Source organism: Triplophysa rosa, linkage group LG7 (assembly GCF_024868665.1).
Source record: "Triplophysa rosa linkage group LG7, Trosa_1v2, whole genome shotgun sequence".
Classification (NCBI taxonomy): Eukaryota; Metazoa; Chordata; class Actinopteri; order Cypriniformes; family Nemacheilidae; genus Triplophysa; species Triplophysa rosa.
Window position 1 is genome coordinate 24,867,337 of NC_079896.1, and position 124,720 is coordinate 24,992,056.

The 124,720-nt window shown below is 38.5% G+C and overlaps 7 protein-coding genes across 22 annotated transcripts; 2 read left to right on the forward strand and 5 right to left on the reverse strand.

Annotated features, from left to right (window-relative positions):
* Nucleotides 1–5,902: 5,902 nt before the first annotated feature.
* rtn4a (reticulon 4a) lies at nt 5,903–17,450 on the reverse strand. 3 transcript variants are annotated; one of them, XM_057337123.1, is made up of 7 exons: nt 16,902–17,450; nt 12,518–12,725; nt 11,981–12,119; nt 8,087–8,156; nt 7,675–7,721; nt 7,443–7,501; nt 5,903–6,881 (listed from the first exon to the last, which is right to left on the reverse strand). In XM_057337123.1, the coding sequence occupies exons 1-7, from the start codon at nt 17,278–17,280 to the stop codon at nt 6,839–6,841; spliced, it is 945 nt and encodes a 314-aa protein (XP_057193106.1). In that variant the 5' UTR covers nt 17,281–17,450; the 3' UTR covers nt 5,903–6,838. The 3 variants fall into 3 exon arrangements, with proteins under 3 accessions (XP_057193106.1, XP_057193108.1, XP_057193107.1); XM_057337125.1 differs by lacking the exon at nt 16,902–17,450 and adding an exon at nt 15,431–15,594; XM_057337124.1 differs by lacking the exon at nt 16,902–17,450 and adding an exon at nt 14,061–14,182.
* Nucleotides 17,451–23,469: 6,019 nt separating this feature from the next.
* rps27a (ribosomal protein S27a) lies at nt 23,470–25,277 on the forward strand. The gene is made up of 6 exons (XM_057337126.1): nt 23,470–23,534; nt 23,638–23,702; nt 24,475–24,529; nt 24,607–24,692; nt 24,806–24,937; nt 25,034–25,277. The coding sequence occupies exons 2-6, from the start codon at nt 23,655–23,657 to the stop codon at nt 25,181–25,183; spliced, it is 471 nt and encodes a 156-aa protein (XP_057193109.1). The 5' UTR covers nt 23,470–23,534; nt 23,638–23,654; the 3' UTR covers nt 25,184–25,277.
* A 118-nt stretch (nt 25,278–25,395) lies between these two features.
* Nucleotides 25,396–31,384, reverse strand: mtif2 (mitochondrial translational initiation factor 2). Of its 2 annotated transcripts, none has more exons than XM_057337121.1 (14): nt 31,210–31,384; nt 30,678–30,828; nt 30,451–30,580; nt 30,117–30,288; nt 29,684–29,844; nt 29,422–29,598; nt 29,126–29,265; nt 28,783–28,907; nt 28,108–28,312; nt 27,711–27,963; nt 27,464–27,604; nt 26,698–26,862; nt 26,335–26,475; nt 25,396–26,203 (listed from the first exon to the last, which is right to left on the reverse strand). In XM_057337121.1, exons 2-14 carry the CDS (start codon nt 30,816–30,818, stop codon nt 26,031–26,033), a joined length of 2,124 nt encoding a protein of 707 aa, XP_057193104.1. In that variant the 5' UTR covers nt 30,819–30,828; nt 31,210–31,384; the 3' UTR covers nt 25,396–26,030. The 2 variants fall into 2 exon arrangements, with proteins under 2 accessions (XP_057193104.1, XP_057193105.1); XM_057337122.1 differs by having other exon boundaries at nt 31,248–31,381.
* Nucleotides 31,385–31,878: 494 nt separating this feature from the next.
* On the reverse strand, nt 31,879–55,588 carry ccdc88aa (coiled-coil domain containing 88Aa). 4 transcript variants are annotated; one of them, XM_057338934.1, is made up of 27 exons: nt 55,238–55,588; nt 54,407–54,507; nt 53,150–53,255; nt 50,756–50,825; nt 50,390–50,448; nt 48,791–48,874; nt 48,531–48,671; nt 48,266–48,432; nt 45,919–46,000; nt 45,391–45,549; nt 45,159–45,305; nt 44,921–45,071; nt 42,887–43,635; nt 42,684–42,808; nt 42,463–42,604; nt 40,874–41,023; nt 40,614–40,775; nt 39,112–39,389; nt 38,470–38,613; nt 38,207–38,393; nt 37,412–37,557; nt 36,574–36,666; nt 36,248–36,471; nt 35,498–35,590; nt 35,064–35,213; nt 33,668–33,730; nt 31,879–33,492 (listed from the first exon to the last, which is right to left on the reverse strand). In XM_057338934.1, the coding sequence occupies exons 1-27, from the start codon at nt 55,295–55,297 to the stop codon at nt 32,807–32,809; spliced, it is 4,719 nt and encodes a 1,572-aa protein (XP_057194917.1). In that variant the 5' UTR covers nt 55,298–55,588; the 3' UTR covers nt 31,879–32,806. The 4 variants fall into 4 exon arrangements, with proteins under 4 accessions (XP_057194917.1, XP_057194918.1, XP_057194920.1 ...); XM_057338935.1 differs by lacking the exon at nt 35,498–35,590; XM_057338937.1 differs by lacking the exon at nt 35,064–35,213.
* Nucleotides 55,589–56,703: 1,115 nt separating this feature from the next.
* Nucleotides 56,704–76,730, reverse strand: pld5 (phospholipase D family, member 5). Of its 5 annotated transcripts, none has more exons than XM_057338095.1 (10): nt 76,456–76,730; nt 63,530–63,666; nt 63,189–63,372; nt 62,995–63,103; nt 62,609–62,736; nt 60,737–60,934; nt 59,361–59,512; nt 58,737–58,902; nt 58,541–58,619; nt 56,704–57,994 (listed from the first exon to the last, which is right to left on the reverse strand). In XM_057338095.1, the coding sequence occupies exons 1-10, from the start codon at nt 76,621–76,623 to the stop codon at nt 57,783–57,785; spliced, it is 1,533 nt and encodes a 510-aa protein (XP_057194078.1). In that variant the 5' UTR covers nt 76,624–76,730; the 3' UTR covers nt 56,704–57,782. The 5 variants fall into 5 exon arrangements, with proteins under 5 accessions (XP_057194078.1, XP_057194077.1, XP_057194079.1 ...); XM_057338094.1 differs by having other exon boundaries at nt 56,704–58,036; XM_057338096.1 differs by lacking the exon at nt 76,456–76,730 and adding an exon at nt 67,624–68,184 and having other exon boundaries at nt 56,704–58,036.
* Nucleotides 76,639–94,997, reverse strand: cep170ab (centrosomal protein 170Ab). Of its 6 annotated transcripts, XR_008963242.1 has the most exons (20): nt 94,892–94,997; nt 93,268–93,417; nt 92,228–92,317; nt 92,037–92,118; nt 91,779–91,834; nt 91,539–91,686; nt 91,328–91,468; nt 90,527–91,000; nt 89,992–90,377; nt 89,744–89,872; nt 88,092–89,610; nt 87,711–87,954; nt 86,712–86,817; nt 86,101–86,238; nt 84,384–84,472; nt 84,085–84,178; nt 82,697–82,748; nt 82,264–82,525; nt 82,011–82,075; nt 77,974–81,546 (listed from the first exon to the last, which is right to left on the reverse strand). XR_008963242.1 is itself a non-coding variant. In XM_057338092.1 (19 exons), exons 2-18 carry the CDS (start codon nt 93,370–93,372, stop codon nt 82,311–82,313), a joined length of 4,068 nt encoding a protein of 1,355 aa, XP_057194075.1. In that variant the 5' UTR covers nt 93,373–93,417; nt 94,892–94,997; the 3' UTR covers nt 76,639–76,739; nt 82,264–82,310. The 6 variants fall into 6 exon arrangements, 4 of the variants coding, with proteins under 4 accessions (XP_057194075.1, XP_057194074.1, XP_057194076.1 ...); XM_057338092.1 differs by lacking the exons at nt 77,974–81,546; nt 82,011–82,075 and adding an exon at nt 76,639–76,739; XR_008963241.1 differs by having other exon boundaries at nt 82,011–82,525.
* A 1,171-nt stretch (nt 94,998–96,168) lies between these two features.
* bcl11ab (BCL11 transcription factor A b) lies at nt 96,169–120,774 on the forward strand. Its single transcript, XM_057339029.1, has 3 exons — nt 96,169–96,511; nt 98,438–98,761; nt 116,510–120,774. Exons 1-3 carry the CDS (start codon nt 96,457–96,459, stop codon nt 118,435–118,437), a joined length of 2,307 nt encoding a protein of 768 aa, XP_057195012.1. The 5' UTR covers nt 96,169–96,456; the 3' UTR covers nt 118,438–120,774.
* Nucleotides 120,775–124,720: the final 3,946 nt, after the last annotated feature.

Below are 124,720 nucleotides of genomic sequence, written 5' to 3' on the forward strand. Positions count from 1 at the left end.
TGTTTCTCATGCTTAACATGGTCAACTTGTCAAAAAACGAGTTGGGCGTATTACGTAGTGTTTCTGTGCTCGATACACTCCCCCAGTGATTGTACAGGTTTCAGAAAGTTTTTTTCGAACATATAAAACTGTTTCGTAATAATTTTTCTTAGTCCCTTATTGGACAATTCTCCCGGAAACGCACGCGGGCACGCCCACGGGGCAGCAAGGAAAGCAGGAGAAAGAGCATGCGCAGACGTCACTTTCACTTGTGTGCAGGAGAGAGAGAGAGAGAGAGAGCATACGTTCGCGAAGTTCAGGTGTTTGTTTGTTCACTGCATTTGGGTGATGAATGTTATATAAATGGTGGATATAACGCTGGATTTGGAGATCGTTTGAAACTGATATATGGAGCCGTCCCAGCGCTAAGATGCCGGACATGAACCGCATGCGGTGAGTGAAACTGATGTCTGTGTTTTGTTGGCACGTGCTTTAGTTCAGCCTACCCCTCCAACCGCACGTGCCGTATGCTTTCGGAAAAAAATCGTACAGCTGTATATATCTTTTATAAATGTTATCAAACTAAATACTCTTCGGAGATATGAAGTATGCAATACTACTCTATAGGTACTCAAGATTAATGTGAGATTGGCAGAAACCGCGTGTGTTAGGGCCTCTTTAATATTGACTGAGTAAGGCCATGTCAAAGCTTTTAGCCTGGTTTTCACAGACTGGGTCACACATTTTAATATTATTTATTAAACTTAAAGGCAATCTTGATTTCATGTTGACTTTAACAACTATCTCTGTCTCTTTCTGTGAAAAACTTGTCTGTTCAAATCTCTTTTGACTTCAGGGTCGACATTATTGCCTTTTAGCCCATTCGCTCTCTCTGTTTTCAGCAATCTCTACAACAGATCTCGACATAAATTGCCATCTGCCATCTTAATAACCTCTTTAGCAAAATCAAACATCCTCTAGTTAATTGGAGGCTATTTACAAGCATTATGAAATGCTATTCAAGAATACATTTAACCCCGTGTGACGGAGAGAGAGAGATCGAGAGATAGAGAGAGAGAGAGAGAGAGAGAGAGAGAGAGAGAGAGAGAGAGAACGCAAATGAATTTCCTGCTTGTTATTGCATTGCGGCATGGTATTAGTAACTTTACCCCAGAGGTGGTCTCCTAATGAACTCCTGCCAAGTGACACCTCCCCTGGATTACACAGCCCACCTTTGATCCACATTTTCATTTCCCATGGAAGGAGAGGCTAACAAAAAACTGACTAAACGGAGGGGGGAAACAACATGTCTATTTTTTATAAATGAGAAAATGACTACAGCACTATGGGGATTGGCTATTTAGATGCAAATAAACATAAGACAGGTTGGAAAATTTGCAGTTGCAAGAAACAGCACAATGTGTTTATCTGTGGTAACGTTTTAGCATGTTTACAGCATTTTCTTCCATACTATCATATGTATGTTTATACATGTTCATTCTGTTGTGTACGGTTTGTTTTAAAGCGCTTTTGATTGGCAAATGTCTTTACCTTTGGTGCGGAGTCGTTCACGGCAGGTGTTGAGCTAAAGACGATGCTTCTGGCAAATGATTTGAAACATTCACCGCCGTTTTTTTAGGTGGACTGTAAGTAAACAACGTATAGATTTTTTTCAATATTTATCTATTTACCTGTATTGTAACGCATACTGTTTATGTTTCACTGTGTAAAAACGCTTTAAACGATTCTGTTTGTAATCTGTATGAACGATACACGACTGAATAACGAACCGATTCGCTTCACGCATCCGTTCATTCGATTGATTCATTGAACCGACTCAAAAGAGTGACTCAGTCGAATCGGTTGTCGCTTTGTTTGGATTCTGCAGAAAATATGTTACACAAGGCACTGTTGCCTAAATATTATTCACATTCCCCAAATCTGTATACGCTCAGCTTTCTCGTCAGGTGAAGATTTATCAGTAACATTAAGTTTCCTTGGCTGAGGCTCGTGCCACACGACAAAGTGTTGACTCCCTGATAGCCTACATGTTCATTTCGCTGAGGAGAAAGTAAGTAGTTTACTTATTTCGTTTTTTATTAATAAAACATTTATTTTATTTTACTTAAAATAAAAACAATACAAATAAAATAATTATTTCAGAATAAACTGCATATTTCTGCATTTGTACCACACATTCATATTTAATGAGAACCACAAAGGCCGTTTCTGATTGGTTACCCGCTGAGAAACGCCTCATCATCATGACTTTCTAGTACTGCGTATACACCGGAGCAGCGTTTTATCACCCACGGTTAAAAAGCGTACTAATTCTTAGTTTAAATAAAAGTTCAATGCTACACAAAAACCTTATATTCCCTTAACGGTACAAATGTTACACTTATATTTCAACTATGCACTGCAAGTATTAAAGAACACTAAGTATGCCAAGTGTATCCCTACTAACACACACTATAGGGAGTACAGGAGAAACCGGCCTCTCAAGTGTGGCATTACCATTTCCTGCGAGGGGAAATTCAATACAACACACACCGTGTGTATGTGTGAGTCTATTACTTTAGCATCATTTTCAATTATCTGTCAGCATTGTCGCAGGGAAATTAAAAGAACCCAATTTCCGCTCCAAACACGCAGCCTAATCTACTGTGCTCTCTCTCTCTCTCTCCCGCACCCATCTGAAGCCAACGTATCCAGACAGCAGTAATGCGATGCTATAGTGCTCTATTTTCTCTCCTAGGACATGAAGGAACTTGATTTTGCAAGTGTGAGTCAAGGCCAAAACAAAGTGGTAAAATCCAGGGTCCCAATTTCTGAAGGCTGTGACACAAATTCCTTTAATTTATGGCTTCACGTTACAAGGTTTGGACACACTTGAACAGATGGATTCTTATTACAAGAATTATCACTTAGTGGTGTGACACTAGCTTGAAGTCCTCTGCGGCTGTGAAAACAACTTAAGAACTCAATGTGAGTGTGTGCGGTGGGGTTTTAAGGGGGTGTGCGGTGGGATGGTTGCTGTCTGTATTCGTTGTGTCATATTTGTATGATGCTAACCACCTCTGACAGGGGCGCGTACGAGGGGTCTGTGAGGTCAAAGCACTACGGGACAATCATTCGCCATCATTTTGACAATTCCCCATCAAAATCACATTTGACAGCACATCACTTGTGTCCCGCTTTCATCTTTCTTCTTAACGTTATTTTTTCTTATGAATATTTTTCTACCCCAGGTCATATAGAAAACATCCCAGAATACAAGATTACGTCCCGTTTTTATGGAAAGCGCCACGTGAACGTTCAGCCCCCCTGGTATTTTTCATTTGATGTAACGTTTTAATTCATCCCTGAGTAAATAGCAATCGTAATGCGAAGGGAATGAAAAGCAGGTATGAGGCGTGTGCCAGGGATAGGAAAGCGACCCTCCATGCAGCAAATTATCTTCCCAGCACGGACGCATCTGTGCTCAGCTGAGACGAGGGGAAAACAAGGCTCACCTCGCTCCTAAAAAACCCAATCAATAGAAAGTTCATTTCAGAAAAGGCGCTCTGGTAAGCTGTTTGGCTGCACACGCACCTGTCTCTAATGATCTTTCCAGCACATCAGGATGACCTAATATTCATTCAAATGAATCTCAGAGCAACATGGGCGAGACTTCATTACTCACACAAACACACGCGCACACACGTTTGTAACAGTGAAGATCAGCAAAAGCCGATTTGGACATTCTTTGAGCTTTCTTAGAAAAAGTAGAAAATTCTTTAAAAAGGCCGATAAAATACTTTCTAATAGTCGAGGCAGTTGTCAGAGGGCAGGGCTGTGGATAGGAAGGGACCTCAGCAGCTATTTCACTCCAATAGTGACTTCATTTATGTCCAGGGGCCTTATGTATTAAACCTTGCATGGATTTCTTCCTAAAAGTGTGCATACTCAATGAAGAGTTTCCGTAATCAGTTCCTCGTTTAGTCTACAAGGTGGTCTTCGTATCCCTCCTGGCTAGACGTTTGACTTTATTACATTGGACATCACCTGCTTCCTCCATCCACTCATTGTGGATTAAAGGGATAGTTCACCAAAAAATGAAAATCTGTCATCATTTATGCCTACTCGCCCTCTTGTCATTTCAAACCTATAGGACTTTTTTTCTTTCTCAGAACACAAAGATCATTTTCAAGTACGTTGGTAACCGAACATTCCTTTCTATTGCATGCACACAAAACCAACGCAAGTGAATGGGCGCCGGTAAACAACATTCTTCAAAATATCTTCTTTTGTGTTCTGCAGAAGTCAATGACAGAACTGTCACTTATAAAGAAAAAAATCTTTAAACAAATTGGAGAAATGAGACACTTGGGGGCTTTACAAAGAACGTTAATAAAATCTGCGACTACTTCCTAACATATAAGGAAACCAATTTTCTTAATTTACGGATGATATTTTTTTCCAATACTTTATTTACAAATAATTTAATGCATCTTGTATTTTGGGTGTTAATTTAATGCAGTTGATCCAGAATGCAGCTTTAAGTTACATTGGCTCCCTATAGTCCCTAGCTCGCATCAAATTCTGAGCTTTGCTCTTGGCCTACAAGACCACACCGCTGGTTCGGCACCCCCATACCTTCACTCAGACTTGTAATACAGACTTGTTCTTGCAAGCGAACGATGTCTTGTAGTGCCATCCCAAAAAGGGAAAAAAATCACTCTCACGAACCTTCTCTGGATCTGTTCCACATTTGTGGAATGATCTGCCCACTGCTACAAGATCAGCAGATTCTGTAGCCGTCTTAAAGAATGGGCTGAAAACACATCTCTTCCATCAACACCTGACCGATTAGTTCTGACACCTCTTTTCTACGCTTTCTATCCATAAAAAAAACTTAGCTTTGTATACTGTGTATGAGATTAGTTTTACTGCGCTTATGCTTTTTGTTGTCCTTATGTTGTTCCAATTGCTTCCATTGTTTACCTCATTTGTAAGTCGCTTTGGATAAAAGCGTCTGCTAAATGACTGAATGAAAATGTAATGCATCTTGTATTTTAGGTGTTTCTTTGCTCCCTTTAATGTCTATGATCCCCTTTATCCACGCCATGTAATGCAAAACTGTAAAAGGTAACACTTTACAGTAAGGTGCTATTTGTTAGCAGTAGTACATGCATTAGATAACATTAGCTAACAATGAACAATTTAGTTTTTCAGCATTTATTAATCCTTGTTAACATCAACGCAATTATACAAGTTAGTCCATGGTGCATCGACTAATGTTATTAGTTCATTTTAAAAATGTTTTAGTAAATGCGGATATTAACATGAACTAAGATTAATAAATGATGTAGAGGAATTGATCATTGTTAGTTCATGTTAGCTAATGCATTAGCTAATTGTCAACAAATAGCGCCTTATTGTATACAATGTAAACTGCATTTTGCATTTTAATATTGTTACGCATAGAAATGTATAAAGTGTGGAGGGTGTCTGTATTGTGCACATTGGTATTTCTATGAAAAAAAAGGTAATGTGTGCATGGAAAATTTCAAACTTTTAACATTACACACATCGATCAGCATGCAACAAACTCATGGACGTTAAACTAGCTCCCGCAAATATGAAAAGCTGTGTTTCATACTCAATACAATGAGTACTTAACTTGTATTCACAGAAATGTACCATTTAAAAAAAAAGTAAACTCTTATTTAAAACACTGCTTTTCATTGCCCTTTTTGTATTTTGTAGACCACGTTCGATCATTTTAATGAATTGCATAGTTACCTTAAGAATTTAAAAGTAATAAAAAACTACATGGATCTCATATCTGTATAGTATACTACCACTGGATGGCGTCAAAGGCTTTCACACACAGTATAAATTAACAGTTTAACCAGAAAAACATACACAAAATCAAGCACCTTATCTACAAGCTTTATTATTTTATTGCCTTATTTATTTCACAATGCATTCCACAGACAGTCTTCAGCATATTTTCATCAAAACTGAATTATTATTATCATTTACAATGACCTGCATGAAAAACAGTGCTTGAAAGTTGGTGAGTTTTAAGAGCGTTTGCAGTTTCGGGTGTTCGATCGACAATGGAGACGGCGAATTCTGCAAACGTGTTGTCGACACGATAGGAAGGTGATGAGGCGATAGGCCAACTGTGCACACGTCGTTCTTTTTTTTCCTAGTAAACTGCTAAAAACGTCAAAGAATATACAGGTGCAATACAACGTGACGTCCCTTTGAAGTGCGAAATAAAAATGCTTTTCAACTCTGCTGCAAAACTCTAGAAGCCTCTTCACCTGTAACACGATTTCATTTAGTCAATTTCAACAGTTACACCACAACACCACTGTGTTCTATCACGCCAAGTACAAACAAAAAAAGAAAAACAAAGCTAAAAACAAAGACTTGTTGTGAAGGAACTTGGGAACCCAAAGAATTCACTCCCTTTATCGTACAGAAATGATTCAAAACGGCCTTCAAACGGGTGAGCGATTCACTGACCGAACAAGTAAACGAAAAAAAAAAAAACTCAAATTCCAGCCTTCACAGACATCAGTTCCTCAGACAACATTCTGTAATGACATTACGTAGCTGTTTAAACATAGCTCTACTTTGAAAAACAGTGACGATTCTGCTTGTAAGAGCAACTGATAAGAGGCTTAAAAGGTTTCGGGTTCTCGGTTATGCTAAGATTTCAAACACTGGGGTAAAGAAACAAAGTTTACATTGCATCGTCTAAGGCCTTGTTCTCCAAACAAACACGATTCTGTCCGGCATCTCTCTCGTTTCACCATTAATCCGATCTCACGCATGGAAAACACACACAGTCCAACTTTCTTCACTCGGCCTTTGGTTTCGATCCGGGTATCTTGGCCTGGATCCTGTGGATTACAGTTAAACAGAGTAGAAAATCTTTTAGAGAACAGTCCATTTTCAAGTTTTTGCCATTTCTTTATGTTGTTGCATTATCAAAATTTGTCTTTTTATCTTTTAAATAGTTTGAAGTTTATTTCACAGCCCAAGAAACAACATAAAATGCCCTCTATATATCTTCTGCAAATAGAAAGAAACCGTTCATAAAACACAACTGTACACGCCCTTAAGAAGTACATGTTGTCTTTAATATTTTGTTCCATTTTCCTAAAAAAACAATTTTTATAATGCATGCATATGCTGTCAACCTTCAGAATGACACCATCACATGAATGGCTTCAAACATTGACTATAAGCCACGATAACGCCTTTCCATTTCATCGCAAAACAAAAAAAACACTTCACACAAACAAAACTCCATCCGCTCTACATTTGTTGTAAACAGTCTTTTTCTGCGTGCATAACGCATAAGTATTGCATTCACCTTATTCACCGCGAAACATTGACATTATGGACAATTTATTGAGAAAGGCACCAGTTGCACATTTCAGAATGCAAATTTGACTTACTTCGCCACAATATCTTTGATTTGCTTGTTCACCAGTCCGTAGTAATGGTCAATTTGTGCCTGTATTAGGAGTGATAAAGAAAGATTATGGCATTCAGGTAAACATTATAGATTTATTATGGTGTTTATTGTCACCGAGGTGCCCTATAAATACTTTATCAAGCGTGACAGCTGCAGGTGCCAGACGTTGTCGTTGCCTGTGCATGCCAAACAGAAACACACTGTAGACGTACCTGATGTTTCTCATAGATGATCGGCCAGCTGAACACACCAATGAGTCCTACAGAAAAAAATTGTAACTGTAATATTTAAATTCTTGCATTTAGATCAGGGGTTTTCAAACTGGGTTCTGGGACCCCCGGGGGTCTTCAGAATGTTCTAAGGGGTCCCCATAACATTTCAGAGAGAAAAAGACAGCAAAAGTTGTACAATTTCACTAAGGATTATTACGGTTTCAATTTCACAAACAATGCGTCGTCTTTGTTAGATAAATAGCAAGTGTGATATTATAGATTAAATGCTTCTTTATACCCAAAAAAGGGGTCCCTTACAAAAGCTGCATCAAATTTGGGGGTCCTTGGCATGAAAAGTTTGAAAACTCCTGATTTAGATAATTGAAGAGGCCTGCAAAAATGTGCATCATACCCCAAATAATGATGGTCAGACCATTGAACAAGGCACCCACATAGGTCAGGATCCACATGAGAACTGCAAACTGTAAAGAAAAACCAAGTCACGTAAACATACAACTTAACACATGTAAAAGACATAAATGCATGACTTTGTGTCAGCAAGGAGGAACAAACACCAAGAAAGGTGTCAGAAATTATATAACAAACATACATTTTTCACATTCTTTATAGAAAAAACATCTTTCACCAGCATCTCTCTGCTTCTTGCACCAACCTCAAACTTTGACTATGCACAACTTTAAGTATGAATATTATTAAATTATTGCAAAACATTTTGAAATAACATGCACATAAAAAATCTAAATATATTTTGCAGTCTTATGAGAAATTCATCAGTTTGCTAGATGGCCATCTGCCAAAACATTAAAAACAATTATGTCAGGGCTCCAAACTGCCACCAAATCGCATTTTCCAACCAGTTTTCAAGAGAGCGTGAGCATTTTTATAAGTATTCGTGCATATACAACCTGAAAATTTGGAATTTCTTGTGGAAAGACGAGTAGATTGTGAGCCCGCCAGTGTAAGCTGTGTGTGTTTAGTCAACTGCGCGGGTCACGCGGCGGCACTGATGTTTCCCACTGCCATCACGGAAGCGCACAGTGCAGGTCGTCATTGACAAGTTTACACACACACACAACGTGAGCGCATTACTACGATTCACTGTTTGCCTTCACTTTCTATGTCCGTCTCGCACACACATGGGTCGCAGCTTCCAAATCATACTCAACCACAGAAAAGCGCGAATGGACGAGCGACACATGCGCAGAATGTCATTCTGTGGTCTCGGCTGTCAACATTTTTCTTGAGAATGTGTGTTGTACTCGTACGCGGATGGGATGTGCGGATGACCCTCCTGATGACGAAAATTGCGTCATGCAGGGGAATCACGATGCCGGCCCAACATCGGCAATGGACGATTATCGGCCCAACCCAAAAAGAAAACACCACATAACCTCCCAATTTCATGCCATGTTCACACCTTGCTGCTGGTTTTACCCGTTTACACAGTGCAGAAATTGTACACAGTAGCTTTAAGATTTCGATGAACCGCACCAAACACAACTGCAATGAACCCTTTTTAAGCGAGTTTCCTCAAACAACACAAACAAGTATTCCCACACACCAAGCCTACCCATTTAACTAATGTTCTTATGCCAATGATCTGAAAGCACCACAGACTTCATTCAGTGTTTACACATTAAAGTTTTCTTTACACATGACACCAGAACAGCCCAAAAATGTCTCGTTAAATTCCAAAGATGACAGAAAACGTTAACTTTACGGCAAAAAACAACAAGTGGCCCTCTGGAGAAACTAAAAAAAATATGACCCCTTTGAGGTTCATGCAATCGTTTTACTTAAGTCATTTTCAATGCAAAACAATAATTAGCCAATTTTCATAAATTTACATTGCAAACGTCAAACGCATTCCATGTCTACCCAAAATAGAAAGGCAGCCACAACACCGAGTGGTCTCACAAATGGCACGACCTGTTCAAAAGCCACCGGCACGTAAACTGTCGCTCGTAATTGGACACATTACTCAATATAGCCGCCTGACGGCACAGAGAGTGAATGCTGGGATGGAATCTATCCGTCCAGCTGTGGAAAACCTCCAGAGCTCTGAAAGGGCAGTGGGCTCCGGCTGTAACTTGATCTAAACCCCATAACCTAACCTAACCTAACCCACCCCTCGCGGGACAGTAAATCTCCTTACACGGATGGTTCCGTTCGCTGGGACCCTGTCGCGCCAAGAAAAGCCACAAGGTGATGATTTACCATTAATGTTAGTGGTGCTTTTCCATTACGACATCAACTTTGATTAAAAGAGGGCGACTTACAAAGCGTTGCATTTTGACAATGATCAAAGGAACAGTTTGCAACAAAATAAAATTATTTCATTAGTTACTTACCTTCATGTCATTCTAAATCTGTATGACTTTCTTTCACAACACAAAAGATCTTTTAAAGAATGTTGGTAACCAAACAACTTTGGCCTCCATTGACTTCCATTTTATGGACACAAAAACCACATTCTTCAAAACATCTTGTGCGTTACACAGAAAAAGTCATATACAGGTTTTAAATGACAAGAGGGTATTAATGACACATAATTTACATTTTCAACGCAACTTAGTGTACCAGCCTGCCAAAACCAAACACAGATCTTTGTGAATGGGCCTCTCATCCGAACCGAAACGCATTCTGCATGGCAACACACTGGCCGAGTGAAAAGTGCCGTCCAACTATTCATACACATCCATTTATCTCTACAGCGAGCTTAGTCACGCGACAAGAATCTAAAACTGTGCATCACATGACTAAAGTCCGGCATTCCGTAAAGATACAGACAGCTGACAATGTGACCCCGTCACTCCGGTAAAACCACCATTTAAACAGTTTGTGGATCTGAAGAGAGAGGCCGTCTTTGGCACCATTTCTATCCTGCAGACTCCGGCCGAATCCCTTTAGCATGATCAACAAAGACTGCCTTGTGGAGTTCGGTCGCAGCTGAACGTGACCAAACCCCCAAACTGGACTGCACGTCCTTCCTACCAAAAATAAACAGGAGTGTCTCCGGAGAACAAAATTCTCATAGTACACAATGGAAGAGGACAAAATTAACAGTACAATATCAGTATGTACACAATGTTTATTTTTACACATTTTACTCAAATATGTCAACCAAAACTGTGCAGCACCCATTTATAAAGCTGACGTCAATTCTGTCATTATTTGCTCGCCCTCAAGTTATTCCAAACCTGTATAAATGTCTTTGTTCAGCTGGACACAAAGGAAGATATTTGGAAGAATGTCAGTAACTGAACAGTTCTCATCCCCCTTTTACTGCCATAGTATTTATTTTCTCTACTATACTAGTAAATGGGGGATGAGATCTGTTTGGTTACTGACATTCTTCCAAATATCTTCCTTTGTGTCCAGCTGAACAAAGACATTTATACATTTTTGGAACAACATAAGGGTGAGTAAATGACAGAATTTTCATTTTTGGGTGAACTGTCCCTTCAACATGTCAAGTATTATTATTGCGGATCTCAAATGGACAAAAATAAACCTGTGATGTCAGACTAACACATGCAAATTCGTTTTTATACACATCTGAAGTTTCTGGACAAAGAATAGAATTAGTACTTTTGGATGGATTTTGGCATGAATTACCCTTTGGCTTAACTTCTTCCCCTTTCGCTTACTGTAGTACAAAATGCCCCTCAGAAACACACTGGAATGCATTCCCACAAACAGCACAAAATCCCACTAAGAAATGATTGGACATTAATATTTCGTGAATTAGGATTCCATGATTTTAAGACCGGGCTTAACAAAGGGTTAATGCTTTTAAATAGCATCTCCCCTAAACTCAAATATGGCAAATAACACATAATATCATTGGTTCTTGTGCGTCTTGCGACAAGTTGTCATATTAACTCAAGAAACAATCACATTCGGCTATCAATGTGTGTCCATATTTGAATTTGCCTCGCAAGTGTGAATGCTTTAGATTCAGTTTCAATAAAGAAGCAAAAACCCTATTGATCGCATTTATTCATTCACTGGAGACATTTGGATTATTTACTGATGTATGGGTTTTTTTAAACCAATATAAGATAAAGTGATGACATTTTAACTAAAGCAAGAATATCATATACATTTGGGATGTCATGTGCATTCATAAATTATTCCTTTAACATCTACAAGCATTGGAAAACAATTGCAATTTTCCAATCTTCACCCCGAGAGCAGCTCTTGAGCCCTGAATCAAATAAAACCACGAACCGAAGCAGCACAGTCAGGATTTCATTTCCTCTTCTCTCCTATAAACACAAACCTTGAGCGAGTCCACCAGATCCTCCACCAGGAAGAGCCGTCTCAGCTCCTTGACGCCAGTGTTGATGTGCTTCAGACCCATGTCACTATACTTATGAATCATCTCCGTAGGGATCGCGATATCCTTATCCAGGTACATCCTGCACGAAGAGAAAGGTTTACTGGGCTGTGTTCTAACAAACTACTGAACTTCCTACCTAGACAGCATATTCTGGCATATGTACGCTTGCAACCCAAAAGGCTGTTCCAAAACACAGCAACCATAGGAACAGCCCTACAATGTTTTACAACTTTGCTCTAAAATACAATTGGTGCAGCAGAATTTTACAGCTAAAGTTGTATTGTATAGCAGTGGCTTAAAATGTTGGCAGGGAGTATAAACTTACAGGCTTCAAACATAAGCACCTCATGTAAGTCTAGAAGCTAAGCTCTAAAGATCTGCCCAACATGATGTGGAACACTTACTGATCAAAGCAGAGGATTATCCCAACCCTTGAGCCGACACAAAGTGAACAAAACGAAGCATGTGTGTTCTCACTTGAAGGGGTGTCCATCCTCAGATTTCTGAACGGCTTGTAAAATGCCCTTGTATATTCTGAAGGAGATGGTGACGGACAGCAGGGCCAGGGCCACGTAGGACACCACGCTGATAACACTGCACGCGCTGAGAGACAACAGGAGGAGCAAACTGGCACCGAACACCACCCCCGTCCTCTGCACGTCTCGCCAATACAGCAGGTCCACCACTGTCAAAGCGAAAAGTTGAAAGATCAGCGATGAAACATTTACATGAGCGGTAACCGATCAGACACTGATTTTGCATTTTATTGCACTTTGTAAATGAGAATGAATTAGTATTTGAGAACACCGAAGGGCCTAATTTGCAATGTTATTTAATGCTGGCAAACACAAAATACCCAATTTAGCAAATATTGAAATAACTCAACAGAAAAAAGAAATGCCGAATTTACCCAGCCTTTATTCAACAGCATGCAAGAAATACCCAGATGCTGATTTTGCATTGAATGAACAGTTTTCATGAGACCACCCTAAAAAGCTGTCATTAGTCATACAGATCGGGAATGACATCACTATCCTTTACTCTCGTGATTGTTCCTTTGTCATAGTTCAATGAATCACAGTGAAAACACGGCGGGTGTAGTATTTAAGGAATGTATGCATACTGCACCCACACATTGCGTACAGAATATACTTATCATTTAAAGTTGTTTTTACTTTATTCTATTCAGTACACTGTATGTGGTTTTAAACGCAGGGTGACCGTTTCAACACAAGTTCTCCACATATCCCCATCTTTCACTCGCAAGCCATTGGTTGAGAGAATGTTGTCATGTCGGGCCCAAAAATGTGCACCATCCAGATCAGCAAATACATTTAAAAAATCCTGATCTGGGTGGTGTCGTTTCAGATTACATGAGGGATAAAAGATTTTAATATTCAAACGACATCTGACCACAAGCATTAAAATGCCCTTGAAGGAATGAGGAAAATATATAAGTGCATGCATTGGGAGAACGTGTTTAATAGTGACAGTACAGCAAACTTAGTCTGTTAATACTTGAGGGAGGATAAAAATAGGACAGCAACCTTGGTCATGGACCCTGTGAAGAGATTCAATAATTAAACTCCGATATATGATCAAGCTCAAGCCAAACAATCATACTTATTACTTCCTATTCACCCACTGCAATGCTTAAGTTTAAGCAATAAATGAATAACAAGAACTTGGATCTGCTTCTACTCTTGCCAACAGACAGTTGCATAAGCTTATCAAACTAACCAGCTCACACATACTAGGCATGCGTCACATTTTTTCAAGGTTAATGCGTGAAAGTTAGGTCATAAATATTCATACTGTAGTAGTGCTGTTAACTGCAACAGTGCACGAGTCAAAACGAGGTCGCGCGGCCTTATTATCAAGACCACTGTGATAAGATGACATTTCTCTATATAACTTAAAATACTGGGCTAAAGACAGTTTGCTTATATACCTGTACGTAATTTTACTGTGAGCCGTGAAGGAAGGACGCGATTAAAGAAGGCTTGAATGACTGACTAACCTTGTTTGGAATCCATGTCGCTCATCTCATCTGAGATCAGACACTGAGCCAAGAGCACACGCGAAGCACGAAGGGCCAATGACATATTCTGCTTCCTGTCGAGCCCCGCGATTTCAGAATAAGAGTCTCTCCATAACCCTCAGTAACGAACGGCACAAGCTGAACGTAAGGCCTAGTCTAGAATCGCTACACTACAAATATCTCCCGATGTAACGCAATGAAACGATACACCTCCCGATGTAACACAATGAAACGATACAACCTGAACACATGACTCAAAGAGAAGGTCCATAACTACAGAAAACGCCTCGATTCCAAAACAAAAGTCTCTTTGTAACCGATACCGTAATGATATGAGCACATGGTTTGCCTTAGCACCTACACCACTATAAGAGCACATAACTATAGGAACACTATAATTTTGAAATAAACGTCTGCACAATACGATCCCACGCACAGTATTAAAACATAAAAATCAAGTCAGTAGATTTTTTTTTAATTACAAGTCAACACTTCACAGCATATCTCTGATACAAAACATGTTCAAAGGATATTATTTCCGGTAACTATTGAATTTACAGTAAAAATGACAGGTTTTAGACAAATTATATTAATACAATTAAAATGTAAGTACAAATTTTTTTATTAAAATTCACTGAATTATAAGAAACGGGCACTAGGTTGAATAAAAATGATCTTCATATCAAAACCTGTATCATAGAATGTGTCACCTTATTACACAAGCTCTAATGTAGGGACGTCCATCCAGGAAATGCATTTGTAAGCCAATGTTAGGGTTCACAAAAGTTCAGGACAGGCAATATCAGTTTCTGAGATGTCCCATCTTGATTTCAGTGGCACAATCTGTGCACATACAACAAACATGGCCCTCAAGATCTTCCTGAATATCAGAAAACACATGCAAGACGAATAAAGTCCCTTACAAGTTCAAAACACTAAAAGACTACGAAAATAGTTGCTCAAACGTTTGTTGAAATGAACTATGATTAAATATGAGATGGTAAGTTACTGCATATTTTTTACCAAAATATGTTGAAATTCTTTGGAACATGCAGCCGGTACAGCATTTTTGCGCCGCAGGCAGGCAGTTTGCCAAGAACGGTCTCTGGCAGGGAATAAAATGCTTGCCGTTGCAATATGCTTCGTAATCAAGACACCACGTACTATTTACCGAGCTAAACTAGAACCTTCTCTCCCCCCAAACACGCATCCAAGCATGACCACAAAAAGAAGCAAAGCTCACTTACAGGTTTACATAACACAAATGTTTAAAGGTAACTGGCAAGGCAAGTGACCAAACAGCTTTTTAGTCCATTTTCAGGCAAATTTAGGGTAAAGCAAGAATATACCCTGTTCTTTCCAATGTTTAATCTCCATCCCCGAGGTTGTTGAGTTATCTGAATTGGCGTACATCACTTATACATTCCAGTCGAGGGTCTGCAGCAGAGGTGGTCGGGGGTGAGGAAGGAGGTACGAGTCTCTGGCTGGGACCGGACAGGACTGAAGGGGAGAGACTACAGATCTCCTAGCAGAGTTCTGTCTGATCACGTTCTGCAGACGCCAGCATTGCTGAGGTCAGCTGACCACATTCAAAGGTGTTGAACGCTGTGTACCGATGAGGTAGTAATATGAGGTTTTAGCACAACATTAACTGCAATACAAGTACGAAGCAGGAGTTCATGAATACATTTGAGGATCATAATATAAAGAAAGGCAGAATTGGCTAAATAAATGGAAAAGCTATGAATAGGACTTCAGCAAATGTACTTTAGGAAGTTAAGAAATATATTTTGTGTGTTTTGCTCCATATTAACCTCCCTTAACAGGTTAAGGTGTTCTGACATAGTGTGAGTTCAGGGTCCAACATTGATCAGGGCTTTGGGTAACATGCCACAAAAAGTTACATTTTTGATATTTGTAATATAGGGCCCAGCCTTTTATTTCTGGCAACAACTTACTGCACATTTCTTTTCTAATAAAAAGCATTAAATATTACTTAAAGTAATATTGTTAAAGTAACTGTCTACATCATTTCATTAAATTCTCAATGTGCAATGGCTGGTTTATAAAGGTAACTATTCTATGGGTCATTGTGCTCTCCTGAAAACCTCAGTGAGCTTAGTCACTTTACTAAACTTAACTGCTGCCCTTTGTACTAGTGTTTTATTTGCTATGTAAAGATAATCATTAAACGTCTGCAGCTCATTTGCAAGAAGCATTCTGACTTGACCTTATGAAGGAGAAAAATCAACATGATGTAATTCTTGGTTAACAGATAGCAGCATTGTGTCATTCATTGGCTCATTTAACTTTATCACGCGTTGGGTTGCAACTACACAGACATTCCACGAGGTGGCGGTAAATATACAGATGACAACAGAATGACGTAACACGTTGGAAAATGTATTTAGTTTCAGGTTATAAATGCAGTTCTCCAATTCAATAACCTTTAAAATTACCAGACCATTATTAAGTAGTTTTTTTTTCTAAAAGTTGAACTTTCATCTTAATTAATACCTACTCGACTTCAGGTAACGTAACGTTATCGCATCAAAACTAAAACTGGACATGCACTTGATGCCAGCAGGTCATTATTGATCAAATTGAAACAAACAAAATAAACATTCAAATAGCTCTAACAACCTAAAGAGACAAAGGCACTCGTTGTTAATAGATGTAAACGTGAATTATTTAAGCGGATCTGACGTCATGTTAATTATTCATGACTTGTGTATTTTAGAACTTTTACAAGCCGTTTATTGTTAAGAAGTTAAAACACTTTGAATTGTTTCGTTGCAAATCACACCATTTTATACTCACGTAAAGATTTCGTTTTGGCTGGTGTGACTGCTGTTTTCTCCTCTTTTTCCTCTACTTTCGTCGGTTTTGTTGCGCTTCCGATCGGTGCTGGTTTGACAGCTTCAGGCTCTGGAAGATCAAAGGTTGATGATGGTTCTGGTTCTTGCTTTAAGTCCAGTCGTGGTTCTTCGGCGCGTGGCAGTGTGGATTTGTGCCTCTCGATCGCATCTTTCGCACCCCCGGCCAGATCCAAAATATCATCCTCTGGTACATGAGCCACAGCCTCTCTGCTGAGAAAATCCGCTGCTTCATCCATTTGTGAGTTCACGTGCTCTGCTCCATCTTCATCCTGAAACCCGTATGACGGTGTCGTGGAGCTGATTTCCATCTGATCATCCATGGCTTACAAATAACTTTATATCGCTATATAAAACTAACTCAAAACGTGTAAAAAAGTTAATTTGAGGGTTTGAATCAAGAAAATATCTTTTCGGAGCTCTGCATCAGCGCGTCAAGTTCAAAAAGGCCTGAAAGGCAGCAGGGCAGGGGTGCGAATGTTTGACTAGGCGCTCCGTTGAGGGAAGTGTATGTAAATTTGGGCAACTTTTTATTGGCTGAGCCGTTCGAAAGGGCGGTATAGCCACGCCCAAAGACGTCTTGACGTACCATGCTAAGGGAAAGCGTAAAAAGCTTTGCGAATATTTTATTGGTCGATGGACAAAGAAAGGGCGGGATGACCACGCCTACACTCCACAGTCCCGAGGGAAAAGTGTAGGGTGGCGTTAGTAAAATGTTTTAAATTAGTATGTGGGTTTTTTGGAGATGGGGTATGATGTAGGTTAGTGTATCTCAACCTTTTTGACTTCAAGGCCAACCATTATAATTTGAGGCATAAGTAGAAAAATGTATACTTAGTATACAAAAATCAAGAAATGCATTGATTTGTAGGTGTTTCAGCCTTTTGTAGTGTGTGTTTTGTTAACAATCTCAAAGGGATCATTCCCCTAAATAGGAAAATTCTTTTATCATTTACTGACCCTTGTGTCATTCCAAACCTGCATGACTTTCTTATGAGAAACACAAAAGGAGATATTTTGAAAAACGCGGGTCACCAAAAAACATTAAACCCCATTGATTGCTGGCTTCAATCATACTATTTGTTTGTTAGAAGGGATAGTTCACCCAAAAAATGAAAATTCTGTCTGCATTTTCTTTCTTCTGCAGAACACAAAAGAAGATATTTTGAAGAATGTTGGTAACTGAACCACAGCGGTACCCATTGACTTGCACTGGTTTTGTGTCCATACAATAGAAGTCAATGTGTACCAAGAAGGTGAGTAAACGATGACAGTATTTTCATTTTTGGGTGAACTATCCCTTTAAGAATTAAAAACCAATGGCAATACAATCTGCATATTATAGAATACACGTTACTATGTTCAGTTCAGTAAAATGTAAAATACTACAATATAATAAAACTAGTGGGTAGGCCTATTTACCTGTCTAAAGTTGTGGAACATGTGAGTGAATTTTCTACACAGTCAAGTCAATAATTATACTCTGTGCAGTTTATAAAGGTTTTATACATTTACAAGCTATAACAATTGTGCATTCATTTGAAGTAATGATAAAACATATTTTTAATTACAAAAAACAACAGATTTAAATGGAGCAGTTCATTAAAAATGGATAATGCATTAGGTTGAAAAAGAACCCATTGTCAGAGACAATGAACAATACATAGTGACTGACATGCATGTTGAGTTTTTCTCTAAATTCTTTTTTACCCGTACGTACTTAGACAGTCCTGCTACTGTATGCCTTAGGTAATGTGTAATGAAGCACATGACTATATCTAATATGTAAATATCTGTTTCTTAACCTTGACAACGGCCTTATGAAAAACAGTAATAGCGATAATTGTTTTAAGAACAGTTTATTTGAAGGAAATATTCATATGAAAATGTCTACAAAAAAATTGAAGCTATCATCAGTTGATATGAGCAACTTGAAAACTCTCGTCTATCTTCTTCTGGCAAGCTGAATATCATCGTCCACACGTCTTTGTTGTGAATGAGACAAAGGCAGATGTGAGGGATAGTTTGTCTTCCCCAGATACTGCGGTCTCCATTGTCACACAGACGCCATTAGGAAAGCAAAGTCCCAAACTGGTTCTGTGCAGTCTTTGTGCTGCTCTGGAGTCACGCCAGCGTGCGCAGACTGATAACCTGATCTTTTCTGATCGATTATAGATGTGTTCTGGTGTGCTAAAAATAAAATGAGGCTATAACCTTTCCAGCATTTAAAAAAGTCGTTCTGAACTTAAAAACGGCTTTGTTTTTCTCACTCATTTCATTGATCTTGTCATAAGGATGGCGATTATCTTAAAATCCATTATGTTGATGAGTCAATGTAGTGCAATAGTGTTGTAACAGTCATACTTCTGAGAACACAGACGTATACCGTCTTAGTCATGCTTGGTAAAGAAAAAAGGGGGAGTCTCCTAGACCTTTCTCTTACATTTATAAACATCAACATAATCACAGATTATTCATCATTTGTCATAATTGTTAAAGGGACAGTTCACCCAAAAATGAAAATTCTGTCATCGTTTACTCACATTCGAGTTGTTCCAAATCTGTATCAATTTCTTTGTTCTGATGAACACAGAGAAAGATATTTGGAAGAATGCTTCTAACCAGACAGATTGAGTTTCATAGTAAAAAAACAATGGTGGTCAAAGGTTCCCCAGAACTGTTTGCTGTCGAACATTCTTCAAAATGTCTTCTTTTGTGTTCAACAGAACAAAAAAAATGATAAAGTAATTTTTCCTACTATGGGAGTCAATGGGGGGCAAGATCTGTTTGGTTACAAGCATTCTTCCAAATATCTTTCTCTGTGTTCATCAGAACAAAGATATTTATACAGATTTGGAACAACTCGAAGGTGAGTAAATGATGACAGAATTTTCATTTTTGGGTGAACTATCCCTTTAATGTCTCATTTCATTGTTTGACAATAAGGTACAAGAGGCTGTGTTAAATTCTGAATATAGTGAGCAAATTCAGAATAACATTTTTTTGAGCGCACTATTGGATCTATGATCAGCCTGATTGCATAACATAGATCAGTTAAAAATATAATCAATATTGTCAAATAACAATCAGTTTCAAGTCTTGTCGGTTGGCTAGGAACTGCTGAGTCAACTGACTAGCCCTAAAAGGACTTTGACTGAATTTATCAGATGGCCTTTGTGGCTTCTGCAGTTTCTGTCAAAGCTATCGTTACATTGTGTACATTACAGAAGATAGAATTAAACAGACGTGTATATAAGAACAGTCACAAGAGGTTGTTCGTTGTAGTGATGTTGTGTTTAATAGGTGTCAGGCACAACTTTGAGTAGCTTGTTGTTTATTTAAAAGGGTGGCAACAACAATGTAATTAATACATCAGTGTTCATGTAATTCTTTCTTTAAAAATGGCAGTTAGAATCAATATTATTCTTTGCCAAGTCAAATAGTTCATTATCCAAACTGTTTTAACAAGTACAGTAAATATCTCATGGTTTCTCAATGAGTCTTCTCCTTGAGCAGAAATGAGAGGGTCTTTAACAGTGAATGTTTAACTTTAAAGTCCCAGTGAAATAAAAAATGACTATTCTTATTTTTTCATGAAACATTGCAGCGTTTATAGTAAATAGCTTATCAATGTGGTTCCTTTTCTTTTTAAAATTCATCTACCCTCATAATCTTCAGTTCAAATCTGACACTTCCTCCCTGAAATGACTATCCATCTCAAATGACGTAAATCAGACGGCTTGGGCGGAGCATCCGTTAACTCCTCCCCTTCAACTGTCAGTTTGCTGCCAGTTTCATTTCAAAATCAATGCAACAGCTATTTTTACACATCCAATCAATTCGCAGTGATAAAATGCAAGCCAATTTCTCCTTTGAAATTCCTTTTCCCTCGGAAATGTGTCAGAATACGAAAGTAAAAACAATCGAAACTTCCGGTTCACTGGGACTTTAAACTTCCCGTGTCTGTCAGTCACACAAGGGGGTGTGGCTTCACTTGGCAATGAAATGGCATTAAAACACACCCCACATTAAAAGTACTATAGTATATATTTTATACTGAAGTAAAGTAAAATTCCTAGATACCATTCTTTTTAAATATATAGTTTTAAAGTCACCATGAAACGGAAGTTGCGATTGACTTATTTTCCGTATCGTGACGTATATCCGAATGAAACGGCTTCTGGAATTAGAAAAAAATGTAGGGCGGGGCTTTATTTTGCCCTTCCCTTTTTGATTGGTTTGTTTGTTCAGTGACTGACACGGGGCCTGGAGGGGAGGGCTAAAAATGCCTGGTCATGCATTGGACAGTCAGACAGAGTCAGTAGTCCTACCCCTTTTTTTGTTGCTTACGTCATGTGGTGAAGAGTTGTTGTAGAGAGGGGAAGGGGAGCATAATGTTTTTGATTAAAGATTACAAGATTACACATATTAAAAAAAAATGGTGTGCACAGATAAATAATTTATAATAATCACTGCAACACTGTGTAAAACACTTAGAATTTTCCTCTTTGATTTCATGGTGACTAAGTATACTAGAGAGTTTACCTATTACTATCACAATGTCTGTTTTATGAACAACTAATTCATAACATTTCATATGAAACTTAATGGAATTTCTAATTGGTTTGTTGACTACAATTAGAACATTAGAATAATAATTTTTTTAGAGATGTTGCCAAGACAACAATGTTCATGCTTTATTTGAATGTGTGTAAGCAATGTAAATAAAGGAACCTTTTACCCTAAAATAAACATGAATGATACAAATGGGTTATTTACTTTCATGTTGTTTTAAAATATGCAGGTTTAATGCAATAGGCCTGCAGGATGTTACGTGAAATAGTGTGGCACGTCTTTTCCATCTACTTTAAGATTTTTCAGTTCTCCTTTTCTGTTTTACAGTAAAAACAGGATAGGCCTACTTGGTTAGAATGACATGAAAAGGAGAAATGAACTATTCCTTTTAAGGACTTACATTCTCAAATGAGAGTGAAGTTTTGTTATGTGATGATCTGGCGAAGAGAACCATCTCACCCCATAAATGTGCATCAATTCTGTTTAATTGTTTGATTTTTTTAAATTCTTGAATTTAAATTTTTTTTGAATGTAATTTTTTTTATGTATTTTTAAATTCTAAAACTTTTAAGAGAGTTTTATATATTATAATCCTTTTGTAAGGATCTGTTATTCTGTGTTTTGTTTTGTTTTGTTTTGTTTTATTTGGTATGTACAGCACTTTGGTCAACCTGTGGTTGTTTTGAAATGTGCTATAGAAATAAAATAAACAAACAAACAAACAAACAATTTTAATGTGCATATTCCATCCACCCCAACTAAAAAGTATGCAACCCATCTGGTTCATTTTACCATTATCTTACATTTTCTGTTTGCTGAGGGTAATAACTCAACCAGACATCTGATCACAAGAATGTTGTCATACTGCCAGACCTCTGCTCACTTACATTTGATCTCTCTCTCTCTAATAAGTGACTCCAGCTTAACACACTGACCCCACCCTTGCATAGCAACTGTGGTCTGTGTGTCTACTTGCTACTTCCCATGAGCATTTATCACAGGCCGAGACAGGCCTGTTTTTGGAACACAACGTGCCTTGACACATAACATTTAGGCTTCTGCTTCCTTTTGTAAGGAGCGAGTCTACGTCATCACGTAACATGAACAGTAGTAACAGTAATGGGTCTTAATAGTGCATGAAAAGTAATAGTGCATGTTAATGAAATAATCAACATGTGCATTTTTTAAACATTGTTCTGTGTGTGCATGCATGTGGCTGGTGTCTGTAGAGGAACATAGAGTTCAATGTGTTTCTTCTTTCATAATGTATTTCTCCAGATCCACATTTGCCCATTGCTTTAATGGTGTCAGGAGATGTCATAAGCGCAATGTTATGCTAAGTGTTCAGTGTGTTTCTCCAGAGTTACAAAACCAAGATAACACAATATTCACACAAGAACTAACAGAGCCTGGTAAATTGGCCAAAGACCACAAGGGCTGGAATAATGTAATACAACAAAGGGGAAGAAAAAACGGTCACATGCTTGTCAGACCTGAAATAAAGAGGACTTTGTTTGACCTCTTGGCATTTGAAGGATTTTAGGGGAAATCTTTCTTTCTCAATATGTGTACCAGACAAATGTTATAGCGCCCCCTGGTGGTGTACACAACATCCCTCATAGGAATTCTACTTGTGAAATGTGAACAAAATTTCATTTATGAAAATAAATAAAACAAAATAGGCAATAAAATAATTCTAATATTTAACAACCATACGAGACATTTTTAAGAATAATACAAATTATGATAAATAAACATTATCTTCCTTATCTGCGAATGCGTGTTTATCAGGACAGCACATAACAAATTACTTTTTCGACACCGTAAAATTAACAAAAGCATTTCAAATACCAGATGAGACATCAAATTAACCTTCTTTAAAAATCCGAGATACATTTGCGCATTTTATTTCAGGCAGTACGCCGGGCAACTTCTGGGCGCTGAAGAGCACGTTGCGCCTAGAGAAGGACCCTTTTCGGTTTCCGCCATCTAAGCGCTGGTGGTGAGTTACTGATACGAACGAATAATAACGAAATAAATCGATTGTTTGCACAAATACTCGTCTTACATTCTTCCAGAAACGTTCACCTTTGTTTTATGCACAGGTGGATTGGACATCAATATGCAGATCTTCGTGAAAACCCTTACGGGTAAAACCATCACCCTTGAGGTGAGACTGAAAGGCTCGCGGCATTGCTCGATCTTACACAGAGATTGAGTTTATGTTAATATTTACTTATGTTGGAACTCATATTTTACAATATAAGCGATTTTAAGTGTTTATGAATACAATAAATGAAGTAGTATGCGTTATTATGTGAACTATTGTGCTTAAACGAAACGCTGAATAATTCGGCTGGCAAGTCATGTGGTTAGCCAACAATTATGCAGTGCGAGAGCTGGGTACAATTGAACATTTCTTTAATAACATCTACAAGTCGAGATGTTTTAATTAACGTTTAATGCACGTGCCAATACAAAGGTTGATATTCATAGTAATTATGTTATATTACATCGTGGTAGCAATTTGTATTGACATTGAAGATAAGGCGTTGTTACAATCTCTCTTTTTGAAGTGGCATATACGTTTTCTCCTTTATGAACATCAAAAAAATGACAACTATAATGTACATAATGTAGTTTTTATGAAAATCACCAGATGCATTAATACTCAATGAAACAGTTAAACGAGGTGAATTAACAAGTCTTCAACTAGATACTTTGAAAGTTTATCACATTTCATAGATTAATATGTTTTGTTTACAAAATTGACATAGATCTATAATTCCTGTGAACTTTTAAACCAACACCATAAACCAGATATGCAGCCTGTAAAATGTCCAAACTATTTCCTTTGTTGTTCCCTACATCATTAAAAAGTACGTAGATATGGACTATAAGACATGGTGTTCATCTAAACTAGATTTCATCTGATATTGTAGGTTGAGCCCTCTGATACTATTGAAAATGTCAAGGCCAAGATCCAGGACAAAGAAGGTAAGTTGGTAGGTTTTTGTTAAGGATATTATAGATCTGTGTAGAAAACCGTTAACTGTTTAATGTCCTCATTGCAGGCATCCCTCCTGACCAACAGAGGTTGATCTTTGCTGGAAAACAGCTGGAAGATGGACGCACCCTGTCTGATTACAACATTCAGAAGGTCAGTCAATGGAAGACCTTGTTTTACAAGCCCTTCATATAATGGACGTTTATCAGGTTTGTCCAATGTAGTGCGTTTTTTTTGGTCTCATTCCATTCCGTTTGTTCACCCAGGAATCCACTTTACATCTCGTGCTGAGACTGCGCGGTGGTGCTAAGAAGAGGAAGAAGAAGTCCTACACCACTCCCAAGAAGAACAAGCACAAGAGAAAGAAGGTCAAGCTCGCTGTGCTTAAATACTACAAGGTAAGTCAATCATAAATGGGATTTGTGTATGTCTGTTACTGTTGGACTCTCAGTATCAGTATGACATTTACACGGATTTGTCATTCTTAACTTAAGGTGGATGAGAACGGTAAGATCCACCGTCTGCGGCGCGAGTGTCCGGCAGATGAGTGCGGTGCCGGAGTGTTCATGGCCAGCCATTTCGATCGTCATTACTGCGGGAAGTGCTGCCTGACTTACTGCTTCAACAAACCGGAGGACAAGTGAAGTACAGCCCTGACAGAATGTTCTGTTTAACACAGCAGATTGTTGCTTTTGGAGTTTGTACTTTGTAAATAAACGTGCTCGGTCACATTCAAAAGTGTCTTGTTTTTTTGTTGACGTTTCTTGACTCCTGGGGTCTGTTACAGTAAAGGTTATCAGATACATCTCACAAATTGGCAAAGACTTATTAAATTATAAAAAAGCCAAGCAACTGGAAACTAGATTACAACATTCATAACAATAGAAGAGACGTAAAAAGAAAAGTTCAAAACAATGAAGTTCATACATCCAGAGAGCAGGGTACAGAACTGAGAAAGTTTTCTTCCAAAATCTAAATCTTACTGTATTCCAGTGCAGTTGTTGTGACTGAGTGAAATGTTATGTTTGGAGATTTAGGCCCGGTTTCACAGACGAGGCTTAGTTTAAACCAGGACTATGCTTTTGTAAAATTAGCATATTTAAGTCGCTTTTAATAAAATGTCTTGGATAAAAACATTACTGGTGTGCATCTTGAAACAAAACGATGGCAATGACATGTTAAGATATGTTTGGGCAATTTATTTTCAGTTTGACAGCTCAAACTTTCATTTTAGTCTGGGACTAGTCTTGTCTGTGAAACCGGGCAAATAAAGCTGGATTTTTAATAAACCCCCAAGAAGTCATGATCATGTTAATTCCAAGATCACCTTTTGTAATTCCACAATGAGCAATTTTCTCATTTATTTTAAATTACATATATACATTTATATAGACCGTTAGGTCAAGTCAAAATTAAAGACATATTACTGTTCATTTATTATTAGTTGGTAGCAGCGATTGTGGGTTATTGTACACTGGTGCTTCAAGTCCCTTAAAATCCTGGATCCCAAAATATATTTTGTTTCGTCTCGGATTCGCTGTAACAAACAATTTCATCGCCGGGTCTGAATTCAAAGTCCTCATCATCAATCGAGAGACCACATTCCATGCCCGTCTTCACTATCGGTACATCATCCTTCAGGTGTTTCATTGTGGTGACGCAACCTGAGGAAACGGGAAAGTGGGTCAGAACTGGTACGTGAAAAACCAGTCAAATATTCAGAAACCCATTGTGTTACACCAAACACTAAACAAAACATTAATCAGTATTCTTCGATGTCCTACGGCTGGCTTACCTTCCCAGAGAACATCTCTTCCTCGAATGAGCCTGAACTTCATCTTTTTGTCCAGCTGTCCCTTCTGAACTCTACAACCAGCCACTGGAACTTTCTTCTTTCCCACAGTCACATCAAACATGGCCAGAACAGAAGCCTCCCCTAAAGAACGAGGATAAGATGCAATATTCAAGACTTTAATCTTTCAGTCAACCGTGACTCCTGATGGGTGCAGTTCAGCCACAAATATATTTACAAAAGAGGCTTGGTCATCCTGAACAAACATTACCTACACAAATTTAATTTGTGTGTGGCACCTTTGACTCCAAATCTAAATGTATACAATTTTATCTGGATTATCTGATATTGTTGCAATAAACTCACCGATGATATTTTCCTCTGTGACTGGGGTAAGTTTGCCGCTCAGGTCTTCTTTCAGTTCATCGATGAGCTTGTAGATGACTCTGTGTAATCGCAGGGGAATGCCCTTCTTAGCAGCCATCAGCTGAATCGCTTTATTTGCAGCTACGTTGAACCCGTATATAGTACCTGGAGATCAAATAATACTGGATCTCAGTTAAAAGAATCCAGGTTTGTCGAGACAAATGTGTCCTTGTTTGAAAATGTATTAAAAGTATAGCTGTCAAACGATTAATTGCGATTAATTGCATCCAGAACAAAAGTTTGTGTTTACATAATATTTATCTATGTACTGTGCATATTAATTTTGTATTTATAAATACAAACACATACACATGAATACATATTTAGGAAATATTTAAATATATTTATTTATATTTACCAATAATTGAAATTATAAATAAATGTTTATAATTTTTTAGATTTTTCTTAAATATATGCATGTATGTGTATGTGTTAATAAATACAAAATTATTATGCACATTACACAGATATATATTATGTAAACGCAAACTTTTATTCTGGATGCGATTAATCGCGATTAATCATTTGACAGCCCTAATTAAAAGTCTTAGTCACAGTGTCACAGGCCTTATAGACAAACACATAAATGTCACCTAGAGAATTTTGTATTTAATTTTGTATTTATTTCATAAGTGAACTTTCATTGTATGGACCATTAATTAAACCGAAATAAAGCCACAATCGTGCTGCCATCTATCTTTCCTACCCGAGAACGTCTCTGCCAGGTTTATGTCACTCTCTGAGATGTCGCCCACACCGAAATGCACCACGTCCAGCTGACATTGGTCATCGGCATCGTAACTTTCCAGAATGTTCAAAATGGCCTCCACTGAGCCGTCGACATCCCCTGCAAAATCGCACAAGCACACGATGTCAATGTCTTCATCCATCATGACTTAAAGACAGATGAAGATGAAGACAGCACCGATGAGATGAAGGATCCGGCGTTTCACCTTTGATGATGACGGGCAGCACGAGTTCCTCCGTCTCAGTCTTCTCGCTGACCCTGTGGGCGAGTTTGTGTTTATTGGCCCGGTACATGGCAGCTCTTCTCTGTTTCCAGGTGAGATGGGCCGTGCTCTCTCTCTCCTTGTTATAGATGTCCTGGTGCTGCTTCTGCTTGGCTTCGATGGCCTGCTGGTCTTCTTTCAGCTTGTCCTGTTCCTCCACGTAGGCGCGCCATTCCACCACCTCACGAGCCCTTTGCTGGAAACACAATTTTTCTATATCAGATTCTCCAGGTCGATAGAGGATGGAAATGGTTATGTAAAGCTTGATTCAACTGAATTTGGTTTAAGAAACCTCATGCGCCGTTATATTTGGAGTTCAGGGAACTTGTTTAGTAGATACCTCAGATTCAACCTCCAGGATCTCCTCGCCAGCAGAGGGAAGATCTTTCCATCCCACGATCTCCACAGGGATGCTGGGTCCGGCCTCAGTCAAAGACTGATTATATTCATCAAACATGAAGCGTACTTTAGCCCAACACCTCCCGGCCACCAGCGTACAGCCCTTCCTCAGAGTGCCACGCTGGATGATCGCCGTGGTAACGGGCCTGTCAAGGAGCAATCGGTGATGGGAAAGAGTAACAATACACTCGATTTGATACAGTACACAATACAACAGAATCATGATATGTTAAACAAATTGAGAAGCATTAACATGAAAGTAAAATACCAGATTTATTCAATTCAATAATATTTCTGTTGTACATGCAACAGAATTGATAACATTCAAAGTTTAACTCAACATTCTGTATGTCAATGAATGAAAATCAAATCTGTGTATGAATATGAATACTGTATGATGATGAGATTCAAAATATTTTTTTCCCAGAAGTGTCCTGGCCAAGATGGGCAGCAACAGAAACTCACAATGTCAACGCATTATCTATACAAATGTATGATTTTCACACATTTTGTACAGAGCCACAGATCCTCAGCTATCCTGGTGAAATCTAAGAACATCTTAACATTTTTCAGGCATTCCTGAAATGAAGAAGTCTCTTATGATAAGGATACTTACCCTTTGCCTTTGTCGGTTCGGCTCTCAATGACCGTCCCCTCCACCAGACCTGTGGGGTCCCCCTTCAGCTCCAGGACCTCCGCCAGAGTCACCGTGGCTTCAGTCAGCTCCAATAAATGATCTCCCTGCAGAGAAATTCACTAAAATGATAAAGTCCCGTGTGCTCTTAAACGACACATTTATGACAGTAAAAATGATTTATTCATGCCCAAAACCAGCTCGGACCTCCTGATTCACTCAAGGAGAAAATACTTGTTTTGTCTTATTAAAAATACCACTTCTTGTCCTTATACCCGTTACATTTTTGTATTTGCATTGTCCAAACACATCTGGGTCGCTGTACCTTTAACGCAGATACATGGATGGCCTGGATTTCCCCACCGAACTCCTCACAGACCACATCATGCGCCATCAGCTCCTCCTTCGCACGATGGGGGTCGGCCTGAGGTTTATCACATTTATTCACCGCCACGATGATCGGCACTGCAGGTAAAATCCCATTCACAGAGAATCAATACCACTGACACACAACTGTGACTCCAGCTGGATTACATCAGTCAGTAAACGATAAGTAAACATATAACCTGATGACGTCATATATTACTGTAATTTCATTATCATTTTTAAATCGAGCGATACCTTTGGCTTTTTTGGCATGCTGAATGGATTCGATCGTCTGTTTCATCACTCCGTCGTCAGCGGCAACGACTAGGATGACTATATCCGTAACCATGGCTCCGCGTGCCCGCATGGCAGAAAACGCAGCGTGACCGGGCGTGTCCAGAAAGGTGATCTTCTCGCCTGAGGGAAGCTGAACTGAAGATAGATACAGACTTATGAATTGCCACAAAAGTAGTTTTGAATGTAGTTTCATTTGTAGATTTGTTGAGAGTCCCGTTACCCCGAAAAGCCCCGATGTGTTGCGTGATGCCCCCCGCCTCCTGAGCAGCGATCTGGCTCTTCCTCAGACTGTCCAGCAGGGTGGTCTTACCTTGGTCAACGTGACCCATGATGGTTACCACCGGAGGTCGGTCGACCAAGTGAGCAGGATCAGGGGGGTGTCTGAAAACTGCAATTCAAACAAAGTTTATAAGCCAGAGGAATGGACGAAACTAAGAATGCATTATAGTACATATAATGAAATGATGGTCTAAGACCACAAGCGAAAATGCCTACATTTTGCATTCTTTTCTAAACTAATTCCGAGTTGTCTGGAGAATGTCACACGTTTTCTTACATTTCAAATTGTGCAGATATCTATTTCTTATTTTACCTTTACATTCTCCTAAAATACAAAAATGTTTCTTTATGAATTTCATTATAATCCTCCTTACCGTCTCTGGATGTCTTTGTTTTCTCTGACTTTGGTTTCCACTAGTTTGGCCCATTTGTATTTCATTCCAGATCTCTTCACTGCCTCTTTAATCCATTTCTCCTCCAGGACTGTCTCAGGCTCCAGCTCATCTAAATCTACTTCAGTGTTGAGCAGAGCCTCGTATACATGATCTAAAGAGGGAGATTTCACAAATCAAATACATGGAAAAAAATTGGCAGGCACTAGTTTAGTATAATCATATATTAGTTGATGTTTTTGAAAATTAGCGCATGCAATCAAATGTATTATTTTAGACTTGGGCATCCCTGGGTTATCTGGATGAGACCACTCACCGATGTCTTTATTCATGGCTTTAGCCAGTTCATAGACTGTCATCCTCTGTTTGATCTCCACCTCCTGTTTCTGTTGTTTTTCTAGTTTCACTGGCTTTAAGATCTTCTGACCTTTGAAATGGCCTTTATTCTACAGCAGGAAAAACACAAACATTCAACTTGATACACGAAGACAAGGTAATATGGGCTGTAATATGATCAGGAATCGGATGTGAAGTACATCTCACCTGTTTGGCGGCCAGGTGCCGGACTTGAGGACAGGTGTATGGTGGTCCAGGGGACCAGATGGGCAATGAGGCAAGATTTGGGCCTCCATGATGCCAACATGATGACGCGGTCCTGCCGATCAAGGCTGCAATCCGCTTCATTGCAACTTTACTGATAAAACACTTGAGTTTATTAGTTCACTCGAAGACACGAAGGTGCATAACAGTACACACATTCAATTGGATTTAATAACAACAGACACTACATACAGTATTTACAAAATCTCTTTAGATTAAAACATTTTAGATTGTAAATAGAATCATAGTAGTGTAGATGACAACTGAAATTGCTTAGAAACTTCTGTCATCATAATGAAATGGTTTTAAGAAGAACCAAATTAATAGCAAATGCTGAAAAACAGACAAAAACGAGACTTTTCAACTACAGTTAAACAGACCCTCACATCTATAAACAATACATTGCATTGCAGTAACTCAGACACACTAACGTTACAACATGATCATTTCCATGCATGTTATATTTCCTACTTACTAAAAACAATTATAAAATGCGTTCAAGAAGACATTCACTTTGTTTTTTTTCAACGCGGCATCATGGAAGGCAAAATAACGACGAGGAAGAAATCAACAGAAGGGAATTAAATCCTAAATCAGATGTCATTTCTGCTGTAAGGGCGCCGCCATGACAGCATGTCCCATAATGCATTACGTATAAACGCGCAGGCTGCAGTTTAGAACACAAACACACGGGGGCGACATAATCATGCATTCAAATTAAACAGAAACCGAAAAATTAAAGCACTAAATAACAGATCTTCGAATTTAAATCTTCAAGGTGTAGTTTTAATTTAATGGCTATTTTAAATCACATTATTATGTCCTTAGCGTAATTATTAATTTGTGAATTATTTTATAGACAATTTATAGTACGAACGCACTGTCACGTGGTACCTGTTACGTTTTACAGCGATGTTTAGGATTAAGCAATCGTACTCTTAACGCATAACAGTGATGAATTAAAAAAAATATTTTATAGGTTGCTTGGTGTACAGCAGTCCTGTAATGAAAATGTCTAAACATGAAACTTTCAGAGTATAAACTTATTTAAAAACACCCTGAGATGGCTTTCCACCCCTGAGGAAAAACGATGAGTTAATCCATAGCAGATGTTTATTATTATCTTAAAACATTTGCTGTGCAAGAACATAAAGATCAATTGTATTTAATCAAAATCATACAATATTTGTTTATATTCTTAAATACACATACTTAAAATGTAGAAAATAAAAACAACACAAAACAGAAAAAACTAACAGCTAAAGCAGCATGAAAGCAGAGGATGTTTGCTGGTTTTAACAAATACAAGGTGCATTTTGCTTTTATTCTGCATTAGGAAATATGGTGTTAATATACAGTGCACATGACAAATATAAATGACATGAACAGGGGCTGAGACACAAGAAAAATACTTTTTTTCTTTCATGCAAGTAATTCGGAAAAGAAAAAAACCACAAAATTAAGGTTACACTTGAAATTTATACAAGCATAACAGACAAAGAAAAAATACACCTTCACCCAAATACATTGAACAGGAATACAAAGACAGATGAGGGAAAAAGAATGGTACAAATGATAAATCTTTCATTGAAAGTTCCCATGGTTCTGTGTGCCAGCCAAACCAAGACACACTATGAACAACTTGTTCTCAGAAGACAGTGCTTAATGTCCCCATGAAATCAAAATGACCCTATTTGTTAGCTCAATTTGGAAAAAGCCAATATCAGTTCAACTCTAGATATATTTGTTTGATTGCAAAGCAGTTTCACAGAAAATGGGACTTTAAAGGAATAGTTCAAATGAACATTTGTCATTATTTGCTCAACCTCCAGTTGTTACAAACCTGTATACATTTCTTTGTTGTGTTTAACACAAATGAAGATATTTCAAGGATAGTTTGTAACTAAGCCGTTTTGGGTCACCATTGACTCCCATTGTAGTCTTTGGTCCTACTATGGGAGTCGATGGTGACCAAAAACGCCTTAGTTACAAACTTTCATTAAAATATCTTCATTTGATTTGAAAAATCATCCTGGTCTCAGTGTCCAGATTCTGGTCTGACTGGTATTACCTTACCTAGTCTCACTGAAAATCGTGTTAGTGAAGACTGACTCTATAGTGAACTCGGAATCAAACATTTTTTCAGTCTTTCTGTCCTCTGCTTCTAAGTCTGTGGTTTCTTTCAAACTCCCCTCACTAGGGTCACACTGATTCGATTGAGATTCAGCAGCGTTTTTATTCGACAGAGATGCCACAGACCTCCCGGACGCGGTGCTGTGGACACTTGCGCGCCGACTGTTGCCCTCCGACGTGGAGATGACGCAGCTGGCGCGAGGTAAACCAAAAAGATCGTGGCCCGGTTTGGGGCTCCGCATTGGAGTGGCGAAGCAATTCAAACAGCCGGATACAGAAGAAGACTTCCCTTGAGTCTCGAGAGCAGATTTCAGATCGCCCTCTGTACTCTGAACACTTTGAGTTTTATATAAACCGATGCTTGCTTTGTCCAACTTGTGGAATGAACGATCTCCAGTGGATCTTCCACTGCTGGATCTCCGTACCCCGCTCCCGGAGGAAGAGCCCGGTTTGGACTCATCGTGACCGGGTTGGGCTGGAGAAGAGGTGTCACTGGATCTGTGATGTCTGTAGAGTGGGTCTGGACGGGGACTGCTGTCGCTGGACCAAGCGCCATTCTCAAAGCTCACGCTGAACTCACCGCTGCTGCTGGCACTGTGGGCGCGACGCGATTTCCCATTCAAGCCTGTTCAAAACGACAATAAGACAGCTTCAGCGTAATTAACAATTAATATATAGAATACATAATATACAGACATAACAATTACCCTGACATTAAAAGTGAAGTTACTGTAAAATGACAATAGGATCTTGCAACGTTCAGAAAGATATTTGTGGCAAAGATATTTTTAAACTCTTACTAGGATTTTGGTCTTCAGGCCCATTTGCAACACTTGGTGGAATTGCATCTCGTAAATCTTTACCTGAAGGGTGAAACGTAACCATGCAGTTAGAAAAACAGAGATTGTATTAAAGTTAGTGCTTCAGACAGACATATCCAGGTCAGATGGCAACATATATGGTGTGTTTTACAAAGCAATGACACAGAAGATTCAAACCATTTCTATGGAAGAATGTGCAAAACTCGCAGTTGATGTTCTGCAAGGTTGCTTAAAGAGATGGTTCACTAAAAAATAAAAATGTGTCATCTTTTATTCATCCTCATGGCATTCGAACCCTGTATATGAGTCTTTCGTCGGTGAAATGTCTTAGTGGTTTTGTGTTCAAACAATGGAAGTCAATGGGGGCCGATGTGGTTCGGTAACCAACGTTCTTCAAAATATCTTCTATTGTGTTCTGCAGAAGAAAGAAAATCATACAGGTTTGGAATGACCCGAGGATGAGTAAATGATTGGTCCCTCTTCAGTCTTTTCTCATCCTCTAGTCCATGCACAACATGTTTTACTCCCAAGTTTAGTACTTATGGATTTAAAAAAGCCCCTAACCCTAAGCGCGACCCTAAACTTTGGTAAATTCCTTTAATCCTCTAATGACAGCTGATTTCGATGTAGCATGCACCGTTTTGACAGCCCAGCCCACAAATGTATGTTCTGAGAACGTTTTCCAAACGTTCAGTTTTGGTTGTGGGGACGTGATTTAAAATGTTCCAAAAACGTAAAAATGTCCAGTTTGCTTAACGTTGCTGTTATTTGTATTATTTTATGGTTAGCATAATCTTCCTAAAACGTTCTTGCCACCAAAAAAATGTATTGAAAATACAACGTTCTGAAACGGTTTATTTGGAACATTAGAACGTTGCTGGAATGTTAATTTATGGTTAGCATAATGTTCCTACAACATTCTTTCCACTTACATTTGACTAAAAATACAATGTTCTGAAAACGTTATTTGGAACAAAAAATGTAGGGCTGTCAAACGATTAATCGCGATTAATCGCATCCAGAATAAAAGTCTGTATTTACATAATGTATGTATGTGTACTGTGCATATTAATTTTGTATTTATAAACACATACATGCACACAAACATTTACCAGTATTAATTTATATTTGCCAATAACTTAAATTATATGTAAATGGTTATTAATGTTAATATTTTGTTTTTTCTTAAATAAATGCTGTGTTTTTATTAATACAAAATTAATATGCACAGTACACAGACATACATTATGTAAACCCCAACTTTTATTCTGAAAGCGATTAATCGTGATTAATCGTTTGACAGCCCTAAAAAAAAGTTTGGATTAGGTTATTAAAGATGAGCAGTGCTGCAACATTCTCTTTCAACATCATGTACCTTGATCGAGAATTGTTTTTTGACCGTCTATGGAACAGTAATGATGTATGGATGACCACGATGTGGAGTGGATTTTTGACATGACGTTGGAGTGCTGTAATATCTTCTCTTCGTCTAGACCCGCCTCTGCCTGAAGCAGGTCATTCATGGCTGAGATGGAACAAGAGATGAAGATGACAAATGACCACAAGATGAAGGATGCCCTGCGGTGCAATGCTACGACCAATTCTATTCATTTTAAAGGTGCCATACATGGCCGTATTATATAGAATGTATAAAACTTCCTTTTGAGTCATGCAATAATGCAGCTGCAACAAGGTATTTTATGTCAAAAGATCAAATCTGACCCCTTCAACAGCGGCAAAATAAATTCAAGAGCGGTCTTTATGAAGCAAATGAGGATGAGCAGCAGAAAAGCCGACGTCGGGTCTTACACAGAGATCGACGGAAGAGGGACTTGACTTTGTCGGTCCCTCTGTGATCCTTTGCTCGGTTACGCTTAACATGAAACATTTTCAGAGGGATGACTTGAGCACCACGATGGACGACATGAAGGAAGGGAAACATGAGCATTAGTTTGTTAACACATATACATACATCTTTTGACCACCTCTGTGAACCTTTTATGCTTTTAGAATTCATGTGATGTGCATTTTCACAACCCTTTTATCGTGCTTTAAGAACAAACGATGTATGGAAGGGACTTTTTTAAAGGTGGCGTGTGTCATTTCTGCACCACTAAAACCAAACAGAGTTGCATAAAATAAAGAAAATAAAGAAAAAAGATGTAGTTTACGATGTCTCCGCATATTCGTATTTTAACATGGCAAAAATACCACACATCACCTTGTGATAAACAATGTGGAACACAGCATGCACACGTCAGACTTCACATGCACAGGAAACACATCATATCTTAAAACATGTTTATTCAGATTTATTGGGTTCCTCTTTAAGTTCTTTGTAGCAGACGCTTCTGGCGTTTGGGGAGCTGAAGTTGAAGATTTTTCTAAACAACACAGGTGAGTTCATGTTTCTTTCCCTGTCCCATGACAGTCGACGAATGTTCGCCTGACCACTGGATGCTGGAGCTGGGGCAGACGGCTTACTGCTGATCGGATGGATTTTTTCTGGACGTTCCTGATTGGACGGTGAGCGTTTCAGGTAACTGAGATCATACTCACTGCTGCTCTTTTTAGGGGAGAGGCCATCGCCGTTGAGGGAGTTGGAGGCGGATTCCTCCGAGCCCTGAGAACCGGTTAAGGACGTGTTGTCACGGCAACGCAAGTTATCCAGACCCTCACAGGACTCGGAGTGGAGAGGAGGAGCCGAGGAATGAACGTGTTGCTGGTCGCGACTTCGAGTCTTCATCAGCTTCTTCATCTTCAGCGTAATCCAGTTCTTCTGTCTGCAGTGATGAGAGTTCTTTAGAGCTCAAAACACAGAAACACGATAACACAATCGTGACCGCTCATCCAAACGAACATCTGAAACCGTGTCTGTACATTACCTGCGTGGAGGTGACGGGTCATAAAACTTGTACTGATCCATGATTTTCTCCTCCAGCTTTTCTTTCTGCCTTCTGAGTTCATTTAGTTTGTCTCTGTCGAAACAAACATACAGTGAGTTTCTTCTGGAAAACTGTTCAGTTTGGGTCACATATCGTCCCAGAAGAAAAGAAATGAGAAAATATATACAAAAACTATGAACCAGATAATTCCAACCCTGGCTGTGATTGGATGAGCTGTGATCAAGAAGTCTTAAAAATAGGCTTATAGGCAAATCATGTTTTTTATTGTGCATTCCAAATTATATTAATCAAACTGCAGTTGGGTTGTTTAAATAAAGTAATAATAACTAAAAAAAATCGTTTTTTTTGCAAATGAACTCTATATAAAATTAAATATATAACATAGCATTCGATATATTAATAAAGCGCAGAGAAGTCAATATAAAAAATAAAAACAATAAATAAAATAAAATAAATAAGTAAAATAAATTAGGGCTATTCAAACGATAAATCGCATCCAGAATATAAGTTTGTGTTTTTACATAAAATATGTCTGTGTTCTCTGCATATTCATTTTGTATTTATAAACACATCCACGTATATATATTTAGGAAATATTTACGTGTATTTATTTATGTTTACCAATAATTTAAATGATATATAAACGTTTATACATTTTTCTATTTTCTATTTTTCTTAAATATATAGCATGTTTATTAATACAAAATTAATACGCACAGTACACAGACATAAATTATGTAAACACAAACTTTTATTCTGGATGCGACAGCCTTAAAATAAATATATAAAAATTATTTTGCCAAACAATTTCTCTCACATGTATTGTCTTTGTTCCACATAGAACAGGTCTTTGCTCTCCATGGTCTGATCTAGAAGGGTCCGGTTCTGCAGCATCAGACTCTGGATCTGGTCCAGCAAGTGGCGGTTTTCTTCTTCCAAGTTCCCCTTCAGCTGGGTCAACAACTAAGACAGAGAAGCCACAGACGATGTATAAATACTAGGCTGTCAAACGATTAATCGCGATTAATCGCATCCAGAATAAAAGTTTGTGTTTACGTAATTTATGTCGGTATACTGTGCTAATTAATTTTGTATTTATGAACACACACATAAATGCATTTATTTTAGAAAAATATAAATTAATAAACGTTTATTTAGAATTTAAATGATTGTTAGATATGAATTAATACATTTAAATATTTCCTAAATATATAAGTATGTGTATGTTTTGTGTTTATAAATACAAAATTAATATGCACTGCACACAGATATATATTATGTAAACACAAACCTTTATTCTGGATGCGATTAATCGCGATTAATCGTTTGACAGCCCTAATAAATACTTGTACAAATACTGTATAAAAGATCAGACACTTTGTCGCAGAACTGTACAGGTATGATGTGTTTGAATACGCGACATCGAGCTTTACCAGCAAGATAATGCTGGAGCATTTACTGGTGAACATCATGGTTATGCCGGTCCACCAGCTAATCATAAACAAACCAGCTTGGACCGTGATACTCATGCTGGTCTAAAATGGCTTTTCCAGTAGCAGATGGAAGGGAAAATGTCACAAAGGTTTCTGTCCTGCTTTGTTTGACAGTGTACCTCACACTGGTTGCTCAGTTTAATGGTGGTGATGTCCAACTGTTGGTTCTGCTCTTTGAGTCTGGACAGATCGGACTCCAGCTGTTTCTGCTCCTGTTTGCTGGACTTCAGCTGACTCTTAATGTCGCTGTGCTCCGTCTGAAGTCCCTCATTTTCCACTAACTGCTTCTGGTAGGTCTGATTCAACCTGAGTAGAGGGTGAAGGACAGTGTTTTTACGCTTTTTATCGAGGCCGCAAACACACACATTTACACAACACTGACCAGTCCTTCTCATCTCGTAGTCTTTGGCATTCTGCTGTTGTGTTTCTCTGTGTTAATATCTCATCCTGCATCTTCTGCTGTTCTTCTCTCAGAGCTTTCTTGAATCCTTCCAGTTGAGCTGTCTGCTGAAGTAATGCGTCATACCTGCAGATAAACACAGAAGCAGTCATTGACAGATGCTTGTCAAGCTGTTTCTTCTTCACATATAACTGGCCTTTCCATCAGCATACAGTGTATAGCACAAATTCACTTTATATTGCAGGACAGAAGCTAAATAAATATTTAAAACATGAACACACGTGATGCATTTCATATATAAACATTTAACAAATATTGTGATACGGTCTTTTCTATGTAACATCTTGCATGAATGCTTCCAGAAAACTCTAGATTCAGGAAATAAATGTATTTACAAAAAGAAATAAATAAAATCCTTAAACTCTAGGTATATATACAGTATATATACTGTATAGAATATGAATTGTATATATTTATATACTGTATATACAGTATACAAGTATATTTGTTTGTAGATTTAAATGAACATATTTTGTTGTTTTGGACAAGACATTTTTTGCAGTGAAGATCGTTTTGTGTAATATACAAAAACTGCCACTAAGAACTGAGCGTGCGTGTGCTGACCTGTCCTCCAGTGATCTGTGGTCTATCTCCAGGGTTCGATGGTTACTCTCCAGTGTGGAGTACCTGTGGGAAAGCACCTCCAGCTCGGCCGCCTGTCTCTCGTGCAGGACGCTCAGTCTCTCGTGATCTCGCAGGAGGAGTTCATTAACGGTGCGCAGATCTTCTCTCTCTCGTACCGCAGCCTCCCTCTCCGTCTCTGAACTCTGACGCTCCCGCTGCAGCTGGCCATTATGGGCTTTCAGAGAGGCATTCTGGGTAGACACAATGGACTTCTCAACCTGAGACAGACACGAAGGGGTTAAAGAGAGCCAGACAATTGTAATAATGCAAATAACTTGTAGTACCTGTATGTGCAATATAATATAATATAATTAGGGCTGTCAAACGATTAATCGCGATTAATCGCATCCTGGATAAAAGTCTGTGTTTGTGTCTGTGTACCTTGCATATTAATTTAGTACTTATAAACACATACATGTACACAACATGAATATATTTAGAAAATGCTTCCATGTATTTATTTATATTTGCCAATAATTTAAATTATGTAAATGTTTATTAATATTAAAATTATATATTTTTCTTAAATAAATGCGTATGTTTTTATAAATACAAAATTAAAATGCACAGTACACAGACATACATTATGTTAACCCAAACTTTTATTCTGGATGCGATTAATCATGATTAATCGTTTGACAGCCCTAAATATAATATCATATAATATCATATTATTTCAAAAGTATTAAGAAACCTAATATTGCCATACATATAATATAATATAGTATATAATATAACAAAATATTATAATTAATTATTTCAAAAGTATTTAGAAACCTAATATTGCCATACATAAAATACAATATTTTATTATATTATATTATTTCAAAAGTATTTAGAAACCTAATATTGCCATACATATAATAAAATAAAAATAATATAATATTTTATTATATTATATTATTTCAAAAGTATTTAGAAACCTAATATTGCCATACATATAATATAATATAGTATATAATATAATATTATAATTAATTATTTCAAAAGTATTTAGAAACCTAATATTGCCATACATGAAATGAAATATCATATCATATCATATTATTTCAAAAGTATTTAGAAACCTAATATTGCCATACATATAATATAATATAGTATACAGTATAATATATTTGATTATATTTTATTATTTTAAAAGTATTTAGAAACCTAATATTGCCATACATATAATAAAATATAATATAATATAATACTTAATTATATTATATAATTTCAAAAGTATTTAGAAACCTAATATTGCCATACTTATAATATAATATAATATGACATTATTATAATTAATTATATTTTATTATTTCAAAAGATTTAGAAACTATCTCTTCTAGAGTTGGGCAGCAACATTGTATATGTACAGGAATTTTCCAAAATGCAATCAACTCAAAAAGTAAAAAAACAATAATCAAACTACATTACAAGATTGCTCATTCAATCCGACTCACTTGCAGTTGTGCGTTGTGCGTCTGCAGAGTTGTGTTGCTCTCCTGCAAGGAAGCAGTCTGCTGCTGAAATGCAACTATTTGTGCCTGCAACCTGTCTGACTGCGTCTGCAAGCTCTGCAGCTGAGTCTGCAACGCTTGCTTCTCTGCCAACAGCGTTGCGTTCTGCATGAGAGAAACCAAAGATGAGCATTTGTTAAGAACTAAGTTCGAATTTGTTTTTAGTAGACTTTGGATCCCAAATTTGACGCTGAATGACTTACGTTTCTCTCCACCTCTATCAGTTGATCTTTGACCTTGAGCAACGCCCATGTGGCTTTCTGGCTCTCTATCTGCCACTCCCTCTCTGGCGGAGAGCTTTGATAGGACTTCTCCTCCTGCCTCTCAAGTAAAGCTTCATAGTTCTGTTTGACCTACAAAAATAGCTCACATTATTGATTCTCTCTGTAGTTGCAGCAGTTTTACATTACTATGCCAGAGGAGAACTGGTCCTCCTGGTTGAGTCTGGTCTCTCCCGGTTGAGTCTGGTCTCTCCCAGGGTCTTTTCTCCATACCTGAAAATCCTCCATCCTCTAGTTACTATCCATCTCAAATGATGTCAGTTAGACGGCTTGGGCGGAGCAGCCGTTAACTCCTCCTCTTTTATACATCCAATCAAATCGCAGTGAAAAAACAAGCCACATCCACTATCCTCATTCGAAATTCCGTTTCACTCGAAAATGCGTCAGAATGCGGAAGTAAAAACAATCGCAACTTCCAGTTCACGGGGACTTTAACATGTACATTCTAGATTCATGTTATATTATTGGTAATTGTTCTGCTATATTGTAATTTTAAGTTTCCAGTAGTGATAATATAAAAAAAATCGAATTAAATAATATACTTCAATTGAACAATTTACAGTTTCTAACAATCCAACATAGTATTTATTTCAGATAAGTGTCTTCAATGTACATCGCATAGAAACGAACTTGCTATAATACCATGTATTTCAATACCGTATACTGTTTTTTATTAATGAATGTATCATTATTATTATTTTTGAATCATAATGTATGTAAAGCTGCTTTGCACCAATGAATATATATAAATAAAACTGAACTGAAAAATCCCAAACCCTACTGACAATAGCCGAGTTTCCATCCAAAGTTGCGAATTTAGTTAATGCGCAAAATTGGAATATCGCATAAAACATTCGCGAATAAGCACCGTTTCCATCCAACCAGTCAACCGTCACTTCCTAATAAACTGCCACTAAATATCAGTAAGAAAAGTAAGAGAAGTCACTGAATATAATAAGTTTCATAATACTTGCGCAAGCAGACGATTACGAAACACAATAAATGCGCTGCTTTTGTGGATGCCTGCTGTTTGGGAAACACAGTCCTGATAGTTCTAAGAGGCAATTACAAAAATACTTTGACGACTTTGCTCAGGCATTTAAGAATGACCATCACAACATTTCTGATGCTGTGTAACAAGATCAGTACTCTGGTTAGTCAGGTTACACCGTCTCATAGTGCAGTTACGCTACTTTTTGGAGGAATTTATTCGGCAAATGCATTTCCTTCTCCCATTATTCGCATTAACCCTTTTTCGCAAAGAAGAAAAACCACTTCAAGCGAGCGTAAAAACTTTTTTGCGAATTAAGGGTTTTTAATTCAAAATTTGCCGTTTCCATCACTCGTTTCTGATGCGAAACTTCAAAATGCGAATAAAACCAGAGTGATGGAAACCCGCTTAATGTTGGAGTTAGAATGTGTTTGAACAGAGACGGTATAAACTGACCACAAATAAAAAGGAATTTGAAGAAACTGCAGTGCTAAACATATAAGAGTTGAAGTTGGCTCACAGTTTTAAGATCCTGCTGTAGCTGCTTGTTTATCTTGGACGACTCCTGCAGACGTGCTTCCAGACTTGCCATTCTTTCCTTTTTAATCTTCAGAGACTTCATCAGAGAAGACTCCAGCTCTGACTCTAACTGCTGACACGCGCTAAGAATCAAAAACAGAAAGACTGTCTTATAAATCTCCCAAATCTCCTTTCATGCTATAGTATTAGTGTTTGAGTTACTGGTCGCCAGACTGCTGGTCTCCCATTCCCATCCCCTGCTTCAACCTCAGCTTCTCCAGTTCGTACGTCACTTTCTCTAGATCGGTCTCCTTCTGTTGAGTTCTTAATCTCTGGTCCAGCAGTTCCTGCAGAAACACAAATGTCCTTTGAGTATGCCGTATAAATACCAAGAGAAAACTGTACGAAAGCGTAAAAATCGTAACCTCTCGCAATGATGTCTGCAACTTCTTGTCCGTCGCAGCCTGTTGCAGCAGCTCTTGGTTTTCCTTTTCCAGATCTTTAATATTGATGCAGACCTCACTAAAACAGTTGACTTTTGTAACCATGGTACGGTTTTCTTTCTTAAGAACGGCCAACTTGATGCTACTACTTTCCAAAGAAGCCTGCTGGATCTTCACTCGCTGTCGTAGTCGCCAATTCTCCTTCTCCAAATGTTTCTTTTCTACCTCTTGGTGGCCCTTCTCCAGTCCTTGGTGCAGATTGTTCTGAAGGTTCTCAACCTCATGGAGTTCTGATTCAAGACAGTTACCATTTTCTAAGGATGCATGCAGATGTTGATGTTCCGTGTCGCTGGTCAGTGCGGTCATTTGGCCGCCGTTTGTAAATGCTAGAGACGACTCGTGACTCTTACAATCTCCTTGGTCCATTTTCCCATTTTCCACTACACATTCAGATTTATCCTCTGTCATTTCTTTTGTCTTCTCAGTAAAGCAGTCAGTCATGTGAATCCTTTGATCTTCTTGTACGTTAATGTTATCTTCCAGAGTCCTTCGAGACGGGTGGTACGTAGGGCACTCTTGACTAATATAAGAGAGTGTGTCATCTGATGTGAGTCTGGTTCCTTGGAGTTCCTCAAGGGCCTTTAGCAACCTCTGGTTCTCTTTTTCCAGCTTCAGTAACCTGCTACATGTCCTTTCTGTGACCTCCTGACCTAAGGACTTCAACTCTGAAACTGTAAAGACGTAAAAAAAAAATAAGAAAATCATCATGCAGCCGTGGAAAAGAATTAAGAGACCATTCCAAATGTTCATTTAATCATCATTTCTAGTTGTAATGTGGTCATTCCAATCCAGTGTCTGTTGAATTTCAACAAAGATCACTCCTCAGAAGTGACATCAAGTCATCCAACAGCAATGTAAAAGATTGACAGCATGACAAGACACATGAAAACTGTTATTGAATATAAAAAATATTTTTGAACTTTTCCTAAATAAATGCATAAATATTACTGTTATTGTATTGCTTAAAAGTGAATCTAAACTTGTTTTCTTTCCAGTATTTAAAGGAGAGGTTCATCTCAAAATTAAAATTTTGTTATTTTTTACTCACCCACATGACGTTCAACGTTTCAAGACCTTTAGAACAAAAATAAAGATATTTTAGGTGACATCCGAGAGATTTCCAGGCCTCCTCATAGACATCATGGTTATAGTTGTTGTCAAGGTCCAGAAAAGTACTAAAGACATCCTTAAATTGGTCCGTCCGCTCATACGTGGCTCAATTGAATTGATGTCACCTAAAATATCTTTATTTGTGTTCCGAAGACGCCGGGAGGTCTTAAAACGTGTTGAACGTCATGTGGGTGAGTAAAAAATAACACAATTTTGATTTTGAGATGAACTTTTCCTTTAAGGTCTGAAAAAATACTAGGGGTGTAATGATACGCCTAACTCACGATTCAATGCGATACATGATACTAAAGTTTACGATTACGATTGCATAACGATATTAGTACAAAAATTATATATGAAACTGACAGATGTCCCCCCCCAAAACATAAACAATTTTTAGTAACATTTTTTTAGTAACACATTTTGTTAAAGAATTGACAATATTCAAGGTTTAATTCAACCATTTTTATGTAAACTAAAAACTGAATAGATCTGTCACTGACAAATAAAACAAAATTTTAACAAAAGTATGAAAAAAATTCATTAAAAAATATATTTCCATCTACGATACATATCTTAATGTTTTTGTGTTGCGATATAAGAAGATACTTCAATATATTGTTACACCCCTAAAAAATACTGAGCATCTTTTCTGTTATTTTGACCTGTTTCTCCAGTTTTCATTTTCTGCAAAGACATGCAAATAAAATCTGTATTTCCTAATAGATCTGTAACCACTAGAGTACAGCACCCCAATCGAAAAGCATACACAAACTTTAATCTACTGTTTAGTTTACATATTTATATGTACAAGTATGTATAGATTAGTAAATATGATGTATTTACCTGATCCTGAATTGTGTTGAGGGTTCTTGCCGAGCTGTTCCAGCTCCCATCCTAGATGTTGTGATTCCTCCATGGTCCGTTTGTGGGACAGCTCCAGCGTCACATTTCTCTCCATCAGCTCCTCTATGAGTCTCCTGTCTACGGCTCTCTCCTAAAACAACAGCAGAAAACATTGAAACAGTAACAATACTGTGGATAAGAACTATCCTTTTGACAGGTATCATTTCCTTTTTCTCACCTCCTCCACATCATGAAGTTTTGCCTCCAGCAGCAGGTTGTGTTTCTCCAGGTGATGCAGTTTGTCAGCTCGTGCTCTCGTGTTCTGTAGCTGTTCCTCCAGCATGACTTTGCTTTCCATCAACACCTGGTTATCCTCTTTAAGCTCCTTTCAACCACAAAAAGAAAACAGAAAGTCAAAATACAATTAGTAAAAGTGATACATGCTTTAAGTTAAGTTGCTATAAGCTCACCTCTAGCTTGACTTTGTAAAAGTTCATATTGTGAAGTTTTTCTCGGTAGCGTGCCACTTCACTCTCCAGTTTGTCTGCTCTGATGGCTCTTTCTTTCACAGCGTCCAGCTCATCACGGTACATCCGGGCTGCTCGAGCATCTGTTAGAAGCTGCATGTTCTGCCACACACCCACAACACAGAGAAATGAACATAACAATACATACAAATGGGCAAAGAATTTGACAGATTTTCCACGTATAATGTCCAAAAACAGTCATTTTACAAAATTTTACCGTTTTATTTCCAGAGTTTTCACGCATTTTTGAAATACGGTCAAAAACCGTCGAATTACAGAAAGACCGCAAATTTACAAGAAAAAAGGAAAATTTAGTTTTACAGGAATTTTTTTGGTAAATTTATCAGAAATTATGTTAGAATTTTAAGCTTGCTGTTTGTAGTATTTGCCTAAAACTTCAGAGCTCCGGCCTGCATTGAGACACATTCATTTAAATAAGAAAATATATTAAAAAAAAGTTTTTTTCAGCACCTCCTGCTGAAGCTTTTTAAGCTCCGCCTCCATACCGTCCAGGTCCTGCCTGCAGTCCAACAGATGTTCACTCTTCTCTTCTCTGTGACATGCAGAAAACAAACATCGAGAGACATAAAAACCACACGTCTGGTTCAAACTTGTGTGAGTATTGGATTTTAAGTAATTTCTTAATCTTAGTGTAGCTCAGTGGTAAGAGCATGGCGTTAACAACATCAAGGTCGTGGGTTCAATCCCAGGGGATTGCACATACTTAGACACCAATGTATAGGATAATGCGATGTAAGTCGCTTTGGATAAAAGCATCTGCCAAATGCATAAATGTAAATCTTAGCAGTAATAACGGTACACACAGCAAAACAAGCATGTCAACAAATGCGCATTTCTATAAACTTCAAGTCGTGACCCAGTTCTATTTATTTTATCAAACCTCAGTATCAACGCATGACAACCTGCCGACCATGTCGATAGCACACGACTTGATGTTCCTGTGGCTAGTTGTTAGAGCATAGTGTTAGCAGTGCCCGGGTTTGTTTCCCGGGAAGCACACATACTGACAAAATATTTTGGATAAAAGATTCAGCCAAATGCATAAAAGTGAATGCAAACCACTCTAGACAAAACTATACAACAGGACAACATACATTTATACTTGACAACAACATTGGCTAAATTGATTTGTCAGGACATTAGCATTGCTGCCTGAGGAAATATTCCAGAACACAATCTGAGGACTGCAGCGGTATGAGCACTGGTTTGTACAGTGAGACTTGTAGATGGATGGAAAAATGTTGATGGACAGAAAGATGAATAAGTGAAAATAAAGGGGGGGGGGTTAACTGCCTGTAGTACTGGAGGATTAAAGTGGGTCAGCAGACACTACACTCTGTCACTGTCTATTAAATCTAAAGCGGACTTACAACCAAAATCAAACACACCTGAACCAGCTCAAACCAGCATTCAGGATTAACACACCAAGAATTATAATCACAAAGATAAAGTTCTGAAGTCCACACCATAACTAAATATAACTATAGACAGAGGAACAATATTGTTGAGATCACTTTAAAGTCAGCATGAACACAAGTTTTTTTCCCATATCATGACGTATATCCAACAGGGTTTTTCCTGCATAGAGAAATTGGAGGCGGCCGCCTCCGTCAAATGTCGTGCCGCCTCAGGCTCTCGCCAAAATTATGTTATGAGTCTTCACAAGAAATGCTGCGTGCATTTAACAGACTGTCATTTGTAACTGCAGTTGCGACATTACGCCACAGTGGAGGCGCTGTTTCATTATCAGCACACACTGAGGTGCTAAAAAGAGTTGCAGAACAAGAGCCAGCCTGTGTTTCACGGCTGTTTGTTTTGCATCCAAGTACGTTTAATTTCTTGAAATTTCTTAAATTAACATGACGTACATCATTGTAATGTCTTTAGCTGTGCAGTTGGATCATTGAATAAGCATATACTGTACACAGAGAGTTTGCCAGTATGAACGCACATTGCGTTTAGAACGACTCGCACACGAATGACTCATTTGAAACGATTCATTTAAACTATTGAACTTTTCAGTCACCAGCGAATATAAGAGATCATTAAATCATTTAAAGTGAACCACAGAGAATGCAAGATGTGAATGAGCTTTGCTCATTTAGAAAGACTGGTTAATTCAGTTGGCTATTGTGGGCTGAAAAGTTAGTTGAAATGATAAAAAAGCTTTATTTTGATTAAAAAAACATTTCTGTTTGGTTGAATAAACCAGCTCATGACCATCTTAAACCAGCACAAACCAGCTACCATGCTTCAAAACCAACCTAATCAGCATCAGCTGTTTTTTTCTCAACAAGGAGGAACTGATTCAAATCTTTTCAAGGAGTAGAAACGAATCCCCTATAGCCCCGCCCTCACGCCTTTACTCGTGACAGGGGATTTTGTTATATTTTGTTTATTTAAAAAAAGAATGAAGTGCACTGATAAACCGTTAATAAAAACACTACAATATTCTATAAATGTAAGAATAGTTCATATAGATTTCATGGTGACTTTAAGAGCATTTATTTCAGTTGATGAATGATAAAAACATTGACAGCCAATCAAAATCCATGCAGATTTAAAGGGCTCACACATTTAAAATATAAAACTGCAGCACGCAAGTCATCTATTGGTGTGGATGCTAACATAACTGCTATAGTTCTCTCTGAATCGAACACATGACCTTGAACTCGTGATGAGCACCATCTACCAGTCGAGCTACAAACTCAGATGCCCTGGATTTGTTTGAGCTGGTCATTGATTATGTCTGTGCATGTCTAGGTCAGTGTGTGTGTGTGTGTGTGCGCGCGCTCACAGCTCCTGTTGTAGGCGTTTGATCTTGGCTTTAGCATCGGTCAGCTCCAGTGGCAGATGCTGTTGGGATAAAGGAAGCTGGCATCCGGAGGACTCCGTGAGGGAGGGGCTTTCAGTGTACACCGCAGACTGCACCATCTCATTCCCCTGCATCAGCTCTACTATAGTCTAACAGCAGAGAGAGAGAGAGAGAGAAATAGAGGAACGGACATGTTATAATTATCCCTGCACCCCGCTGAGATTCTTATAAAGACTTCTGAAGGTACCTCAAACTGCCGGTCTCGTTGGTCCACTAGCATTTTCAGATCGATGATTATATTTCTGCCAAGATTTTCCCATTCCTCTGGACACAAACCCTCCATCTCCAGCCAGTGCAGATCAAAGACGTTCTCCTGACAGTGGGTGACCTACAGCGAAGCATTTGCACAAAGCATCGCTTTAATGATACATCTTCATACCAACTTGAAGTGAAATAAGACATTTTTCTTAGACAAGCGGGTTTGGATAGATGGATGGATTCCAGAACCTCTTGGATATGAGCTGCGATCGCTGCTTGGGTGTCGAAATCAAGACTCTGGATCTTCTCAATGTACTCTTCTTTCTTTTCACACTGAAATAAAGAAAGCATTCTGTTTAATAACATTTTTGCATCAAGCATCAATACTTTTGTTTTTAGGTCAGTGTGAAGTTAAATAGCAACAAGAGTTTTGGTTCGGTAGCATCGTCATTTTAGTGGGTTATGATGTAACAGTGCTGTGGGTCTTTTACAGATATGCAAGAACTTGTTTACAATCTTGAACAAGTACAATCTTGTTTTCTGTGTGAGTGACCTTTACTTAAATCTAGTGCGTTCACATTGAAAATTCTCAAAATAGAAGTGCACTTTAAGTACCCGGATGATGCACTTTTTCAACCGAAAATATGGTCCGTTTCTCAATTCCAAGAACGCAAAGAACCGACTTGTGTTCTTGTGGAGACCAGTCTTGCGAGGCAGCCTCGGAAGAACGGACTTGGATGGACGCGCCGCATACGATGCATCCTTGATATCGAGAACACATCCGGGTACTTTCATGCGTTCTCTGTTCTTGACAGTGTTGGGTGTAACTAGTTACTAAGTAATTAGTTACTGTAATTTAATTACTTTTCCCTTGAAAAAGTAAAGTAAGGGATTACTCTTATTTTTTCTGTAATTTAATTACAGTTACTTCTGATGTAATTAAACTAAATACTCTGTGTAAAATGTGTTTGTGCAATAGTGGAATTGACATAAAAATTCAAAGTCTAACTTTAAAATCTGTGCTTTAATGTATAATTCTCACATTTGTAATACTTTGGTCAGTTAATAAGAGTACTTTATGTAGTTTAATATTATTTATTTTAATGAATTAAAAGAGCCGTTTTATGCCTATCCTTGAATCACTTAACTAATCAAGGTTGATATAGGATATAGAAAGTAATTAGTAATAAGTAACTAAATAATTTTTGGAGAGAGTAATTTGTACAGTAATCTAATTACACTATTGAATATGTAATTAGTAACTAGTAATTAATTACTTTTTGAGAGTAACTTACCCAACACTGGTTCTTGAGTATTGGAACGGACTTTGATGGTTATTGATGACGTAGAGCAAGAAAACAAGTCTGAAGAACGCATATTGAGAAACGGCCATGAAGTGTGGAACTGTGGACACTTCACGCACTCAATGGTCGCAGTTTCGCTTATGTAGCGGAATGGAGGTGGGGCTATCAGACGCTGATCGAGCAAAACTCTCCAGCAGGGTGATAACGCTTCAATCTGATGATGACTAAAGCATTGCTGGGCAAAACAGATGAAAACTAAAATAGATTTTTATTCACACGCATTTGCGCTCGTCTGGGAAACCGATATACTTCCGGTTAGTATAAAACCATTTAGTATTCCATTTGGGACGATACTACCCTTAGTTTAACTGCATAGTGTATAGTGTGTCATTTTGGACACAACTCAAGTCAAACTTCAGATTCAGAAACCATGGATAGAAACAAAAGACATTAGCTATCAAAATAAAAGTCATGACACATTATATACATAAATAATAAAACAAATGTAAAAAATAAATAATAAATGTTTGTTTTAAAATATTACCTGTACAGCACATCCAAGCAACAGTAAGAGCAACTTATTGATTTCTTCCAGACTTCCCTCTAAAACAAAACAATAAAATCTGAAAATGACCATGTGCACATTTTATTCAGACCAAAAATGACTTAAACACACACACATCATAATAACATTTTCCTGAACCATAAATGTGAACTTCCCATCTATAAGCATTCCTTATAGAGCTTTCTGTGCAAAATAAGAGAGTATTTTAACATAAAAAGAATACACACCAGCTTTAACATACATTATAATACACTGAAGTTTCTCTAAGAGTCCCTGACACATGTTCATGTCATTAGATTTAAGCCTCAGGAACAGTTCTGCACTGTTTCTCAAGAGCCGACGTACCACAGAGCGGGTTTCTGCCCAGCAGCAGCACATTGGGAGGTGAAACCATAACCAGCTGATGCAGGGTCTCCTAAAATAGAGACAAATTCAGAAACAAAAGATATGAGATACACAGAATCTTCTCCCTAAAGACACCAACACTCCGTTTTAAAAAAAGCAAATACACAGCTTGCTTGCCATCACTTTCTTTGCAAGCAAGCGTTTAAACGGTTTGGGGGGCTAATAATTGTTCTGGAAGGGTAATTGTTCTAAACTATCCCAAATAGTTCAGGAAACTCGTGTGCAGACCCCCGGGGGGATGGTTTGAGTCAATTATTAAACCTTGATGCGGGACTCAAGGGTTGAGGTCACCAGACTTTGCAAAATTCATTTTCAAAAAAGCATGTGACAGAGCCATTGCAGAGGTACTTCAAGAAGTTTTTATATTGGGATTATTTACCACAGATTCATTAGTGGTTATTAAATAAACACTAGGCACATAACCAGACAACCACAGCAGACAGTTTCTTTACAGAGCATTTTAGCTGAAGACAGAAAAGCATTATTAATAATAAAAGATGAATTCAATGTAATTTCATGTTTTCTTCTGGTCAGTGGATGTCTGAGTTAATACAAAGTGGTCTTACTCCGACTGTCACGTTTCCATAAGGGAATTCATTAACGCAGATTCTTGCAGTTTTTATTTCTGCTGAATAAGCTCGACCAGAGATTGATTCTTCTGAAACTCCTCAGGCTAACAAAACCCAAGAGAGGATGTCCAAGTCCATTTCAGAGTGAAGTCCAAACGGTTCTATATAATGTGTTTGATTAAATGAAACTAAAACTATATACATTCATTTTTCATATTTGTGTAATTCAGCCAATGTTTTTGGGTCTTTGTGTAAATATACATAAAATACCATTTATAAGCAACATAAACAGCATATATATTTAATATTTGTATTTAACCTTTATAATTAACTCATAAATTACATTTATGAAAAAAGGTGCTAGTTGTGAGAAAATATAATAAAAAAGAAAAACATGATATGGGTGCAAAATATGTTTATTTTATATATATATAAATAATAAATAAAATAAAATAATAATAACAAAATGCCATTTTTCTTTCAGTAAACATCGGGTCCTACAGATATGAAACACCAGGGTTAACTTGATTTTTTGGACTGTCAATGTTCTATAACAGATAACCTATCTATCTATCTATCTATCTATCTATCTATCTATCTATCTATCTATCTATCTATCTATCTATCTATCTATCTATCTATCTATCTATCTATCTATCTATCTATCTATCTATCTATCTATCTATCTATCTATCTATCTATCCCCTACCTGTAAAAAGTGTCAACTCAAGTTAACACAGGCTTTCACAAAGCCCCACTTTTATACACCAGTTAAAAACCCTAGCCAACAGGATATAACTCCATCATTCGGCTTGTCTGTTTTCTAGGGTAACATCATTACTCTGACCAGTTTAGCCAACAGCATGAGAGAGAGAGAGAGGTCTCATGGGATGCGAATTGGGTCATTTTGCAGCTTTGCTGTGGGCCATTGCCGTTTTCTCGCTACTGATTAAACAGATGTTGGCTCGGCGGCCTCATATCTAGGCCAATCTCTTAAGAGGAGATTGCGGGTCTGGTGGCGAGACTGTTTCCACGGGGACAGATGTGCAGGATGCAGAGTGGGTCCTCTATGGAGGGGAAGGGGTGTTGGGAAATTTAGGCAATAACTTTAGACCCTGTTCTTTTATTCAGGGGCCCTCCAATTGTGAACATACTGTATTAGAGTTAACCTGAACTTGATCTGAACGTGCGCAACAAGCAACAGTGCTTGTTAAATCAAATTTCAAGTAGACTTAGTTTAGAAAAGTTTTTCTTCCCTTATTTTCTTCAAAGTCTTAAAAACAAATTAAGCTTGAAACCAAATCAACCAGCCTGGAGAGATAAATATGATTTATAGAACACAACAAAAGTATAAAACTTTGGAATGAACACGTTTTATGAGGCAGGTAAGTTGACATCCCACTGAGTACTACAAGATATGGATTAAAACCAGGAACATCGGTACATCACAAAACTACTGTCTATAAATCGTTATGTTTAGGCAAAAAACACAGTATATTTTAGGTTTACAGCACAATATTAAAACATATACAAATATATGAGATGTTTAAAAGCAAAGAACTTTTATGAACTTCTGTTGGTATTTTTTATTGAAAAAGAGACTAAGTTAAATATCATAGTTCTGTCTTGAAAGGTTAATACATTATCACGAAAAATAATATTTCCCGAGGATAAAAAATGGATTTTAACTTCTGGAATCCCTTTTCTTGCACACTTTTTTAAAGAAATAATTCAAAAGGTACCTGCGATTATCTTTGTGCCTTACCTGGTAGTATGTTTTGATGTGGTAAATGAGAACAGACAGGTTTTGAGCTCTCTGACCGACATCATTATTCACTTTGTTTAAGCCTTGAACGGTGCCTTTGGGATTTCTGCGAAAACCAGAACGTAAAACATTAACTTATTACTGTAGCATACAAATCACCTAAAACACTGTTCTCAGAACTGTTGAGTATATGATCCTGGGCTAAGGGCAGAACGAAAAATAGCAATAAAACACAATCTGTTCATTCGTATTTTTTCCAAGACTTCGTTCTTCAAGTAGCCGGCAGTGAGACAGAAATACTGTCAAAAGAATTGAGCTTCAATCTGCCTTTCCTCCATCATTTAGCAGCTCAACGCCCCGGTCCTGACACAGTGACCTCATACACGGCTCTCCCATGATGCACTTGTGTCTGAGATGAAATCTGTCCCACCCTCACAAAAAAAATCTCAGGACAAACCCTAATCCAACAGCCTCCCCCAATCCGTGGGATTACAGAGACCAGTTTCATACTCTACTGTTTACATCTCAGCATCTTTACAGATTAGTTTGCTTTGGAAAATACAGTGTAGTGTCTTTATCATTACAGCAGATAAATATGAACAAAACATTCTGCTATGTAGAAAGCGAGACATTTTAGGACAGAAACTTTCCACCCATATGCACCCATCCTAATTTTATCCAGAAATACAGCCCAAACGATAGACTACAATGTGTTCCTTCATTGCCGTGACAAAGCGTACTGTGTTTTGGGCTTTCTGTATGGAACGGGCCATTTAAAAGCTGAAACACATGTTGTGTGCAACAACTGCTCGATATTACAAGCAAACAAGACCGAGGGGTGGAGGTAATTTTATAGTTAGATGTCTAGACAGTTAGCATAATGTTTGCATAATACATGGAGAGACAATCTGAGAAATGAGACAGTCCTTTTTACAATATGCCAATAAACTCATAAAATCACTGAATTGCTTTGAATTAAAAGTATAGACTTAAATTTTGTTTTATTAAAGTAAAAGCGCTTACTTTATGTTTGTAAAACCATAGTTTTACTACAAATATCATGGTTAAACTATGGTTAATGTAGAACAATTATAGTTAAATTCCAAAAAGACTTGAATGTGTGCTTAAAGTCTCATGTGTTGTAAATATTTATCCAAAATTCCTTACAAAAGGTACACAGAAAACCCAGCAAATATCAATTTATATACTGCATATACGGACATGTTACACATTCCTATACATATTAGACATACTTACATTTGATCCATGACCTTGTTTAAAAATATGCCGTCCACTAATTCAGTGTATTCAGAGAACATGTTGCTTTCCTGATCACCTAGTTGACCAAATGTCTTAACCTTAAACATAAACAGATATTGATGGTTAACATAACATATAGGATTTGACAGCCACGTGTTGCCTGTAAACACTTAATCTAAAGTAATTGTGTATACGTAAATATACATTGTGTGTCAAAAATGTATACGAAAAAATGATAGATTACATATTTGATGCTGTAACTGGTCACATGTCAAATCTCAGATTCATCACATTGCAATTGTACATAACTTTCATAGAATATCCCACTTTAACTTTGATTTTATTATAGTAAAACTATACTAATGACGGACTGATTCCCATTAAGTTTGATTAAAAGGTGTATTACAGCAAATATCATAGTTAAACCGTGGTGAGACCATAGTAAATTTGTGGTTACTGTGGTTTTGACTACAAACATAACCTCAAAAGCATTGTATAGTTAAACCCACAAGAAAAAATACTTTAGTATACTTTATTTACTAGAGTATAGTAAGAGTCTACTTCTCTAGAGAGTAGAGAATTTACTAGAGTAAACTATATATACATTCCTATATACTAGAGCCTTATTTTTGAATCTTAGTAAATTAGTTACATTATTTACTATAGTTTATACGTTCACTATACAGAATACTGTACTATAGTAAATACTAAATAGTATATTGATTTTTATGCGGAAATTATTGTTATGTTTTGTAAGGGGAGAGACTCGGTGATACAAACTGATACAATGACAAAATTGCAACGAAAAGAAAAAATACTGCAACTTACCCAAGTAACAAGAGGGCTGGTCATAAACTGCTCTAATATGACTTGCATCTCACACTCCATATTAAACGATCACAGATTTACCAGTCATAAAAACATTGGAAATAAACCGATTTGAGGAATAATACAGTACATCCACATAAATCCAGCAGTGTTATATTAGGCATAGCAGACCGAATACATGCAACCGCATCGTCTGAAGTAAAATCTGCAATTCACGCATGCTTTAATATTCAAGTGGTTTGTTTTTTTGGTCGTCAACACACTAGTTTGTTATTAGGTCGAAAATAAACGCAGATTGTTGCTGTTTAAATCTTCCGTCCTCGACTGCCGCATCCTTCAGACATCAAGCCCAAACTGCAGTGTGCGCGAGGGGTGTTGACTTCCCAGGGTCCATTACTCACTAGTCACTAACAAGTGTAAAGTTATAAAGACCCTCAGACAAAACATTTTAGTGTTTCAGTAACTGTGAGTTTGGGGTGATTTCATTATTTAGAAAAAGAAATCAAAAATTGTCAAATTAAAAAAAAAGTTTTCTTGACTCCTGAGCCGGACAGCAGTAATTCAATGGCAGCGGCTCTGGTTTAGTCCATCGCTGACCTTAATCTGTTACAAACAGCTTTCAACCCCCCCCCCCAAACCCCCTAAACAGCAGTCAAATATTATAACAAGATTATTCAGTTTAAGCTCTCATTTTAAAAAAATAAGATTGTGTTTATTAAAATGATTATAATTGAATATATATATATTTTTGTGTTTATTAAAATGATTATAATTGAATATATATATATTTTTGTGTTTATTAAAATGATTATAATTTAATATATATATATATTTGTGTTTATTAAAATGATTATAATTTAATATATATATTTTGTGTTTATTAAAATGATTATAATTTGATATATATATTTTAAATGTTTGTCGTTTTTGCTTGATTTTGTGTATAGATTTGGACATTTTTTGACTATAAATACACTCGTTAGGTGAAATAAACTAAGTGGAAGAGGTTGCTGCTAAATTGTTAACTAATATTATGGCGCCATCGCGCGGACGAATTATAAATTGCAGCATAGTTTTGATTACCAACCCCACACAAACACAGGCACGAGGACGCACGCACGCGTGGGACAAAAATTATTGGTAATAGGCTACTAAATAGCTACTCTTTGGAATGTATATGATGACACAAAACAATATAACATCATCTGCAAACAAGTAAACCCTTTTCAGTATTTTCATCAACATAACTCTTCTTTCTACTATTCTACTATATATTATTTTCAAGGTAACATGTGTTCTCCTAATGCATGTTTGTGCTGTACAATTATGAAGTCAATGTACTGCTTTACACCCGGCAAATAAACTGCTCCCTCAAGAGAGGCTGAATTGATTTGGCTTTGATAGACATTTTCTCACAACCCGTCACATCGATACAGTGAGAAATCAATTGGACCAACATTGCCTATTTACAACCAGCAGTCAACGTTTAATGAACGTTTTAATATTTAATTATAACAGTCAGTCAGGGTGCTATACTCGTATGATGTTTTCATTCCATGTAAGAAAACCATTATGCACATTGCAATATAACTCGGTCCAAAATATTACCCATGCCACAGCAAGCAGTTTCATATAGTAATATATACGTATGGAGTATATCATAAGATACATTGTATAATAGGAGGTAGTCATCCAGAAAACGACAACAGATACGGTTTATAGCAGCATATATAAGGCAAAGACATGCTATTAGCATCAGGCCACAAACTGCAGAGAAATCTAAGTCATGTGACCTGTAGAAGGGCAGCAAAAAGCAGTCGATAAAGATTTTTGAGATTAAAATGTCATATAATAAATGATATATAAAAAGCTATTCTATAAAGCTATATTTAAAGGGTGTAAGCTTAGCTTGCATTCCACGTGAAAATTATTTTGTGCAAGTGATATTATAGTTCAAGCTTCAAAATGCTGTGCATGCCTCATGATGTAAACATTTTATATATGTACACAGTGTATAGGTGCTATAATGTCTACTCAAACAGAAAGAAATGGTGCACAGTATACAGTATGTAAAGGCTGTATACTGCATACTACTGTACTAATCAAAATGTTTCTTGAGTTTTTGGTTTATAAAAAATATGAATTAAAAAAAATTCTGTTAATGATCCCAGTGAAGCATTTCATGAAAAACAAATATAAACGTTTGGCAATGTCCTTTCTTGAAAATCCTCCTTGAGCAGCCTCAAGTCTGAATATTTTGGTTTGGAAAGTCTTTGAATATTGAGTTCATGAATGTTGACTATTTGCACAGTCAACAGCTACTAGAGTTTGCTTATCTAAATAAGCATGCATTACCTAACCATCCTGTAATACAGGAATTTGTTTTTATTGAAATTGTTGTAATGTAAAAATGAGAGTACACACTAATAATTAAGTTCCATTGACAGGATTTAAAGAGTCAGATGTTCAGTGTCATGGCCCAGATGTTCGGAGGCACAACTGTGTGCTTTGCTTCTTGGTTCCGCTTTAGAAAGATTCCCTGCGCTCAATCACTCTCTCTGCTCTCTGGTTTTGTCTTCAGAGCCTGTACTTTCTGCCACGTGTGTTGGCTCTCCTGCACGATGTTCTTGCCAGCCTGCAGGCTTATTGTGTAGGGTGAAAACCAGTCTCTTTCAAATACAGCCGTCATCTGCTCTACAATAGAGTTCTGACCGTCCTGCTGCTGGCTCTGCGATTCCTGAATCACCAGACCGGCTCCTGCATTGAACGCAAAGTCACTGCCAACCCAGTCCAGATTCCCTTATCAACAGAGAATTTCAATATTAATGTCTATAAACAATACGTTTGTATACGCTAAACGGTGCATGACTAAATTGGTTGCAGCCGTCTGCGTTTTTTATAAATGTAAAGTTGGAGCAAAGTGTCGTATTGTCATTGGGGCATGTTGTCACGCGTTTCTTTTGAACAATATCTGTTGGGCAAAACAAATCTTTCTGTTTCATAGTTATTTTTATTGTTGCTGAAAAGCCATTAAATAACCCACAATATGCGATGTCATGGCAGATTCACAATGTGACAACTTGCCCCATGTAGTGCGACAAGATTCACCATTGTTGCAAAAATCTTCAAAAACATGTGTTAAATGAATTAAATGTCATCCTGGGCAAATACAGAGGAAATATGCAATACGTTTGTTTGTTGTTTTTCATGCCAATAAGGCAAAATGAATTGAACCTGACATTGAGAGCGAGTAACAGAGAGAGAGAGCGAGAGAGAGAGAGAGAGAGGGAGTAATAGTCATACCTATGTATACCGCGTTGTCTGTCACCATGAATTTATTCTCATTTATTCCTCCCGTCTGTTCCTTGCCTCTGTAAAATCTCTAAATCAAAACAAACACGTGCACCCGTATATCATAATACTGTATATTTAAAGATGTGTCTGCATGTATATGCATGTAATTATATCAAGGGATCAATCCTTCAGATTCTTTCCTCACCGCCTCGACAGAGCAGCCGGGGAGCCCTGTGCACAGCGCCTGCATTGATGTCATAAAGTTGAAGGTCAGCGGGTGTGTGTGTGTCCACAGGCTTATCAGGAGACGAACTTTGACCTTTCTCAGAACTGCGGCCTCTCGGAGCATCTCGTCTACTGGTGACCAATATCTGGTGCGAAAACAAAACAAAACTCCACAATACACAGCGTTTTTAATATAAAAGCAATGTCACACAACTAAGATGTTATGTGTTATGGCTGTATATCAGCTGTGATTTAATCGTAGACACAAGGCCACGGGCAATATAAGTGTGATGATGCTCTCGGGATGCCTTATGTGTTCCTGTGGTTCAATTGGTGGAGCCTTGCGTTAGTAACGCGAAGGTCATGGTTTGATCCCCAGGCAACACACATACAGTAAAATGTATGACTTCAATGGACTGTAAATCGATTAAAAAAAACACATCTGCCAAATGCATGAATGCATAAGTAGCAATCCGGAACTAACTGATAGTTCTAAAGATTTGAACGGCAAAAATACTACAATATTAAATACAAGAACTTACATTCTAAAAGGCATTTTTACAGTGTAGGAAATAATAAAGGATTCTGTGAAAAGCCGCCTTACCTTATAATCGCAGATCCTCTCAAGCTGCGGTTCACTAAGGGCAGGTAATCTGTTACAGAGATGTAGACGAATCTCCTCGCTTCTCGGATAAGGTGCCGGATGGCATCTATATCACGGCTTCGACCCTTTGGGCAAAAGAGCTCTGGCGACGTCTGGCGAATGATAAAAGATGCAGTTTTTGAAACCTGCTCGCTTTCATTTTGTGAGCTCAGATAACCAGCATCGACATAGCAGTATGTGTGCATACATCACTGTCAGAGAAGAAACCTTATCAGCGAGCTGGAAATGACTCCCTACAGCCTGTAACATTTTACAGCTCGATTCATTAGAAGGGATGATGGATGTTTCAGATGTGTTTGGGCAAAAATTGTTTGGCTCGAAGAGAGTCGGGATTCATTACGCTCCAATTAGAGTCAGATGCCCTGTGTGTGGTGGAATAGAAGACTCGACGGGATAAATGACCTGCGCAGCGAATGATCTTTCCTTTAATCATATTATATCTGCTGTAACCAATCGCTTGCATGCAAATAATTGTATGAAGAATGAATATATAATTACAGCAGTCTCTACATGTGCAGTAATATGTCAAAAGAAATGTTGTTATAAATTCATCATTTTTACATGCAGTATTGTTACAGTAATATATGCACACTGAAATATACGCATTTAAATTCATATTAATCTGAAGTTTATATTTCATTATGCAGGCTAAATGGATTATGCTGTACTGAGAATGAATCATCGTTTAGGCCATAAAGGTTTTAAAGGGATACTTCACCCAAAAATGAAAATGATTTTATTCACACTCATGTTGGTTAAAACCTGTATATGATTTTTGTTCTAGTGCAAAACTTAATTGAAGATATTTTGAGAAATGTCTCAGTGGTTTTGTGTCCATACAGTGGTAGTCAATGGGAGCAAATGTCATTTGGTTACCAACGTCCTTTAAAAGGACACTTCACCCAAAAATGAAAATTCTGTCATGAATTACTCGCCCTCAAGTTGTTTCAAACCTGTATAAATGTCTTTGTTTGGTTGAACACCGAGAAAAATATTTAGAAGAATGTTCAACTCAAAGTTCTGGTGCGCATTGACTACCATAGTAGAAACAATTAAAACGGTAGTCAAAGGTGCCCCAGGATCTACATTTCTCAAAATATCTTCTTCTGTGTTCAACAGAACAAACAAGCTGCTAACATTCTTCCAAATATCTTTCTTTGTGTTCAAACGAACAAGGACATTCATACAGGTTTGGAACAACTTGAGGGTGGAGTATCACTGTAAAATATCTGTTTTTGTGCGACAACTATCCCCAGTCTAACACCGAGAGATCACCAAAGTCAGACAAAGATGGAACATGTGAAGAAGGATCTCACCGATACGTATGCGTAAGCGTCTGTATTGTTGAGCTTGAGCTCAAGTGGTTCATCTTTGCTGAACACGGCTGTGACTCTCTTGGACCAGATTGAAGGGATGTAGTCTCTGTGCTGCAGCTGCCAGTAGAGAGCAAAGATCCTGTGCAGGTCCATAGCTAGACAACTGCAGTTGTACACTATAACTCCAAGCTCCTTGAGCTGAAAAAGAACATGCATCAGATGTAAAAAAACAACAAAATGACAGAATCACAATACCTCTGAAGGTTTTGAGATGTTGCAGTGATGTTTACTACCATCATTGCATAAAAAATGCATAAAATGGCATAAAAAATGCATAAAGCACTATAGAAATCTAAAAGTCTACAGGATATGTGCACTATTTTTAAAGCCTTTTAAAGCTGTACAGAAACGTTGTGTGATGAAAAGGCCAATATTTTCCCTCCAGGGTAACTTTCAGATGATATATAGCAGGGGGCATTAGGTTTGACAAGCTGTTTAAATCTCAGTCTGACTCTGTTCCTCACAACAGAGCTATTGTATGGATATATGAGCCTTATGAGTCATACTGACTTTGTTTACAGACCTTTAGAAAGCCATTTTTGCAATGACGTCTATGTAAATGAGCTCTTTTTTAATTTTTACTAGATGCATTTCTAAATATAATAAAGTCATTTCTCATATACGTACATAACTTCATTAAGGTGTCCAATTGATATTGTATGGTTTTTTTAATAAGTGACTTATCTGTGCACTTCTTTTTTTTTTTAATTCATGTGCCCTGAAACGTTGACCTCCTCTCCCCCTTCAAAACGACTTCCTGTCACAAGTAATGGCATGAGGGCGGAGCTTTTTTCATAGGTGGGTGCCGATGGTGAGTACAGTGAGGAATAATCTTCCACTATGGAGTATCTCAGAGATGACGTACTTTTGTATGCAAACCCGGGAAGCGAGACTTCCGGTTCCACCACCCCAAAGTCTATGGGTTTTCTGAATGGGTTTTTGCTAAATCGCCTGAAATATAAGGTCTGTGGTTAACAAAACCTCTAAATAGATCCACGTTTTAATCTATGACATGAAACACACCAGTTATAACCCACTTGTGATTTGTTTTATCCGGGTTGGCCTACAAAAAAACGTCATCTCTGAGGAACTCAACTTGCGTACTGCAAACTAGCATTCAAATCTGCCTCCATTTTATTAGCAAAGCTGCGATCTTCCAACGATCCAATCAGTTCTCGATGTGGGAAATCAAGTCCCGCCCTGCATCTTCTCTCAGACCCAGTTTAACTTGAATATGCGTCACGATACGGATCGTTACTTCCGTTGCATGCCGACTTTAAAATAAAATCTTAGTTTTGTAGTAAAATAAAAGAATAGGTTGGCACGATTATATACACGTTTTCATCTAATTTGTTTATAGATCATGAGAAACATTTGAGTTAAATTACCCTAAACTTTTGATTGGCAGTCTATGTCTGGTTCACAAGATCACAAGGCCATATAAGAGGTTCAGGATAAAGTAATTCAAGAGCTTAACTCTTGGCGGAAGGAGGAAACTCAATTCGAGCTCTCGTTTAACCCCCATGGGACTTCTAATGAAAGGAGAAGAACATAAAAGCCAAGATATGTAAGGTGAGGAGGTGAAGATGTCGGAAGAGACTAAAGCAAGAAGTGGCGTACATCGTCTGGATATAATTGATAAATGTACATTTTATAGCCAAAGCCTTTCATTTCACACATATCTGAAAGGTTTTATTCAAGGGTTTGCTCATGCTATTACTTTATTAAGTGGTTTTATACTTTGTTAGCTAAAGTAATGACAATTTTTGAGTATAAGGTTTATCAAATTGATGATCGTCGGAAATCAGGTACCTTGGACAGCGCCTTCCAACTCATGCCGCCACTGCCGATGTAAATGTGCTTCCTGTCCACCACCCAAAAAGAGGACAGGAGTCTTCCTCTGGTGAAGGCGGTCATGTTGACGTAGCGCACTTCTGCATCTGAGTGGGAAACAGACACGGCATGTGGTCAACCATCAAGCTCTCAACCTCACCTAACTGTCATTCATTGCACGTTCAGTGTATTTGACCTTGTGGGTGTAGAGCTGGGAAAGTCTAAGGAGTTATGTTTGACAGATGGATTTATGGGCGATGTCACAGCTTTTGCTTTAGCGTTGTATTCATTCCACGGCAGACAGAAATCGATGCACAACAAAACATATCGCGGAGAGACACACGAGTTCAGCTGAGTTCACTTACAGCGGTCGGTCATGCCTTTCAGCTCAGTGGAGTTGGGCTGGTCACTGGCGATCTTTAATCTGACACCTCGAGATTTCAGACTTAGCAGTCTCTGAAACAAAAACTGACCCTATGGAAAAACCAACATGGTAGAACAATGGATATACAGTTTGCAATGCAAGTCGATGAAGTACCTCAGCTGTTGAGTAACTAACCTGATAGGCAGGATAAAGCCGCGACCCCTGATCGCTGGACGTCAGGGCCCATTGTGGTGATACTATCTCGACAGACAGCTTGGCTTTGTCCAAAAGTTGGTTGAGACCCAAAGTGAGAGAGAGATGAGTTGTGCTATTGGAGTTGAAGGACAGCTCTCCTGGGATGTTCTCAACAAGGACGATACTAAGAGCACATAAATCATCCCAGGTAGACTTTAAAAGACAAGTAGTTTCACTCTTAAGTCATATTAAATAAACTGCTGTTTGACGATAAGATGAAGGTAGTTAACACAACTAATAACATCTCTCAGTGTGATCTATGAGGATTGTCTCGTTCTTACCGACAATCTTTGCTGCAGTTTTCCTCAGTGACTCCATCCTCGTCCTCTCCCCAGACGTCCACAGCAGAGAAGATCAGAGCCAGCAAGACGGCGAAACAGCAGACCAGCGCGAACACAGCGATGCACTTCTGCTGGGACTGCATTACACACAAATATTACAGGGGTTTCAGATTTCTTATTAATCAGAGGAATAGTTCGGCACCCAAAATTTGTCATTGTGTACAAGGAAAGCAAAAGCGCCATTTATGTATCACATTAAAGGGATAGTTCACCCAAAAAGGAAAATTCTGTCATGAATTACTCACCCTCTAGTTGTTCCAAACCTGTTAAAAATTCTTTGTTCGGTTGAACACAAGAAAAGATATTTGAAAATATGTTACCAACTGACAATTCTGAGGCACCATTCACTACCATAGTAGGAAAATTTATTGTGTAATTATTTTTGTTCTGTTGAACACAAAAGACATTTTGAAGAATGTAGGAAAGCAAAAATTCGGTGGCACTTTTGACTACCATTTTAATTTTTCCTACTATGGTAGTCAATGGTGCCTCAGACCTGAAAAATTGCTAACATTCTTCCAAATATCTTCCTTTGTGTTCAACCGATCAAAGAAATGTATACAGGCTTGGAACAACTAGAGGTTAATTAATGACAGAATGTTTCGTTTTTGGGTGAACCCTATGATTTAAATACTATATTTCCAATTTTCCAAAAGTCATAAGATAGATTCGGTCAACAGAGTCTGATTTGTGAACGAATCGTTCAGACCAATTCATTGGAAAGATTTGGTTCAAAAGACCAATAAGTTTATTTTTGGATGTCACTATATGTCTCTCAGAGATATTAGAACAGTAAGTAATGTAATTATCGGCTCACGTTTTAACTGCTAGGCATAATACATTGCGTTTTACAGTCTGATGCGTTATTTCATTAACAAAATGGCTGCAGTCATTAAGCACAAGAAGTTACATTAAATTGTAGTAATACAACACTATAAATCACTTTAGAGAAAGCTATTGAAAATTATATTTATAAAACTCAAATTGTCAAGACTACAAATGCCATTTTTAACAAAACACCACTGTTGCTGAATGATACTGTGTTGGTGAATAAAGACATTTATAGAACGGTCAGTTCTGGTCCTTGATTCTGATTGGCTGAGCCGAGTTCTAAGCCGTTATAAAATACCCCGATTTATAACGGCTGACCGCATTACATAGCCTAAATAGCATTTTATTGACTTTATTTTCTGAAACCTTGCTGCGCATATGGAATGACCGTTTTATAAGATTCAATTCAATTTGATTTATATAAATTGGCCTGGCCATTGGACATACTGCATGTCATGCAAAGAAACGTCATTTTGGAGGGGATGTTAATATTTTTGATTAAAGATTATGAGGGCACACGGATAAATAAAAACAATGACCGCCCGGATAAATAATTTATTATAAACACTGCAATATGGCATAATAATAAAAACAGTCAGTCTTGATATGGTGATTTAAAAAAAATCAAAATGACCCTAAAATCATCATTCATTGTTATGGCATAAAGAAAAACAACATCTACAATTCTTAATTTAGCGTTTTGTATTTTACAGGAATACAGATATTTTTACTTTTCCTTTAAGGCGAGTCAGTATACTCAGTGTTCTTGACAGTGCCCCCAGTTTATTTCTTTGTATTTTATCAGGAATATACCAAAATATCTGACATTTTCTGTTAAGATTACATTCAGTCGCACAAGTTGAATAAGATGGATCATGTTTAAAAGTTATCCTCTGGTCCGGATATCTCAGATATGTACTAAAAAAAGATAAACAGGCAGTGCCACTAGCAAAACGCTCTTTAAACTGAATCTTCCATACGGAGAGTGGTGATTTTTCCCCATTCTCACCCGCATTTCTGTTATGGTTCAATGACAGGTTACATTTGCCATGCAGGTAAAGTTTTATGGCGTTCCAGATATCTGTGCCTGCCTGTGCTTTTGCATTTCTGCTCTGAACTAATTTCCCTCCTGTAATTACATTCAGAGACTTCGAGAATGACAGAACATTGCTGTCAGATTTCACCATATGCTCTGCGCCTGTGTTTTTTTCCCGGGTATGAAGGCAGATAAACTGTTGTTTGGAGTGTGTGTGTGTGCTTAGCATCCACAAACAAACCTCTGTAAACAAACAGCAGCATAAAACCGAGACAAATGTCTATAAACATGAATGTGGCCATGGGTTAAAATGCGGCGAGTTGTGGGAGTTTTAATTTTCCCTCCAAAAAGTGCACACTTGCAACTTGTTTTTTGCAAGCACGTCAGCTTTACTGAGCGTTATCTTTCCCGAGAGTCTCTAATTCCATCTGTCGGCCCTCTGAATGGGGTGCACAGCTGTCTGCTGAATGACATGTACATCTTTTCACTCAGAAGGACACGAGCAAAGTGAAGTTTAATTAAAGAGCGGGGTGTACGGATCGAAAGGCTGCAGACTGATGCACCTTCTAAAAGGTGTTACCCGTTTAGTGTGAAATTGGTTAGTCGTCTGTTCTTTTTTGAAACCCTGGCTTTCAGTTAATATGGACTTTACTCTATTTTTCCAACAATATATGACAAACAGTACTGTGGTCACATGTGGGAAATTTGAATAGCAAGTTGATATTTCAATGTTTAATATGTTTTTACATGACGCATAAAAGTTTTGCTGTATATTGCTTTTATTAGTGTCAACTTAGTCTCGGATGATTCTCCTGAAATTGTTCAGGAGAGGTAAAAACAAACAAATGAGACAATTGTTATGTTAACTGGAGGTGTAAAATGAATGTACTGTAGAGGTAAAATAATCTGAATTTGATTAAATTTGATGAGAAATGTTTGAGTTCATATTGAGATCTTCAATAATATTGACCTTTGACCGCAGACTTGACAAATCTGAGCTCAGTTTGAGACGTTGTTGAGATCTCTTCTGATACTCTAATGGAGACATTTGTGAGATTTCTTTCTCAAGAAAAATATCCGAGACACCAAAATCAAAGGTTTCCATTTGCTCTCCATTTAATCTCATAGATGTCTAAGAGAAATAATTGAGATATCAAAGAAATCTTTGGTTCTCCGTACGGACAGGAGCAGAGATGGCAAGAGTATGTACTGTATAGTGATATAGATTTTTCAGATCTCCTCATACCTTGTTTTTAATCGAAAGATACAGTCTATCTTTGATTTCTTGCACTGTAAGTTGTTTTCCAGTGGTGATTAGGGGATTAGAGTTGTCAGAAAACACAGAAAGTCTTATGCTTTCCTGGTCTGAAGGGAAATACTGTCAAATTAATGCTGTGTTTGCACGGAGCTGCCCGAGCGGACACGTTTGATTGACACTTCAACGCGCTGCTCCTTCCAACCTTATCTGCTGCTTTTCAAAGTACAGTCTTGCCGAGTCGAGCGTTCTGATTCTGACACACAATCAAAAACTCCTGAAATACAGCTTAGTCAGACTTGTACTGTAAACCTGGTTGTACTTGAGACGATAAATCTTTATTCCAAAACATTTCCCCTTTAGCTTTAAAACAAGATGAAAAAAAGACAAAATTGCATTTTTATATTTCAAGACTGTCCTTCATTTGGTCAAGTACCTGCCTATATTTAGGACCATAGGATGATTTGCCAATTACGCGCACTTTTCTTTCATTCATTTCATTTAAAAAAAACTGTTACGACAAATGCCAACTTGCTTTTAGGTATTTACTCATTAATAAGACAATGTTTTGTTCACGCCTGGTAAAACTAAATAGGCGAACCATGATTCCGACGGTATGGACCAATCCATGAAGATATTCAATTAAAAGGGGCTGGCAACTAAACCAATCAGTGACCACACCCCTTATTAAATAATATAAATAAAATAAACGATACATCAAAGAAAGCATCATTGTCTTTACACGAAACATAATTTCTACATTTGATCATTGATCAAACTGAAGGACCCATGCGTTCCTTGACATTTTTGTGAGATTCACACAATTTCCATATTAATCTTTAACCCAGCCACCGATGGCAGCGCACGATTTGTGTTGGATTGTCGATGGTCAAAAGATGAAGTTCTTCTCACCTTCATGGTGTTCTCCTGAGTGGCAGAGCCAGGCATTACAGCTCTAAGTTCTTTCTGACTTCAGGAAATCGAGTAGCCAGTACAAGCCATCGTTTCAGTCTCCTTGGTAACGTGTCCCACTCTGCCTCTCCCTTACGCTCATCGCCGTGATGGGTGTGCACGTCTCCGCGATGAGATCGTGGTTAACAGATAGCGTGCTTTTCGTTTCAGCTCAGGCATCCTCCTGCTGGCTGCGTGTATATGTGTGTGCTTTTCTCTCCTTAACTCCATAGTGATTCAGAGAGAGAGAGAGCGATACGGTCCCCACCCTCTCTCGAAACATCCAATGCTGGGCTTAGACAAAACTAGCCCCCTCCCATCTGCATCCTCCACACCTGCCCTGTGAAGCAAAAACTCTCCCAGCACAGTGAAATTGATTTGGCTTCAGCGGGAGGACACGAGAAAAAAAGCATGTTATAAAACATAAATCTTTGGCTCCGAGCATCTCGAAGATGTTCTCTCTCTTTCTTCCGTCACGTTGGACGGAGAGTCCGGCACAAACCCCAATGAGCTTGACACGTTCACGGTATAAATAATTCAGCATCCTTACAACTGCCTGGCAAGCTTGTGAACTAATCTATCAAGCGAGACAGTCAGAGCAACTCGGGCAACCTTGGATTCAGAGGACCCTCCCATGGAAGACGGGACATCTTAAAAATCTTCTTTCTGCAAATGGGATAGTTCATGCAAACATGAAAATTGTGTCATCATTTGCTCAAACCTGTATGACTTTCTTTCTTCTGCAGAACACAAAAAAGACATTTTGAACAATGTTGGTTGAACCCCATTAACTTCCATCGTATAGACACAAAACCACAGAGACATTTCTCAAAATATCGTTTTTTGTGTTCTACAGAGTAAAGAGTCACATACAGGTTTTAAACAACATGAGGGTGAATAAATGATAGAATTCTTACATTTGCCTTTAAGTCTCTAAACGACCATTTCCTCTGGGCTCAATCTATACACATTCATGGTACAGTGTATATAGGCAGAAATAAAACACACAGCGCCTACAGCAGGAGGCATTTGCTGAATCTCATCTCACGTATGCACTGTAATTACTGTCTATACTCATGAGATACGGCTGACCTGCCTCACTGGGACTTTTATCATTGCTTATACTTCAGCCCGTATGTACTTATGCTCTCCATCCTTTGTGATTATGACTATACACAGCACAGTTTGAGTAAGCTCGCGCTCTTGCGTTTCCCTTGCATTACTTTACATTCAAAATGTAACAAGAAATGAACCTGGACACATAACAGTAAGTTGGAAGAGAGGTCACAGTCAGCACGATATCCATTAGATAGAGCTGAGCTCCTCATCTCAAAACTCTGACCTGACCACTCCATCACTGCACAGCTGCTGCATTTACACACAACTGCAAGTCACTGTGCATCATCACTGAACATACAGTAGAGCAGAGGAGAAGAATGTTTCTTGTGTTTCAAAAGGGAATTTTAATAAACACATGCATTATGCAATATGGATGCCTTTGCAGACAAATCATTAAGAAAAAAGAGTGAGCCAGGAAAAAAAAGAGGTTGTGCTGGTCTTTATGCTGGTTTGTTCCAGATTACTGCATGTTGGGTGACCAGCAAGATCAATCTAAACCAGCTAAGACTATTTACACTTGAACTACACACTTTACAATAAACACCCAAAACACCCTAGCAACCACATAGCAGCACCCTGGCAACCACCTACAACCCACTCTGGCATTTGGGTTCTGAGTTTTTAAAAGTGCTTTTTGTAATTGAAGGATCTATTGATAGAAATGCAATATAATCTAACTATGTGTTCAGAGGTGTATAAAGACCTTACATAATGAAGCGTTATGTTTTTATTAGCTTAGAATGAGCGATGTCTATCTACATACACCGCGGGTCCCCTTACATGGAATTCGCCATGTTGTTTCTACAGTAGCCCTAAACAGACAAACTGCTAGAGAGCATTTCGTAAATACGTTATCTCATCATTTAAGGCAAGCATCGCTTACATTTTGTTCAGATAATGAAATGTAGTTTATTTTTATTGTCAGTCCATTTTGAGTACTGTACTGATTCAACACATTTTGGGAAATAAAAGCAATACCACAGAAAAATCATAAATAGCTCAATTTTTAATAGCTCAATTATTTCTCCTAGACATTGATGAGAATAAATGGAGTGCAAATGGAATATTTTGCTAAGGATGCTGCGTCTCAGATATCTCACCTGAGAAAAATAGTCAGAAACCTCACAAATATCTAGTTTCAGAAGAGATCTCAACCATGTCTCAAACTGAGCTCAGATTTGTCAAGCCTGCTTTTAAAAGTCAATATTATTGAAGCTCTCAATATGAACTCGAACATGTCTTATCAAACTTTCCCAAATCCAGATTATTACCTCCCCTTTCATTTTACACCTTCATACTCTTCATGTAATTTAACAGCAGTCTCATTTCTCAGTTTTCAGCAGTTTCTATTTTTAAACAATTTTAGAAGAAACATCTAAGACTAAACACAACTATAAGAACTCTCTCCATCAAATCTCCCAAGCAACGAAGAGCAACCTCTGTGCAATAACATTTTCCTCTGGGAAACGACTGAATTTTAAACTGAGAGAGAGACAAAGGTGGCCTGTTGGTCCAGATGACAGTAGGCGAGTCATGTCTCCCGGGACAGATGCAGCAGTCTGTGTAATATATAATAGAAACGAGTTTGTCCCTCTTTCACAGAGGACCATTACAGCCAGAAGCGAAACTTATTTTGGGCCTTGGCATTTATAAGTGCTGAAACACTGTAAACACAAAACCAATCTTCGGTTTCTCTAATGGTTTCCAAGATCAGATATTTTGGAATTTAGAAGTGGACATTAGTCTCTAAAGTATTAACTGTACCCTTCTAGTACAAAGTCAAATTATCTATGATTTTTTTGAAGAATGATTTTTGAAAGTGTAAGAATTAAACAAAAGGTAAAATTGCAAATGCACTCTTTTTAAAACAGTTAAAGGGACAGTTTAGCCAATAATTTTATTCAGCCTCATGTCATTCAAAGTCTGTATACGACTCTTCTTTCTGTGGAACACAAATGAAGATATTTTGAAAAATGTCCCAGTGGTTTTGTGTTGTCAATGGGGGCCAATGTTGCATTTTTCCAAATATCTTCTTTTGTGTTCTACAGAAGAAAGAAACCCATACCGGTTTGAAATGACATGAGGGTGAGAAAATAATGAAAGTATTTTCAGTCATAATGACAAAATGGCATTTTTCCTTTATAGCTCACATATGTTTCACATAAATGTGTGAAATTTTCTGTGTGACTTTATTTGCCATATAAATAAACACAAACTCTTAATAATTAGAGAGTTCACCTGAAGTTTTTCTAAATCAAGGTCATGCATTGGTCTCGATGTACTCCTTGAGGACATGAAACTGCCAACATTTCACCCCTGAGATTTACACTTTACCACAATTTGATTATGGTAAACAGAAACCATAATTAAACTTTACAACGGCTAAATCTGTCTTTCCCAGTAAAAGCGAGTGTCAAAATTCAGGCGGTTGGCATTCTAAGCATCCTTATAAAAATCATCCAGGACCTCAACAGCCGCATCATCCGATTCGACAGCAACATCTCCGCCACATCATTAAGGGACCTTTTGGCTCCCTTAAGACTCATTAGGAACCCTCTACCTGCTCCAGTGACTGCCCTCGCTGTCCACTGTGAAATGAGATCTCACACCACACAAAACAACGAAACCCAATCTGACTACAACAACACGCTTCCGTGGGTTATTATTTCATATAAAGATCGGCTGGGATTTTAAAGAGTGTCTGAAACAACCCCGTTTCACGTTCCTGCCCCATGCCACCCGCTGAGTGCGAGCCGTACCCTTGTGCGGTTTAAGGTCAGTGTTTGTGTGTGGGCGTCAAACACGCACGAGTGTTCAGTGTGTGTGCCGTGCTCCTGTCTGCAGGATATCGCACTTTAAACTCCAGGAAAGATCACACAGTCAGGCTGACTTTGATAAAAGGGCAGAAATGGGGCAGCGGGTTGCACTGGAAGGTCAGGAATTGATATTAATGGGCGGGTTTCCACACCAGTGACTCACACAAGGACTGTACTGGTATTGAAAACACATTATTAGAAAGAATGAAAAAATAATGAAGAAAGTATTAAAGGCTGGAACATTCTTGAGTGATTTATATTAGTTCCATCTTCTAAGCCTGAAAATGCCTCGCAGTGTTTCGAATACAATCTTTCTTACTGGATCATGAAATTAGATTCAAAGATTTGTGGAAAGGAAATATTGGAATCACTAGTGTCAAGTTGAAACGGACTAACTCTTATTACAACAAAAAAGAAGACAAAATATTGACTAAAATCTGATTGGATGAGGCCCAGTTAAAGCATAACAGTACATTGATTTATATGATTGTTACATTTGATGTTACAAAATCACCATTTCACAACTTCATTTCACATCATTGACTACTATAGTAAATACTAAAGTACTACTAAAATGAGATATTTTGAAGAATTTTGGAAAGCAAACCGTTCTAGTGCACCTTTGACTACCATTTAAATATTTCCTATTATGGCAGTAAATGACGTCTCAGAACTGAAAATTGCTAGCGTTCTTCCAAATATCTTCCTTTGTGTTCAGCAGAACAAAGAAATTTATACAGGTTTTGAATAACCTGAGTGTGTTAATGATGAAAGAATTTTTGGGTGAAATGTCCCTTTAACAAGCATTTTTACAGTGTATTATCGCATCAAATTGCTACGTTGCTTGGCAACAGTAATCATTTTACAACTAAGCCAATGTTTAACTACAATTCATTTTTATATTAGACTAATATCGTTAATAAAAATTATATTTTTAAAATTTAACCTTCGAGTCATATCATATTTGATATGCAGTTGTTTCCTGACCTAGTCTAGTCTAGTCTAGTCTAGTCGTTTTCCCCTCTCAGTTTGGGGTAGTCTCTAGTTAAACTCTCTGGTATTATTCCTTTAGTCCAAGTCTCCAGTGCCTAGTTCCCTTGTTCTCAAGCCCTGTTTTCCCATAGTTTCCGTTGGCGTCCCGGACCATCCTGCTCTCTTCACTCCGGCTATCGGTTCACCAGCGACCACCTCTCTGAAGAATCGGCCGGCGGGTCGAGGGTTCTCCCCGCCGTGCGTTATCCCTTCATGGGACAGAATCTCCCGGACTGGGTCTACTTCAGATTCTCCCGTGAGTGCCGTCGGGTCGAGTCCTCTCCCCTCGGACTCACTTGACCGGTGTCTCTTGGTGGATTCTTGTGGAAACTTTTCAATGAAGACCTATTCATTTCCCGCAATTGAGTCTCGGTTCACGCACAGTCATGACAATATTAATGTTGACTCTATTTTATCAAATTTCCAAATAATCGTAAAAGCTTTACTCAGAGCTGTTCTGTCCTTGAACTCATAATTATCTTCTGTCTTTGTAGCTCTTAATAACAGCTAAATTGATCCATGTACAACTTAACTGATGACAGCATAATATTAAATCACCACATTAATCTAATAATTCACCTCTATATGTTCTTGAAGAAAGCGCACCAGGTAACGCTGCCTATAATAAAATATTAAACAGAACCATATGTTCTACCAAATTGCTTTTTGTTAAAGGGACAGTTCTCCCAAAAATACAATTCTGTCAAAATGTGTTCACCCTCATGTTGTTCGAAACTTGTATGTGACTTTCTTCTGTGGAACACAAAAGAAGATATTTTGAGAAATGTCTCACAATGAAAGTCAATGGGGACCAATGTTTGGTTACCAACATTCTTCAAAATATCTCGTTTAGTGTTCTGCAGAAGAAATGATACAGGTTCGGAATGACATGAAGATGACTAAATGTCGGTCCTTTTTACAACAGAATTTGAATAAAGCAAGAATTACCATAGAATTCAGAGACATAAACATGTCTTTATAGTTATACATGATTATGAAAATGAATGCAGCATAATTGCTTCAAAGTGAAAGCACACGTTTGCGTTTGATCTTAATGAGTATGAATCAATTTGAATATTTGCTTTTGTATTTCAGAAGATTTTGCTATACCGGTCAAGTATAGCAAAAGATAACCCAAGATTATGTTTACTCGGGGGCCTAACAATAGATGTGTCTGATCAGACTATCTGAGGACGAGTCTCTCTCGGCCAGAATACTTTAAACACCCACCAGCATCTCGTGTGCTAAAAGATTTAAGCCCCACGGTTAAACAGATCTCATTTAAACCGCAGGACTCACGGTGAAAGGGAAGAAAGGAAAGAAACATCCGCTTTGATCAAATGCTTCTTTACACCACTATGCCTGCTATATTCTCAGGTATAGTGGTCTGCTTGTGTAATTGGGAAAAGGCACCAAGGTTTAGGCAGCGAGATTTATATTTTTATCAAAGAAACAAAGGTAGAGAGAGAAGAAGGTAATCAATTCTTATGGGCGAAGGCAGAGCAGAGCACACTTTCCTCTATCTAACTCCCATGTGGCTCGTTTCACTAAGAGAGAAAGAGCCAGCGAGCCAAATGTGACTGCATGCTACAGTACACAGGGATGAAGAAATCCCTGCTTTACTGCATTTTTTAAGTATGGATGATGACACGTTGGGCTTTCTACAGTCAATTGAACATTCATATGAAAGCTTGCAGATACGGTTGAAAAGCATTGTATGCATACATCACAATTTGTTTTGCATTTTGCATTATTGTAATTACATTATTACATTCTCTAATATAACATTTATATATTTAATCCAAATAATACAATGAAAAGCAACAAATACTACTATGGTGTAGCATTTACAATTGACTTATATCATCATCATTTATTGTGTATTGAATGGGATTCATATTTTGTGCTACACAAATAGGGAAAGAGGTATTGTGCTGTCATGTTCCATTGACTTTCATTCATACGTATGTGAATGCAGCTCGTGTGAAATAGTTTTTTATTTCAGAGTGTTTCAAAGTTCATGTTTGGTGAACTCTGAGCTTTGAATTTGTATTGATAAAAAGTAACATTTTTAGAAAATCAAAGATGTAGGAAACACTGCTAATAGCGATATTGCACAATAAAAAAACGCAGGGGGCTCCGTAGAAATTTTGCTAGACTAAAAGTCTAGAGTGATTAATCTGGAATATGCTGTTGTCATGAAATATTTTCACATTACTAGAGAGGCTAATCGGTATCGGGCAATAAAAGCAATTTTGTCAAACTATTGCCCGATAGTTTAAAAACAGCCGATGATCAGGGCCGATATATCCTGTCAATCAAAAGAGGACAGAAAAATGCAATGAATTTGTGCTCTGTGTATGGAAAATGTTAAGAAACATCACCAGTTTGATGTTCAATGTTAATAGTCATTATATGTAAATATTAATTTATCGGCAGATATTATTTGTAATAATCGGCTATCATATCGGTGTTATCGGTGCATACACATTACTATTATTTTTTTTTGTCTATATTAAAATATTGTATAATTAAATCTATAAAATATACTGTAGAATGTCCCATTCTAATTTGTGACCCTATCTGTGAAAATCCAGCAAATATGTTTTTTTGTGATTTAATGTTTCCTATCTAAAATTCATCCTACATAATGTAGCATATATTCTGTGAAAGTATAACCTTGATATCTTTGAAATCAACCGAGTAAAGCCATGTCAAAGATAGAAATCAATGTTTTGGAAATCAACTTTCACTTTTTTTGTGCAAAATAATATAACGTAGTGTCAACAGAATCATTCTTTCCAGTTTTTATCATAATATTAATGAAAATTTGAGTACTTTATTTAAAAATCTATCATATAAGCTATTTTGTGTTGCTAGTGGAGCAGAAATTACAGATTCGCCCGGTTTCACAGACAAGGCTTTGCTTAAAGGAACAGTTCTGTTGACACAAAATTAGATATTTTGAAAAATTAAGCAAAGTAAACCGTTCTGGGACGCATTTGTATACCATTTAAATTTGTCCTACTATAGTATGTCCCAGAACTGAAAATTGCTAACATTCTTCCAAATACCTTCCTTTGTGTTCAGCAGAACAAAGTTATTTATACAGATTTGGAACTCGAGGGTGAGCAAGTAAATGATGACAGAATTTTCATTTTTGGGTGAACTGTCCCTCTATGCCAGGACTATGCCTGTTTAGTATATTTCGGTCGCTTTTATAAAGATGCTTTAGAAAAATATTACCTAAAATATTAATATTAAAATATTAATTAAATATTACCACATTTTAAGATATGTCAGGGAATGTTATTTTATTTTAAGACAGCTCAAACTTTTAGTCTGGAAACACGCATACTGAAAAACATTATACTTCATAACGCGCTGTAAGTCACATTGAATAAAAGCATCTGCCAAATGCATAAATGTAAAACATGACCTAACTAAAAGCTTTCAGGGTGCGTTTAATGAGATTGATTTCTGAGAAACAGACTTCATTATAAATCTGTGCCGACGTTCATGTAACAAGATGCATCATCGCAGCTTGAACATCTGACTCAATTACTTCTGCAACATGTTTCTTCAAAAATAAATGTAATATTGCCTCAAACATGTCATCTTAAATATGAACTTAAACATTCGCTCATGACTGTAAATGAATGATGTGCAATTATATGGTAATCATAACACAATCCAATCAGCAGACAACTGAACGTTCAGGAGCGTGTGTGTGTTGTGCATTCAGCGTTACAGGTGGATGCCGCGTGTGCTGAGGGGAAAAGGGCAACAGTCAGCAGTTACTGTCAATATCTGCACTCAGGCTTACCCGTTCCATTTTATCTCTTCTTTTTAGCCAGATCATGGCCGAGTAATCCTGCTGTTGGACGGCGCTGAAGATGGTGTTACCCGTCCGGGTGTGAGGAGAGGAGAAGACCCCCATTTCGGGCTGAACCTTTAGCCCCGGACCCTCAGATACAAACCTCTTATCCTGCATTTTCCCAACTATCAAAATGCATCTCGCGCTTGATCTCCAAGGAACGTTCCGGGTGTACGCCCATTCGCCTGGTTGTATCTGTCCATACAGTTCAGATCCAGACAGAGAAGACGACCCTGGGGAGAGACGACGAGCCAGTCTGAGCTCTGCTAGAGTCTGTGCTAGAATGAGCCGTGTGTCTCAGGGAGACTGATTTGTTTGGATTTCTACACATTGGCTGAAAGGGGTCTCCCTGCCCTGGTGGGAGGGACTGGAAAATTCTGAGTGGGCACTCTGCCTAAGAGAAGCGTGGGATGGTGGGTGCAAACACCCTAAAACGTGCACCTGTGTGTGTGTTTGTGTGCATGACTGCCAAAGTCTCCCGGCACACTCCCACACCCATTACTGCATATTAAGTCCCGCTGCAGGGAAATTCAATGAAGTATTCATTTGACGCAACCCAGACGCTCAGCGCCCTTTGCCTGCACACTCATTCAAAAACAAATATGCATCCATATTACCGGCTGATGAGATGCAATGATTTTGTAATAAAACTTTACACTGAGGAAGCGCTTGTGTTCTTGTTTTATTGCTCTTTTGCTTAGCACCTCTTTTCTCCTCAGTGATCTGTGAAGCATATCAATTTATTATGATCTTAGAAATAAGCAAAATGTCGCACAATATTGATGGGCCTCGTGATATACTGAGGGGACGAATGTCAAGCAACATTCATTTTTTTATTAACTAGAGATCTGTCAATCTAAACAGAATAGCAACCAAGCTGTCTGGGTTGCTTATTATTGAGTAGCTTTAAAGGGATAGTTTACAAAAATGAACATTTTTACATCATTTAATCACCCTCATGTCATTGCCAACCTGATTGACTCAAAAGAAGATATTTTGAAGAATGTTGCTCACCAATCATTACTGGCCACCATTAACTTACATTGTATGGACACAAAACCACTGAGACATTTCTCAAAATATCTTTTTTGCTTTCCACAGAAGAAAGAAATTCAAACAGGTCTTGAACAACACGAGGATGAAAAAGAATGCCAAAATGTTTATTTTTGTGTAAACTATGTTCTAAAGAATTTAATAGAACCTAAAAGATCAATATCAAAATAAAATAGAAAGTTGGTTCAAATTAACCCGTAGCTTACCTACCTTACCAACTATTGTTATACTAACTACAAAAAACTGTAATAATAGTAAGTAACAGTATAAATCAATCTGCCAAATTACACTGTGCATACTTTTACTATAATAAAAACATGGTAAATGTTCCTAAGGGGCGATCTAATATTGCCTAAAACATGCCATCTTAAATATTACCCAAAAACATTTGCTCAAGACTGCCAATGAATGACGTGCATTTATGTGGTGATCATAACACAATACAATAAAAACATGGTAAATTCAAAGTGGTGAACTAGGAGATTACATTTGATTTGGTATCAGGACTGATGAATTTTACACCAAAGTTCAGGTACATGTTTTAACAATGCAAACAGAGTCATGCTGAATTTAAAGATAACCAAAGTTCATACTGAAGTCTATTTTATATTCCCCGTCTCAGCTACATACTTGTCTGTTTTACTAATTTCTTCAGACTGTGCTCTTCCCTACACACACGCTCTGCACGATGAATACTAATGCACTCGCTCGGACTGTTAGCATAATGAAACCACTGACTCAGCATTTTATAGCATTCTCTCTCTCGTCTTCCTTAACACGACCGGACCCTTAGCACTGACTGCCCATCGACCAAATGAACAGAATATGTAAATGTGCTGTCCGGTGCCACCCAAATCCTCCGGGAAGCCTACTGATGCTTCTTATCAAACACCGCGGAGAACTTTTATTTAACTGGCACTGTGCACATATTTGGGATATTTCTATATCATCATTAAAAACAAAAGTTTTGTGTTAAATTTGTTATAAAGAGCTGTCAGATCAGTTAACGCAAATTCATTTCGCCCCAATGCCTTCCTGTTAAAGCAGAGCTAGTATAGAACAATGGAGAGGATTAAGGACTGCCATATTTCAGGACTAGATTACCGGAACTAAAGCCTCTTGGGATTGAAAATTTAATTTATTTTTATAGTCTTCATAGTGCAGGAGGAGCAAATCAGTCTTGCGAGCGCGAAGCGTACGTGCGGGTTTATGTGTGCGTGCTTTCGAGGGTGAAGGCTAGGAAGTTGAGGGCTCGAGGCAAGCAAGTTATTCAGTTGTTAACTTGTCTAAACAAGATGACCGAATATTAGATTGTATTGCAATGGTTTAGCTAATTTGTAAACCATTGAGGTGTGCCATGCAGGCTTAAAAGTATGTGCTAAATTATGCATGTATATTAAAATAAATAATAAATCTGGGAAAATCAATGATGACATATATGCGTCCGGGGATATGAATGTTCTTTATTAAATCTGTATTAGTTTTACATTCATGTGTAAACACCACTGGTAGGAGGCAGACGGAGTCTAACAGGAGAGAATATTTACCCTAACTTGATGCCCCGCAGCAACGCTTTCCACAAAATGAGCCTTTTCAAACAATCCCAATCAATTGCCAGCACAGATCTGAAACATCTGAATGTGCAAAATGAGATTGTTTTCGACATCTACATTATTCGATAATGATCTGGGTAATGGGCACTTTGTAATGTAACAAGCCTTATAAATGGGACATTTTTGGAAATCCACACCCTCTTATTGGCTATCACATGACAAAGAGCATTTGTATGTTCCTAATTGATTATAATCATACAGAAACATTACATGGAAGGGCATTAGTAAAATATTACAAAGTTTAGGGAATTACAGATTTGTGGAAACATCAAAGTATCAGGTTATGCAAGGCTGTTTCAAGTTTTGAATGCAAAACAGGAGACATAAAAATAACTGACATGAAGGGTGGACTTACACAGTTTAGCCTTGTCTTGACGTTCTCATAAATCACAAATTTACTGCAGCAAAACATCTGCGATCACATCTTTTTAGATATTCACTTCTGGTTTGTCAACCTCAATATCTAAAGGTTTGGTTATACACATAGTTCTGTATTTAAGTGTAAATAAAATTGGTCAGAAATTGGCTTGCATAAAACAGTCGCCGTTGTATGTGAAATGTTAAAACTGGTTTATTGACATGTAAACAGAGTCCAAAATGAACATTATGCCACACCTGTAATATATACAATAAAAATGTTATACTGGCCATGAAAATTTGACAAAATCTTTATTAAGATGTATTTTTGTTTCTATGACAATGAGGTTATTTTGTTTAAATAATTATAGATATAACAAACCACAGTGGTATTACTATGAGAACAAAGCGGCCTCTTTAATAACACCAAAGACTAATTGCTTCCAGAATAAGAGTCACATAAATTTATGTGTACTGTGCATATTAATTTTGTATTTATAAGAACATACACATAAATGCATATGTAAGAATAAAAATTAATAAACGTTTATATATCATTTCAAATTATTGGTAAATATAAATAAATACATAATATAAATAAATAAATAACATATATACAGTACATTTATGTGTATGTGTTTATAAATACAAAATGAATATGCACAGAACACAGACACGTACAGTATTATGCAAACATTTTTTTATTCCGTTTTAACAACATTTTTTGCACAATTTATGGTACAGTCGATATCACATTTAAAGGAAATTTTTTTTCAAAAATGAAAATTCTGTCATCATTTACTCACCCCCTAGTTGTTCCAAAACGGTCTAAATTTTGTTCTGCTGAACACAAAAATAAATATTTAGAAGAATGTTTGTATCCAAACAGTTCTGGGGCACTATTGACTTCCATAGTAGGAAAAAAACTTCTATGGTAGTCAATGGTGCCCCCGTACTGTTTAGTTTCCCCCATTCTTCAAAACACCTTTTGTGTTCAACAGAACAAACAGTTTTATACAGTTTTAGAACAACTTGAGGGTGAGTAAATGGTGACAGAATTTTCATTTTTGAGTGAACTGTCCCTTTAATTGTTTGTGGTAAATATCACTTCTGTCCTTCTGAAACCTTTTATCTCCATATTTTCAGATATTATTTTTTTCAGATTTTATTTATTTTTTATTTTTAAATCATCATTATTAGTCATCCTTTATGTTTGTCATGGGTTTCATTTAAAAAGTGCAGTGCTTTTTCCATTTCCTAAAAAACAGCGAATTTGGACATCTGAGGTTTCGAAAGGACAGTGACTACATTGTTTTATTGTGAGCCAGCAAATTTAGAGATATCTGTCCTCCGTCTTCAAGTAGTTAGGACTTGTTCTTGTATAACTATAAATAGCTGTGTTGCAAATATAGCCACCAAATGGGATGAAGTCTCTTTAAAGACTAACATCACAGGTCATTGTGTCACTCACAACCTCGCCAGGCTTGACGAACATATAGATGTTATGGAAATTTGGATTGCTATCCTAGCTAGAGGAGCTTGATCCCAGAGCTTACGCCTCCAGACTACAAAACTGGATAAAATGAGAAATTGAGGTCAATTAGAACAGATGATGAGGAAGGATGCCGGAAGAATTGTCACAGGGGGCTGCTTACATGCACTTGAATTAATGACTGAGAGGAAACTTAAACAAAAACTAATCTTCGTGGAAAAAATACGAGACCTATTTCAAATGTTCATTTGATCAGCATTTCTAGATGTGTTGTGGCCATTCGATCCAGTGTCTGTTGAATTTTAACAAAAGCAAACCTCAGTGACAAAGTCATCCAACAGCAATGTGAAAGACTGACAGCATGACAAGTCTGTGAATGAAAACTGTGATAAAAATCAAGGTAATCACATTAAAAATCATTTTTGAACTTTTCGTAAAAATACGTTGTGTTTGCAGTATTTGAGGTCTGAAAAAATACAGAGCATCTTTTCTGTTATTTTGACCCGTTTCTTCAGTTTTCATTTTCTGCAAATAAATGCAAATAGAAACAATATTTGTATTTGAAATGTGTTAGAAATGTTGTAAGAATGAAACAAAAATTATCATTTTACCTAAATGCAAACCTATAAATAGTACAGTCAGAAAAACAGAAAATAATTTAAAAATGGTCTCTTCATTTTTTCCACGGCTGTATTTAAGCTTTGATGGTTTAATTCAAGGAAAATTACACAATTCTGGATTTTTTACACATCCTAGATAAACATTATATAAATTTCCACTAAGGCAAAAGTTGTTAGAAACGTTTTTTAGTTTGTGGTTTGATATGAACCATGTGTTCAGTGTCTAACCAATTAGGATCAGCCAACTGGGAAGTAAAATCAATCTTTACATGCACCTGGCAGTCTGGCAAGTGTTATTTTGGACCCTGTTTCTAGAACCTGTCATGAAAATTTTGGCTCAACACTTGACAAAACAGAGTACGAACTCACATCACACTTCCTGTCATCGATGCTCAACATCTTCCTGTGCACATGTACAGTACTGGCGATTTCAGCTGCGGACAATCACAACTCACAATTTCTTTTGTACGATTATTCTGACTACAGGGTAGTACAGTTGATTGATATTTCAAAATATTTCTTTATTTAAAATACATCCATGGATATATATATACTGTATATATATATAATTTACGAAGCAAACTCTTAAATGCAGTGTCATATAGGAAGTTTTATGGCATACCTCACAATATTCACATAATAGTCCCGATGACGCAGGATCTCTGTGTTTTAGTTTCGCTTGGCAGTGTGCTGCTCTTTGCTCCTCTCCTGCAGGCCGAGATCTCGTTCTGCGACCTCTGAATAAGCAGATCCCTCCCCGGCCTGGCTGACGGATGGATCCTGTGAGCCAGGACTAATTCTGTTCTCAGCCAGCAGAGGGCTGGTCAAACCCAGACTGCTCAGAGCATCCAAAGTACCATCGGGGTCTACCATAACATCAATCACTAGAGATGAAAAGGTCAAGAAAGAAATGAGTAATTGATCTTATTTAGATCTCAATCTAAATCATTCTATACATCTATCTATACTGTTTTGTGAGGTGACATCAAGACAAATAAACACGATAAAGCAAAGCAGGGAGTAAAAACAGGGTAAAACTCCTCAGTTCTGCTTACCTAGCAAGTGTCGCTCCACTCTCTTCAGGTTCTGAAGTATGGAGGAGATCTCCTGAGGGTGTTAAAATGATGAAGATAATATAGACAAGCTTTCTTCTCCGACATGAGCGAACAGAACTTTGACGTAAAGTGAATCTTTGATGTCTAAGTGGAATCTTAAACACTGTATTCTTTTTTTCACATTAGAAACATTTTTGAAACACTGTGGACGCCACATTTTACAATAACAATAAACTCATCAAAATGATAGAATAATACAAATGTAACTTTAGCAACTATGTTGTGACTAAAAAATTATGATGGTATGTTTTAGCATCTTCAGAAAGCCTAAAACTGTCATGTTCTCTTAGCATTTTACCAAGCAGATTCTTGGGGTGTCACAGATGGGATGCTTTCAAACAGTTTTCAAGTGCCTATCTATTTTGGGCTCGTATTTGGCTGCTTTATCTTCATTAACTGATCCAAGTCATCCATTTCAAAAAGATGTTTGTAATAAAACGTTGGTTTCTAATCAAAGAAATGAATAAGTTGGCAGGATTCAATAACAAATTTCAACCATTCAGACATATGCCTTCAGATCAAAAGGTTTTTAAGGTCATGAAAAAGATTCAGTCAGGTGGCACTAAACTTTTAAAAAGAAACATGCATTTTGTACGTTTGGTTAAAATGTACGACGTGAAAACATTTAACATTATACGTCTATTGTGCAACGTCCCTTACACTTGCTAAAATCACTGTAATGCACAATTACGTGTGGCTTAATATAACTGAATACAATCAGCTTCTGAAGGTTTTATATTCTGTAACCTTGAGGGATTCACGTGAACAAGGCTGTTCATTTGTTTACCTCCCAGCTCTCACGCTGGCCGTGTGCGCTTTTCCACCGCTCAACAACTTTCTCACAAGTTCTCAGAGTTCATGTGAGGCCAGGATGAGATTTACTGCTCTGTCACTGAACAGAGGTGCTGCGTCTCACGCCTAATCTATGTGGTGGCACACCATGAGTCAAAAGCTCAATCTAATAAAATGGAGAGGTGTTCAGTTGAAAGGTCTGTGATGCATGAACTACCAAAAGCACCAGAAGAACTTCACAGCCATAGAAGAGAAAGAAGTGATATTATCTTTTAACAATGCTGTCTTGATTTAGTGATGATCATATAGTCTGCCTTCAGGTCAGAAAGAAAAACGGTTAACTATACTTCAAAATGAAGTCATCTGGGATGGCATGGTAGAGGGTACATTATGAGAGTTTTTTTAGGTGAGCTATTCCCTTAAGAATGTTTTAAGAAAGACTTTTAAACTTGTTTTTTGAACATTAAACTCACACTGAAAACAGATTTTAGGAGAAAGTTGTTCACTAAGAGCAGAATCAAACATTTCTTTCTAACCTGGTTGGAAGTCTTGAGGAGAGGCACCTCATTCTCTGCCTGCAGTTTGCTCTCAATCTCTTCCCACTTTCGGTCTTTGTCCTTGAATAAAATCCTGCAGGAATGAGCCAAACTCTAATAAAATGTGCCAATGCCCTTCCAGAACTAATACTATAAACATATTGCGCTGTAAAAAGTAAACGCATGAAGTAAGGCACGCACTAATCGCGAGGCCTGTAAATCACATAAACTGCTGCAAATTTCACAAAAAATAAAGCTATGAGCCAAATTAAGTTTCATAATTAATAAAGAAAATGTACCTTATTTTGTTGCCTGTCTTTTCCACAGCTTGTCTGATTTTTGATGAGAGCTGGGAAACCGATGCCAGCAACAAACTGTCCAGCACACCCTGTGGATGCAGAATAAGCAAAGGGTGGCATTTTTTGTTATGCTTCTAGTGTCGAAGATTGCGTTCAGAGAACAATGCAACCCATGCCTGACAAAAGTGAATACAGCGCCCTCTGGTTAAACAAAAGCGGCAATAAAACTTTTATTCCAACAGTAGCAGCGATGGAGAAACACAAGAAACACAATAGCGACACCTGCTGGTCAACTGTGTAAAAAAACAAAAATACAGTCAAAACTCTATTTTCAATACAATTTTACAGTCGTTTTAAATATGACGTAGGCTAAATACAGTAAATGTTATCCGTAAAATGTTGAGTTATATGTAATATTTGATTCATGTGTAGAATTTATTTTAGAAACCATATCTGGAATCACTGTAGATCAGACCAACCCAATTGCAAATACTGTAATCGTTAAAATAACGAAAATGATAAATAAGACCAAACGATATTCTATATCATACAAGGCCATTTTAGCGTCACTTTACCCGTTTGCTCAAATCACGTGACCTGTTTAGTTTAGGTTTGTTCGACTTGATGCGGCGCCGCAAGATCCAACAGGCGGATGTGAACTGTGAGTGAAGGAAGACTCAATTTTCTGATTATTTTCACTCGAAGTTTTGTATTGATTGCAGACTTTTAGGATTTTTTTAAAAACATTTTGGAATATAGGACACTGATCACATTGATTACTTTTATTATGTTTTACAAATGAAAAGTCGTACCGGTTTGCAGGCTAATTAGGGTGAGTAAATGATGACAGTTTTGTGGTTTCATGTCACAAATTTAAAGTAGTTCACTTTAAACATTGAAAACAACACATGCTGTTTTAAATATTATATATAACGCTAAAAGGTGCAGTTATGTCAAAGGTAATGTAATATGTCAGTCAAATTCTAACTTCTACTGTTAATAACTGTATAAATTAGATGTTTTATACATCACTTTATCAAAGTTTTTATTTTTTAATTTTTTTTTTTTTTTAACCTTGGTTTTTACTATGTTTACAGCACAGATATCAACATTTGGTGGTTCAAATACCCATGTGAGGTCTCTCTTTAAGATTAAAGCATTTGTTTTATTTTAAGTGTATGATTTTTCATAGTCTGGTCAGGTAAGTGCCATTTTTCGATACATATTCCTCATAAATGGACACATGAAAATGAAAACAAAGTAACTATTTCATGTTCTATAAGAGGCATCCCTTCTCTATTCATTGGATATTATTGCTTCAGGTTCGTGCATTTTATTTTAAATAAAATAAACAAAATTTGTCGTCTCCCAAAAACCGTGTCCTTTTTTGTCACGTCCATAACAAATGTTTATTTGCATTTTTTTAAATAGAACATTTTTCACAGACTGACATTTTTCTGATGTTTAGACTCTTATCAACAAGGGTATAGTAAAATATAAACAAGATGGTTCAATATATTCGTAACAAATAAATTCTCTGACCATTTTTATGTCACGTCCATAACGCTGGAATTGCCCAAATAGGAAATTATATGATTTACTTAAATTGGTTATTTTACTAGGCAGCATTTTTGAGGTAGCGTGTTAATCTGATCATACTAATCTCTAGCCTTTGAAAACATTGTCTGTGTGATACCCCAAGTTAAAGATACCTCACCTCATCTCGGCTCCAGGTTTGACGGCGGATGGATCGTGGATCCTGACTGCTGATAATCCCACGAGGTCTTAATTCTACACCTCTGCCACTGATTTCTGGAGCACTTCCAAGGACGTCCTCGAACACACGGTCATCAACCTGAGAGAGGCACATAGATCACTCTTTAGAAATCATCTCTTTTTAAGAAACCATGTCCATATATTAACATGTCACTGTCACTGCTACTTTTAAACTGTAGCTAGCTACTCATAATTTAAAGGTTTATGTTAAATTAAAATTCAAGACATGTTACTATTGTTGTAAAATCAATGAATAGCTTCACAACACTCTAGTAACAGAAAGTGGCTATATTAAACTATATTAAGCTTCTTAAAGAGCCAGTATCTTTCTGTTCTGTTATCCTCTGTCCTCAAAACAACAGCATTAAATTACTCTTCTTAACTGTAAATTCTGCACGCTTTTGAATAAGTAAGTTATTTAACAGGCTTGTCGTTATATGAAATTAATCTCTACACTGTAGCCTGTTAGAGTCTACAGGCGGAGAAAAATGAATTGCTCCATAGATGCTCCATAGATGCTGTAATGATGTAAATGTCAGGCTGTTTTCTTACTGAAGCTGCGGGAGCGGAGGAAGGACTAACGGAGTCAATCTCACCGGCAACATCGTGAATCTCGCGCGCCAACATGGCCAGATCCTTTGCCAGGTCTTGGCTGATTCTGAAACAAAGATAGACAGAATTTGGGCTTATGTGCCCAGTTCTGTGACTGTCAACTGTATAAACCCCTGTTCACACTGTCAGGAACAAAGTGACCTGAACTTATTGAACATGTATATCAAAATGATGCATGGAAAAGCATATTGATTATGTTATGAGTGTGAGCCTATTAATATTGTGTGTCTGGGAGCTAAAATAGCTTTTATGCTCTCAACGCAGATAGATTACTGCATGGGTAAAGAGCATTTGTTCTCATCCATCTTTCATATGATGCATTATGCCCTAGTGCAATTTATATACAACCTTTCATATATAAATGGCACAAAACTAATGTTAACATGAAATGACGTCGGACAACATTGTAGCAGATGTGTTAATACAGCAACCACAAGCAAACCTACAAGCAATCCAGCTATACAAGTAATGGTACTGTATATCGCTATGTTGAATTAATCTTATAAACATTTTTTTAAAATATTAACACTAGTAGTTTTAGTTAGAAATGCACCGATACATCGGCCAATAATCAGTAGCAGTCCTTAGAAGCTATTTTTTGCCCGATAGTTTAAGAACAGACGATGATCAGGGCCGATATATCCCGTCAATTAAAAGAGGACAGGAAAATGCAATGAATTTGTGCTTCTGTATATAGAAAATGTTAAGAAACATCGCCAGTTTGATGTTCAATATTATTAGTAATTATATGAATTATATGAAGTTAAGAAATATTCATTTAATCGGAATGGGTATCTTCATCGGTTCTTTCTGAATAATCGGTATCGGTGGAGAAATTTAGTATCGGTGCATCTCTAATTTTAGTAGGTTATCTATTTAATCATAATCAATAGTTTGATTTTTGATGATGATGATGGGACTTCAGGTCTCAGGTGTTACCTGGCGATCTCTTCGCTGTGAGCGGTCCAGTCTCTCATGTAATCATCCTGTTCTCTGCTAGACTGGTGTCGCAGCATAGAGAAACCTCCCGGGCTCGGTGTTGCAGGGGCCGAACCGCCAAGCTGAGTCACCCGTGGAGCCAATGGACGTAGTAGGGTGTTCTGACTGGGGTGACGGTTCGAGCCATACTCATCTTCAGAGGTAGAAGCATACTCAATAGGTACACGGCGCCACCTTCCACTCGCTACAAGGAAGACATACAGCAACACAAGGTTTGACTGGTTTTAGTCATAAAAGTAAAACAGTGCCAATTACATAATTTTCATTTTTGGATAAAATGCTCTTCTGAAATCCTAATCCACCACTCCCCAAAGGTCTCACCTGCTGGTGTACTTTGAACATGGGTAGCACCAGCACACTTATCAGGCAGATTGGAAGCACTATTTGCCCTGGCTCTGGGGACCACCACAGAAGAAGAGGTTGCTGTTGATCGGAGGCCCAGGCGCAGTCCGCTCTCAGGAGCTGGACGTGGGGTGAAGCTCCTCATCCTGCCTGACGTAGCCTCCGAATCACTCCGAGCTGAAGGAGAACACACTCTCGGCCTTCGTGGTTGCGCAAGCGCTTCAATCCGAGATAGCGTCCTGCGGCCAGCTGAAGGTCTCGATGCAGAACTCGCCGTAGAGGCCTCAGATGCCACAGACATACGGTCAGCATCGGCATGATCGGTGTCAGAAGCTTCGCCCAGTCGTGCACGGCGAAGGAGGGAAGCCCTTGTGGGTCTGGGCCGGGGAAGGGTGGTTGGTTTAGAGGTTGCCGGTGTAGGAGCTGCTGGTGTCTTCGCTCCTCTAGTTTTGCTGCCTGTGGGTTCTGCTCTAGAGCTGATGTTTTGACCACGGCCGTGAGGTCGCGTGGTAGATGCTGTGTCATGCGGGAGAGAGGAGCTCAAGTCATCATCTGTGAGGTCGAGAGAGGTCCAAGCCTTGGAGCCGGAGGGTTGTATTTTGCCTTTCTTTTCAGATGAGCTGGTGTTCTTATTGTTCGTGTCACGGCCTTGACCTCCAGATGAACGTTTCTTCTGTGCTGTCTTTCGTCCTCCCTCTCCCCCAGCTTGGCTGACAGTGCTTGTCGTATCAATGTCAGATTCAGGTGAGACGGAGCCTTCCAGGGAGTAGCTGAGTGGATCTGCAAGGTCTGATAAAGTGGTTTCTAAAAACGAGGCAACGGCCTCCGAGTCTTTCAGCATGGTGGCAGCGTCGATTCCCTCAGTGATGACACTCATTTCTCTTGGTTGCGTTGAGGTGCCAGGCCCATCAATGCAGGGTATGAGCTCCAGAGGAACATTAGTGCTTGGCCTTTCGACTGTAAAGCTCTCCTGTCTCAATAGCGGTTTCCCTGTCTTTTCCCTGTCCTCCACACCTTTTTTTCGTTTACCATCATCTTGTTTTCTCTCACCAGCTCCAGTCAGTCTAGGTTGTGCTCCTTGTTGAACAACTTTACGTCCTGGCTCATGAGTTTTGGTCGAAGCCTGCTTGCTCGCTTTAGAGCGATCGACGTCTGTGCTACCTAAAGTCGTTCCTAATACTTTTCGTCCAGTTTTGGATGTTCTATTAAGCTGGTCTGCTTTCTCTTGAAGTTCTAGGTCCTGTTTCTCAGATGAAGAGACCGTATGCCTGAATTGGCTCCTCGAGCCCTCAGGTGCCACTGGACCCACAGAGTCTTCAGAAGGAAGCTGTGGAAGGGTCCTACGTTTACGTTCTGAGTGTCCTGATGTGTCATCTGCGTAAGTAACAGGTTCTGACCCGGATCCTTCGGGATCTGTCCTTATATGACTTGCAGCTAGACTAGCCCACTGTGAGATCCACCTTGGGCCGCCAACTACAACCAAGTCATCTGGTAACACCTATAGAAAAGATGTAGATAAATGCATAAATAAATCGGAATAGAAGTTTTGTTTATGAAAGTTTTGACTGTTTTGTATTCAATGCTGATGCTGACCGCCTTAAATGGCATCGGAATAGTGAGATAAATCATACCTCTGCACCACCATAACCAGCTTGTGTTGTTTCCATGGCTCCAGATCTTGGACAGATGGTGCCTCTTTCTCGCTGATGCTTTGGGAAACGCAGTTGTGTCAGGGCTTGATTATCCTCCACCCCAAACACCTAAAATGGAACACGTTCAACACTATATGTCATCAGCTGGTTCCATCTGTATGTCATCAAGTGTTTCGATCTTTAACCATTAAAGCAAACTTGTAATTTTTGTATGACCGCACGTCTACCTTATCAATCATTCTTCTGGCCTCTTCCTCTTCTGCATTGCCATTTTCAAGCTCAATGGTGTAGGTCCCTCTGTCGCTTTGGTCATCTGTCTGTCCTCTGTTAGAAGTTTCCTGAGACCCTGAGCTTTGCTCTCTGGCCATTTTGGTTTTCTTCGGCGATGAACTGTTTGCTTTTATGCCAGCCTCACCCCCTACCGGTGCCATATTTTTAGTTTCAGATGATGGTTTGTGCTGGAAGAGATCTTCCCTCCTACAGAAAAGCCCTTCTGTCCACGGCACACCCTGCCTTCCTCTGTACCTCTCCTGCAGGAACGCCCTTCGGCTGCTGAACTGTTCTCCCAAAGCGTTCTCTGAGTCGCTCTGAGTGCCATCTTCATGCTTACTGCCTGAATGAGAGAGTGAAGACTGAGGCAAAGCACATGACTGTTGACTTGTGATTACAGCTAATGCTTTCCAGAAGGCATTACATCATGTCTCTATAAGCAACATTACACAAATCCACCCAACAGCACATATTATTTATACTTCATGCTACCTCTAAGGCTTTTCAGCTGAACCGGCACATCACTTTTCGCGCTGTCTCCGTCATCCTCCGCTACGGATTCGGAGCGGGCCAGTGGCAGCTCGTTCTGCGCCAGCCAGTCGGCCACCTTCACCTCCGCTGCCACCATGGCGGCCTGCAAGGCACACAGCTCCTCCCCAGCCCCTCTTTTCGGCAGCTGTCGATTGTCCAGGAAACCCTTCGCAGCCTTGTCTTTACCTTTCCCTGAAGTGCCCATGTCAAACTCGATAGTGAAGGAGGCGTGTCCATGTGCTCCGCCCTCTGATGGTGGAATTGCGGAAGCTGATGCCGTTGCCTCTGTGTTGCTAAGTAGGTTTTCTTCAGTGCCACAATCCACTGGTGGAGTCTCCTTACTGGGGATCTCAAAGTAGCTTGGCTCTTGGGTTCCCAAAATCTGAGGTGGGTTTCCCGGAACCATCTGCTGCTTTGATGCATTGTCCTTACGGCCTGTGGGTGAACATACATTTGGCTTTAAGCCTAACCCATACTTAAAATGTTTTAATTTCTTCAAAATATCAAACCAAGTGGCACATGCAAACACGTGGTTCTAGGAATTTTCTCTGAACTACATGGTTTGGAGTCATTGCCATTACATTTGATAATTCCAAGGTCATTTATAGTAAGTGAATAAAATTTGTTTCTATTATGCTATGACAGGTGCCTCAGATAAGGTGTGGTTGAACATTTATAGTTAATGTTATGCACTGACATTCATACCTATTGTTTACTTTTTAGGGCCACTTTTTAATTATAATTGTGTAATAAGTCTCTTACCTGCTTCACACTTGGCTTGTTTTTGGTCAGGAACCCTTGTGCCCTGCTTTACAGAGTTCTCATCATCTGCATCACCATCACCCCACCAAGATGGCTGTCCATACAAAGGTGTTCCTCTTTGGAGCACGGCTATGTCTGCTGCTAAAAGATGGTACAGCATGTTTATTCTGTCTGTTCGTTATTTTGTAAACACAAACTGTCCTCTACCCACTTGGCAGTTTCTCTTCTGCATTCAGGGGTGGTTCAGAAGGTTTGGTTTCTTTTCCTTCCTCTGCTCCTTTAAATTCCGGGCTCTTGGTGGCTTCTCGTGAATGCTCAAGCTTCTGCATCAGCTGAAGCTGACTGGTGAACTTTTCGTGCTGTCGGGTAAATAAAAAAATACAGATATGATTATAACTGATCGAATAAATCGCTTTGTTCAGACTTTTACACAGCATCGCACTTGTATTACCTTCAGTGCCTCCTCTGGAACATGTAGCTCTCCACGCACCACTGTAAATAGGTTGGTATGTAGGCTGGGTTAAGGAGTAAACAATTTATAACAAATATATGTATAACAAAAGATTGCATGATTTCTACTAGCATATAGTAACTGATCTAAATATCATAGTATATTTAATTGCTGTAATTTGTTCATTTATTTTAAAATGAAAGTTACTTTGTGATTGCACAGAAATTAACTGGCACACTTTTTCTGCATGTGAAAGGATATCATAGCCAAACCTCAGCTTGTCACCCATTTTCAAAGTTATATACTGCTGTTCCAGTATACGAACATCATTCACAAATGTCTGCAGCGGAGAAAAGAGGTCAGCTGTCACCTTATTGTTTATCCTACCAGTGGACACTTCATATAGCATTTTTATGGTTAAAAGAATGTGTGTTGTAGACACTTCTTACCCCGTTCAGACTGCCCAGGTCTTTAACTTTATGTTCATCTGTCGATACTTCATAATTAATGACGGCGTGCTGTTTGTCTACACTGCGAGACTGTCAATATAAAGAGAAGTTACGGCTTTTTTATTGTGAGCATTAATAACATAGTGCATGACGGATTTATGGTTGCTGGGGTCTAGATGGAGGTGGGCCGTGGACATTACCAGGGAATTTTCTGAAAAAATAAACCTGCATGTCTCTTTCCAAAAATAGGATACAAAATGTGCTTCTTCAGCAATTGGTCAGTGAGCGGTGGCTTTTTGTCAGCTTCTGGAGGTCAAGCTTACTGCGCTATTTCACTTTACAAGGTCAAATTTCTATGTTGCCTAAATAGGTTTAAGAATATTTATTCTTCTCTCACTCAATGTAACAATGGTCTGAATGGGGGGTTTTTTGTGAAGGAATATTCTGTTTTTCGTTATAGGTGGGAAATGCTTTAACAGAGTTTGTTAACAGAGCACAGGTAATTTGATGAGAAATTTATTGCAGCAACTTTTTTAATCTTTGTGCCTCTTATGCAATAACACATACCCTAGATAACTTATATAATTATATAATATAAGACCTGTATCTGACTTCTTACACTCTTAAAATCAAGGTGCTTGAAACGTTCTTCACAGCAGTGCCATAGAAGAACCATTTTTGGTCCCATAAAGAACCATTCAGTCAACGGTTCTTTAAAGAATCATCTCTTTTTTACCTTTTAATAATCTGAAGAACCTTTCTTCGCCGCAAAGAACCTTTTGTTCTTTGGATCTTAAAGGTTCTTAATGGAACCATTTAGACAAAAAAGGTTATTCTATGGCATCGTGGAGCACCTTTATTTTTAAGAGTGCAGTTGAACATTATTAGTTGATAGTTGTATGATAAATTGATATGAAATGTGAAATAATGATGAAATGTTATTAGTTGTATAGTTGAACCTTGCAAAGAATGACTCTAGGGGATCATGGAGCATTGAGTGTAGACTTATGCTCTTGTCTGTGCATGAGTACTTTAATCACCTGTAGCATCAGCTCACAGTCATCCCGTCCCACGAAGATCATTTCCCGGGGAAGGCGGTGCCTTGTTCCCCCGCCACTCACTAAGAACCAGGATGTCAAACTCATCTTGACTTGACCAATCCTCCTCTTTTCTCCGATCCTTAGGTCATTCTGTTCAGAGGTCAGAATAGATTTTTACAAGCATAAAAAACTTCCAACCTCTGTTAGTGATGAAAAATCTAGTGATGAATCTCAAACACGATTGACTATTTACAACAATCAAATACATAGAGCCATTTTTGAGCTACAAGCCAATATTTGATAGAAGTCTTGGCAATGAGTGTAATCATAAGTCAACCAACAATGATCTATTTCAATACTTAATTACTGAATAATTGGCTGTTTGCATTGTTGCGTTATTTTCCTGAAATTTGAACCAAATTCTTATAACTATGAGGTGAAATCAGTAGATATCATGCTGCTTGATTTTAATAGAACAAAAATATATAAGTAACACATATAAAAGACGACAGTGGTAAACTGGGAGAACATGTGCTTGATTGTTATGAAAAGAAAAAGTGTAATTATAAAAAATAGCATTTTTGTTGTAGGCCTAAACTATAAATACATCTTTATTTCTTTTTAGGTGACTCGGACATGTTTTCATGTGATTCACTGTACACGTAGTGTATTAAAGGGATACTTCACCCAAAAGATGAAAATTCTGTCATCATTTACTCACCTTCGTGTTGTTCCAAATCTGTATACATTTCTTTGTTCTGATGAACACAGAGAGAAAGATATTTGGAAGAATGCTTATAACCAAACAGATCTCGACCCCCATTGACTCCCATAGTAGGAAAACTACTTTATCATTATTTTGTTCTGTTGAACACAAAAGAAGACATTTTGAAGAATGTAGGACAGCAAACAGTTCTGGGGCACTTTTGACTCATTGTATTTTTTCCTACTATGGTAGTCAATGGGGGGGCAAGCTCTGTTTGGTTATAAGCATTCTTCCAAATATCTTTCTCTGTGTTCATCAGAACAAATACATTTATACAGATTTGGAACAACACGAAGGTGAGTAAATGATAACAGAATTTTCATTTTTGGGTGAACTATCCCTTTAAAACATATGTAGAAATGGCTTTATATGCATATGTGCATCATCATTCACAAGCATCATGAGAGAGAAGTGCTCTTGTTTCAGCATCAGTCTCGGCCGCTACCTTCAAGAAATGGCCTTGTTATGCCTTGTGCACCAGTAATGACAGATCTAATGTTTATTCTAGCAGACATCCCGGTCACTACACACCCATCGCATGTTTTATTACCGGGTTCTTATATATAGCGTAATCGATAAACGTGAGGTGCGTAGGCTATTTATTTACGCAACTACGACGCTCTGACTGTGATGTACAAACAGACGCACGTATAAATATATATTTTGTAAAATAAGTATGCTACTGTTTTGTTACGCATCAGACGGCGTTAGAGACATCCAGTAGATAATAGGCCGATCAGTCTCGTGTTTAGGGTTCATATGATGGCTAATTACTCAGTATCTGCCCTTACAATTAATAACCTGTATGGTCATCAGTAGTGAGATCAATGTGTAAAAAAATTACACGGCATGACTTACCCTGTAAATCCCAGTGTATTTATTTCATAAATTACATCCGTCTGTTCTTCTCGGAGAACGGAGCAGCGCTTCTCTGCCCATCCCTGTCTGACGTGCAGTACCGTTTCTTGACGCACGATGGCGCTGCAGCGTCAAGAAAACAATGACAGGCGCTCCTTGTGGTCAGCAGATAATGATTCTTCCCTTATGTTGTTGGTGATTTAATGTATAGCTCGTCTCAGCAGATATAAGAAAATAATTTAAAATGATGGGAAATGTGAGCAGCACATTTTTTATTTTACTTTTTTTAAACAACACGGCATCAGTGCATTAAGACATCCGCTTCTCCGTTACAGTAACATAAAAACAACTAAATCAAAACAAAATTAAAAAATGATAATTATTATAATACAATACAAGTATTTTTATTATAAAGTAAATATGTATGTAAGCTTTTCAGTAAGAACTAAAGGTGAATGCCTGGGTATTTTTACGTTTTATAAACTTAAAAAAGTATAAAATATCAACCGATGTATTTTTTCACTTTTGATTTATAATAGTTCCTCAAGAATGTATATTCAGATATAAAAAAAATGATATACATTATTATGCAGTTTAAAGTTAATTCCTTTAGATTTATTTTTAGTATAACAATAACATGTATGTTTTTACCTTTCTTTCATTAAAAAAAAAAGTACTAAGATTTCAATCAGACTGAAGTATCAACTACAGTGAAGTGTGCTATATATTAGTACACAATTAATTTATAAATCTTTCAGTCATTAAACACTAGAGGGCGCAATTGTGTGCAGCAAAATTCGCACCTCACAGCCGCTTTCGTTTAGAAACTGAGAACTTCTAAGCTTTCATTTGGTTTATCACAAAAAAATTGGCTTATTATAATGAAAAGAAATACTTTTCCCATTATAGTTTGCGCAAAAAGTAGCCTAAAAAGTTCATTCCTCTCTCTTGTTTCCATTGAAAAAATATATTATAGTGTTTGAAATATATGTATATTTTACTTTTGTTATAATCATATTTTATAATATTGCTTTCAGTGTTGCACCCAATATCAAATTAATACTCTCTACTGGGCAATTTTGTAATTCGAGGAAGTCCCACTCTCTCTCTCTCTCTCTCTCTCTCTCTCTCTCTCTCTCTCTCTCTCTCTCTCTCTCTCTCTCTCAGCCCATTGGCTGCTTGGGTCTGTGGTTCACATGCAACCCATCATTGGTTTTTATCACTCTCACCCCCCTCCCACTCAAGCTTCCTCGAATCCTCCTCCTGCAAGTGTTTTGTAGGTCCATGTCCATCATCTACCTCTGGACGGTCAAGTTCGCTGGCACGTCACGTCCGCACTTGAACCTACAGCAGCGCAGGGGGCTTCGCTTACTTTCTCTTTCTCACTTCTCTCGAAGAGGCAATGAAGCCCAGCGGCACACGCGTCCTGCCACTACACGGCTCTCTCCTGTACTGTTATCTCTAATTTATTTGGGATACCCGATGCATCGTCGAAGATCTTTTCCTCTGGAATCTCCACGATTCTGGATCTTCCTAATGTGAATCCAACGGAGACCGTGTCCAACATGTCTCGCCGCAAGCAGGGCAGACCCCAGCACTTAAGCAAACGGGACTTTTCTCGTAAGTTTAAACGAGTTTTTTTCTTTTACTATGTTCATCACTTTAAATGTAGTTTACGTGAATCAGTTTTATTGTGTTTAGAAAGACGCGTCTCTTGGTTGATGGAACGACGAGCGCAAAGCTTCTTTACGCATGAAGGCTGGTTATGCATGCGTGTGTGAAAGAATTATGTCTATGTTTGTTTCTTTGCATAAGTGTTTTAAACGTAGTTTGTGAGCATATATAAACATTAAATGTATTGAAAAGGCACGTATAAAGATTTCTCATTGAGGCTCTTGAGATCGTCTAACTGGGACTTATTTTTTTGGATTTGGATATCCCAAGGTATTCCCTCCAACTTTCTGAAGAAATCCATGTTTCTGTCATTACTGTTTATAAGTGCATCGTTGTTGTTTTTTTGATTGTGGATATTGATATGTCCGATTAGCTTTAACTTGGTTTTTCGTAGGCTATTTTGCTGTTTATATCCCCGTGCGTGTTTTTCCCACGGCTCAAGTCCTTAATGCTACTGTCAAAACCTAAAAAACGTAAGGTCCGTCACAGAAGATAACATCAGCATCGATTCCGTATGAAAATGTTTACTTTAAAGTTGACTCTAGATATCCAAGGGTTTTAAAAAATCTTTAAATCCTCGTTGGAAGCGATCTCACGGCGATGTGAGCGTCAACGTTTGGCCGCTAGGGGGCAGAAAATGAACAAACGAAGGCCTATTCAACTGTGAACTTGAACTTGGTCTTGTTCGGCCCCACCTTTTCTCGTTTTTTATCTACTCACACATCTGTTTACTTACAGACCATGTTCATTTATGTAAACTTCATGTCACTTTGATTTTTGTGTATAAGATGTGTTGGCATAGAGTGTAAGTAGCCTACACAAAAGTTCAGTCACTTAAAGCTCAGTATTTGTGTTGTTCATTTATAATGTAGACAACGTGTATATGTAAAATAGTACATTTTAACAAGTCTCAAATGAGGATTTTAAATGGTTTAACTTTCGGGTTGATGACTGTGCTCGTTTCACCCTCAAGCGGTTTAAATTACACCTGTTTGTCTAACACGTGATCTGAGGCTTTGTTCCAGTTCATTAATGCTGTCTTGAGCAAAGCCTTAAAATCAAAATGATTCAAATATGTAATCATATTTTTTACTGAAACTCATGTCTTGTCACCCCACCTTCATCCCACACGACCTGACACACAATTAGGTTTAACCCGCCAGCGAGGACAACCGTCTCCCTCATCTCAGTTCGGGCGCTTGATGTGGTTTCGATTGCTCTTTCAGACGTCCCGGCTGCCCATCTGGGAACTACCCCACATACTCCCCTCAATAGCTCACCTCGGTTCAGAGCGTTCGAGCACTTTTAACAAAATGGGTTCCAATCATCTTGAAGTCAAATTAGAATCTATTTTTTGATTCTCAGAGGTGTTGGTTTCATTAAGACGTGAGATTGGCAGGCTAATGAACAGGGTCATGCAACTACAGTGAACAACCCCCTCCTCTTTACCATTTCTGGGCAACCAATGTCATCTTCATCTTTTGTTTCTCATATTCTCTACGTCTTAATTCGATGGACTGTTTTTTTTTTGTTCCAGACAGACGTGCCAACTTTTGAATCGTGTCTATTTTTGTCTTCTATCTAGAACGTAATGTTGTTACGCTGCATTGCAGCTTGAGAAAGTGTTAAAATTATTAAGTATAAAATTTAACTTTCTTTATAAAATCTTTGAATCCATCCATATGACACCTAACCCCATGAGACATTTAACACCTCTAGATCTGCAAATTTCAGCGCCACGTTTTATATGGAAATGAATATAATTATCACTTATGGTATAGATATAATTATCGCTTGTCAAGTCATTATCAACTTTCCATATGGACATTAAAGCTGGTTACTCTATCACATTTTTATGTTATCCCGCTATAGCCGAGCCTCTGACGGCAGATATCCCCGAGGACGAGGAAAGCCATCCCGGATCGGAACCGTCCACCCCCAAAGGCGATCAGGACCTTCTCACCTGTGGCCAGTGTCACTCCAGGTTTCCTTTGGCTGACATACTGCTGTTCATCGAGCACAAACGCAGGCAGTGTCAGTGCCGCCTATACATGGACAAATGTTCGGACGAGCCCCCGTCACCCCCGCGGCAGGCCTGCGTCCCAGTGGAGGTAGCGGTTCAGGTCTCGCCCCACGAAGGGGAGCGTTTAGCCTCCACGCCGCATGGATTACGGCCCAAGCAGGAGACTGTGACAGGTAGAGTAACTGATGTTTATGTTGGCGCACACAAACTTTGGAGTTCTGGAAACTTCTGATTGAAAGCACGTATATCACATTTCTCCTGTGCTCCCTTTCCTGCGCCTGAAAGCTCAGGGTTTTCAGCCAACAGATTTGGGTTTAGCAGATGTTACTACGTTCAGTTGTATCTCATTTTGATCAACGCGTTTTACTTTAACTGGTAAAGCATGGCACTAGCAATGCCAGCGTCGTGGCTTTAACATACTAATAAATGTTGATAACAGCATCTGCCAAATGCAGACCTAACAAAATCTCTCCCCCTTACATAAAAATGTTTACACTGCTGCAGTTATACATTTACAGTTTATTGCTACAGTGTTTTAGGACTTTCACTTTTCAGTTTAGCTGGTGTTGAACCAAGCAAACTCTTTCGCGTGGATGCACATATTTTGGAAGTTGGCATGTGTCTTTATTTAGCCGATAATGTATCCCAAGCATTGTCTTAAAGGGATAGTTCACCCAACAACAAAAAAATCGGTCATCATTTACTCGCCCTGAAGTTGTTCCAAAACTATAGAAATGTCTTTATTCTGTTGAACACAAAAGAATAGATTTTAAAGAATGTAGGAAACCAATCAGTTTTGGGGCACCATTGACTACCATAGTAGATTTTCTTCCCACTATGGTAGTCAATAGTGCCCCAGAACTGGAACATTCTTCCAAATATCTTTCTTTGCGTTCAGAACAACAAGAAAATGTATATAGGTTTGTAGGTTTGGAACAACTGGGTGAGTAAATAAATAATGACAGAACTGTTCTTACATCGGTGCTTTTTTATGTGCACATATTGGGATTCAAATATGTAACTTGTCTCCATCTATGTCTGTGTTCTGAGGATGTTATGTGTTTGCCCGTGGCTCCAGACAGGTCACACGCCTTCACTGTTACATGTAAAGTCCAATCGTGCAAGCAGATGTCCGTCACAACAGATGGAATTCTGTATCGGCTGTAAATGGTGAATCCGTTAAAGGTTCACGCTCTAGGAAATTTGCATGATAAACAATGTAAGATATGCATGTGGACACAGCCGCTTTTAATACCCCCCCTCCAAACAACACCCCATCAGACCCCTGTTTCATTCAAGTCTGAATGCCCCCCAGCAGACCAGACGATCAGCCTGGGCAATAACCCTTTTATACACCCCCCCCCAACCCCCTTATCTGCTATCTCGGTCTCTCTCTCTCTCTGGGGTTATTTTCTTAAGTACATCCATGTGAAGCCATTTTCTCAGAGGCTGATATTTGCGATTGTGCGTCTGTTTTGTAAGCATCTGTCCGTCTCCTGATCCCAGAGTTTTTAAAAGCAGCCCTTCGATTTATAAACACGAGAAGCCGAGCTTTGAAGATATCAGGCAGTTAACGGTTATATTTTGTCGTACATATCATATTTACGTTAAACGTTAACTGTGTGTAAGTACTTCACATGATGAATAGTGGGCTCTTGCTGTTGTGCTGTCCAGTGGCGGATGGTGTTCTTGGCTTGCTTTAGTTTTGACGTCTTTGGCGCTGGTCCACTTTTCTCTACGCGGGGAGAGTTATGGATCATTAGCTGGGGTAGAGAGAGTGGAACAGGGAGAGGCGGGAAGTTTGGGGATCCCCCTATAGTGCATTGTCACAGGGAACCTTTCCAAGCGTATATTGTTATTTTAGAAAATTTGGGAACTGACCTGCATCAGGCCTTACTCGCACGATGTTCAAAAAATAATTGCTTGGTTGTTTCTCTTAGTTCTAACAGAGATTTTCGGTTTTGTCTCGTGCATCTCATTTTTCTTCTGTGAGCAGATCAAATTTATCTGTGAAGGTGAAGATAGAAATCAATAATGTCTCAAATGGTGATCAGTCTTCAAATTGAGAGATTCTATAGACCGAATTGACAGAGCTGTGATATCTGGATTTATTTTCTAATACATTATTGTTTTTATAGAAATATATTCCGAAATTTCAAAAGAGACATTTAGACAAAGTTAGACATTGAATAAAATGTAACTCAGATGTACAGTTTGGTGCTGCGTGCGGGTGATATTTTCAATCTGGTTTGTGTAATGTTTATGATGTGTTGGTTTGTGCTAAGCTTGAGTGTTTGTGGGTGTGTGATTTACTGCCTCATTGCAACACGACAGTTTGACTTGGCAGACGCTGCCAAAGACTTCCCTTTCAATGGGCATATGGTAGGACATTGGCACAGAGCAAGCCAGAATGCGTGTTGTGTGTATGTGGTAAAGTTCATTTTTGTACTTGACGCAAGTGTCCTACAGTGTAACATACTATACTTTTGAAATAATTGAACGGTATTGTTACATTTTCGAAACACTTTTTTTACAATTATTATTAGGGATGCACCGATATGTAAATTTTGGCCGATAACCGATAATTCTTTAACATTGGAAGCCGATAACCGATATATTGGCCGATATACAGTATCTAAATATTAACATAAAATTCCCTAAGACTGAAACAAAAGGAAAAAAGTAGACAACTGCTTTTATTTGAAAACATTCACCGCGGAAAACAAGGTAACCATTAGTTCTCTTTTTTCCCCTGAAAATCATGTACCAAGCCTACTTTACACTAGTTAATGATTCTTTAACCTTCAAACTTTTCTGGTATATTTAATAAACAAATTATAGATGTTCTTCCAGAAAAAATGTTTTCAATAGCCACATGTCTAACAGGTCTCAAGACAGAAAGCATTCAGACAGCAGTCCGATTCAAACAATATGCTTTTGTTCCTATAATTTACACATTCATAAATACTGTATCTACATACTGTACCTACATCAGCAATGTTTTGATAATAGCAGTAAGTGAATGATCACGACAGAGAGACAGTACTTTACTGTATTTTAACTGCAAGCAGCGTGCAGATGAATTAGTTTAAACCTGTGGTAATCATTTAAGATTTATCGGCTTTAATATATCGGCATAAATTTTATTATCTGCCGATACCGATAACATTAAAAATGACCATTTATCGGCCGATACCGATATGGCCGATAATTTATCGTGCATCCCTAATTATTATATTGGCGGTTATATATGCCCGAAGTTAACTTCCGGTCTGTGTTTAGATCTGTCAGGTTCACTACCGTCAAAAATGATTGACAATTATAATACAGTTTAGATTGGTGTTAAAAAATTCCCTGCCCATCCATGCAGCCAGCATGAATAAGAGCAGGGAGCGCAGAGATAACCCCCGTAGGGTAAACAGAACAGAACAACTGATGTCATTAGTTTGACATTTAAGTGTAACACATTATGTAAAGTAATTGAGACTTATGAAAAGAAATAACTGAAGTCGAGTCCTGATTGTAAATATGAAGTGGAGCTGGGGATGGAGGAGGGTCATTTGCTCCTGAGCAAAGCAACAAGCTGCCGCTAGCTGAATGAATTTTAATCGGAAGCTGTGATAGCTTCATATTTCTATAGGAAGATGAGGATCAGCTGATTCAGGCTCGACTCACCTGACCTGCCAGAACTAACGCTATACGCTTGAATTATAATATAACCATTTATTTAATATTTAATTTCTATTAATGTTCATTTAAATATTTGATTATATATTAATTGTATTAAATGAAACTAAAACCACTCAACAGTTATTGATTCTTCGCAGAGGCCTACCAGATGTTAAGTTTGGGCCACACAATGTCTGTTTATGTTGTTGCTGCTGAAACCTTCCATTAGGCAGTTTTTGACCTCCTATAAATTGAGAGACTGCATGTAAAATCTGTATCGTTGAAACTGAATGTAATTCTCAGCAGTGACCTTAAGTGAAGTTCTAGAAGCTAAAATTCACATTTTACTAGGGCTGTCAAACGATTAATCGCGATTAATTGCATCCAGAATAAAGGTTTGTGTTTACATAATATATATCTGTGTACTGTGCATATTCATTTTGTATTTATAAAGACAAAACATACACATACTTGTCTATAAATTTTAAATGCATTAATTTATATTTACCAATAATTGAAATTGTAAATAAAAGTTTATTAATAGTTATATTTTATATTTTTCTTAAATATATGCATTTATGTGTATGTGTTTATAAATACAAAATTAATATGCACAGAACACCAGCATATATTATGTAAACACAAACTTTTATTCTGGATGCGATTAATCACGATTAATCGTTTGACAGCACTACATTTTACCTATAAATAGTCACGCACATTGAAACCTTTAATTGTATTATTAGGAAAAAGGTTACACTATATGCACACGTATGTGGTTACACACATGCCAGAAGAACAAATGTGTTATATACTCACTGCGTTATGGCAGAAACCTCTTTCAGCGTTGAGCTGTACAATAATCTGTCAGCAGCATATGATATTGTGTCCGTGTGTGTTTGTGTATGAACGTGTTTGTACGGCCAGCCAGCTGAGCTGTGGACACATTTTCCTTAGAGATGCTCTTCTGTGTTTATCGTTTACCTGGGAAATACAAAACTGCAGTCTGATGTATTGTGAGGTGTATCAAAACTATACCATTTATCGTTGAATTGGATTGTAAGAAAGGACTGTACCCTTGTGGTTGTTTTGCTTGTCGATGTGATGCTGTGAGCATCATTTATAAAGCAGAACCTTCCTTGCTGACCCTTGTTAGGTCACCTGTGCTGATTCTGGGCATTTCCAAGACAAAAGTCTTCTTATACTGTAATACGTTGAACTGTTTGTATGATGCATGTTCGTGTGTGGGGTCCGCAGCTGGCATGTCTTATCTGTCCTCTGTAGAATGAGATAAAGACTCGGGAGGCCCCTCACGGTCATGATCCTCGAAAGTATCTTTCTTCTTGTCTTTGCTTCGCTCCTACATTTTATTTCTGTCCTAGTTTATATTTTTAATACAGAAGCTCTTTGGGTCAGTCGTGTACACTGGGGGTTGATGTAGAATTGAACAGCAATTGGAGAATTGATCCACTCTGAAATAAACCTTACAATCAATAAAAAGCATAGGTCAGGATACTTAAGACGCTATGCTTTTCTTTCAGCCTGACTTTGAGTGCTTTAAATGGCTATTAATAACAAGTGGAGGAAAATATGCATTTTGTAATATGCAACGGCATGAAGAACAATAGGAATTGTTCAGTGAAGGGGCAGATTAATTCATTCAGTTCTTTGAACCGAGTATTTAATTTTGCTCTTTTTATTGTACTAGACGCTCTGAAGTGGAATCTAACAAAATGTTTATGCTTTTATCTTCAGTGACGTGCTCTCTCTCTCTCTCTCTCTCTCTCTCTCTGAATCTGGCTGATAATATTCTGTGGCTCATTTGAATTTGAAGCACTTCTTTAATCTTCAAAGCCTTGATTGCTTTATGAATATGCATGCTACGTGCAGACTTTAGTTCATTACCTTGTTGTAAATTCTAATGACCATTAGTCCCTCTAGGTAATTGCCAATTATTTTGCATATTTGATTAGCCCATTATGAGTTCATTCATTGCGGCAAGCGAAGAAGGCCCGATTCACTAGAGAAATAAATAGAATTGAGCTATGCCTCTATAACATATTTTGAGAGTATTTTTCGACATACCTTTTCATATATTGTATTTCCTTTATAATATTTTCATATAGCAATACACATTTCATGAAATGGTAAACTACATGTTAAATGTCTGGTGTTTTGAAATTTAGCATCATCTAGTGGTGCAGTTGTGAATTGCAATCACTCCACCCCTTCCTTTCGAAGCACTACGGTGGGAGACACAGGACAAAGATGTCGTCATGTTTTCACTTCTTCGCCGAAGGCGATAATGTATTTACAAAATGCGTTCTGTAGAGCAGTTTGTCCGTTTAGGGCTACTGTAGAAACAACATGGCGTATTCCATGTAAGGGGACCCGCTGTGTATGTAGATCGAAATAGCTCATTCAAAGGTAATAAGAACATAACGCTTCATTATGTAAGGTCTTTATACACCTCTGAAGACATATTCAATAGTTCCTCCAAAAAATGACACATAGCGCCTATAAAACTTTTCTGTGCACCTGTTTGTTGAATGTTGAATGGAGGTTGTGAGATAAGGATCGATGTGTTGTAGATGTACATTTCGTTTGTTGATGTGTAGTTCTGTGTGTGCAGTTTAGTTTAGCAGACAGGATTGCTCTTGATCCAACACAGCCACAATAGTACTGATTTTGTTTAGTATGAAAACTACATTTTAATTTCCTATAAAAACATACTGTAACTCAAAACTTCCTCTCCAGTCTAGAGAACATTATTGCAGCTACGTTGCAAAAACAACGCGTTCTGTACTTCCTTAACTTTGTGATGTCAACTTATATTGGACTCGACAGCGAAATCAATACGATCCCTTTGATGTACAGGCATTGGAAGGTTGTTCTATTACTTTCTGAGATTGCACGTTGTTTAATGAGACCGCCGGCCAAGCATCCGCATTTTTGTGTTCTGCGTACTTTTTTTTCATTTCTGTCTGAAGATGACAGCAAAAACAGGTGATGTGGCGTCCATTCCTTCACTCTTAATCCCGTTGGATTGTCGTCCTGCGGCGTGCCGAGGGTCTTTACACACACCCGGTCCATTTCAAAATCATCGCCTGCGTTTTTTTCTTTATGCAAGATGCAATGCAGCTGGCGGTACCTTTATCTGGCCCGTCACAGGTGCTGGCCCTACTCCGGAGTCTGACTTAACCCTGTGTCTATGTCATGGGGTGTGAGAAGAGGCCTGCGGGGAGGCCGACGGGGACACAATGGGAGGATTGTGCTCAGGGCGGGGGGCTCGGAGGCTGAGGCGGCCCTGACTGTGGCCAAACAGGTCGGGCCAGACAGCATGATAGATGGCTTTGTTTAAGGGTCCCGGGGTGGGGCTTGAACTTGAGGCACTTTGTTTATCCTGAATAGAGCAGGGGGGAAGACGCCGGAATGATCTATGTCTCGATCGCCGAGGAGCTTTAGAGGGACGGAGAGAGGAACCGGCACGAGAGAAAGCGACCAAAACTGGGAAGGAAACCGGAGCGATGAAAGGAGGGATTTGGTGAAAATTAGTTTAAGATGAAGTTGAGGGAAAGTTGTTCACCCAAAAAGAAAATTCTCATTTGCTCACCCCGTCATGGACTTCAGAATCCATATGACTTTCTTTCTCATGTTAAAGACAAAAAAGAGATTTAGTTGATGTTTTGTTTATTTACGCTGCGCTCTTCTAAATAATGAAAGTGGATAGTGACCCGACAAATGCCACTAATGTACTTAAAAGTTGTCTGTTTTCCTTATCAACTACATTCCAAGTCTCGCAAAAGCCGTACAACACCACCAGACCAAAATCCAAGTTGTTTTCCTACAAAAATCTTGCTTGACAACCCATGCCTGCCATTCACCTTCATTGTATGTTTTCACTGGAGGGTCTTAAAAAAAACGTTCAAAAGACATGAGGGTGAGTAAATGTTGACATAAAATTTTCTTACAATCGAACTTCAGATAGGAAGGACTGAGCGAGAGCAATGCTGGCTGGCCACGTGTTAAAAAAGGGTCAGGCGGAAAACACCGGTGGAGGGGCCGAGGGGGAGGGCTGTCCTCGCACCCTGACGGCGGCTTTCCATTTCAAGATCAACTTGGCTGAGCTCCAGGTCTTTTATATCTGACTAGACACACACGTACACACATACCTGTCGCCTATATATCAAATGGCACTGGGTTTGTTTGGGTTTTTGTTTTTTTGGCCCGAAGGCAGAAAGAGGCGCTCGCTGATGGGCTAGTTCAAACCGGTTAGCTGGCCTTGTCTTCACTTGCGTGCGTGTGTGGAACGCGCAGAACATGCAAGATTATGAAAAAGATACTTGATCTACATAAAATCTGCTTGAATACGATAGAAATCGGTCCATTTTATTTTGCGCTGATAAAGCGAATGATGTGAAAAAGGACACGGTACATGTCAGTGTGTGAACATATCACACGTTGGGGAAAATATCTAATATATTCGTTTGCATACTTTACACTTGTCTATCAATTGACCCTCGCATTTGCATATGTATTTATGCAGATTTTCCGAGGGGGCTCTCACGCGCAGCAGGGGTCTCTGCGCGTCGCGGTTTCTCAGTGCGCGTTTGTGCGTCTTTGTGTTTAATTCTGTTGGGTGTTTGTCTGTTTTCGGTTTATATTATTTCCTGCTCCCATCCCGTTGCAGTATATGTGCAAATACGTGTCCGCGACCCTGCAAAGTGGGCCACCTCTTCCAGATGGTGCGCTGTACCTTTGTTTGGTAAGTGAATGCTGGAGCCGTAATCTGCCTATCAACATCCCCTCTGAACGTCTATGAGATATACATTCACCACCTTCCTCCATGAACAGTTTTAGTTCTTCCACATCTCTGTTTACTTCAGATGTGATTTATTTTGCGCGAAGGCGAGGGTTCAACTGGCCGAACGGTCAATGTGAAGATGGAGGTCTCTTGAATGTGCTCTCCTTGTCCATTGAGGTTTTTTGCTCCCTTTCTAAAGGGCTCAGGAAATAACAACTCCGGCCGGGAAATAGTTTGACCTTTACTTGTTATTACTTCTCTGTGACAGAAATGAAGAAATAGAATTACTTTTGTCGAATCGAAGAGGCAAAAATCTTACCGTATGCATAAAGCCTTAAAAGGAATAGGTCACGCAAAAATGAAAAAGCTAAAGTCATCCTGTATATCACTATGTCCTGTGAAATACAGTGTGAAACACAAAAGAAGATCATTTGAGAAATGTGTCAGTGGGTTTGTGGTTACACAATGGAAGTCAATGGGCTCCAGTGTTGTTCGGTTACCGACGTTCTTCAAAATATCTTCTTTTGTGTTTGCGGAAGAATGAAATTCATACAGGTTTATGAATAAATATTTTTTTTCATTTTTGGGTGAACCCATGGAACACGACATTAGTTATTATGAATTTCGATATTTTTTTTTTGCATATACCCTTCCTTTAAAAAGTCTTGTAATACTCTTTGACCATTTTTAGCTTGTTTTTTAATTCAGCATCACTTTCCAATATTTAAAAAAAATTATTTCTTTCACAGATAAACATAAGACACGGTCCAGAAGTGTCTAGCCAAAGAGCAGATGTCCCATCACGGGCCTCTAGCATTTCACCCCGTCAGCTGTCATCGATGTTGAACAATCCTTACGCTCAGAAAACGCAGCGGTCCAATTAAACGAGGTTAATTTGCTTCAGCACTTATCTACCCGTCTTATTTCTCCCTCTATTAGCAGCTCTTCTGCGGCAGTGTCCCCATCTCCTCGTCCCATTGTTTCTTTCCCTACACCTCTCGTATAATCTGGTCTCGGACCCCGTTGTCTCCTTTTCTTTTCCTCTCATCCCTCTGTCTGTAGTTTGTTTGCCTCTCTTGCATTTGAGCAAAACAGCGTGGTGACATTGCGGCTGTAACAAATTGAGCACTTGTAGAATGCGGGCATGAAACCTCCACAAAGCTTCCATTCAACGTCTTACCGACCGGACATAAAGGCCCGTGACAGTTTAAGTGGCATGTTGAGTTTGCATGTGAAAGCGCGTCTACCACCGCTTATGGCGAGGAAGAGGATTTGATGAGAAGGTTGAAACAATGAGACAGGCGGAGATGTGCGCTTTCGGCGAGAGGAAAATCTGTCAGACGATTTAACGGCATCTATAAATGTGTTTATGATGTGCTAGACATGCAGATAGGTGTGTTTTACTTGGCATGTCATGTTTGTTTTTCCGTGTCCGTATTCGGACGGGTTCAGTTGAAAGTTTTCCTCAAGTTGTGTCACTCCAGCCAATCAGATTGAAGCTGTATGGTGACAAGAGCGGATGAATTTAGTAACCAAAATCTAAACTCTGATCCCCCTCGCCTCTCTTTGCTCTTGTCATGGCATTATCTTCTGGATGAAAATGGGTCATCTCCTGCATCCCCTGCCCCGCTCGGTGATCCCCTGCCCTCCTCGCCTGTCAGAGTGAACTATGGTAGACAGATACACACTGAGACACTGTCACATAAACAAAGACACATATAAACCCAGAGACCCGTCACACTGAGAGGACAGATGCCCCCAGTGCGGAATAGAGCCTCCACAGGATTTGTCTGTCATGTATACAGAGGCAGAAGTCTTCACATGTACGGGACAGAGGGGTTCAAAAATCACATTTGGGGTGTTCATTTTGAGAATCAAGGCTGTAAAGAAATGTTTGAGAATGGAGGGTTGAAGGGGTCTTGTTGTATTTCTGTCTCTGATACGCACTCAGATATGCGCTGATGTCATAAGCTGATTTGTGCTTTGTGTGCTTTTAAGACGTGGTTTACACCGTGTCTACATGTGAAATTAAAAATCGATTTGCATGCAGGCTGAAGGTCAAGTTTCTAAACACTGAATAGGTGTCAAAGATATGTAAACATTGGCAGTCACATTTTTGCACATCCTGAGGATTTCAGAGAACGTTGTTGCAAAAAATGGTCTCGATGAACTTGAAAGTTCAAAGGACTCAAATCATGTAAACTAAAATGAACTCTTTCTGAATTCTTCTGTTATGCCTTTTGAAGAAACCCATGGCTTTGGGTATTAAACAAATGCATAGCAAAATGCTAACAACTACTCAGGACACACCCTTACGAAAATTTACCATGGTTTTACTACAGTTAAAATTGAAAAAACTTGTTTTTTGTAAAAACCATAGTAAACGATGGTTACTGTAGTAAAACCGTGGTTTTGACCTAAGTAATCAATGCCCTAAAAAACATGGTTACTACACTTGTACCTCAAAAAAACCATGGTTAATTTTCGTAAGGGCATTAGCATCTGCATAGCAACCCCCTGACATATCCCCTTAGAAACCCCTCTAGCATGTATTCACACTTTCGTGTTTCATCTCTCTTTTTGAATATATTTAAGTATAACCGCTAAACTGGATGTATAAATTGTATATTGTAGATTAAAACGTTGTTGGGGGTGTTGAAACACTTAAAGGCCCAGTGTTTGAAATTATTCGTCATCTAGTGGTGAGGTTGTGAATTGCACCCAACGGCTCACTCCCCCCTCCCTTTGAAGCACTACGGTGGCTCTCACAGGACTAAGATGTCGTCATGTTTCCGCTTTTTTTTTGCCGAAGGCGATAACGTATTTACAAAACACGCTTTGTAGAGCAGTTTTTCCGTTTAGTGATACTGTAACGCGTGGTGTATGTAGTTAGAAATAGCTCATTCTAAGGTAATCAAATCATAACGCGTTATTATGTAAGGTATTTATACACCTCTGAAGACATAGTTATGTATATTATATTGCATTTAAGTCAAAAGATCCTCCAAAAAAATGCACATTAGACCTTTAAAACTACAGTGCGTATTTCTCCCTCTCTATCGCCATCTCCGTTTGAAACATAAAATTGCAGGATACTTTGCATACTTTTCTGTGTTGATGTCAAATGTGTCAAACTATGGCCCGGTTTCACAGACAAACTAGGCTTAAGGCTAGTCCCAGACTCAGTGTTGGGTGTAACTAGTTACTAAGTAATTTGTTACTGTAATTTAATTACTTTTCCCTTGAAAAAGTAAAGTAAGGGATTACTCTTATTTTTTTCTGTAATTTAATTACAGTTACTTTTGATTTAATTAAACTAAATACTTTGTGTACTATATGTGTGTGCAATAGTGGAATTGACATCAAAATTCAAAGTCTAACTTTAAAATCCGTGTTTTAATGTATTATTCTCACATTTGTAATACTTTGGTCAGTTAATAAGAGTACTTTATGTAGTTTTATATTATTTATTTGAATGAATTAAAAGAGCCCTTTCATGTCTAACCTTCAATCACTTAACTAATCAAGGTTGATGTAGGATATAGAAAGTATTTAGTAATAAGTAACTAAATACTTTTTGGAGAGAGTAATTTGTCCAGTAATCTAATTACACTATTGAATATGTAGTAATAACTAGTAATTAATTACTTTTTCAGAGTAACTTACCCAACACTGCCCAGACTAAACTGAATTTGTGTCTTAACTGAATATAAATTAACAGAAATATCTTAAAATATATCAGTGCCATTGTTTTGTCTTGAGATGCACACCAGTAATGTCTTCTTCTAAAGCATTTTTATAAAAGCGACATAAATATCTTAATTTAACTAGTCATGACTTAAGCTTAGCTGTGTCTGTGAAACCGGGCCTATGATTTCTTACAAAATCATACTCGACAGCTCAACTTATAAGTCATTATTTTCAGCTTGCCATTGTGAATCACGCTAATTTTGTATGTACTTCATGTACACTGATTTTTGTTTAAAAAAAGTTACACATCAGCTAGGCTCTGAAGTACAGTATGGCCTGTGCCCGCTTGCAATTTTTTCCATTAAAAATACTTCAAGGCGGCCCTGACCGTGAGGAGTGGCCAACAGGCTGATGCATGTCTCCTGTGCCGTTCTGTCAAATACTCTTCCGCTCGGCTCCTGCACTCAGCGAGTCGTGACCCTTGACCTCAGCGGGGCCATGCATGTGCACGGTCTTGCCAGCACCTCCCTGGAATGTCTGAACCCCTCTAGCGTGGAGCCAAAGATGGCTTACAAGTCTCTGTGCTGTTCTACGGCTTGCAAAGGATAAATCCTGTTGTCACCAGAAGGCTCGAGCTCTCCTCCTCATGCTTGTTGTTTCTTTCTCTCAGCCTCTTTTTCACCCAGTCACACTTCTTTAGCGGTAAGAGCACAAGTGTTTTAAAACTGAAATATGTGCCTCCTGCTTTGTGGTGAATCAGGAAGCTTTTGTGCTATTGAGGCGGCATCTTCATAGCTCATTCGGGGACGTCAAAGGACTTGTATTTGAACTTAAGAAAGCTCTGTCTTAAAGGACCAGTTCACCCTAAAATGAAAATTCTGGTTGGGTTTATTATTCATTTAATGTGAAGTGTTCCTTCAAGTGGGTTAAAATGCACATGTAAACAACAGCGTGGTAGCTTGGTGGTGTGGTGAAAATAACCCTCTCTCTGACCTCTGACCTACAGTATCTTGAAAGTATGTACAGTATGAGGGTTGTGAGGCCTCTAGACAGATTTTTGGCAAGAGCTCACAGGTAAAATTCCAGCTCTGTTTGAAATTCCGGAAATTCCAGTTTAAATTGTTGATCTATCTGTTGTTTGAAAAGCTGTTGCGGTCAAGTATGTCTAAAATATATAGTATTGTGTTTATATATATAATTATATAATTGTGTATTTTGTATTAAAGTATAAAACCATGGTAGAGAGATTGTGCCACATTTTTTGCTTAAGGACAGCGCCAACCTGCCAAGGTGTGCATAAGCAGTTATAAGTTTATAATTTTTGATTTTCATATAAAGCAGTTTCGTAAAAGATTAATGCATATTGCATTCACTCTTAGTGTAATTCTGATTTATTTGTAGGCATGATTTTTATTAAAAATCAGATATTTTAGATAAAAAAGATACTATTCATATATCAAATGAGAAATATATACTTGTGTTAATTTGAGTTAATGTCCTAACTAGCCGTAGTGGGACATTGTTGCTTGCTTGGAAGCACCGCCCACAATGCAATCCCATTGGTCCAGAGTTCATCTCTGTGTACCACAGCTTCTTATTAAACACAAAACATTTGACGTTGGGCTGCATTGGGTTTTTTGCGTATTCTCCAACTCCATGCCTGCTTATAATAAGGAGTTCGACTAATATTCTTTTCATACTTCACTGGCTGTATTTCTCCTCATTGATGGTAAAACAGAGGCGGCTTGCAGAACTCTCCCATCTGCTAACGTGCCGTGATGCAGATTAGAACATATGTATCCAATTAAGTAGCAAAGCGGAGTGCTGGAATCTGGCCTGATGTCACCCAAATGAAGAATTGGGGTGAGTGTGGGCCGTCTCAGCCAAGTGATCGTCGCATCCATCTTATAGACGCTTCTGATGGTAAATGTTCTGTTTGGGTTTCTTTCTGTGTCGCCTTTTATCGTGAGCTATAGTGCGCGTGTGGTTATGTTGGTCAGTTACCGGCACAAAATACATTTTCTAATATTGCTAACAGCTGTTCTTGAGTTTTCTAGGGTCTGTTTTTGAAAAACATCAAATTTGGTTATACAAACATGACGTTGCTGCAGTTTTTCTCTCTATCGCCATCTCTGTTTGAAACATAAAATTGCAGATTACTTATCATACTTATCTTTACGTAAATGATAATTAATGGTAACGCATAGGCCCTTAACCGCACACCCCTTAAGTTGTATGAGTTTATTCTGTAAAGGCCATCAGACAGTCGTATTAAAGCAAATAGATTATGTTTCTTTCCGTCTTGATTTACTGCATCACTCATGGCCAGCCAGATGGGAAGCCTTAAATATTGAGACCGTGGCTGTTAAGTGAATTGGGAACACTGGTCTTTTTGTACTGGTCCCAGTACCAGAACTCTGCCTGAGGGGGCTTCCTGAATGAGTCCTCTCACTAGTCTGACTATCACATGCCCGTTTAAGCCTGTAGTCCTCTCATGAAGCGGGACACGGAGAAAGAAAGAAAGAAATATAGACAGGGTGACTTGAAATAATCTTTGTTGAGCTGTGTTGAAATGTTGGCCGGGCGGTCAGCTTTAGATACTCGTGCACTCATTCTACGCTATGAATCAATTGTTGATGGAGTTTCAGGAAGTCTTTTGAGGTTCTAACTGTTCTAAGTAATAAGGACGTTACAGAGTTAAAGAGATTTTGAAGGATGTTGGTAACCCCCCGCCCATTGACTTCCAATGTATGAACAAAAAACCACAGAAAGATTTCTCAAAATATCTTCCACAGTTTTCTACTTTTTAAAGATATGCTGTTAAATAACTTATTTTTGGGTGAAGTGTCCCCTTTAGGGTGTCGACGTTAAAGTTAATTGTATTAATATTGTATTGTATTGTACAATATTGTAATAGTAAAACATTATTGTAGCCTGTTTACAGTTGTAGTGTGAGTCAAAAGATTAGAAAAAAATACATTTTTCACTTCATTTCTCATTATTGTAATGGAAAAAGTATATGTGGGTAGTTGACAAATTAACCGTACGTGTGTCATATGATGTGACAGCAAAAATGGAGAAAAAAAGAACAATAAAGACAAATCTCTCTTATGCTATTTTATATTATAAATATAAATATGAATAATACAATATAATATAATATTAACAGTTTGTTTTTAAAACTTTTGCTGTCACACCATAGGACACATGTACGATATATTTGTCAACTACCCATGTATACTTTTTGCATTATGGTAATGAGAAATGAAGGGTAAATGTGCTTAATTGTCATGAAAGTTATGTAACAATGAAAAAAAATTCATAACAGGCTTCATTTACTTATATTTTTAAATGAATCTGTATTTTTCTTGGGAATCAAAGACATGACCTTTGCACTGCTGACACAATAATCTACCAATTGATCTACACGATTTACTCCTTGATGATGTCACAAATGTGTTGAACACGGCTCATCCAAAGTTGGTTGAAGTTAGTTGTAGAATAACTGTTTTGCTAGTGATTTTTACGTAGTCCGAGTCAAACAAGCACAACCTCACCCTCCCCTCTTCTTTGCTTTTCTATGTTAGATGTTTGTTCTGTCTGTGGGACAGTGTTGTGTGCTAACAGAGCTTCCACTTCGGCCCTGAGTAAGGGCATCTAGTTCATGTTTCCCATTGGTCACCTCTGTCTCCCATCAGACTGTCACCACCCCCATCCCCCCGTCTCTAACCATCACCCCTTCACCTCACTGTCTGGTGAACTCCTTTTGTCTCCGCCTTCTTTAATGTGCGTTGCTAAGGTGACTGCTGACCCGTTGCTTGGCACTTTGCAAGAGGCCCCAATCCAAGATGTCTGCCCTCCTCACCCCTCTCAGATGCTTTCAATGTGCGGTGGGGGTAGGTTGTCTGTCCAGCGTTTGTCTACATTGGACTTTGGGCCAACGCTAAACTTGGAAAGTCGGCAAAACCAGTTCTTTCTCAGGACTGAATATGTTTTTTCCATAAATTGTCCCTAGAGTATCAACTTTTGGCATTTCATCACATTGATTTAAATATGACAATAATTGTGTGTCTAGATTAAAATAGATTCAGGCGTAAAGGCATGGATGCTTGAGTGAAACGCAATTATTTGGGGGAATTTCTTGCTGGTCTCCTCAAACAGCAAATCACAAATGTGTCAGAAATTCTGCCTTGGGCCCTTTAAGTACAAAGTTCAAGTTTTTGGTTTCGCTTTGACTCTTATCTAAGTGTGTGTTTAGGTTAAGGACTGTATATTAACATGCTCCAATGGATGTGCGATGACTTGCGCACAATGCTTTTGAGATTCGGGCATAACCTACAGTAACCCAACAGAGCAGAGTTTGCCATTACAACGTGTCTGTGTTCTTATCTGTGGTTTGAAAGACAAAGCTCAAGGATAATTCTTCACACATGACAGATCTTATAGTTTCAGGTACTTACTTTATTATGGTCAATGGGTGCCACACAGGAGTCAAACCTTTAAAAAAGAAATCAACAAAAGCCAAAGAGTTTATTGCATTACAGTCCACTGGGAGTTAGCAAGTAACAAGTCTCGTACCTTAGATAGAGAAGACAGAATTTAAAATAGTACATTTGAAAATGTGCAAGACTTGTAGGGCAATAAAAATGTCTTGCACACTGCTTTACGTGTAGGTTAAACAACAGTGTCAGTGGTCACTTCACTTCAACACAATGGGACTAAGAAGAGTAATAAAAACAAAAATACTTGTTTTAGGTATGTATGGAACAACAGTATTGAAATAAAACAACATGCACATCCAAAACGGGTTAGATGCCTCCAAGGAATGGATATTCTGCCCATGTTTCAAGTGGACAAAATGTTTTTCCCCATTCTTTCTGTAGAATGTCATAGCTCCCTTCAGCATTTCACTAAAGACTGTGTGGTTGTGGCCTTGTTCCTCTTAACGCAACTGACAATCAATAAGTTGCCCTCTGAGACAAGGCCACCACGTAATGACTGCTGTTGGGGAGGTGGGAGTTTTAAATGTCATCAACGTAGGACGATTGTGATTGTGAGGTTGTGAAAAATAATAGTTGTACACTAATAGTGTCTTTTCCATTTCTACTGTCTTAACTTGATAAGAGTAATAAAGACAAATTTACCTGTAATAATTGACGATATATCTTAAAGCATGTGCATATTTTTAACTCCTCAAATAGCATATACGCGTACTCGCATGATTCATACGGAAGTGGTATGGGATATAATTGGAGTAAGAATGAGAATAGGCAGGCTTTTTATGATGGAAAAATCTCCCGCGGAGGTCAAACCCCACACAGGTGGTAGCAATTAACTGTAATTTTTGCAGATTGTAATGATCCATAATTTACCAGCCTTCCCCCTCGAATCTCTTGTGCAGTAAAAGTGTTTTGATTGGGTACAGGTTTTTTGTTCGCTTCGGACTTTGTGTCAGACACCTCGGAGACAGGCAAGGCCGTTTCCATATGAAGCTGGAATGTAGGACTGTTTAACTGCTGTTCGTGTTGGACTCAGACACACTTACTTATAGGTTTAGCAAGTAGAGTTGTGACTTATTAGGTGAAAATGTTAAGCCAAGAAACGACTGTATGAATAAAGCAAGACAGTTTTGAATAAATGATGCGTTGAACTGTTGAGTTAAATTAAGTGAAAAGCAGCAGAATGGCCTTTAATGTGTAGTGTTTCAACATGTTGTGGATGAACGCTGAATTTTTATCTTTCTGCTTTTGTCTTTTAGAAAAAGATGAGCCCAGCAGCTACACTTGCACAACTTGTAAGCAGCCCTTCACCACCGCCTGGTTCCTGCTGCAACATGCCCAAAATACACATGGTTTTCGAATATACCTGGAGAGTGAACCCGGAAGCCCGTTAACCCCTCGTGTGGCCTCAGCTCCAGGCATGGGAGGCGGATGTGCCTCACAACCACCTTTACATGCAGCCCACCTGGCAGACAGTAGTCCCTATAGCTTGATGAGGATAGCCAACAGGGACGGCTCATCAGTTCCTAGAGAAGGCCGATATCCCAGGACACCCCCGCTTTTTAGTCCCCCGCCACGGCATCACATGAGCCCAGATGATCTGGTTTTGGCCCCCCACCACCCAAGCGCCTTTGACAGGGTACTGCGTCTCAATTCGGTACCCTTGGACTCCCCATCTATGGACTTCTCAAGACGTCTACGGGAACTGGCGGGGAACTCTGCCGGATCCTCTCCGCCCATGTCACCCAACCGTCCCAGCCCTATGCAACGGCTGCTTCAACCATTCCAACCAGAGGCTGCCCATTCTCCATCCGGACCCCATTCAACGCCCACCCAACAGACGCCAACCGTGCCAGCCGCGAAGGCAAAGTCTTGCGAGTTCTGTGGGAAGTCCTTCAAGTTCCAGAGCAACTTAATCGTTCACAGGCGCAGTCATACCGGCGAGAAACCCTACAAGTGCCACCTCTGCAACCACGCTTGCACGCAGGCCAGCAAGTTGAAGCGTCACATGAAGACTCATCGACACAAGTCATCCTCCACTACCTCCAGATCCGATGACGGCCTTTCGACCGCCAGCTCACCCGAACCAGGCACAAGTGATTCACTGAGCAGTGCCACCGATGCTTTGAAATCTGTGGTGGCTAAATTCAAAAGTGAGAATAATGGCATTCCTAAAGATGGACAGGAGGTGGAAGATGATGAGGAGGAAGAGGAAGAAGAGGAGGAGGAAGAGGAGGAGGAGGAGGAGGAGGAGGAAGAAGAGGAGAATGAGAGTGAGACAGGAGAGAGGAATGATATCAACTTCAGCTTGAGTCTGGAAGGTGCACGTCACCATGAGAACAATCGACAGCAGCACAGCAAATGTGGAGGGGAAGGCGTTCAGGTTTATCGGGATCCCCTAAACGTATACAAACGTGGTGACCACCGATCGACTGCTGAGGCAGGTGCCGACGACTTCTCAAAAGAGTCTGACCAAACCAACGGGCCGTACGTACCCACGGTGAACGGAACGGCCTCCTACCCAAACAATGACCTGTCACAAAAACTTCTGGGTGAAAGTCCTGTTTCCGACAGGCCTCTCTCCAAACGCATCAAGGTGGAAAAAGACCTTGATCTACCTACCCCTACACTCCCCAATTCTGAAAACGTGTACTCTCAGTGGCTGGCGGGATATGCCGCGTCGCGCCAGCTCAAGGATCCCCTCCTCAACCTCGGGGACTCAAGACAATCGCCTTTCGCTACCTCTTCAGAGCATTCCTCGGAGAATGGCAGTCTCAGGTTCTCCACTCCCCCCGGTGAGCTGGATGGAGGGACGGCCTCGGGACGCAGCGGGACTGGGAGCAGGGCCAGTACGCCCCATCTTTCCACCAGTCGCCCTAACTCCAAGGACGGCCGCCGTAGTGACACTTGTGAGTTTTGTGGCAAGGTCTTCAAGAACTGCAGCAACTTAACAGTGCATCGGCGCAGCCACACGGGCGAGAGACCGTACAAGTGTGACCTTTGCAGCTACGCCTGCGCTCAGAGCAGCAAGCTAACGCGGCACATGAAAACGCACGGACAGACGGGCAAAGACGTTTATAATTGTGAGATATGCCACATGCCTTTTAGCGTGTACAGCACTCTGGAGAAGCACATGAAAAAATGGCACAACGACCGGCCCCTGAGCATCGAAATTAAGTCAGAGTAAATTACCACAGGATTATTTAAGGAACGGTGTCCGCTAAGTATACGCCGGGCACAGAAATTGTTAAAATATGACGCAAGACTCTGAGCCTCTCTAATGTGCAATAACTTAACGTTTTGTACTTTTTCTTACTGGTTGGCATGTTTTAGTGTGTTAGCTTGATAAGCGTTAGCTGTGTTGGTACTGTCTTTTGTCAAACAAGACATTTCATGCTGCAAACAATTATTTTTACATATCATACTTAGTTTTTTTTGTCATTTAAGCTTGTATTCTTACGACTACCTAATATACATTCACACTGGGGTTACACTGTTTATTAGGGGACTAAATGAACTTTAGGGTTGCCAGCGAAAGTTTGAACAGTGACATTTGACTAAAATACTAAAAACGTGAATTTTTATCGTTGCTTGTGAAAAAGAGTGCCTTGGGTGCATTTGTGTTTTTTTTTTGTTGCCATAAGCCTGGGGATATTGTTCAATGCAAAATTAGGTTCTTGCATCAAGTACCTATTCACTAAATGCAGGAATTCAGTATGCTGTACGTTCTTGTGTATATCTTTTACTAGTTTAACCTTTTGCGTTCCTTTAAGTACGTTCTTTTGTTGGCAGGTTCATGCCGTTTTGCGTAATGAGATTTTCTCTTGTGTTTTGGTGTCATTACTGAAAGGTACATTTGTTTTTCTTTTGAATTGGGGTTTTAACGTTTCTATGGGTTTTCTATGAAGGTTTTTAGAAAGTATCCCTAAAATCGCGTTTTACTCAGTAGATAAAAAACAATATATTGTAAACTGATATACTGATACATTTCTATTTGGTGCATGGAACTAAAAGCGTATTAACGATGTAAATATGTCTATTTCTTGACAGGGTCATTCACGAACGTCTAACAAATCTTATAGTCCCTGAATAAGCTTTTAAAGAGTTATCGGGATTGAAAATCCTTTGAATTTCATATGAAGCTAGAAATAGAAATAGTTTAGCGAGGCCAGTTTTGATGGAGGATTGGATTTCAGGACATCCACACATTCTTGAATAAGAGTCTGAACACTTTACCGTTAACTTGCATGAAAAATGTGGTTCATGTCCACGATTCGTTCTTTTAGACACCGCTCTTCAGTTTCTAAAGCTGTGTACTGTATATACCCCTGTCTGTTAGTAAAGCACTTAGCCACGTTCACACATTTCGTGCCCGTCGAGTTGACATTCAGACTTTTTATTCTCTACGTTGCCCCATAGTGTAGTTTTTGAATAGCACTTGCCACTCAGCCTAAAACTCTGTATCTGTCCTGCTAATCTACGGGCAGGTGGTTGAGTATAAAACTAAACAGCTCTCCAGCGGCACACAAAAAATAACATGCACTGTTCGATTTTTGTCCTGTTTACAAGAGGAACCTCTCATTTTACCAGCTTGCTGAGGTGTCAACACGTAAATATACGGAACTAGAGTTAGATTAGAATTTTTGATCTGCAAAAAGATGAAATAAAAAGAAAACTAATTAGCTAGATTTTAAATCGAGACGTGATGTTTATTTCTCAGTGAAAACACTCCGAACTCGCTGCTTAAACAGCCATGAGGTTTATTTGACTTTCTTTTTTTAAAGAATGAATAATTCACAGTTTTGGGCTTCTTTTTGTAATACTTTGGTGTTTTTAACAGGAAATTTATTTAAAGTTCTTTTTTTACTCACCTTCATTTCTTGGTGGATTACAACGTTCTATGTAAATACTGAATGTTATGTGAATTTTTTGTTTTATTTTCCTTCTTGCCATAAACACGTGTTCAAGACGCATTATGATGAGATTGTAGAAATACATTAGGCATTTTATTGGGCTGACACGAAAAGCTATCGTGACACGCTTTAGTTTGCCACGTCAGTGTTTAGAGAAAATCCGGATTGAATTGTTCATCAAAAGTAGTCCAGATAGTATTTATATAGAGGCTAGAATTCCAGACTGTTCACTTTAAAGGTACAAAAATACCTGTAGTTGAGCCTGACATGCTGCCAGCGTTTTTTTCTCCTTAATTTGGCAGGATAATAAAGTGTGAATCATTTTAATGTATGGATCTTGAAAATGAGTTTCTAAGAAAAAGCTACGTGGGGGTTTCATGGATAAAAGGCTAGACAATGGTCTGTTGTCACGCTCCTGTCACGGTGATGAGAAACAGGTGCTTTTATGATGTCTGGCCTGTGGATATGCAGTAACGTTTCATAGTTGGGTTTCTCTCTGTTTCAGCTGTCACCCCCCCAACACAACCTGAAACATTCCAGTCGTCTTTGAAAGAATGGATGTCATATGCAATGAATCAAGAGTAAATAAATACAATTAAAATGCATTTTTAAATACACCTGCAGAGTTTGTCTTGTTTTGCTTTGTTTATGAGGCAGAACTCACCCCCTGCGTGTTTAATAGATATTTTGGCTAAATTAATTTTGCTTTTGGAAATTGAACCATGGTTTAACTACAGTAAAAGTATAGTAATCCTATTAATAAAAATTATAATAATAATTTTGCTGATTTCCTTATTATTATTATTATAAGTAGTAGTAGTAACATAATGATAACAATAATAACATTATTATTATTATTATCATTAATAATAATAATATTTCGGAAGGTTGATCACAATATTTTATTACAAATGTCATTACTATTGTTATTATCATTATTAGTATTATTAATAATCATAATAACAATAATCATGTTGAGTACAATATTTTTATTGTACAACATATTTAAATTAATTCTGCAAATTGTTCTCCAAAATAAGTGCAGGAAATGCAACAAATAAATAAATAAAATGTCATGTTTTAGTCTTCATGTCTATGACCTATTGTACACAAAGCAAAGACTGATATTCAGATTTCGTCTTTTACGTTTTACTTTGATTTCATTAGATTACACTGTATGAAAGCCTTTATCAAATTAGCCGTACTTTTTGTTGTAATGTTCAATTTGTCAAATAATTGGACCAACATTTCAGAGCACTGATCTAGCGAAACAAACTTTCAATAGTTTGAATAAACACTACATAACTCTTCCAGTTATTTGTGAGAACTTTATAGAGCACATACTGTATTTAACAGAGTTTCGTTTTACATTGAAAATCCCCAGAGTCTGTTTCTCCCGCTGGCCACATGTGTGTCTGTATGTGTACACATAAAGGTTTAACACCAGGTGTGTTTGCTTTGTAGAATCCAGACAAAGACGACGGAAGTCAACCGCTTTATCTGTTGTCTCGGGCTTTGTCTGGTCATTTGGGTGTCTGTGTTATAACTTTAACAGTCTTTTTTCTTCTCTCATTTTTGCACTCTTTGCCTTTTGCTTTGTAGACTGACACCAGCGTGACAAAGTAATTGCTCTCTCTGTCTCTCTTTCTCTCGCTCTCTCTGCCCTAGCTTTAGCTTTGTGTGTTTACTGACCTGGAGGAGATTAAAGTCCAGCTTTAGAAAACGGATCCAGCTTTTTAAACTGTTGACAGTTGAGCTAAAAGCCCTTAAGACTCTGGGATGGGCACTAGATAGGTTGTGGCTAGTTTGTGTGTGTGTGTGTGTGCGTGTGCGTGTGTGTGTGTGTGTGTGTGGACTTGGTTTTCATATGTTAGTGGGGACCTAAACCTGAATGCACACCAACTCATGGGGACTTGTGTCACTGTGGGGACCAAAATTGAGGTCCCCACAGGCACAAAATCTTATAAATTGTACAGAACGATAATTTTTGAAAAATCTAAAAATGCAAAAAGTTTTCTACGATCTTTAGGTTTAGGGGTTGGGTTAGGGGAAAAAATATACAGTTTGTACAGTATACAACTCATTACGCCTATGGACTGTCCCCACGGAGATAATAAAACATACATGTGTGCGTGCGTGTGTGTGTTTGTGTGTTTTATGGGGCTTAAGAACTGCGTTTGCTTTCTGTTCCCCTCTTCCAAGTTCAATGTCAAAGGGTGAACAATGGCGGGTCAGAGGGATCCTGCGCCCAAACAGACCATGCGGAGTGTGCATACTTTTCCCATAGCAGACCCTGACCTCTGCTCTCCGTCTCGCTCTCGCTCCCTCCCTAAAGAATATATTCTCATGCTTTCAGACAGAATCTGTCCATTTCCCTGACAAAAGAATCGCTGTCATTTGAGACACCTTCAACAAACCTGACAAGTTTTGTAATGCATAAAGGGTCCATTTTCCGATGTAAGCCTTTTACTTTTCGTTCAAATAGTATTCTGCTGAATTATACTTAATTTGGGAAATATTTAGGCCAATGACAAGGATGCTTCATCAAAGATCCATTTTTAGTCCCACAAGAAACTTTTAGGTTAAAGATTCCTAATGGAGCAGTTTACCCAAAAATGAAAATTGAAAAAATGTTTCTTTCTTCTCTAGAACACAAAAGAAGATTGAAACCCAAACAACATTAAACCCCATTGACTTTCATTATATGAAGACAAAACCACAGAAACATTTCTCAAAATATCATCTTTTGTGTCTCACAGAAGTCACACGCACTATTTTTACAACCTTTAAAAGTAGATTTTCTAAACCTTCAAATATTCAATGGACGTTTCTACATTTTCCACACACAAGTATAGCTTGGCCGAGGTGCTTCTAGATTTGCCCGGACACGGCTCGAGGGCCGCTGGATTAGACTGGGCTCTGTGTTTTGTCTAGGACGGAAAAAAAGATTGTTGAAAGCGGCGGTCCAACTCTCTCACAAACACCAGACACACACATATGTCCGCACACGTGTGCCCGGGGAGAGTCTTAGGGGACGTGACCTCTCCCCAATGCCTCCGATTCTGGCCCCTTCTCCTTGGGCGAAGGCAGTGAAAGGTCAAAGGTGATTTTTGGGGGGGACCCAAGATTAAGTTTCACATGACTGAGCACCTTTGTTGAGGCCGTCCAGCAGAAAGGAAACATCCAGGAGGCCCTCATGACTGTCTGAGAAGGGCCCCAACAGTACCCTTCCCCCTTTGGCCTCGTCTCTTTTTCATCTCACCTCCTATTTGTCTCGTAACTTCTCTTCTTCATCTCTTCTCTTATATGCCTCGTAACTTTAGTTTTTTTTTCTTGTCTCTTATCTTTGGCAAATAAAGACTGAAGCCGTGCCCTCACTACAAGATTGTTAACCGGCACTCAGTTTATATATCAATATTTTTACAGGCATGTTTCATATTCTGATACGACTATGTCGAGTCTGAAAATAATTCTGTGAACACTGCGATATCTTGTGTGTTTTTAGGTGAATTCATTCTTTTTATTCAGGAAGGACTCCTGACCAAAGATTCCCAACGTTTGCTTAGTTCGAAAACTTATGAAACTTATATAGCTCACAATTTGTGTAGATAACTTTTATGGATCATCAGATCATACAGAATGACCCGAAGGACTTTCAACGTTGCCTGAACATGTACGGGAAGATTCCAAGTTTTCATTTGTTTCTCTGGACCACAATTACAGTAAAACTCAAGCTAAGCCACCTGTCATAAGTTCATCTTAGACACCATAAAAGCACGTCCTGATATCTGTCTTTGTAAAAAAAAAGGATCATTTTATCATTGACCACTAGCCCTGGTGTCAGTGTACAGTTCCGGTGAGACTGTAGGGCGCCAGCTTTACAACCCTATCCATAACCGAGGCAAAGTTCATCCTTTTTTCTTATCTGGTTCTTTTTTTGAACTCCACCTGAGACCAGACACCCTCTGTCTGTCTTGCCCGGCCCGTGTTTAGGTTGACCCTCTTTCGCCGTGACCCTGTCGCCCCAAACGCGCACACATGCGGCTTTGTCGTGAATGGGTGAGAGTCGATTCGGGCATTCATGCATAATTCATCACAGCACCAATAATCCCAGACTGCACCGGGAGCCGTTTGATTGGACAGACAAAAAAAGGGGTGTGTGGGGCGAGAGCCGAGGGGGCTGAAGAAGGATTAGACAGTGAAAATATGCCTTTGATAGCTTTCACAGTCTGAGGGGTCCTGGTTTATGGTTATTCGTATTGTGTCTAATCTAATCTGGGAGAATCCCGGATTCACAGAATGAAACTGTTTCGGTTTTGGTTTTTAAGAGACGTTTGGGGCGATGAGAGGCGATAAGACCCTGAACATCTCAAATCACACGGTGGCTAGGTCCCACACACGCATTTGCCCAAACGTGCACACATTTAGATGTCCTTTACACGCATGCACCCATGTAAACAAAAGCGTCCGGACGCTTCAGGTGATTAATTGGTCTGCGGGCTTCAGATGGGTCTGTGCTGTTTGTACAGTTCCATCTTTGTGGCAGCTGGTGGTTGG

What these genes read in the sequence shown, in the direction of transcription:
- cep170ab (XM_057338092.1), bottom strand. Translation starts at nt 93,372, where the DNA reads ATGAGTTTGACATCCTGGTTCTTAGTGAGTGGCGGGGGAACAAGGCAC. An exon ending in TGTTCAAAGTACACCAGCAG is followed by an intron (nt 87,955 to 88,091) that starts GTGAGACCTTTG and finishes TCTTCCTTGTAG; the next exon opens with CGAGTGGAAGGTGGCGCCGT. An exon ending in AGTGGAGCGACACTTGCTAG is followed by an intron (nt 82,526 to 82,696) that starts GTAAGCAGAACT and finishes TTTCATCTCTAG; the next exon opens with TGATTGATGTTATGGTAGAC.
- rps27a (XM_057337126.1), top strand. Translation starts at nt 23,655, where the DNA reads ATGCAGATCTTCGTGAAAACCCTTACGGGTAAAACCATCACCCTTGAG. An exon ending in GTAAAACCATCACCCTTGAG is followed by an intron (nt 23,703 to 24,474) that starts GTGAGACTGAAA and finishes CTGATATTGTAG; the next exon opens with GTTGAGCCCTCTGATACTAT. An exon ending in CTGATTACAACATTCAGAAG is followed by an intron (nt 24,693 to 24,805) that starts GTCAGTCAATGG and finishes TTGTTCACCCAG; the next exon opens with GAATCCACTTTACATCTCGT.
- ccdc88aa (XM_057338934.1), bottom strand. Translation starts at nt 55,297, where the DNA reads ATGGAGTGTGAGATGCAAGTCATATTAGAGCAGTTTATGACCAGCCCT. An exon ending in TACAGCAGGATCTTAAAACT is followed by an intron (nt 41,024 to 42,462) that starts GTGAGCCAACTT and finishes CTATTTTTGTAG; the next exon opens with GTCAAACAGAACTATGAAGC. An exon ending in TGATAGAGGTGGAGAGAAAC is followed by an intron (nt 40,776 to 40,873) that starts GTAAGTCATTCA and finishes TCTCTCATGCAG; the next exon opens with AACGCAACGCTGTTGGCAGA.
- bcl11ab (XM_057339029.1), top strand. Translation starts at nt 96,457, where the DNA reads ATGTCTCGCCGCAAGCAGGGCAGACCCCAGCACTTAAGCAAACGGGAC. An exon ending in AAGCAAACGGGACTTTTCTC is followed by an intron (nt 96,512 to 98,437) that starts GTAAGTTTAAAC and finishes ATCCCGCTATAG; the next exon opens with CCGAGCCTCTGACGGCAGAT. An exon ending in CAAGCAGGAGACTGTGACAG is followed by an intron (nt 98,762 to 116,509) that starts GTAGAGTAACTG and finishes TTTGTCTTTTAG; the next exon opens with AAAAAGATGAGCCCAGCAGC.
- pld5 (XM_057338094.1), bottom strand. Translation starts at nt 76,623, where the DNA reads ATGCAGGATAAGAGGTTTGTATCTGAGGGTCCGGGGCTAAAGGTTCAG. An exon ending in ACGCTTACGCATACGTATCG is followed by an intron (nt 59,513 to 60,736) that starts GTGAGATCCTTC and finishes ATCATTCGCCAG; the next exon opens with ACGTCGCCAGAGCTCTTTTG. An exon ending in CCGGCTGCTCTGTCGAGGCG is followed by an intron (nt 58,620 to 58,736) that starts GTGAGGAAAGAA and finishes GTTTTGATTTAG; the next exon opens with AGATTTTACAGAGGCAAGGA.
- mtif2 (XM_057337121.1), bottom strand. Translation starts at nt 30,818, where the DNA reads ATGAAGCGGATTGCAGCCTTGATCGGCAGGACCGCGTCATCATGTTGG. An exon ending in AGCCATGAATAAAGACATCG is followed by an intron (nt 30,289 to 30,450) that starts GTGAGTGGTCTC and finishes CTCCCTCTTTAG; the next exon opens with ATCATGTATACGAGGCTCTG. An exon ending in ACACATCGGGGCTTTTCGGG is followed by an intron (nt 29,599 to 29,683) that starts GTAACGGGACTC and finishes ATCTATCTTCAG; the next exon opens with TTCAGCTTCCCTCAGGCGAG.
- rtn4a (XM_057337123.1), bottom strand. Translation starts at nt 17,280, where the DNA reads ATGGATGATCAGATGGAAATCAGCTCCACGACACCGTCATACGGGTTT. An exon ending in AGCCAAAACGAAATCTTTAC is followed by an intron (nt 12,726 to 16,901) that starts GTGAGTATAAAA and finishes TCGCTTTGACAG; the next exon opens with TGGTGGACCTGCTGTATTGG. An exon ending in GAGGATGGACACCCCTTCAA is followed by an intron (nt 12,120 to 12,517) that starts GTGAGAACACAC and finishes CTCTTCGTGCAG; the next exon opens with GATGTACCTGGATAAGGATA.